Source organism: Musca vetustissima, unplaced genomic scaffold, assembly GCF_032173495.1.
Source record: "Musca vetustissima isolate MV318-11 ecotype Yass unplaced genomic scaffold, APGP_CSIRO_Mvet_v1 utg30175, whole genome shotgun sequence".
Lineage (NCBI taxonomy): Eukaryota > Metazoa > Arthropoda > Insecta > Diptera > Muscidae > Musca > Musca vetustissima.
The window spans coordinates 10763-154941 of NW_026874578.1; the positions used below are offsets into that span (position 1 = coordinate 10763).

The 144179-nt window shown below is 34.3% G+C and overlaps 2 protein-coding genes across 2 annotated transcripts; one reads left to right on the forward strand and one right to left on the reverse strand.

Moving 5' to 3' along the window:
* Positions 1–1086: 1086 nt before the first annotated feature.
* On the reverse strand, positions 1087–92530 carry LOC133334627 (serine-rich adhesin for platelets). Its single transcript, XM_061542944.1, has 4 exons — positions 91154–92530; positions 5982–6133; positions 1241–1319; positions 1087–1092 (listed from the first exon to the last, which is right to left on the reverse strand). The coding sequence occupies exons 1-4, from the start codon at positions 92522–92524 to the stop codon at positions 1087–1089; spliced, it is 1608 nt and encodes a 535-aa protein (XP_061398928.1). The 5' UTR covers positions 92525–92530.
* A 29208-nt stretch (positions 92531–121738) lies between these two features.
* Positions 121739–122561, forward strand: LOC133334616 (lectizyme-like). Its single transcript, XM_061542933.1, has one exon. The coding sequence runs from the start codon at positions 121739–121741 to the stop codon at positions 122558–122560; it is 822 nt and encodes a 273-aa protein (XP_061398917.1). The 3' UTR covers position 122561.
* The last annotated feature ends 21618 nt before the right edge of the window (positions 122562–144179 follow it).

Below are 144179 nucleotides of genomic sequence, written 5' to 3' on the forward strand. Positions count from 1 at the left end.
AGTATTGATTATCCTCTACTGTTCTGCCCACATATCATGGCGTCTGGGATAAACATTTATGACATAGTTTGAATGCGTATCTCGTGGACATAGCAGAGTTGTCATAAGTTAATCGACATTCGACTAATCGACTTTTTCTATTTAAAAGTCAAAAAGTCGAAGTCGTCCTTTGATCTTTGAGGAAATCGCATTGTCGACCTTTCAAGATCGACTTCTTAATACAAACTTAGTTTATTATTGCCCAAAAATTTCACATTCCAGAACTTTATCTGCTGACAATAAATCATATGAAAAAAATCAAATTTTTAATCGATTTTGCATCAGTCGGTAAATGTCGAAAATCGATTTTAAGCAGGTTTGATAAAAAACGAAAGTTTGAAATGTCAATTTTTTAGCCAAAGGCAAAAATCGAAAAGTCTAAAAATCGTCTTTTGTGCTGGACTCCGTATCCCTAGCCCAAACCAATTATAAAACCACATTTTCCACTCAGATTGATGCAGCTGCAGAACATGTCTTTAGTACGCTTAACAGCACAATCTGGCTGGCTTGTTCCGATACGTGAGATCTCGCACTGTAATGGTGTTAGTTTTTGGAATATTTCCAAAGACATCAGGCAACCAAATTGTAGTAAACCACTCGAAATTTATTACCCTACATTGCTCAACCGAAACTGAGGAAATAGGCAACATAACACAATTCATTGCATTGTGTCGTCTTCGAAGACAGACATTGTCATGCGAAGATTTAATTTCATGAAGTCACTGTAAACAACACAACACATGATATACGTCAAACCGTACTGAGTACTTTTATACTAAATATTTCCAACTTTTCAATGGAAGAAATGGTAGGAATGATAACTGTATACATAGTTTTATTTATTGTAGCTTCTTTATTATCATGTCGATATGTCAATCTCATCAGCAACCTCTCTGCTAGTGATATATGACAATAAAATCCGTGCCTTACAACCGCTCATTAAGAACGATCGTCTAGGAATTGGCTCAATAATTTATAGTACAGACGAGCTGCGGCTGTCTGGTACTTTTTTTTATCATATATGCTAAAGACATATTTTCCTATATTTTAAACCTTGTGTATATAGAGAGAAATATTACAATATTTACAGTATAACCGGATTCGTTAACATATCGCAATTTTTCCGCACGTCCTCAACATTCACTAAACTTGAACATACATACTCAGTTATTTTTAATTATAAATTGAAAATTACACATACCTTTTTCTTGCCATCTCCCACTAATTTTGTTGTATGCTGATCGTCTTCATTCAAACTGGCTGAACAGGGGTCGCGGTATCTGCAAATAGACCAAAAAAAAAAAAAAAAAAAAAAAATAGAATTAAGTACATTGAAAGAATAATATTCATTAAGTTAATGACATTTTACTTCAAATCAATGAAAGTCGTCATTGATTTTGAAACAAAGTAGAGCTTAATTGCTTAAACTAAAAGTGTATCACTTAAAAGAATTTAATAAATTTGTACATTTATATAGTGAACATATTTCATTAATGCAATGAAATTATTTATTGATTTTATGTAACTGTTTCATTAATTTTATGAACAATAAATATTACGTTAAACTAATGAATTTTGTCATCGATTTTGAAACAAAGCTGAGCTTCATTACTTCGAAGAAAAGTGTGTCATTTAAATATATTTTTATAATTTGTTCATTAATGCAATGAAAAAAGTTCATTAATGCAATGAAATAAGTTCATTAATACATCGAAATATGTTCATTAATGCAGTAAAATAATTCAATTGATGATGAAATAATTTTATTAATGTAGTGAAGCGCCTCAATTTAAAATACGAAGTTTTTTTATTAGCAGAAATTCATTGCTTTGGCGAAAATTGTGTAATTTTAATACATTTTGTTCATTAATTCAATGAAATAAGTTCATTAATACAACGAAATCCATTAATGCAGAGAAATAATTCAATTGATGATGAAATATTTTTTAATGTATTGCATCGTTAATTGATAGTGCGTCTTTTTTAGAGTTCTACATAGTCACAAAAGAAAATTCAGCAAATTTAATATTCATTTCATGCTGAAAGTATTTTGGACTGGGAAAGACAATAATACAGTTATGTTATTATAATTATTATTATATATAATGATCATGTTAACAATGATATATTTTCAGTAAATATTTCTATTGTATTTCTAGGAATTTTATTATTCACATATATATTTTATTTTATCTATTAAATCTATATCATTCAATAAATAATCTTTAATATAATGTATGTTTTCATAGTATATATGCAACATTTCATTATATTAATGAAACTATTTATCATGTCGATGAAACTCTTCATTATTTTAACGAAACTATTAATTGCAACAGGGGAAATGACATCGGTTGACAGAATGCATTATTTTTATTTCTTTCACACATTCTTCATAATTCAAATTACTAATTTAATTACATTTGTTCTACACCATTTAAATTTTGGCCAACAGATCTCTGTCTCAATTACAACCACAAAACTAAAGCCATTTGAAAATGTTTCGAAATAATTTTCAAGCTGTCTGTAAATTTAACAGACCTGTGATTATCTTTCTTTTTATTTGTTAATGAAATTATGAACTGTAATTAAATAGACATATTTCCATCATTAAATACATATGAGTATGACAAAATGTGAATGAGTAAGTGTTTATTTGGAAAGCCAACCAAGCAAACCGATATAACCGACAATGTAAACTCATAGGTATGTCATTCGGAATTGTATTTTATATAAGACAGAATATTTTTTATGGAGGTTTATTAAATGCTATTCCAAAATATACATTCTAATTAAAAGGATTTAATGAAATTTCAACAACGCATTCTGTAAATTCATAAATGCTTCATCTAACTTCGTATGTTGCTTTTGCTTTTCTTGTGGAATCGTTATATTCTGTTTGTATTATCAAACACTATACCATAATTTTAGATATTGACATTCCTAGTATGCCATACATCAATTTACTGGAAAATAGTCGTTGCGGTTTCCCATTCTTCTTCTTTTTTCCAAATCCTCTCAACACATTTTACAAAAGCGTTAAGGATTTTACATGATTGAGTGAACGACTAAATGAATGTGGATAGAAAATACTTTACAAAGATAAATTCACTGTAATATTCGAGCATGGGTAGTGGCTTAACGAAATAACTTTTTGCGGTTTTATCTTTTAAATTGCAGCAATATAGAGGGAGGAGTTTGGGGGTTATAGCAAATATAGAAGGATGATGAGATTTACGTTATATCCAATAATTTGAAAACAAAAAAGTGTGGAACATATATTGCTTATCACTCTGTGGTCTAGATTACATACCAGAATTTAACCCAAACCCACCACATATGGCAATGGAATATTCTATACAATTCTGCGATGGAAATACAGCGCGAAGACCTTATCTACATGAGAGACCCACAGTAAGACCTTTAATGGACACAATTCCATGTTGATCGGACAGAGGTGATTGAAATTGGACTAATTAGGAGGAACATTTTGCAAAGCTTCTGGTCAAGTTGGGGCGAACGATTAAATAGGCTCTTACTCACGAATGCTCATAGCGAGAATTCGATTGTTTTCACTTTATCGCCAATGATAAAATTAGAATGAATGAACAAGTATTTGCAATCTCTCATTGTACGAAAAATTCACGAACGATAAAACTTCGTGGCATGCGCCATCGACACGATCTTTCGCGAGCATTCGTTGGGGATGAGCGTTCATTCAAAAGCAACAAAAAGCACAAAGATTATAAAAAAGTAAACACACCGGCGATGAATGTTCGTTTTCATTCGCGAACGAATGCCGGAAATGATTTCATTCACCAATGCAATGAACGATCGCAGTTGTGTGCTAGCATTCGTTTGTAATGTGTGTGCGAACATTGATCTTGCGAATGCTTGGTAAAGAGTTTATCGCGATAAATGCAATCGCAAAATGAGCACATAAGAAAAGATCGCATTTTTAATCCTTCTCGAGTGAATTTTTGCACACCCTGCTTCAGATATCATATAGTACCGGTGAAGATGACGGTATAGACCACCTAGCCAAGATTATAAACCACAGTTGCCGATGGTCTACCAGCCGATCTATTCAAGACCCAACTGATTAGTACAATTTGGCTGAGGGAATACATGCCCAATGATTGGAACCTCAACATTCTGTGTCCCGTGCACAAAAAAACGGATCTGTGCCACCTATAGCGGAATTAGTCTCCTTCACATCGCATGCAGGATAACTTCAACTGACACAAGGTCAGCAATTAAAGTCGAAAAGGAGCTCTTCAATACCGAACGAGGGTCCCAACAAGGTGACACTTTATCGTATAATAATTTTAACATTGCGCTGGAAAAGGTCATACGAGATGCAAAGGTGAACAGAAATGACACTCTGTACACCAAACAACACATGTTACTCGGCGATGACATCGACATAATCGATTGAACATTGCGAAAGGTAACAGCTACCATGGAACAAATTGAAAAGGAGTCTGCCAAATTGGGACTGGCAGTAAATGTCAAGAAGACCAAGCTGGTGGTATCATCGCGTAAGACGTCCAGTAGACTCCGTCCAACTGCGGAACTTGAAATCTACAGCCGAGATGTATGTTCGCGAACGAACTAGTTAAGATGGACGATTCAGTTCAAAAAGCAAGTGAACTAGTTCAGTTAAAGAATCGTTCAGTGTATGATTCACCATCGTCGTTCACGAATGTGTCTGTGTCGACGAACTATTGAATTACTGAACTAAAAGAACAAATAGTTCATTCATGAGAATTGAACTAAGGAGAGCGATGTTCTTAATAAACTAGAAAGTACAACTCTACATAATGGGTTGCCAGGGGTTACAGAATCTGCCAAAGTGGGACTGACAGTAAATAGCGTGAAGACCAAGCTAACTGATGGTATCAACGCGCAAGACGTATAGTAGACTCGGACCTTTGAGCTTAGTCAGTGATCTTAGTGTTGGCCAACAGATGCTTCTATGGTCTGAGTACGCAATTTAGGAACAAGGCCCCCTCTCACCGGACCAAACTCACACTCTTCACGACGCAGATACTACTCATGTTTTTGTATGGATCTGAAGCATGGGTACTTGCGCAAGCTGATGAGGCGGCTCTCGGAGTGTTTGATAGAATTTTTTTCCGAACGACCTAGGAGGCCGATCTGAGTCGACGGTGAATATCGGCGTCGAATGAACCACGAGTTATACCATCTATACACGTACATCGACATAGACGGATCGTGCTGCAGCGATTACGGTGCCTAGGCCATGTTGTGTGAATGGATTAGGATGCATAAGGTACATAAAAGAGAACCAAATCATGGTTCACGCAGAAGGAGAAGGCCGCGAATTCGGTGGAAAGTTCAAATCGAAGACAATATTTCGAACATGGTTTTTCAAATAGAAAAAACTGTGCACAAAAGCGACGCCCCTGCCAATCTTTTTTAAGGTCGGCTTATGGAACAAATGTTCTGTCTCGAGCCATCTAAATTAATAATAATGTATATCGTTTTGATCCGAAACACCTGATGGAAATAGAACATATTAAAGTTATTATTTTGAATGTGGAGGGAATGTTTTCATTCGGCCCGGCCGATTTAATCGACCTTTTTACTTCCGGGTTTTAAAAAATGGACACAAGTCTTACATTTTTTGTTGGGGGTAAATTTCACAACATGCTTAATTTCGTGGAGGCAGCTAACCCAACAATTTGTAAGATGAGGTAATATGAGACTGCGGTATTAGAAATTTTTAGCCTGATTTTTCGACGTTAAAAATGTAAATTAGTTTCATAGTGCATTCAAGGATTCTCGTGTGTAGAAAACCTTCTGTAAGAAACTTATTTACAATCTAAGAAATTTGTGAAAATTTATTTTTTTTGTATTGAAAACTCTGCTGCAATAAAAAATCATTACCACCCCACCCCCTCAAAAAATAAACTTACCTTGATGGACAGGCACACAGCGGTTGAGTGTAATTCAATCGGACATAGACAGCATTGCACACCTGTTGTATGGCACATTCGGGCAACAGGTAGATATGTTGATTGTGTGGATAGTAATGATATTTGGTGGGTTTTGCACCGTTCAATGGTTTCTGTAATGAAAGTGAGAAAAAAAAACAAAAACGAAAAAATGCGAATTAAAAAATTGAAAGGAAAACAATATGTGTGTATGTAAATATATGTATGTGTAATGACAGTTAAAAAGTTATTCCGAACTGGTGTTGTGTTAATTGAATTGAATTTTTTTTATTGAAATGTGAAATCACTTTTCATTGGAAAATCTTTTTTTATTAATTTTATTTGATTTTTGGTTATTTTGGTGGGATTAATTGGAATCGAATTTGCAGATTTTATAAAAAGTATATGAGTTACAGATGGAACAAGACGGAGTGGTATTACTTGAACATAGTTAATATTTCTCTGGGATTAGTTGTTCATGAATGGGCTTTAGAGTTGTATACAGTCCACCATAAATCGCCCATAAATCAGAAAAGCACCTTGAATTTTTTTAGTCGAGGGTATAAAAGGAAGAGACAAGCCGGACTCTCGGTAAAACAGTGCGGATCGCCCAGCATATCTGGATATTCCCGAGGCTACGTAGTGAAATTATCGGCGGAAAAATAAGGCTAGAGTGGGGCAATCTAGTGCACTTAGCGGATCGATCTTTCTCGTTCCTTTTTTTAAAAAGGAACCGTAGTAGGCCCATATTTAAAAGTGATTTTAACCGAACCGAACCGAAATACATAGCCGTCGTGAGCCTTTATTTAAAAGTGATTTTAGCAGAGTCAAATTAAAGACCCGTCGTGGGCTTTTATAGAAAAGTGTTTTAACCGTGAAAAGCCGTCGAGGCCGTGTGAGTGATTGATTGTGAAGTTAAAAAGGCATAGGGTATCGAAGCCTAATCCGGATCACCTCAACCACCAAATTACTCCATCTTCTCTAAAGATCATCGTCCAGAATGCCACCACATTTCCAGTTATTTGTTGTACCATCAGCCGTGCCGGAGCAGAGCCAGATGTTGCAGACTTCAATCGCAGTAATTTTAGTATATGGTATTTGTATGTCAGGGGGGCTACTCTGTATTGCGATGCGTGAGAAAAATTGTAACGCATCGCGTAATTGGTACTCTCTAATTCGTTTTCGTATCTCCTTTCGCATCTACTTTACGCAAATGTAGCATCACCGCACTCTGTAATACGAAAACGCATGCCAAACTCGTTCGTTAAGCGCAAATATCTTGCGTTAACAAAATAGCAAACGCAAAGGAAGCGAAACATATAAGTAAGGTCCATTAAAGGTTTTATTAAATATAAATTGTAAATTATTTTAAGTAAAAGGCAAAAAAGTCACAGTTACAGGCTCAGCAACGTCAGTTCCTAACTTCAGTAGATTTTATGGGGCAACACAGTGATTTGGCAAAGGGACAGTTGCAGAGTTCAAATGCGAAACAACGCATTCTTTTTAAAATTCTTTTTTTTAATTCGTTCATCATTTTTGTTTAAAAAAACACTCGTACCACACAAAAATATGTTTTCATTTACAATTTTTTGACGTTTCCTTTTGTCATTCTTCGTTATTGTTTACTTTGTGGCGACAGTGTTGCCCTATTTTCAATTTAGTTTGCGAATGCGTTTGCTTGAACGTTACAGAGTACCAAATTGTACTCTTAACGCATTTAGCTTTCGCATCGCACTTGATTTCGCAACGCAATACAGAGTAACCAGTTTCTAATTTAAGTTTCTAATTTAAGCGAAGCACTCTCAATTGGAAAACATAAAACTACATTCAATATTTCAATATAAATTTTCTGTGAGCAACTCTATCCCAGCAACCAGATGAAACTTGTCATTACAATCGCATATGTCTATGTTTCTGTATAGTGTCCATATAAAGTTTCCGCCTTGTATACGTTTTATTTCTGATACAATCCAAATTTAACTTTTTATATATATTTAATTGTATGCCAAAATTGGGCATATCATCACCATCCGTACACTAAAAAATACCCAAATCTCTTAAGGCTTTCCAGTATTTTCGACCCTTTCAGCTCTAAGTGTCAATAAGTTTGATTTTCACCAAAATTGGTGACTAAACATCAAAGTTCATATTTTCACTTTTTTGTTTTTTTAGTATCTTTGATTGATTTAAACAACACCAAAAGGAAGGTGAAAATTGAATGCCTGACGACGGACTGTTTGACCCGCTTAATATGTCAACATAAATTGAATAAATTTTCCCTAAACACTTTTGGGCTATTGGAAAAAACTTTAACGTATACCAAAAATAAAAAAAACAAATAACTGCAAAAGGGGAATTCTTGTTTTGGGAAAGAAGAAAAAACAACAACAACAACACTTCAATGCAACTTTCTCAAATGAAATTTACACTCCTTGTAAAGAAAAACACGACGAAGGAGAAGAGGGAGAAGAAAAACACATCACCCAAAAGCGTTGCCATTGTCAGATCACATACTAAGCAATTTTAAGTTTTATAACAATTTTCGCATTAACAAAACAAAGTAATACTTCACTCCTTCCTCCCAGCATCTTCGTCAAATCATTGCGGGTGACAAAATACACTTTCAAACACTTTCTTTTTCTTATTCTTTGCAATTGCTGTTGTTGTTTCTGTTATCTGTAATTTCTGATATATTTTTGTGCGAGGGAACTGTGTATAGAATCATGAAATGATGTTTCATCGAAGTTGAATAGGAGATTACACTGGGGAGCAACAAAAGCAAATATTGGAATATATTGAAAAAAAAAAATATATATCAAATTAAAAATCCGACTGTAGTGTAAGTTCTTCCATTTTTCCCAATGTTGTTGGTGTGTGTGATTTTTTGTGGAAAATATTTTGCAAATCCCCACACCTAATTTCTAGCATTCTGAAGTTCCTAGCCCACTTTTCCAACCAGAGTGTCTGTACTTTTCTCAGAGATAACTGCAAATGTAAGAAGAACTAATCAACCTACACACTAATATCCATCATAATTAAAATTTGAGTACCATTTAGTTCCTTCGTTCTCGTTTAGCACGCATTTCTAAAACTACCTCCATATCTCAACACTACACACCAATTCTGGCCGTGTCATTTGTTACCTTTCGTACTCTTGTAGTAGTTATTTCCAGAAAGTTCGTAATTCGTGCTGTAATCTTAATTTTACCAAATTTAGAACATTCGTACGAATTTTAAAAACTTCCTACATAGCCTAATTCTACACCACAATAGTGATCCTAACTTTAAATGTCAACATTTTAGCTCTATCAGTTACACAAATCAAAAGTTTTTACAATTTAGTACATATTAGTACTAATTTTCCAATCCTACAGCCCAAGAATGATTGTTAATCCAATTTTCTGGATTCCAGCTCTATCGATTAACCCAAATCCAATTTGCACCAAGTTCAATAAGATTTAGTGCACATTTGCACGAATTTCCAGAACTACCAATAAACCCAATTTTACATTGATCCTAACTCCAAATTTTTGGATTCTAGCACTATCGGTTCAACTCAAATTCAAATTGTACCAAATTTAGTACCATTTTGTACGAATTTCCAAATCTTCCTACCCCAATCCTACATCCCAACAGTGATGCTAACTACAAATTTCCGGATTCCAGCTCTATCGGTTGACCCCAAATTCAAATTGTAACAAATGTAGTACCATTTAAAAAACATGTACGAATTTCCTAAACTACCTACATACCTCAATTCTATAAGGCGGTAGTAATTTTCATATTTCAGTGTTCCGGTTCACCCAAATCCAAATTGTATTGAATATGGTACCATTTTGTACTTTTCGTACACATAAGTACAAATATCCAAAACCACCTACATACCCGAATCCTACACTCCAACAGTAATCTTATTTCCAAATTTTAGTGTTCCAGCTCTATAGTTTCTCCCAATTCCAAATTGTACCAATTATAGTAGGATGTAGTACTTTTCGTACACAAAAGTAAAACATTTCAAAACTTCGTACATATCCCAACACTATTCTCCATCGACAGGAATATAGGTCCATCCGTACCATAAAATTAAAATTGTACCAAATATAATATCATATAGTAGTTTTCGTATACATGAGTACACACTTCCAAAACTACCTCTTTATATCGACCCTACTTTTCAACCTTTATTCGCATTCCACATTTTAAGTTTTGTAACCAATTTAGTATATTTTAGTACTATTCGGATCCTTATAGTTCGATTTTCGAAAAAAAAACCTTTTGGTACATCTATTGTACACTCCATCAATGACCCTCAATACAAATCTAGCTCTACCGGTTCGCCAAATACAAATGGTGCATAATGTAGTACTTTTCATGCCGTTCTAGAACGAATTTCAAAAACCCTGGCCTTATCTGACACCTTCGAACTAAGAATAACCTTCACCTCAAATTTTAAGATTGATGAATCGTTAAGTCTGCCAATCAATTACTCATTCATACTACTTTTTTTATTTTTTGTGTGGTTTACAAAAGCATAAGTTTGTATATATTAGGGACTACCCTAATATACTCAGACTTATGTTACACACGAATGCATTAACGACACACTGTGATCAGCGACATTGTCATTATCGTCATCATCATTAGTTGTTAGTTGAGCGCCGAGTGGATGGATATGAAATTGCAAAATGTATTAATAGCCTGACGTTGGATGTCAGGGAATGACTGTCGTCGTCGTCTTCTTCTTTTACGCCACATTTTCCAGGAGAAAATATCACGAATTGCATAAATAAGTGATGATGTCTTTTTGTTTAAAGCAAAGCTATTTCTTTTTTTTTTTCTTTCAAATATATACATGCATGGTGTACATGTGTGTATTCCACATCAGAAGGTTAAAGTTCATCACAAGCTGTAAGCGCTGAATCTTCAACGACTTGTTGTGTGTGCATCGATGATGGTCGTAATGATGCTGTATGCTGGAGACGATACTCGTTGCTGTCACACAACACTTTGCCAACTTTTTTTGCTAACGATGTTGCTAATGTGCAAATGAATTGTTAAGAGTAGCTACTCCTTTTCTGCCGACTTTTCATTTAGCTTATAAAAAATTTTTGTACGCACGAATATTTGCAACTCTCAAATTTGAGGAGATTTTTTTGTTTTGAAGCTGATAATTATGAATATGTTTGATGGGAACTCGGCAGTGCGTTTAATTTGTGCAGAATGGTTTTTGTGAAAATTGATAAAATTTAGAAAATATTTATTAAGCTTTAAAAATACTGCAACCGTTTCTGTTGCTAACAACCGTCGACTTTCCACACACTCGATTATGACTAGTTTAATCTTCCATATTTTCTTTATGTCATACACTCTTAAAGACCTTTGTATTGGTGTTACAAAATTCGCATATGTATTTTCCAAATTATTTCGATATAAATGATAAATACAATATATCAAAAAAGTGTTGATACGAACAACAATCCCAACCGAATAGTTAATATTGTATATGATTGTTCTAATGACGCATAACATGAGCATGTAAGTAAATAAGAAAAAACCAGAAGGGAAAGTAGTAAAGTTGAACTGGGCCGACTATGTGATACCCTTCACCATTTTGGGTATATTCTACATATGTATCCTAACAGACGTCACGTTTTTGTTATATATCTATATCTGAACCGATTTCAGGGAAACTTGCCAGAGACTAATTTATATTACTTCAATACGTTGTGTTAATCGGCCTAGCTATGGATCTTTTCACGAAGTTTAGCAACATCATTGTAGACTTAATTCAGTAACCTATACCAAAATTCGTGCAAATCCTATATATCTTTCGATTTGCACTTGGGGACTTTGGTCCACCAATTACATAAAATCGGACGAAAATATATATGGGAGCTATATCTAAATCTAAACCGGTTGTCACGAAACTTTGCACACATCATTCTATACTTAATTCACTACGCTATGCCAAATTTCGTGCAAATGGAAAGATATATAGGGTCTTTGGTGCACCAATTACCTTAAATCGGATAAAAATATATATGGGAGCTATATCTAAATCTGAACCGATTTTCACGAAACTTTGCACACATCATACTAGACTTAATTCAGTACGCTATGCCAAATTCGTGCAAATCGAAAGATATATATCATTTACCTTAAATCGGACGAAGAGCTATATCTAAATCTGAACCGATTTTCACGAAACTTAACACACATCATTATAGACCCTATTCATTACGCTGTGCCAAATTTCGTACAAATCGAAAGATATATAGGGACTTTGGTACACCATTTACCTTAAATCGGACGAAAATATATATGGGAGCTATATCTAAATCTGAACCGATTTTTACCAATTTCAATAGGGTTCGTCCTTGGGCCAAACAAATGAGTTGTGCCAAATTTCATGTACTTTGTTTACAATTTAATATGGACAGACAGACGGACATGCATAAATCGACTCAAAAATGATTCTATGCATATTCTCAAAAGGAACCATGGGTCTATATCGATTATTTTTGCCTGTACATATGTACAAAGACATAGTACTCTGTACCACAGCGTGGCGAAGGGTATAAAACGAGACAAGACAATAACAAATAAGAAGAAAACAAAAACAAAATATTAAAATTAAAACGGCAAAGGGTTTCTGTGGCACCAAATGTGTACATTGTAAAATGGTATTTGTGAAAATTAATAAAATTTAGAAATTATGATATTTATTAAGCTTTAGAAAACTAGAGGCTAAAGGATTATCCAAACTACTCAGGGGTAAGGGTTCTATCACTCTCTTTATACAACTATCCATTTTATGGCAACGCAAAATATAGGCCAATAGAAATAGAAATTTGTTAGCATTGGAATTAGCGAATTTGACTTCGATTGAAATTAGCGAAAGGGCGGACCTAGAAAAATTATTTTTTTTGGAATAACGCCTATTTTCGACCAAACACTAAGCTGAACAATAGATCTTCTCTATTGGATTTGTCTTGTTCATACGATAGCTATCTAAGTCCACAAAAATATATTAAATTTGAAACCGATTAGATTAATAGTTTTTGAGTTATCGTGCCCGCTCTAGTGTAAAAACACCGCTTCGAGAAAAATGCGTTTAAAGTTTGAGAAGCACTTTTGTCGTCACTTGATGCTGACTCAATAAGTCGGCTATATCTTGAAGAGTTGTTGAGATTTTCACTGGTCAAATGACACACACACACTCATATCTGATAAATTAGCCAGTAACACATGTTTGTGGTTTGCTTGTGTGTGTGTGTGTAAATAATCAATTTTAGATTTCAATATTTAAAATAATTGGCTAATTCGAGACAATGATCAAACGCTGTTGGTCTCGGTCGGTCATATATGTATATCAATTGCGGTCATTTAATTGAAACCGCAACAACAAATTAACCCATTAAAGAGAAAGTTGTATATATGGAATAAACAGAGAAAGAGAGGAAGTTAATTGTACAAAACAATAAATTTATAGTTGTTGTTTTTGTTTTGAATGCAAATGGGAAATAATTACATCGTTTCTCAAAGTAAGAAAAATATCTATTGAAATTAAAGTCCAAGATGTCGTTGACATTGGAATTATATTTGGAAATTAAATATAGGTGTAAATGATTTTATTGTTATCCAAATTGTTTTCCCGGTTTGTGCTGGTCTAATAATGAACACGCGAATATTTATCTGCAAAAATGTTTTTATTGTTCTTCAAAGTATTCTGCAGCCTGCTTTAGATACTTTTTCAGGTGCTCAAATCAATTGTCGAAGCACTTTTTACACTCCGATTAAGACACCTCCAAAATGTGGGATTTCTACAGCATCTTAGGGCTACAAAAATTGTTTACCACGCGTATTTTTCATTGGGTATAAAATCAGGACAGCTGATGACCCCTCAATTCAATGTATAGCCGGTCCAAAAGACGTTGTTTGGAGCTGAAGTAGGTCAGCTCTAATTGTCGTGGTTCACTCCCCTGTTCTTCATGCGAACTTATTCCAAGTGTTCTGGCAAGCAAATTGTGATTTATTATCTAAAATTCACCTTTGGAACAGTCGCCACATGATCGCTTCCTGCACGACCAACATATATTTGGGACTCATTCCACTATTCGTCACCTGTGAGCATCCAAATATAAGAAGCCTTTGTTCACGGTCAGATATTGAGAAAAAAATGTCTTAGCATGATTCCAACTCACGATTATGTGGCACCATGGCCGTTTTAGGATTACCTTTGTCTTAGATCATCCTTCGGCCGCTATTGAATTCCCGAAACCAGTTTTTTAATTTAATTTAATCGTCAAATCTCGACTAACAGAGTCGATCCAGACATCCGTCCGTCCGTCAGTCCATTTAAATTTGTAAACATACTACAGACCACAGTTATGGAACAATTGTCACGAATTTTTGTATGAAGGACCGAATCGGACGAAAGAAGACCACTTTTTTTTTTTTTTTTTGTAATGATCGGTTAATATTTAGGTTATTAAGTGGCCCAAAAACTTTATTTTTGTATGTATTTCTGGTCGCTCTAGAGGCAGCAATTTTGACCCGAAAATCACGAAATTTTACATGGGGAAGGGGATCTGGACAAAGAATAAGCATGACTGTTTTAGTTAAGTTTGGTCAATATTTAGCGGGGAAAATTGACCCAGTTTTTTGTGTGAAAAATGGCGAAATTTGCATACTATGGCGTATATAATTTAGGCCTAAAGGATATAGACCCGAGAAGTTGATAGTATATCCAAAAAGAGTGGTTGACCTATAAATTGATACCCATTATATTGAAGTACGTGCCCGTATGCGGGATCTATGCAATATAATATTGTTTAGAATTACCATTACCACACTAGAGGGCGGAAATGTATCGCGGATGGCTAGGAAATTTTGCATAAAGTTCAGGTTATGGTCAAGGATGATGCTTACAATTATCGATGATGCTCAGATGATATTTCGGATATGAAATAGACCGGGATTTGATCAACAAATTTGAATGACTGTCGTGAAAATGATGGGTAACTGATGCCGCAGAGCAGCTGTTGACATCGAACCGGCCAAGAGACTGCAAATATCGCGAAATATTACCCAGACTCGGAATATAGATTCGCAGTAACTGAGAGCTCAATGGTATTTGTTTCTTATGGTTGGCCCCGTCCGACGATACTGTCCCCCTCACTGTTTTTATTTTTTTTAATTGAGTTTTCAATACACTGTAAACAACACAACACATGGTCGTACCTCTATTTACCATACAAAATTGACTCCACTCAATATCTCGATTTGATCAAAATCATATGCAAAATTGAGATAATTTCAAATACAACCCTGCTTTTGCAACAACAAAATAATCATTTCTCCTTAAAGTATGCTTCAAAATAACTGTCTACAAAATATGTCAGCTGACGAAAAATTTATTATTTTGGAATTAATAATAAATATTACTATAATATAAAACAACAAATGTTTTTAGGCTTTTCTGACTTACTAGAGAATAATTTCTTATACAATTATTATAATTTCAAATGCAATCCCTGCTTTTGTACAACAAAATCTGTTCTCCATAAAATATGCTTTAGAACAAGTTAATATTAAATATATAACCGTCTAAGAAAGATGTCAGCTGCTGTATTTATAATAAATATCACTATAATTTAAAACAACAAATGTTTTTATCCATTTCTTCTCTAATAGAGAGCAATTCCTCGGAAAATGATAAAAATGTTGACTGAAAAATTACCACAGAAATTATTAAAGCAGTGAAATGTGTATGTATGCGTAAACAAATAACAGCTGACAAATTCAATTCATTTTATTTTAATACTAGTCTAAACAGCTACGTTTTGACATCTCGATTTAGAAGGGATAGTCTGAACGCGCCTTAACACTAGAAAGACGGGAATTTTGTATATACCTATATTGCCTAAAATCGGTCAAAAGTACCTCATACTGAAAGAATTTTTATTGTGTAAAGAAATTTTTTTAAGGGAACCCCACCCATTCTCGATATTAATTTTTCAAGATTTTCAATGGGCTGGTAAATCAATACCAATGCTTGTTAAGGTTTGTAACTTTGCACATATATAATTGAAGATTTAAAAAGGAAGAAAAATAATTTACAAAAAATTTTTGTTGTTGTTTTGTTGTTTTTTTGTAATTAAAGAAAAGCCCTTATTTTCGATGGCGGGCATGATAACTCCTCACTGGAACATCGGAATCCGAAAATTCCAACGGTGTTAGAAAGAGTACATGTCTGGCTCTCGTATGAACTAGGATTATTGACTTCGCTCTAAAATTAACAAAATGGTGGACCTTTAAAAAAATATTTTTGGAAAATCGCCGAATTTTTACCAAAACCCAGGTCAAAAAATAAGGAAGATCTTCACCGATTGGCTTTATCCTAGTTCATACGATAGCTACACACTCACAGAGAAACGTGTAAAAATTTGAAGTAGATTGGGTTATTAGTTTTTGAGTTATCGTGCCCGCCATTCGTTTAGAGAAAAACGCGTATAAAATTTGAGAAGCCCTTCAGCCGTCACTTGATGCTGGCACAATAAGTCGGCTAAATTTTCAAGAGTTCTTGAGATTTTTACTAGAAAATTTGTAGGGCAACACAAAATAATAACAAAATTTCTCCTTAATGAGTTAATATTCAAAATAACCGTCTAAGAAAGATGTCAGCTGCTGAATTTATGATAAATATACCATTTCTTCCATAATAGAGAGCAATTCCTCGGAAAATGTTAAAAATGTTGACTGAAAAATTACCACAGAAATTATGAAAGCAGTGAAATATGTATGTATACGTAAACAAATAACAGCTGACAAATTCAATTCATTTTATTTTAATACTAGTCTAAGCAGCTACGTTTTGACAACTCGATTTAGAAGGGATAGTCTGAACGCGCCTTAAGTCTTTACACAAAGTGTTATTTTTCCCTTCTTCCTCTTTATTATTACAATATTAATAATTATTTTAATTATAAATTTTAATAACAACAATCAAGCAACAAAAAAATCCACATCTATTATTTTTCCACATTCCACTAGCTGTCATTGACTGACAACATTGCGTGATATTGCCACACTTTTATATTAGCCGGCGCATAGCACACTTGTGATCAAAAGAAGAAAGCAAATCTTTTTTTGTAGAAAAGAAGAAGAAGAAGTCGACGAGGAGGAAAAAAGTCCGATGAAACACAGATGTGACATGCCATTGGATAAATTATGGAAATTAAGTGAATTGAGACACTTGCCTAGTGGGTTTTCTAAGACCGACACCAAAGACAATGTATGGCATATGGATGACTGTTATGGATGGCCACAACAAGAGCTGCAACAACAACAACAACAGCAGAATCAAAGGTGGATGTATAAGTTGATTATCTCCATCGCACCCCACCACACACTCTTATACGACGGCGAGTATTGTTTTCTTTTAATTTTACCTAATTTCTAACAGCAGTTGGCTAAACAACTTGCTGCTGAACTATAACTGGCTGCCTGGCAATGCAATGATTGTAGCATGCAACACATCATGTGGCCATTTGCTGCATGCAACAGATATTCCATCATCATCAGCAGCAGCATCTGTTATTATGCCATGTTGTTGTATTGTGGGTTACTCTTTCAGACGAGCAATATCAACAATTGTGGTCGCCAGTGTTTGCTGCCACAATCTGGCCTCTTAACTAATAGCAGCAAGGTCCAAGTCGAGCCAAGTCATCTAATGGAAATGGTGGTGGTGCTGCCATTACGTTGTTGCTGCATTCTTCTCCTAACTGTTTGGAGACAATAATGGCATTCGCAACAACTGGCCTGCTTGACTGACTAACTGATTGGCTGATGATGGCTACATGAAAGTAGTTCACCTAAAAACCAAAGTCCATGAATCCATAACACGAAAACAGAAAACCTGCATTCTCTCACCCAATCGCTTGGTTGGTTGTCCATCCATCAAGCCCCACGGATGACATTATGTGTGCAAATGGTTTTGAAATTGTCACAGACGCGCATTTGTATAATTCGATGTAAGCCATTAATTGAATTCGTAATTGACTCGTGGTTAAGTAGTAGTTCCACTTAGTTTTTATAAAAAGTCAAGATAAAAAAAATTCGTATAACATAGAGGGCGCTAGGAACATTTTCAAAAGGTACACGGGAAAATTTGATGCAAAAATTAATCGGAGATTAATTTATGAATTCTACAATTTTGAGTGGAAACGTTCAACGCCCAACAGACATTAAAACATTAAAGTAAGTAAAAACGTATTCAATGTTGACCGGGTCGAATTTTTTATGCCCTCCACCAGGAGGGTATAACATTATCTAAAAGCGATCCCTACCGCTTTTAAATATTATTAGTTTATTTGGAAAATCGGCTAGGACCGACTAAGTAACTGAAATGTAAACTTACAACTATTTCAATATCGCCTAGGACTTTGTCAAAACATGTACCAGTATTGAAATGTTTCTGTATATATGTTTTACCCGGAATTCCAAATTACCACCATTTGGTTGGGGAAATGCGACTTAAATCTGCAAAGTAACACGGGGCTATGTCGAAGCATCAAACCATATATATAAAGACATAAATTACTGTCACTTCGTTATACCCGGAATGCAAAATAATCGTCAGTTATGTGAGGAAATGCGGTGTAAAACCTTAAAAGAACTAACAAATTTGCGGGATCTTTATATGTATACAATGTCACAACATGGGCCTATATCGAAAAAATTGGGCAATTATTTTTTTACCCTTCAAGATTCGAAAATGTAAAATAACTATCCTTCGGTCAGAAAATGCCTCCAGCTTTGAAATATCGAATATGGGATCCGAAATTTTCTACAAAACTTTTATTTACCATACTACAACCTCCAAACCATCGAAAGTGGGTCGGGACCATTTTGTTTGAAGCAACATCAAAGGATGTATCTAAATTGAACAGAAATGCGGAAAGAAAAATCGAGCCACTTCGATGAGGAAATATGGTTTAAACATTTAAAATGTCAACAATGAGGAGGGATTTTTATTTATGAAATATTCAGCAAAAATGTTTTTTACCATGTGACAACTATCGGGTCGGGGCCATTTTTGGGAGTATTGTCAAAACATAGACCTATATGGAACATTTTCGGCGAGGATATTTTTATTTACAAAAAACGGTTTAAACTTTCAGAATACCAATAATGAGGGGGGACTTTTAAACGGGGGTTCTGTAGAAGACCTGCCGAAATAAGTCCATATTTAGAAGCCGTATGGAAGATTTTTTTATATTTTTTAAGCCTATATATTGCATTCTAACTAGAAAATGCAATCTATTCACATATTAACTGTTCTGCAAAGATTTTTTATTTATCAGAAACCCGAAATTAAAAATTACAGCCACTTCGATGGGAAAATGCGGTTTAAACCTTCAAAATACCAAAAAATGAGAGGTACTTTTACTTTAGGACTAAGTAGAAGAACTGCAGGAATTTTTATTTATAAGACGTATGGAAGATCTACTTTATGAAACCTATATCAATGTATTCATTGAGGCCCTCTTTTTTATTTACCACAAACCCGGAATTGAAAATTACAGCCTCTCCGGTTGGGAAATGCGGTTTTAAACTCCAAAATACCAAAAATGGGAGAGACCATTACTTGAGGGGTCGTGACGTTTAGTTAAGGACTATTTGGAAGACCTGCAGGAATTTTTCCATACTTTTCCTTTATGTCCTCATAAAACTGCTGTTGATGGTCCGTGGAACATTTGCACCTTGGGATTTTGTGAAGCGAACTGAGGTCTATTGATAACAAAACGAAATATACAAATATATAAAAGAGGAAACCTGGAAGAAGATTTTTAATATTTGTGAGACCCATGTACACCTTCCTATGTAGACTATCACACCAAGACTGAATCGATTAAAGACATCTCGGAAAAATAGCAGTCGAACCTGCGGGAAATTTGTTGGAATCGGAATGAAAAAGAAAAGAAAAATTGCTTCGATATAGCTGAAAAATTCATAGGAGATCCCATTATTGATCAGAATAAAATTCTATGTCGATTTAACGTTCTCCGCCTTCCCGTCTGTTGAAATCTGGTTATAGGTCTCAATATTTCCTCATTCATTGCAACTTCTCCTAGAATGTTTAGTCTTGAATATATCCCAATTTCAATCGGTTTACGGTTTGACAATAGTCCCCATACAATGTTTTCCACCAATATACGGTATTTTGGGCACGTTTTTAACCGAATTGACTGGTCAAACGGATCAACTCTATTTTTATTCAAATTTTAATTACTCTTATGATTTCCATATTAAAATGCAACTCTGTTTTAAACATTTGAAATTAACGGTTAACTATGTAAATATTTTGTAAATATTACCAAAAACTACATCACTGATATTACTGCCTTGTTACACCACTAATACTAGATTAGAATCTCGCTTCTCATAAGTAGTATCTAAGCTCAATCTAATTTCAATAAAATCAGCTACACTTCGAGTCCTGGACCACCCGGCTCTAATTTGTTTAGCGAACACTGAAGGCTTAAAATCATTACCCACGCTTGCCCAAGTTGATGAACTAGATCATAAGCTGGAAGTAGTTCCTAAACAAGGAGTAGCCAACATTATTGCCTTGCTTTACCGGAAGTTATTTGGTGGAACAAATATTCCTTCCAAAAACTATAGAATTGGTTCGCACCTATTTTATGGCATCTTCCAAAATATTTTTTGGGGTTTTAAACAAGTTGGCTGTAATTTATCAATTTGAATGTCCCCATAATGATGAAGGTTATAAAAAAATTCGGACCCTGTTGAACTTAACGACCGAAAATAAATTTCGCCATTGATTGATTAAATTTTTATGCTGGATAATTATTTCTGTCTGAACAGCTTCTGTTAATAGCCAAGCAAATCAATTAAAATTTCACTTTCATAGCTCTGGACCACTCAATGCCAAATAGTAGTGTTGTTTTCTTTCTAATTGAATGAAATAATAATTTCTCTATGTAAATCTTTGAAAAAAAAAAACAACAGCCCCAGCTGTGAAACAAATTACCTTGGGATTCTTTTTTTTTCATTTCACTGTACGTCGTGGTGGCAAATTTACTCACTTGCTGTTTTTTTTTTCTGTCTTATTCATATCCACCACTTTCACATTATTATGGTAATTTTGTGTAGTATTTTTTGTCTGTCTTTTGTTTTTTTTTTCTTGAAGAGGGGGGATATATGTTTTGCCTCTACTACTTCATTGTCTATATTTTTTCTTTTTTTGTCTATGTACCACCTTAAGATTCAGTGGAATTTAATTGTCGTCGAAATGGTTGTTTGTTTTTTCTATCTCTCCTACTTCTCCTTCTTAATTAGATATATATTTTTTTCATTTGGGTTTTTTGTTTGTTGGCTTGTCTTGATTATGATTTGCTTTGATTTCGCCTCCGAGCTGAAGAAAATACCCTCAAGGAGTTTAGTGCGAAGTAGTGAAAAAAAGTGAGTGGGCCAATTACCAAATTGCTTGACGTTAATGATGATTAAAGTACTTGTATTGGATTCAAATATTTTTGATTTTTTTGTTTTGTTTTGGTCAAACATTGTAAGTAATTAAAATATGAAGTACTTAAAATATATCATTACGTTTGATCAGAACTAAAATCTATACTGATTATGTCTGTTGAAATAACTATAGAATTTACAATATTAAAGATAAGAGCTTCGAACATAGCTTACTTATCCGCAGGACATTTTAAATGTAGGTCAATGTTTTGACACAGACCCCATTAAAAGGCCCCGCCTTATTTTATGTATTTCTAAAATCATAGACGCTTTTTTGTCCAACCGAAGTGGCTGTAACTTGTCATTCCGGGCTATTTCTGGGTACAGAAATTCTTAGTAAACATTGTTCAATATATCGGACCCTTTCCGTTTCACGTTATTCTTAAGGCCACCTAAATTGTTGTAATGGGGGTTTCTATTTCCTAAGACGATAAAAAAACTTCCTGACCGATTTATTTTGAATGCGTTCTTTATGGTGATTGATATATGAAGATCAGTCCAGACGATTTTAGTGATATTTTTATTCTAGTTTTGGCTAGTTTCTCCACCATGAGGTAGACATTAAAAATACCAAATATCCATCAGAAATTTTATAAGGGTGCAATGCCAAAGGAAATTGCTGCCAGGATTTGACGAAATATGAAGCTACTGTCTCTCATCCTCAAAATAACAAAAGCAAGGTTCCGTTATATGGAGCTATACCAAACGAAGAACAGATATTGATAATTTTTTATAAGAAACCCAATGAGAAACCAAATCATCAAATTAGAGTTAATTCCTTTTAAGAACGTGTGTGGTATCCATCCTTAAAATAGGGCCAACGTAGTTAGTTTTGTTGGTAGGAAGATTTGCTATACAATAATAACCAAAAATATCAAATAAGAGCCAATTATTCAGTTCGGAGTATGTTGCATAGGGTTGGCGCATCAATTAAATAAATGACCCGAGGACGTCATTCGCTGTGTGCTATTCAGTACCGATATGCATATTGATCTAAAGGCTCCCTTTAATACCGTTGGACCTCTCTCTAAATCATGCAGATTCATCTCTCTCTGAAGCACCCTAGCAGGTAATGGTACGAAAGCATTTGATATACTTAAGTGAAGAAAGTATCTTCGTCTACTCATGTAGATGGTCCACAGGTGTCATGAGATGGCACCCTGTTTCTGTTCGCAGTGCGGCGTTCTGACAAGCCTGAATACTTTTACATTGCGTAGAACTAGTATTGCGGACCACAATGCACATCGCATAGCTGGCCAAGGACCGACCTATCCCTTTATAAGAGAGCAACAAGATTTCGTTATCTGCTGCAAGTGCTGCTGACAAGCGTCTTGATGACATTATTCCTACTTTTTAACATATCGCAGATAGCTGCGGTTTGCGCGGAACTTTGTGGCCATGATCGTACAATTATCTGCATATGTAATAATCTTATCTCAGAGCGCGGAATGTCGTAAAGGTAGAGGTTAAACAACTCCGGAGATATCACCCCACCTTGGGTACTCCTTGCTTCAGTCTACGGAATGTGGACTTCTTATTCCAGAACTTCGCGTGTAACTGGCGCCCAACGTAACTGGCCACCGGTCTCAGAGTGTTGCAGTCACACATGTGACTGCACATCCCCAAACCTAACCTAACCTACACTTTTATTTTGGTCAAGAATTTATATTTTTTGGGATCTCTGGTGAATATTTCGAGGTGTTGCACATGGAATGAATATACACTCCACCTTATGTTGTAGGTATGATGACTGAAGTTCGCTCAATAATGGTGTTTAGGGGTGTGTTAAGCTTAGATTAGGTTAACATGAAGGGTGGATAGTACCACCACATGTCCAGCAAAAAAAAAGGGCCATACACTTAAGCCAGTTGGGGCCTGTTGTGTGCTTTAGAATTGAAAAGAAAGATAGCATTAGGGAACATTAGATTAAGCATCTTGAGTTTGATCCCCCTATGATTCTAGGAATTCTGTGTTTTTTGAGAATGCCTTCAGTATTCTCCTTTCACTTCCCCTGAGATCGGTTAGTCCGTGAATAATGTGTGTTATGTGTTAAGCTTAATTGTTGGAAATTCGTACCATAAGAGTACGAAAAGTACTAAAAAATGGCAGAATCGGTATTGGACGTTTGGGAAGGCGTAGTATCTCCCAAATTTGGATAAAAAAACATTGCGAAATTTGTCTGAAATCGTCGTGGCCTTATTTTATTGACTCGGACTCCGAAGCTAACAAAAGTGACTGACTCCTGGTCATAATCGACTACTCTGGCACAGCAGTTCTGTAATAAAAATTGAACAAGTTGGTTCATTTCTATACACAATTTATTTTTTCCAAAATTTTATCGTTAATGGAGGGATTTGGCTTTGGTGTTACATTAAATTCAAGATGATTAAATAAAATATAACTCTTATCTTTAAGAGTTTCCGCATCACAAAATATTACATATCTAATTCATTAAAGGATTAAAGTATTTCGAACAAGGAACATGAATTGTATTCCCCTGTATTTGTTGTTTTAGAAAATAAACGGTGCTTTGCATGTGCGTTCGAGTAAGCCTTTCTCCTCCTTCCATTGTGACAGCAGGTAGGCATGTTTTTTTAATGCCTTCTGTTGCCGCTCTACGAAAACAAACAAAACACAGCAATGTTAACACTTTCTTCTGGCACTCTTTACTGCAAAACCCCCCGTCAGCAATTCCTAGGAATATACCAGCAAAACGGCCTGTGTTCTATGCCATATTTCTAAGAAATTTAAATTTTGTTCGAAATAAACTTCCTGTTACTGCTTACATTGTAAATCAACTTGCTTTGTGGCATTGTATTTCTTTTTTTCCAGCTTTTTGTGGGATAAATTTGAATTCATAAGAGATTTCTATTTCCCAAACGGCATGCTGGTTTCCTTCGAAAACAAAAAAATGTGGTATGTGTAATGGGTTGGTGGTAGTTGAGAACAATTGTTTAAATAAACAACAAATTGCGTACAATTTTAAAAACAGCATTGGGAACCTATTTTACAAACATTCCTTTTTGCCGAAATACTAAAGCCAGTTTATTTTGTGTGTAGTATCTAACCCTCAGAGATTTTGATCCAATATTCCGCCTAGGTGTGTTTTAAAAGAAGTACTAATAAACACTGGTATTTGTTGAAGAATAAGGTCGTACGATATTCTGGAAATGCATATTAAATGGTACAAAATTTAGTACAATATTGAAATTGTGAAACGTAGAGGTACATTTTTAAAACTGGTATTTTGTGTTTAGATAATCATACGGTTTTTGGGAATTCGTGATATATGAGCGCTATACCGAATCGTGGCCCGATATATCCCATTTGTAAAACTAATATTTATATAATTGTTTTTCTAAAAAAAATTATAAGGATTGTTCTAAGTTTTAGATAGCAGGAACATTATGTCACTTTAGAAACTCGAAGATGCTTAGAATATCATTCGTCCAGGCTTTAACAAGATATTGCCATATTCAAAAAAAAAAAAAAAAAAAAAAAAACAATCATTATGGCCGCCCCTTTTTTTTATCAATTATCGGTTTAGCAATGTCCACCTCTCTGTCTGCTGAAATTGCGATTAAGCTTGGACCATTTAAGATTGAGTATACACAAAAACTAATTTAGTCAAAATTTTATTCATAGTTAATTTTGTTCATATATTAAATGTACTTCGTTTAGAATACAAGTAAAAATTCTTATAATCGTGAGAAAGCCACTATGTTTCAAAAAAACTTTAAACATTTCATAATATCACAACTATTTTCCTACTTTAACACTATTTCCGATCATTTGTCCTCTCTCTCTCGCTCTTTAAAAAAATACAAAAACACCACAACCACCATTCATTGTTCGTCTGTTTTGTTTTGGTATCGTCCTCCGCCTCTCCACCACCAAGTGGGAGGGTGGTTGCTAGTTTTGCAACTGTTTCTTTTGTTTACAAACGCGGTCACTCCGCTCACGCGATTGTGACTATTACCGACCTCTGCGTTGGTAGAAAATTCGCATATTTATTTTCCAAATTATTTCGATATGGTGGTTTTATTTTGTCTGTTATTGCTCATACTGGTTAATACACTTCATAACAAAAAATTATTTCTTATGATTTGAAATTAGACGCTTTAAGATTTTCTAAGTATGAATCGGACAAAAGTTCAAAAGGACGATGTGTCTTTCAGAAATTTATATACGATCTTATGACAGTTTTGTAGAATACCTGAAGTTCAACAAATCTGGTCTTGGAGGATGGATTTTACAAAAATATTCCGCATTCAATTTGACTGTAGACACGTCATCTGAAATAACCGATAATCGCCGCAAACAAAGATAATGAGCGTTTTCTTCTGATGTCGTTCCTTTATTACCATATTTTAATAAAATTTTTATATGTAAATAAATTAAATAATAAAAAAAGATGTTTTGTTGTCCTTTAGTTGAAATTTGTAACCTATCGACAATCGTCGGTAATTCTGTCGTTGAGCAGTAAATAAAAATAATTTAAAAACAATCAGAACTAGCATTGTATCCTTTTTGGCTCAACAAATCAACACCCAACCATACAAATTTTCCAAATAGGAGTCATCAATTGGTTATTAATTAAAGCACTCTTCTATAGCGATTTATTCCTGGTTTAGACATCTTTTCATAATTATTTTTTTTTGTTTTACTCACTGATTCCAATTAGAAATATGTGTGTGTGTATGTTTTTTTTAGAAAAAAGATTTCATCCTTTTCCCCAAACTTGTTATTTGGCAGAAAATAACATCCTCCCCTGCAGAGCTTCCAATGAAAAATGCTTACCTAGAAAATAAACAAAAAAGAAAAAAATAATCACAATTAATTATAAGTTTCTTTTCATATATACGTATATAAGTTTGTTTTAATATTTTCTTATTTTTTTTTTAATATTTCCTCTAAGGAAAGCATAGCTAAATTTGAAGCAAAGTAAACAATGGGAAAATCACAGCGTCTATGATGAACAAAAAAAAATCAACTTTCACTGTTCCCTATTTTGTTCCAAAACAAAAAACAACAATGATGATCATGATTTTTTTTATTTCGGTCTTGGTCTTGCCCATTTCGATATGGTTCCTTAGTTGCTTGCTGTTCATGTCGTCTTTGGCAGAGTTGCTTTTCTAAGTTTTGTTTTTTTTTCTTTCCTTCTTAATTGTGGGGTTATAATTAAACCAAACGAAAAATGCTGGTTGCATCTGGAGTAGAACAGTTTTTCATATATAGATATGACTATGGGGCGGAGTCTTGGAACGCCTTTTCCATTCTGGAATAATGTGTTACAACTACTGCCGTGGCTGCTACCATAAGTATTTTCAACGGCATCTGATAGCTTTGTCTTTAACTCTTTATATTTAATTCTATATAATTACGTTTTTGGTATTTTAATCTATAACAAAGATTAGATGTTTTTAGTATTTTTTTCTCAAAAGGATTTATTGTCATAAGAGTGCAGTGAGTTAGAGGAGGAATATATGTTGGCTGATATTTTTTATTGTTCCACTACAAATTATTTCTAGTTCTCTAGTTTTGTGTAACATAAGTCGGTTGGATCACATTGAAAAGGAGGAATTTTATTTTACGAAGACTTCTTTCAGAAGTTGTTCAAAGGCAGAAAAAACGTAGAGAAGAACATTGAAAGTTATTTATCATTTAATATTTTAAGGTTTCAAATGAAAATCTCAACAACTCTTGAAGATATATCTGATTTCTTGTGCCAGCATTAAGCGAACGGCGGGCACGATAACGCAAAAACTAATAACCCAATCGGTTCCAAATATTAACACGATAAGGATAGATGCAATCGATCAAGATCTTCCTAATTTTCTAACTCGGTTTGTGGTCGAAAATCGAAGGAAGAGTTCTCAAATGGTTATACAAAAGTGTATATAGATATTCGAAACTGTCATATGAATACACCAGTCTTTTGTAGGTTATGGTGAACTTAATATCATATAAATTTAATTTTAGTAGCGCCATCTATTTGTTAGGGTAAACTTTTTAATTGACAATCCGTCAATATCTTCCATATTTTCTAACTTTGTGGTCGAAAATAGCTGGATGTTTTCAAATGGTTATAAAAAATCTTTTCAAATGATTATAAAAGTGTCTATATATATTCGAAGCTGTTATATTAATACACGAACCATTTGAAGATTATTGTGAACTTGATATCATATAAAGTGAATATTATTAACGCCATCTATGTGTCAGATCTTCTTTATTTCCTAACTCTGTTTGTGGTAGAAAATAGATAGAAATGTACTCAAATGGTTATAAAAAAGTGTCTACAGATATTCCAAGTCGAGTCTTTTGAAGATTATGGCGAACTAAATATCGTATAAATTGAATTTTATTAGCACCATCTATGTGCCAGTGTAAACTTTTTAATTGACAATCGGTCAAGATCTTTCTTATTTTCTTACTCGGTTTGTGGTCGAAAATAGAATGAAGAGTTCTAAATTGGTTTTAAAAAGGTGTCTACAGATATTCGAAGCTGTCATGTGAATACACGAGACTTTTGAAAGTAACGCCACCTGTGTCTCAGAGCGTTTTTTTAATTAAGCTATGTACTTTATAGGCAGGAGGACTTTTAGACAAAAGAGTTTTCAGAGTTATATCAATATTGGAGCTTCTTTACTTAGACGAATTTTCAGAGGTCTGAGCACAATGGCAAACATAATATAACTATAATACGCCATTAATTGAGAGAAGTCCTGTAAAAAGTTTTCTAAGAGGGTTACTATGCCTTTCTGCCAACAAATAGAATCAAGTTGTGAAAATGTTCGGACTGAATGGATTTTAACATTCAAAAATTGGGTAAGTTAAATTACAGTTTCTTCGACAGGAAAGTGCCGGAACGGTGTATGAAGCTATACAAAAAACTACAGTTGGTCAATCTGGTTCATTAATGAACTAGTTCCTTTTTTAAATGAAACTAGTTCATTAATGTAGTTCACCCATCAACGAATCAACACGAAACTATGTAAGATAAAAGAACTATGAAAGAGAAAAATTCAAAAGAACTTCCTAGGAGTCCATATATTTTATATGGAGCTAAGGAACTACATTAATGAACTAGTTCCATTTTAAAAATGGAAAGAGAAATTTAGATTTATTCCTTTTTAGAAATGATGAAGTTCCTTAGTGTAGTTTCTTTACTCCACACATTTCCGAACCCTAGATAGTTCCTTTGAATTTATCCCTTTCATTGTTCTTATCTTTTTTTTCGTGACAAAGTTACGAATTGATTCGTTGGTGAATCCATTGCAGGACAAAATATTTTGTTGTTATTTATCCATTTTATTTTCATAAATAATATGGTTATTTACACAATAATAAATTGATGAACATATCTTTATATATTTTAAATAATGTGACAACATCTGAAAAACGAACGATAACGAATGAAGAATATGGGAATAAAGGAACGGGATCAGTGAAAGGAATGTGATCACGAGATCACAAGAAGGAACTATATGAACTAAAGAACTGGACCTTGTCCTCCTTCCTTTATGAGAATAGTTTCAATGAACTAGTTTGTTCCGTAAATATCTAATTCTAAAAAAAAATAAATAAAAATAAGGAAACGTAGATCGTCAAATCCCAAGACTTCAATGCACATGATATTAATGAGATTTCCTTGCAAAGAGTCTGAAAATAGAGTATACCGCCTTCCATTATTACCATCTGCAAAATTTCCCGCAAAGCATAGTCTAGCCATGTGTGGAGTCTTCTCATCATTAAATTGTCAGAATGACTGTAACTTTGTACGCACAAATATCACATATTTCAAACGATTTGCTCTTTTTTCGTACGCTTAGCAAATTGACCATTCTTTAGTAAATTGTCCATTTCATCTTGAACACTCATTCCCCTCTTTAGTAATTTGTCTTGGCGAATGATTACTGCATTTCATGTTAGCGAGTAATGTCATGCTTAATGCCAAGACGACTGGCATTCGCTAATGGGTTATTTATTTAATAATTTTCTTCTCCCTTTTTGTGTCGATGTGTTGAGTTAGGTTGTGAGTAATGAAACCCCTTTAGTGATGATGTCTTGAAGGGCGCTATGGAAAAATGTGTAATTAACTTTTTTTATTTCGTTCGCTTCGAGAGTTCATTAAATGCACCTGTAGTACTATGTTCGTTCTTTTTTTTGCCATGACTTGTGAAATGCCGAAAGAGGGATGTGGGAATGACGAGTTATTGAGCCAAACTATTTAATGTTTTAAATTGAAGGATTTAAAAAAGAAATTGCAAGAGGTACGGGTATACTGGTTTAAAATATTGTTGAAATTTTGGAACACAAATAATTAGGAAGAGCAAATTAAGTGAAAACGTCTCTGCGATTGATATATTGAAATATCCTTCAACTTTCCACTGCCTTTGAAAAGACAGAACACTAATTAGTACCTCATCGATTTTGGTCATCCCTTTCTAAGACTTGTGACAAGCAGATGTCAAATATTTTTCATTGGATTTTTTGCATTGCATCTGCCACCAAAAACGCTGAAATCACTCTAAAACCATAAAAGTACTTTACATGTAGCTGGAGTTTGATATAGAAATTTGCCCCTATAACCAGAAATGATAAAATTACAGCAACATCAGTTGAAAAAATGCGGCGATACACTTATATGAGCGCTACAAAAACGTATTGAAAATTTCCTTCGAATAGATTTTTAACCGCCCGAGAGAATGCCAAGAACTCCCCGGAATGTCAAATTGCAGTTACTTCGATTCTAAAATGCGGACTGGACTATTCAAATATAGAGCTCTAAACAAAAAGTCTCGAAGCTGCCCAAGTCTCCCTTATTTAGTTTAAACGTAACAGCCAGATGATTCCCTAGTGATAATGCAAACTAGCTTGCTATTACAGTGTTGAGAAGGTCATCTAGTGATGATACAAGAAACTAATATGCAGTTACAGTGTTCATACCCTCTAGCGTCAATGGTCTAATTAAAAAATTATTATTCCGACTTAACTTGAATAAGCCGATATCGAGTTCGCAGTCAACCACCAGCCGCTATAAAAGGATCTGCTTTGGAGATGAGAACTGAGGATTCACGTGGGATGAAAAACGAGCCTTTGGCTGTGGAAGTAGTTAATTGTAGTTTGCTGTCTAGTCGAGCGGGATTGAAAAACGAGCTCTCGACTATCAGTTGAAGTCGTCGCTGTCTACTCGAGTGGGGTTGCAAAACAGTGAGTGTCGGCCCAAAAACGGAAGATCGGGGTGAAATACCATTATAAAGAGGCATATTTATATTGTCGCTAATCATAGGGGTTGAAGAAATACCATTTCATTGAAATTTGGAAGTGGTTGTAGTCTTTGCCTCTCCTCTACGTGGCGCTATATCCAGGCATTTCTATTATTTGTCAATCTACCGAAAACCTTCGCTCCAACCTACATGCAATAAACGTCGATCGAGTAGCCATATTAGCAAAAACTCTGCCAATCGTCCTTACATATTTTTGATTTTCAGACGATGCTTATATTCATCTCATACTCTAGCGCAAAAACTCCATCTAACACCAAATATCAAAACCTAGTCTCGTGGTCTATTCCTCCTCAGATCCAAATGGTGTGATTGAGAACAATCAAGTGCTTAGTGTAGTGTTATATAGAAAATAACATATTGTTTATAGGTGCGTTTCTCTCTCTCTCTCTCTATTTAAAACCCCATAACGAAAATAAATTCTTGTGACGAATCTGGCCCCGCTGAAATATTGTAAGCCTTATTTATCCATCTATCATGACTTCAAGAGACAGATGAACATGGTTAAATCGACATAGATCGCACTGTGACATATATTGAGATAGAATCAGCTTTTTTTCTGTAACATGTCGTAAGTGATAGGGCTGCCATCTGTCGAAGCCTAGAAACATCACTATCATAAATTTTCTGTAGTGGTTGGGGTCTTTTCTTACTTTGTGTTGCCAGTTTCCTCTACGTGGCGCTATCTTCTGGCATTCTTATAATGTGATGATCTTGATACCGAGATTGACTATTAGAATTGTCAGAATACTTAGGATCCATTTGTATCTACAGGGGAATTAAATTATCTTTTTAAAGATGTTCGAACCCCATTTTAAATTAATTTTTCCTGTAATTCGAACTAAGTTTCAAAATAAAACTATCCAGGCGCGTAATAATACTCCCAACTAAAAAGAATCTCTAATTTGTCCTGATACATATCAGGAGATCTAATATGTGTACCATTTATTAATTATATGTATAACTGTAAATACCGTCGATAAATATATTGACATATTGTCGGAGAAGAATGTGAATCATTATTTGTACAATCAATTAATAGCGGTCAACTGTTGGAATAAATTATGGCATTCTGAACAATTTATGATACTGCCCCTAAGGTGTGAATGCAATAAAACATTCTACCACAAAATCAACAACAACAACGGCCATTTATGGTCATGACCATATGACCATAAATGGCCAATTGAATGAAGTAAGAATCGAACGGTTTACAGCACAACTATCTGTTGGATGTTAGACAGATAGATACAAAATTGGAAATGCAGATGATGCTGCTGTGAAGACCGCTGACCACACTGTGAAGTTAACATAAATGAGGAAATGTTAACCATTATAAAGAATGGGAAATGATAAAAATCAGATCATCGTTGTTCCATCACACACACATATGATTTACGAACTGATGTTGCTGATGATGATAGTAATTATCATTTAAATTGTGGTTTCCCCCATCTGCCTCTCTCTGTGTGTGTGTATGTGTGCCTGCCATACAAATCAATCAATTTAAAATATTCTAATAGTGCTATTGCTGTTGTATTGTTATTATTAGAACTATTATTGTAATTGTTATAACTGTTACTTTCCATAACTGATGGTTTAACAGTAAATCTCAAATCAAATGAAATCATTCTAGTAATAATAATAGCAATAATTAATTCCCAAGGAGAACCGCATCATACATATACACAGACACACACACACACATACCATACATAATTAATACATGGATCTTCCGATGCAATGAAGTTTTAGATTGACTTTTGAAAATATAATTTTAGGCTTTGGATTATACACCTTCATACATATGTCATGGATCAGTAATCAATCATAATTAAAATTGCTTAAAAGGGAGGAGATGGAGGTGGAGTGGTATCCATATACATATATGCATGGATGGATGCATGTCGTAATATGGGGTATGGCACTTGAGTTGTTAGGAAAAGTACTTCATATTAAGACATTTTGTAATTAAATGGTGACGAATTGCTCGAAAGAAGGGAGGGGAAAAGAAATGCATTTTTCTTCTATGTCAGAAATGAGAATTCTAAAGAAATCGTTTAAGACTTAAACTTTTAATTTTCTCTCCAGTTGTGGGTTGTTCAAAGTAGAAATTGTATAGCTCAACGTGTAATTATAACGTCAATGTGAGACTTCTGACATAAAAGAGTTCCCGAAAGGGGTTTGTTATATCATGCAATTACCTGACTTGTTCCACTAATTTGTGAAATATTTTTAAGTATAGAAATATGGAAGCCAATTCAAGATATCAATTCATAGGCATTTCGTTACCCTTTAATACCCAGAAGATCCATGACTGAAAAAAGCACATAACGTTTGGTCAAATGTGAAGGTTTTCTTCACTGTTTTCTTCGACTGCAATGGCACCGTCCCAAAAGGTCGATCGGCCAAGGTAGTACACATTACCTTGAAGTCATGCCCCGTTTGTGGAAAGCAATTCGTCTGAAAGGCACAGAATTGTGGACAACTCAATTATATGCCTCAACTGCCATATTATACTTACTTTGCATTCAGAAAGCATTTTGCTGCGATTGTGGAGTGAAAAGAGAAAAATGGCACAGGAGCTGTTGCTTATACAATGTTTCAGAATTGTTTCGCTTAGAAAGTAAATAAAAATTCTTATAATTATGAGAAAGCCACTATTTTTTTTTTCAACAAATGTACACATTTCATTAATATCAAAATTATTTTTCTACTTTGATCTACTTTATTATTATTCCTTTATCATTCTCTATCTCTTTGAACAAAAACAAATTTATTTCTCATAAGAAAAAAACAAAACATCACCACCACCCATTTTTTCTGTTCGGCAGTGTTTTGTTTTGGCATCGTCCTTCACCTCTCACCATACTCAGTGTTTTTTAGTTTTGCAACCATTTGACTACTGTTTATCTTCTTTACACCCGCGGTCTCTGCATTCACACGATAGTGGTTAGTTTTGCATTCCATTGTTTATTTTAGACACTGTTACTGACTTCTGCATTGTGTTATAAAATTCGCATATGTGTTTTCCAAATTATTTCGATACAAATGCCAAATGCAATATATCAAACAAATGGTGATGTGAGCAACATATGATCGTCTAATTAATGTATGACGCAAGACTAGAATACAAGATTATAAGGTAAATAATAAGAAACGAGACGAGACTCGACGAAGAAGGAAAACATAAAACCAAAACCAAAAATTTTAACGACAAAAACTTGCTGGGCCATAGCCAACTCGTCCCCACCACCAACCGCTCCATCATACACACTCCAACGTTTCTTTTTCACTCTTCTCTCTCTCTCTCTACCCGACAAGAAACCAGTATTAATAGTTTTATGAATTGCGTTCATAAAAAGCTGAAATCAGGGCATTGGCAACACTTTCTGAATACTATTCATATAGTATGCGAATTATTTTTTCTGTTTCTTATTTAAAAAGCCTCCCAACTTTTCAATACCATCAGGGCTTCAAAAGTAATCTCAACCTTTTTGATAATATTACCCATGTAAAGTCAATGGTTTAGGATATCAAAAATAAAACAAAATTATTCTAACACTTCACACGTCCCCTATAATTTAGTATGCTGGAAAACATTTCAACTCTTTGCAACAAAAAAACCAACATTAATTTAGAATTAATTGTTATTTTATCACTTTTGTTTTTGTTCAACACTCAATATCTCCTATATCCTTGCAAAAAATAAAATCATTGTCATGAAATAAATCCTCAAATCACCAGCAAAAAATAACAAACTTTGATTAATTACTGGTAATGGGAAATTTCCGATACTATTTCACATTCGACATCGCATAAAAAAGTAAAAACTTAGAAAAAGAGCAATTGACTAATAAATTTTGTAATATAAAACATTTGTCGAACTCAACGTTGCGAAAGGAGAGGTGACCCACAACCGAACCATGCATTCATTGAATGAAAATATATTTTGTGGCAGATCGTTAAATGGTTTCAAATAACTTTTATTATTTTTCTACCATTGAGTGGTGGACATTCGTGATTGTTTTTTTTTTCTGCTATAAAAGAGGACACGTTTCACATTTTTTTGTTCGTTTCTGTATAAAATAAAATTTAACTAGAATTGCAATTTTCATCTATAAATTAAATGAAAACTTTTATCATAAAATTGCCAACATTCCAAATGGCCGAACAGACATATTAATATATTGTCTCCGAATTTTTGTGTTGACAACTAGATGTGAAAAGGAATGACAAATTTAAAAGCATTTCCATGAAGGACCATGGTGGATGATGGATTCTGAGAAACATAAAAAGTGCAACTGTCAAATGAATATGCCCTGAATGAAAAAGCTTTAAAACATCAATGCAATCTTACATTAAAAAACCAACGTAGAGTTTATTGAATTATTGAACAAATTTTCATTGAGTTTCAATAATGTAAAATTAACGAAATGTTTAATTAATGTTACGAAACTCTTTCATATATTCAGTGAAACACACTCATGAATGCAATGAAACCTTTTCATTAATATAATGAAAAGCATTCTTTAATGCGATGAAACTTCTACATTAATAAAATGACAAACGTTCGTGAATATACAAATGAATACACAGTAAAAGAAAAACATTCATAACATTGATGAAATCTTACGCTAAATCAATCAAATTTGTAATGGATTTTGAACTAACATAGAGTTTCATCGAATAAATGAAAATAGTTTCATTGCGTTTCATTAAAGTAAAATGAACGAAAAAGCGACATTGAATTAATGAAACATTAATACAATGTCACTTTTTCGGTGATGCGCTGAAACACACTGAAAGTTCTTCACTGATGTTATGAAAAACATTATTTAATACGATGAAACTTCTACATTAATAACATGACAAACTTTCAATTATGAAATTCATCTTCTTCTGTAATGCAATGAAATTTTTTAATAATTGCAATGAAAAACATTCATTATTGCAATGAATCTATTTCATCATTGCAATGAAAAACATTCATTAATGCAGTGAGAACATTCAATAATGCTGTGGAACTTCTACATTAATAAAATGAAAAACTTTCATTATTGAAATTTCTACATTAATAAAATTACACTTTTTCATTAATGGAATGAAATCATTTCATTAAATCTTAATTTTCTGATTAAAAACGTTTTTTTTTTAATTTTCACAAATATTTTATTCTATTCATATTCAATATTAATATTTAATTAAGAATTAAAGCCATATTAATTGAAAAAAACAATCATGGTATATAATATTATTGTATTTGAAATACAAAAAATAATATTTCTATTAAAGCTCTTCGTTTGAAATTAATAATTTTATAATAATATTCTTTAAAGAATAAAAGCCAGTAAATATGAACATCAAATTAGAAAAACAATAAAATTCAAATGTTCAGAAAAACATCATTCGGAAATGGCTAGTATACGTTTTTGATACAATGGCTATATTCATTTTATTTTTTCTTTTGGGTATGAAAGTTCTTGACGAGATTATGAAGAACTCAGAAGGACAAATTCAAGTTTTTTAGATATGAAGTGAGGATTTTGTGTTTACTGGTGGTCAATTATTGCAGATTATTTTTGAAATGGCATGTCTTAAGTAAAATCGAATAAGGAGTATTTTTGTAGATAATTTTGCTCGATTTCTTGATCATACGACTTTATATAGGATTCTCAAAGATAAAAAATCGATAGTTTTACGGATTCATCGTTCTTGCTCAGAAGAGTCATTTTTCAAAATCTTCTACATTCTCAATGTGTGACTGTTTACTACAGTTTATGGTCCCGTGGCGTCATTCAACCTTACTTTTTCCAAAAAGTGTATGAGAATCAACAGTTAATGTGAATGTATTGCACCTTCGAGGGGGTAATTAACGATATTTCACGGTTGAAATTGGGTGGTATTGATCTGAAGAACCTTTGCTTTCAACAAGACCACAATACGTGCCACACAATCAACGAAACCATTGTTTTTTTACGGGAAAAGTTTTTGTACACCCAATGATTACGAAATCATCGAAAACCCGAAATTGTGTTAATTAAATTAGAGTTGTGTCATTCCGTAACGAAAATGTTCAAAAGAACAATTCCGCAAAAGGAACGATTGGTACTAGGCTCAACTGTTACGGTTAACCTGTTTGCCGTTGTCTGTTCAGAAAGAGTGAAAATTATTTTCACAGCGGTTCAAGAGTAAGTTCAGGTAATGAGGTATACCAAATGTTCTTTTATGCGGTAACATACAGAATATTCATTGAAAAGAGATAGATTTTCGTTTGAGAAATACTTCAAGGTTTTAGCTTAAAAAAACAACAACGTTTTGAAGATTTTGATTGATTGACTTTGAAAATTTTGGTTGATTTGACGATTCATCAACACCCAGACGAAACGGCTGAAGCTAGAATCTGAAAATTTTGAGTGAGTGTCATTCTTAGTCCAAAGGTGTCAGAGAAGGCTGAATTTTTTTTGAAATTTGTACCAGAACGGAACGAAAAGTACTAAATGTGGTACCATTTGTATTTGGCGAACCGGTAGTGCTAGAACTCTTAAATTTCAAATGAGAATCACTGATGGAGTGTAGAATAGATTCAGGAAAGGGTTTTTGGAAATTCGAAAATTTCGTAGCATGTGAATGAGGAAGTTGGGAAAATTAATACTAATGTGTACGAAAATCATTTAGTGTTCTATATAGCTAGAATACTAAAATTTGAAAATAATATAACTACTGCATGGAAGACTGGGGTGTGCAGGAAGTTTTAGAAATTCGTACTTATGTGTACTAAATCGTACTAAATGTACAATTTGGATTTAGGCTAAACCGTTAGATCTGGTATCCTAAAGTTGGGAAATAAAATTTCTATTGGATTGTATGATGTAGGTAGTAATGGAAATTTATACTTATGGGTACTAAGTGGTACTAAATTTGATACAATTTAGATTTAGGTGACCCGATGAGATGGAGTCCTGAAATTAGGAATAACAATTACTGTTGAAGTGTAGGATTGGGGTAGGGTTGTAGTTTTGGAAATAGTTTTTACTTATGGGTACTAAGTGGCACTAAATTTGATACAATTTGGATTTAGGTTAACCGACAGAGCCGGAATCCTTAATAATTGACATGGAGTGATCCAGTGATTTGTTACCTTAATACTTTATATTTCATATTTTTACTAACTAAACTACTAAAGAATTGCATTCTACATTTTAGCATTATGAAAATATTCATCCAATTCTAAATCCGTCGTTCCATTCCATTGCACTGGAATTTATTTACATTAGCTCTTTTTCGCTGACTTCTTAAAGTGAAATATGTTTTCAAACAAACCCCTATGATTAAAGTCATCTCTTTACACCTTTCATCTTTCGGGGTAAAAGTATTATTATCGCGATGAACTAATCCCCATGGATTTTGTTTTGCTTTTCATAGTTAATTGCAATGTGTGTCTGTGTGTGTGTTTTCGAAGTAATTAATGTAATACAACTTAAAATTTCTAGTTGCTGTGATTATAGTGTACGAGTACATAGAATACATACATAGAAATAATTGCAGGGAAAGTGATAAAAGAAGGATCTTGAAAATGTTTAATAAATATATAATGAATATAATTTATTTAGTAATAATTTATGTATAAAAATGCATATAATTTATTTTTTATTTATAGCTTATATGATCAGATATAAATTAACATTAATTAAAATAGAAATTGTTTATATTTTAGTTTATGTTTTAATAACTTTTCTCTTTTTTTCGTTTTAGGTATGAAGTATCCAATTTAAATTTGTAATGTAAGTCTGGTGGTATATAAACAATAGAAAATATATTAAAGGATTGTTTATGTGTAGACGGATTATACAAGATCATTTGAGACCTGTTCAAAAATGAACCGATTATTTATTCAACCATCACTATATCATTCCAATTTAAAACAGTGAGCGGAGCAGTATAGTCGGACGGGGCCGACCATATGATACCCTACACAACTTCGACGAAAATCTAATTTTCTATGGTTCTATGGTTATGCGGTAACATACAGAATATTCATTGAAAAGAGATAGATTTTCGTTTGAGAAATACTTCAAGGTTTTAGCTTAAAAAAACAACAAAGTTTTGAAGATTTTGATTGACTGACTTTGAAAATTTTGGTTGACTTGACGATTCATCAACACCCAGACGAAACGCCTGAAGGTAGGATCTGAAAATTTTGAGTGAGTGTCATTCTTAGTCCAAAGGTGAGAAGGCAGAGTTTTTGGAAATTCGTACTAGAACGGAACGAAAAGTTCTAAATGTGGTACCATTTGTATTTGGCGAACCGGTAGTGCTAGAACTCTTAAATTTCAAATGAGAATCACTGATGGAGTGTAGAATAGATTCAGGAAAGGGTTTTTGGAAATTCGAAAATTTCGTAGCATGTGAATGAGGAAGTTGGGAAAATTAATACTAATGTGTACGAAAATAATTTAGTGTTCTATATTTGGTACAATTTGAACCGACATAGCTGGAATACTAAAATTTGAAAATAATATAACTACTGCATAGAAGACTGGGGTGTGCAGGAAGTATTAGAAATTCGTACTTATGTGTACTAAATCGTACTAAATTTGGTACAATTTGGATTTAGGGTAAACCGATAGATCTGGTATCCTAAAATTGGGAAATAAAATTTCTATTGGATTGTATGATGTAGGTAGTAATGGAAATTTATACTTATGGGTACTAAGTGGTACTAAATTTGATACAATTTAGATTTAGGTGATCCGATGAGATGGAACCCTTAAATTTGGAATTAAAATTACTGTTGAAGTGTAGGATTGGTGTATGGTTGTAGTTTTGGAAATAGTTTTTACTTATGGGTACTAAGTGGTACTAAATTTCATACAATTTGGATTTAGGTTAACCGACAGAGCCGGAATCATTACTATTTGACATGGAGTGATCCAGTGTTTTGTTACCTTAATACTTGATATTTCATATTTTTACAACTACTAAATTGAATTCCGTATTTTAGCATCATGAAAATATTCATCCAATTCTAAATCCGTCGTTCCATTCCATTGCACTGAAATTTATTTACATTAGCTCATTTCCGCTGACTTCTTAAAGTGAAATATGTTTTCAAACAAACCCCTATGATTAAAGTCATCTCTTTACACCTTTCATCTTTCGGGGTAAAAGTATTATTATCGCGATGAACTAATCCCCATGGATTTTGTTTTGCTTTTCATAGTTAATTGCAATGTGTGTCTGTGTGTGTGTTTTCGAAGTAATTAATGTAATACAACTTAAAATTTCTAGTTGCTGTGATTATAGTGTACGAGTACATAGAATACATACATAGAAATAATTGCAGGGAAAGTGATAAAAGAAGGATCTTGAAAATGTTTAATAAATATATAATGAATATAATTTATTTAGTAATAATTTATGTATAAAAATGTATATAATTTATTTTTTATTTATAGCTTATATGATCAGATTTAAATTAACATTAATTAAAATAGAAATTGTTTATATTTTAGTTTATGTTTTAATAACTTTTCTCTTTTTTTCGTTTTAGGTATGAAGTATCCAATTTAAATTTGTAATGTAAGTCTGGTGGTATATAAACAATAGAAAATATATTAAAGGATTGTTTATGTGTAGACGGATTATACAAGATCATTTGAGACCTGTTCAAAAATGAACCGATTATTTATTCAACCATCACTATATCATTCCAATTTAAAACAGTGAGCGGAGCAGTATAGTCGGACGGGGCCGACCATATGATACCCTACACAACTTCGACGAAAATCTAATTTTCTATGGTTCTATATTCAGAGCTTGGTCAATATTTCGCGATATTTGCACCCTCGAGACCGACTAGATGTCAACAAATATATATAATATTCAGTAGGCGAGGGCTGTAGCTGTCCAGATTCTCTTTACCGTGGGTTATGTTGTGATGTTGAGCTTTCCATTGTGGCCTGTAGATCGACTTAAAAAAAAAAACACAAAAAAAATAAGTTTTCGGTGCACTTAATTCTACAATTATTATCTGATCATCGCCGAAAATTATAGGCGTTATCCTTGACCATACCTCAACCCTCATGGAAATTTTCAAAGCGATCAGCGCTATATTTCCACCCTCCAGTGTGGTAATAGTTTACTAAATAATATTAGAATACGTAAGGACCTGTAAATATTTAAGTGTAACTCCCACATCCGAGTATATACGACAATATAATTGGTATCAAGTTAAAGGCCACCCACTCCTCTTGGAAATACTATAAACTTCTCGGGTCTATTTTCTTCTGAAATAAATATATACACCATAGAATACAAATTTTGTAATTATTCACACAAAAGTCAGGGTCCATTTGACCCGTTAAATATTGACCGATCTTTATCAAATTAGGCATGCTTATTCTCTTGGCCCAATCCCCTTCTCCATGTAAAAATTCGAGGTGCTTGGGCCATAATTGCGGCCTCTGGAGCGAACAGAAAAACGGACAAAAATTTAGTATTTGGTCCATTTCATCCCCTAAATATTAACCGATCTTTACCAAAAAATAGTGGTCTTCATTGGGCCGAACCCATCCTACATGCAAAATTTCGTGAAGATTGGTTCATAACTGTGGCCTGTATCGTGTTTACAAATTATAATGGACAGACGGACGGACACACATGTCTAGATCGACTCAGCTAGTCGAGATATGACGATCGGTATACCTAAAGGTGGGTCTAGGACCAATATTTGGCGGCATTACAAACTCTTGTGGCTGCACAAAGCTATAATACCCTGACAACATAGTTGTGTAGGGTATAATAATCCACCTTATATATTTAGCACGTTTTGAACTCGTTTAGAGCCAAAAAATTGTCTAAAAGCTTGGCCTTTTTCAGATTTTGTATCATCCAAAAAAGACAATTAAAACATCCATATATTTGTTTGGGGGAAAGGAAATCCATTATTTTGTACTGATAGATTTCTCGTAAAGTATCGATCAAACACTTTCAGATTTAGGGAAAGGTGACATTTCAACATAGAACATAGCACTTCGAAACAAATGGTTGCCTGTTTCCATTGAACAAAATATGACGAACTGTCCATTCTAAATGGAAGTCTTTGGAGAAATTTGAAAAACGAACAAAGAGTAGACGAACCATTGTCCACAATGACGATGTAAGCTTACGCATATCAGATCAAAGCATCGCTTTTTTACATGCCAAAAAGTGGAAGAATGGGTCATGCTCCGTAGAGCATTGTATTGGCCCATAACCTTCTTATTATTCGCGCATATCCAGAAAAAATTGTGGTAAACGATATTCCTTACCGCTAGCTGCCGTTGAGGCTTTTAAACCCCATATTTTAGAAGTGTGTCAATCGGAGTGGAAAAGTGATTCGAATATTGGTTTGAGCATGGGGAAAAGTGTCTGAATTGTGTCGTAGGGTACTTACATTACAACCATTGTTATAGCCTCAGCCGTATGGGCAATGGGTGCAAAAATGTGCCTCATCGAAATATTGGTTTTAGACCCCATGACAATTTGTGCGCACGAAAACTCTGGTGCGCTGGTACGCACGAAAACTCTCGAAAGGAGTAATCAATTTTATCCAAACTTTGCACATCGTCAGATTTCTTGTAAACTTAGTTCCAGTTATAAAATGCAGATTATCGGTCTACTCCTTCTGGTACCTCCCCTACAAAGGGTCAACATTTTCAATATTTATAAATGCAATATCCGATGAATGGAATGTCTGATTTGAACCAATCTTTGTACAATCTATTATATATACTAAGCCTAGATCTCGACCGAAGGTGGAACTCTCCTTCTGCTACCTCCCTCATAAATAGTCCATATTGTCAATATATATATATATGAATCCAATATGTGGCGAATTGAATGTCCATTTTGAACCAAACATTGCACAACCTATTATTTGTACAAAGCCTATATCAAGTCCGAAGATGGTATCCATTGGTCCACTCCTTCTGGTACCTCCCTCAAAGTGTCAAAATTTTCAATATTTATAAATCCAATATTAGGGAAGTGTCCGATTTGAAACAATCTTTGCACAACCCTTTATATTTACCAAGCCTAGATCAGGACCGAAGGTGGTACACATTCGCACTCTCCTTCAGTTACATTCCCCACAAAAGGATCAATATTCTATTAACTTGTAAATTAAATTTGAAACGAATTGAATAGCCGATTTCATTAATATTAAATCCGAAACATTTTTGATTTAATATATAATTTCTATAAAGCGAATAATTGAACCTGTGTGTAATTCCGAAGAACTCCGCAAACCATGGGCTGAGGGTATAATTTGTATACTGTCTAGCTTATACTAAAGGTGATTAGAATTAATTATTTTTGTTTTTATTTTTTAATTTTTATAGAATACATAAAGAAGCCTTTATAGTTTAGAAATCACTTGGAATTTTCCTTTTAAATTTTGTTTACCTTCAACTAAACTTCCACGCTTCAAGCATGTGGGATTTTCTTTAAAAAAAGTTTTCCATTATGTTCTGCCACTTTTCATAGTTTTTGTGAAAGTATTTAAATGATGGCTATGCAACTTCTATTTTGGCATAGAAACTTTTTCACTTCTTCTTCACTAAAGGCTTTACAACAAAAACCAACAACTACAACAACAGTTCGATGCAAAAAAAAGTATCATCATTCTAGGAAAAACACTTTAAGGCAACACAAAGCAAAAAAAGAAGAAAAACTTTTTACTAATCTTAACCTAAATCGCTTAGACTAGACAGACAATTCAATTTTTAGTTCACAGAACAACTTGTGTAGTGTAGGAATGCACTGCACTCCTCTCATCGCGTCGCATTGCATCGGATCCTTACGGCCATTAAGTTTCGCCAAAGTACTGATGGAATGGTAACTGTTGAACATGAACGCTTTGGTAGTTGAATCGTTTTGCTTTGGCATGAAGAATGATCATCGAAAATTGTAAATTGATGAGTTGTTGTTGTTGCTTGCTTGCTGAGGGGTGCATTGTAATATTTTGTTGTTGTTGTTGTTCTACTATCAAGATGATGGCAATTGGCTCAATGGTGTTTCTTCGTCGCTTGTACTGCAGATACTGTGATGGAGGATGATATCGGCGATATTATAGTGGACATGATGGTGTTTACTGGCATTGTATTATTTTAATGTCCATTTGGTGTGTTATTGGTCGTCGACAAGGATGTTTGATGTTCGGAGCAATAAACAAAATATAAAGCAAGTCCAGCATCATCATCATCGTCTGGCTAGCTAGCAACCCAGTTTTTTTCTTTTATTTTGCTTTTGTTGTTGATCATATTAAATCCCTTTTTTAAATCTGATAATACACATGACCATGGCGAGTACACAGTGCTTAGCTGGTACTCCGTTTAACCCATCATAATGACTTAAAGGATTTAAATCACCACATGTTTTACAAGGACCAGAGATTAGCAAGACATTACATACTTCATTGCTTCATGGGCTTTCCTACAATGGCATCAAAGGCATACATACGTGTATACATAGGTCATCAAAACAAAAGGAAATGTTAAGCAATTTTTGTGGTTCTAATCGCAGTAACCCAGTAGAAAGGATTTTGTTTCATTCGCAGAATTCGAAGAAGCCTGGTTGCCGTAGAAGATCTATAGCATAAGTAGATGATGTCAATTATTTCAAGAATTATATTTGAGGATATTCTAGGTAATAGGTATTATTTTAGTGTCAATGAGTTCTCATTAGTTAACAAATTTCCCTAACAAAAATTGGTTAATATTCGTTATTTTGGGATTTTTTTTTTCAACCAAATTGACTGGAATTCGGTATTTTGGATTCTAATCGGGTAGTAAATCTTCATATTAAAAATCCATTAATCCGCCATATCTGCAAAATTCCGCCGCCGGATGTTGCCGTTGATGCTTTTAAAACCCGTGTTTTGGAGGTGTATCAATCGGAATGGAAAAGGTGCTTAGATAATTGGTTTGAATATAAGGTAAAGTGTATGAATTATGTCGTAGGGTACTTTGAAAAACATTACAATCATTTTTATACTCTCAGCCTTATGGCTAATGGTTTTTGAATACATGTTTCGTTGGACCAAATCCGTTTCAGACAATTTTGATTCGATTTATAAATGTCCGTTTGGCCGGCTGGTGTGCGCGAACACGGTCGAAGGGAGTAACTGATTTCATCCAAGCTATGCACATCGTCATATTTCTTCTAAATTTAGTTCAAGTTCGAAGATGCAGAATATCGGTACGTTCCGCAATGGTCAAAATTGTGCTAAAAATTAAATTTTTAAAATATCATGGGAACGGACTATTCGCTTTGAATTAAACTTTTCACAACCTATAATTTTTACGAAGTCAAGATCAAGTCCGAAGATGAGACCATTGGTCCACTCCTTCTGGTACCTCCTCTACAAAGGGTCACAAATTTCAATATTTTCAATATAACGGTATGCCCAAATAATCGGCATTTTTGGACTTTTTCCACCAAATTGACTGGAATTCAGTATTTTGGGTTCTTATCGGGTAGTAAATCTTCCGATTAAAAATCCATCCATATTACTCAACTTTTTAAGGTATCATCCACATAACCGCCGTACCTCAAAAATTTCGATATTTTTGAGAAGGATATATTTATGGTGTTGTCGCAAATGGGATTTCCAATTTGAACCAAACTTTGTACAACCTATTTTGGCCCACTTCTTCAAGTCCGAAGGTGGGATTTTCTTCCGCAGAATATCTGTAGAAGGCCTTCTACTATAGAAAATCATAGAAGGTCTCCTGCAGTAGACAACTTGTAAGATGTTTTCTTCCAACGACGATCGAAATACCTTCTTCCATAGAAGACCTCCTTCAATAGAAAATCAAAGGAGACCCACGGCAATATAAGTTGTGCGTGAGGTCTTGAGGGGGACGAATATTGAGAGACCCTTTATAACAGAAGGCCTATAGGAGGTCTTTTTCCTATACCAAGAACAATGGTCCCCTGTAAAAGAAGACACATAGGAGTCATTCGAAACACAGAAACTCACTTCATTATTTCCATAGAAATCTATACAATATAGTTCCCCTATCCAATGGAGGCAGATAATTCTTCAATAGAAAGTTTTTTCGGAAGACGACAATATGTACATTTCAGTTTTTCCTAAACATACCGTGAGATATTAGCATCGTTAGCTTTTTCGATATTGCCAAAAAAAAGTTTTGTCTGAATGGTACACCACAATTTGTCTGCCTGAAGTCATCGGAGAAATTCGAAAAACGAACTAACCTAAACGGATTGTCGTGATGCGCTATAACACCATGACAATGCAAGCTCTCATACATCGGCTCACACCAGTGTCTTTTTATCGGCCTTAACGTGGAATTGATGAGCTTTCAGTGGGTACTTCTGATTTCCACACATAAATGCGTCTTCCATAATTGTTGTCACCAGACTATGCTGGTAGCCCCCCCTAGGAGACATTCTTCTATATTAACTTTGTGCTGCTATGTTTGCTGGGTATACTATACTCTTATATATATTATAAATATTCGCACACACACATATATACGTTTCTAAAGATATATACATGGGTGTGTTTTGCCCATTTATTTATTTGTAAATGATAGTTACAGAACAAAAATTCCAAAACTTCTTTACAACATCTTCATCACTTTTAAGGCCAATTTATCTTCAATGTCCAAATGTGAAGAGCGTAAAATCGATTGTTGTCAGATTACCAAACAAAGACACAGAACAACAACAATCGTTGCAAAGATTAAGTTGTTCCTTAATGGTATTAAAATGTATATATGTGTGTGATGACAAGTGGACATTTACTACAAAACATGTTATTCGGTTGTGAGCTCTTCATACTGTCCTGAAATTTGGAATTGTAAATGTTTGTAGGATGGTCGGTCGGTTGTTGTTGTGCTTAGATAAGAAGTTGGATCAATGCTAGCCAATACTTGTTGCAAATAACATAATTGATGAATGTTTTTTTTTTCAAGGTTTCGATCTGAATGACAAGACCACTTACATGCTGCATGATGGTCGTTTGTTCAAAATAGTAGTAATCTTGGATATGAAAATTCAACAGAGAGAAACAAATTTCACTAGGAAAGAAGAAGTGTAACACTATGGAATTGTGGTGGAGAAGATTGAATGGCTTTATTATGAAAATAAAATTCCTAGAAGTTTGGGGGGCTAATTTTAATGTCTTTAATTATTTTCTATTCTAGAGCACAAAGAAGGCCTTGATCGGCTTAAGTAACACAGTAAAAAAATAATAGTGTTCAGAAAGTGTTGCCAATGCCCAGATTTCTGCATTTTATGAATACCATTCATAAATCTTTAAATACTAGTTTCTTGCCAGGGAGAGAGGGAGCGCGAGAGAAACAACTTTGGAGTTGTGTTAGGTAGTGGTGGTGTTTTTTCTATGGCACAGAAACAATATGTCGTTTAAATTTTCCTATTTTGATTGAATGTTTTCTTCTTTGCTTTGTTTTGCCTTTATTTTTCTTACTTACATGTTCTTGTTTTTCGTCGTTATAACAATCCAATACAATGTTAATGTTTCGGCTGAGTTTCAACATTTATTTATTATATTGTATTTGGCATTTAAATCAAAATAAATTGGAAAATATATACGTTTTCAAAACTAAAAATCAAAAAGTTAAGGGAGAGATAGAGACGATCTCTTTTTTTTTTTTGAAGGAATTAGTTTTGCATTTGTTTTCGCAAAGAGAGGGAGAGGAAAAATGAGCGCAAATAGTGGTAAAGTAGAGCCAGGTATGAAAGTAGTGTTGACATTAATGACTTGTTTACATTTTTAGGGGAATATGTGGCTTTCTCATGATTATAAGAATTTTTATTTGTATTCTAAGCGAGGTACATGTACAATATGGAAAAAAATAAAAAATAAATGAAACTATGAAAATATTCATTAAATGTTTTTCCTGTATTTGTACACATTCTGGAGATGTGCAGTAACCATCCACACCTCCTTTCAATTTAACTTATCTGAAAATAACGTAACTTAAATCAAAAAATTCTGAATTCACAGAATCCGTTTTTAATCCATTTCCCCAAACTTGTTAGTTAACTTCAACCAACATTGCTTCTACATATGAATGGTCGTTCGATCGTCCCGTCCCCCCATTCATTCGCATTTTATTATCATTTTGTTTACAGCAGCATCAGTTATCTATAATTTCAGTTGGCATAAAATTATACAAATCGCATTTTGATTGATGGCGTTTCATGCGATGTACTGTCCGCCACTTTTATTTTGAAAAATTGCATCGAACAATTCAGCTGTGGTTTGGGGTAGAGCAGTCACCATTATTGCATCGAGAACAATACATTCCATTAGTATGAATGTAGAATAAAATATGATTCGTGTATGAATTGTTGCGCGCTTCTGTATACAGTAAAGCAAACAAAAGAGGAGATTTATATGCAAAGAATAATTTGAATGCGACAGTAACTTGTAATAGTCGATCTGATGTGGGGATATATGAGCACCATCACTGCCACAACAGTTGTGCTCTATAAATTGAGCAGCATTTAAAAACTTACCGATGGAAAAGTACAATTTATTGGATAGTTTTTGGTTGTTGTAAATTTCACATACCTGAAAAGAAAAAAAAGACAGGACATTTAATATAAAATATGACAAGACATAAAATAATCATAAGAATTTAATTAATAAAGGATATATTATTTTCTAAATAACTTCAATATTGTTAATGATTTTGGGATCTACCGCGGAGAAAAAAGGTTGTAGTGTCAATCTCATATCAACCAAGCAGTTGAAACCTTCTTTTTCGAAGCCTGAGACATATATAGAGAGGACGTTCGATCGTTTCTGTATTTTCTTCATCCTCACACAGAGGGCAGTTTTTCACTTTATAAATAGATTTTTAGGTTCTACAAACCTTGTATCCAATGAAATCAATGCTCTAGATCTCCGCATAAAGATTACTAAATAGATTTTTAGGTTCTACAAACAGGTTCTTCATTCCATCAAGACCTTGCTTTCTAGTCATAATTCTTGTGTATCCTTTTAAAATAGTTGCTAAGAAGGATTAAAGTAATTTTGATTTAGCTGCCTTGTACATAGCCGCACTTTGGAGTTAGCTGCCCTTAATATATCTCTTTGGTACTTTTTCTCAGATTCCCTCTCAAATATTTCGTTTAAGTGCACAATTAAGACCTGCTCATTTAAGATAAGATACATAGGACTGATCGTACATTCGAGAATATTTAACATTGCCCAATTCTTCAGTAATTTCATTTACGTGCTTGCATAGGCAGGTAAGTGATAAGATATCTGTATTTTTGATTTTCTTGAACTGAAATAATTCTATAGTAATACTACAAATAGGCTTGGCGTCCTTTGATAATATTTTTCGAAATCTCTTTTGCACTTCTTGGTGAAAAAGGCTCCAGTTTGAGACGATGTGTGATTGCTGGCATTGTCTTGGTGCAAAATTATTCATCTTCTCTGGCTTGCTTTTCGAATTCTCCGAAGATTTTAGGTCAGTAAATTGTGGTGCATCATTGAGTCTAGAGTTGTGTAGTTCCGGAACGAACTAGTTCATTAAAACTATTCCGATAAAGCAACAATAGAAACTAGATCCAGATCTCGAGTTCCTTTATTTGATCCTAGGAGAAAGATCAATCCGTTTCATGAACTAGATTGCTCAACTCAAATTGCGTCCTACTTTGATCAAGCGGAACTGTCTCCACATTACCATTTATGCGAAACAAATCGGTTTGTCGATTCACGAAAGTGAACTTATTATATCAACTTAGATTTAGAATTTAGTCGGTTAAAATTGAATTTAACCATATATGGGTTAGTCGAAAGCCTAGTAAAATCTATGTAAGTAGAGTGGTGTAATTGCGGAACGAATTAGTTCAAAGGAACTGTTTCATAAAAGTAACGTTTGATACTAGTTCTGGTTCCTTCGTTCATCTTGCTCCTTGTGCTAAAGTTGTTTATTTTTTGCTTTCGTTCGCCTAGTTCATTTTGATCCAATCGTTCATCTAGATCTTCGGTTCATTGACCGTATTTAATGACATGCACCAACAAAACTAAAAAGCACTATGAAACTAAATTAATGAGCTAGTTCTTTTTACGGGGTGAACCAAAAAAATTAACCGCTGCGGAAATGAGGAAGAGGAACTATTCAAATGCCAAGCTAGGCTAAGAATTCGAACAAAACTAAGTTAAGAATTCGAACAAAAATCGTTTAATAACTGAACGAATGAAATAGTGACCAATGACCTTCAGATTTGAACTAAAATATGGAACTTTTTTATGACTGAAAACAAAATAAAGTAACCGATAAATTACCGAATTTATATTAAGGAAGTCTCTGATGTTCACGTTATATTGCCAAATGAACAATTTCAAATTCACTGAACTGGAGGAACAGAACTAGTTTAGCCAAAGTTGTTTCTTTTGGTTCAGTGAAGGTAGGAGGAATTTAAATTAATAGACCTCACCCTTCAAAAGTACTCAATCTCCCAAATTGTCCTTTCCAGTTTTTTTTCCAAATATTCTATAATTTTATGTGTGCTACATTATTTGCTCATTACTGTCATTTGGAAGAGGAACTTTGTTTACTCGGTTGGTTTTTTGGAATTCTATCCAACAATTCAGCATAAACAAACAGGCAAATAAGTTTTTTCCATAAAAAGCCAAGTATTGTATTTTTATCGGCCAGGTCCAAGGTTTTTTCAACCATTTTCACATTTCATTTCATTTTATTGTATTTCTCTATTTGGATAGTGTATTGTTGGTTTGCTTGTATATGTGTTCATTTATCTGTTGCATACAATGTGTGCATAAAATTTAACATTTATGAGATTGCATCTCTTGACCCCTAAAGACCAGGGAGGTTGTATTCTTTTTCTACATGGTCCGATCATATTTGTGGCGGTGGCGGCGGCGACTGCTGCTGGTGGTGATGGTAGTTGCAAGATTGCCAGTTGTTATTATCTCTCTAGGTTTATTTTTCCAACCATATAGCCAAAAAAAAAAATGATGAAAATATTATTTATGAAGAAAAATGAAACGATGTAACACAACAGCAACAACGATGACTCTCAACAAAAAGAGAAATTGAAAATGCATTTTGGCAAAGAGGAATATAAAAGAGGAATATAAACCAAGAAATTCTTTAGTGTAAACTGGGATTTGAATGTTTAAACCCCGCATATTGCGGTGGTTTTTTTTCCATAAGTCTTTGTTTTTCTCTTCCTGTCGTATGATGACTATCATCAAATACTTGTTATGACTGTTGTTTGTTTTAGCTGCCTCAGTTTCATCCAATGCAACTACAATCCATTGTATATGCATGCGGAATGCAAAATCTCTGATTAGCAATTTTAATCCCTGGGGGCAACTCCAGTGCAAAGTCGTCTATGATAATGAATAATATGTAAAAATATTTATTATTCTTAGGATGAATTAAAGACTTGTAAATGGTTTCAGAATTTATTTAAATGTAGAGAAAAGATCCCCTTTTTCCAAAACAAACAGCGGAATGCCACTATAATTATAGATATATGTTTATAAGGTCTACAAGAAATATTCAAATATACTATAAAGTCAGCAGTTTCGTTCATAATTAAATTTTAAAGTGTCTTCAGATTTCTCAATATTTTGGTGAAGACCGAACTCCATAAAACTTTCGCTTTGACCTCGATGCAAATTCATTTTTATATTCGAAAGATAATAACAATTTTTGAAGAAATTTAGGAACGCCTAGGTTATTACGATCTTTATGGTCGTAATGACAATGTATGTCTATTTTTAAATATTTTCGCCAAACCCCACCGTCAACATTTCAAATGTCCTTGCGCATTTAATTTCCTGGGGTAAATTAATTACTTCATGTTCACTGTTGAGAGCAACTGAATTAGTTTAGTCAAAGTAGCTAATTAGTTCCGTGAACGTTGGAACAACCGATTATCGAAGGAGGTTTTCACCTTGGATTTCACAATAATTTGGAACTAGTTCCCCGTCGTGAAACATTTAACAAAAACAACGAACGAACAAGTGACGAACTACCTTGTGGTATGATCGAACCTATGTAGTTTACCGAAAAGGCCACTGTCTTACGTGCAAACGATAGATTATCGAATTAGTTTTATGGTAACGATAAATGACTAAACGAACTAGTGACAAATGACTTAGAAGATTGAACTTAAACATGAAATATTTTTTAATGACTTCTAACGAATTTTCTTTTAATGAATCTGAGACCGATAATTGATCGGATTGACATTGAGGAAAGATAGAAAACATTGAACAAGGAGGCCGAAGGACCTAGTACCAAGTGAATGATTGAACATAGCTGGTTTGAAGTACACGTTATATCGCCAAATAACTGTACGAATGAGCGAACTAGTGGCTATTGAACTTACGGATTGAACTGAAATGTGAAACATTTTCAAAAGACTGAAGACGAATTTTCTTATAATGAATATGTGGCCCCTTTTTGATCGAATTAATATTTAAGAAATGATGAAACATTGATCATAGAGTGGGAATGAACGAAGAGAAAATGGTTTTAACTGTTTGATTAACGGAACATAGGTTAAAAGTGTCCGAATTTCAAATGAGTTTTACGATAACTACAAATGTCGTTATAAGGATTGAACTTTTGGAACGATTTCAATGAACATATAACCGATGAATGATCAAATTGACCACAAGCAAATGATAATGCCGGATTTTTACTGAAAAGAGCAACGGAACTAGTGTAGCTAAAGTTCTTTTTCGATAATGAAAAATTACGAAACGAAATCAGGAACTAGTGACACGGTTATGAACTGAAATTTTGAATCGATTGAACTATATCGAGTTCACTGAAATGAACTTCTCAACTAGCTTTGCCAATGCCGTTCGTTTTATTTGAATGAATGTGGGAAGAACTGATTATGGATTGGATGAGATATTGAACTAAGGAACTAGTGATAGAGAATATGAAACAGGTTCACTTAAAAGATCCTTTGTATTGTTTTTAGGAGAAACAATTTTTAATCCGAGACAACAATGAGTAAACTGCTACTAGTACCTTGCACATACAAACTAGTGGCTAATCCATTAACTGAAGAATTTAACAAATAGAAGGATATTCAATATAAATGAAATTTGCCAGGTCTAGTAGAAATGGTTAAGAAAATAACAAGATCTGAATTTTGCCGATCCATGGAACATGTATTAAAAATCACGAATTTTCTATAAATGTATTAAATAAAAAATATTTAATTTGAATGAAATATAAACGTGGATTCATCAATCTATCGCTATCTATCGTACATTATCCACAAAATGCTGAAAAATCTAAGTGATGGTCGACTATTTAAATATTTTTTCTTCATTTCGATTTTTAGACCATTCCACTTGAATATGCTATGCATTTTTTCACTTTCTTTTCTAAGAGTTTCTTGTGAAAAAATCACTTGAAAATGGGATGCTCTCAAGTATCACTGAACAACACCTACTTGAAGAAGTGTGATTATAGTTCCCAGTTCTGTTCTCTCTCCCATTTTTCATTCGATAATGTGCCGGAAAAGCTGCAGCAACACCTTCAATGTTAGTTTTTTTCTCCTTTTCACATCTTCTATGGTGTTAAAGTTTCAATAAAGTTTCATGTTAACTTTCAATTACAAACATTGGTTCGGTGTGTAACAACCAACTACCACTCACTGTTTGGTTTCATCTTTTTCCTTTTCATTTTTCTCACTAGTTTTTTTTGTGTAACTCTGTGTGGACGTGAATGTCATGTTGTTTGCTTTTCTTTCTTTTTTTCGGATAAACAACTAACTCTAGTTTGTCATTATGTAGAAGAAGAAGAAAAAAAAACAGAATAGTCTGAGAAAAAAATACTCTGACATTTGACGTGAAGAGTACGAAAAAAACAATTTTGAAATGTGAAAAAGTGTCAACACCAAAAACTGAAATGCAGATTTAACAAGTGTCAAGTTCAGGTTTTATGTAAGGTATGTAAATTCCTTTCATGTCAAAATGTGAACAAATCTACCGATCCAAGAGGCTGTCAACAGCTTCTGAGGGTTTCATATCAATCTGAAAATGGTTTAAGGTTTTCCAATATTCGAAGAACTGAATTTTCAGATATTTTGAAGAATCCGTAATGAAAATTTCTTTTAATTTTATTATTGTAATTGGGTTGTATCTTGTTTTTATTCCAGTGTAAAGCAACGCGAACAATTATGACATTTGTTTACAATTGTGTTGTAAGTGACTGGTAATACATACCAGTAGAATTCTCATGGACTTGAGTTTTCTGCTAACATAAATACAACTTGCGAGTGGGACAAGATAGAAAATGTTTTCTGTTAATGAATTTATTACAATTAGGTCTGGTATACTAAGGGAATTAATGAGGATATATGACGAGATCTGGAACTAGCGTTTGCCGCCTTCCCCCCTTAAGAACATGTCCCCATTAATAAATTATTATAATCATATTTTTTTTAATAATTTTTATTCACACTATATTTCGAGTACAATTTTTAATATTTTACTTATCTGCCGCATTAGTTTACATATAAAATTAATTTTTCATGCGATTTTCATAAAAAGAGGAAAAAATCCAATTCAAAATATTTGACTAGTCTTTTCTGTGTCTGTCCCACAAAGTCACGTTTAATTTTAGTGCAGATATTGTTTTACTACTTTTCTCTTACATCTACCTACAATATTTAAAGCTTGCCATTGTTTTACTTATACAACGAAAAAAATTAAAACTCAAACCGTATGCAATTTTCTCCCTTAAGGTTTCTTCCGATTTTTGTTCGCCGAAAAAAAAAACAGAAAACAAGTTCCACAAACCGGAAAATTACAAAAGAAACCAAACAAAAAACCAAAAATACTTAGAAATAATTCATGGAAATGTAGGTAAAAAAACTTTTTTATTTGATTAGAAATTGAAAATACAAACTACAACAAAAACAAAGTGAAGCCTGCCCTGCCGATTCATGTCTCTTGTATGAAGGGACCTTATTGTTTGATGATACAGGAAAATGTAAGTGAAAGAAAGATTGCAAACTTAGAGAAAAATGAAAGTATTTTGTTTATAAAAAAAAATAGTAATACAAAATAAATAAAATAAACAAAAACTGTACACAGGGCAACAGTAAATTTTTGTGGTGGTTTAAAAATAAAATTAAAAACTGAGTGCGATAAATTGGATGTATTAAATATAAATTCTCTACGAAGGCTGCCATGTGTATTTCTGACATACGGCTTATGGCCTATTGATTACGGATGGTAATCATAGTTTCGAGATGTACAGGAATCACCAAACCGAAGGCGTTGGTGCATGCACATCCTCCTGTAGAGATGAAGATGGAAACCTAGAAATAATTATTGATTGGTTGGATATATATATATATATAGGCAATATTGCCAATTTTTTAATATTCCATTTTCAAAAAATCGTTTTTTTTTGTTTTATGGTACATCAATGATTTTTGGTTTACATATAGAGAAAAATGTTCTGACTCCGAATCCGTTCGCGATCAAATTTTCGGTTGATGCGCGCAAAAATTATGTTAATTTTATACAAGAAATTTTAGAAAAAAATTTGAGGTTATTCTTCTATTTTACCCGAATTTCACCGACAAATTGACATATATACAGATAATCACTTCTAGAGTATAAGTAAACATATTGCGGATAATAGTAAGACCCTTCCGATAAATCTTGGGGGTCTATAAATAGGAATAAATCTTAAAATAAAACTAGAATATGAAATATACATTTTAAGTTGCATCTAAATCGCTTCATCCTCAAAATCATTTGATGCGCATGCTGTTTCCAGGAAGCACTGAAGTTTATCTTCCAATCCATGTATATTTTGCGAAATTTCATTTGACGTCTAAGATGTACTACACGTTGCATTGAAGTATCCAAAAACTCGTAAATCGCGAATAATTTCCGAAAGGTCTATATGCCTCTAACGCGCATCCGATTTCGGTGTGCACCCTAAAAATCTAAAAATCATCGATCTATACATATTTCAATGCGGCCCATTAAGAACAATGGATGACCCAGATTACTCTATTTGTGAGATAAATTGAGTTCATCCCTTATTCGGCTGAAGTTTTTAAAGTTCTGTTTTTGCAAAAGTTCAAAATCCATATATTGTCATTTATTGAAATGGAAATAATCCACAGACAATTCAATTCTCGGTTTCAAAAAATTTATTTTTTTTTAATTTTGATTTAATTCGAGCCTACACTAATTTAAGAATGTCCCTATAAATTCTCAGGTGAAAATCTCCACAATTTTTAAAGATATAGCAGATTTATTGTGTTAGCATTAAGTGACAGCAAGAGGGCTTCTCAAACTTTAAACACGTTTTTCTCCAAACAGAGGTTTTTCGAATGGCGGGCACGATAACTCAAAAACTAATAACCCAATCGATTTCAAATTTTGGGACGTTTCTCTGTGAGTGTATAGCTATCGTGTGAACTAAAGCCAATCGGTGAAGATCTTCCTTTTTTTCAACTTGGTTTGTGGTCAAAATAGGCGATTTTACAAAAAAAAAAAAAAAAAAAAATCAAAGTTCCGCCATTTTGTTAATTGTTGTACGATGTCCATAATCCTAGTTCATACGAGAGCCAGACGTGTACTCTATCAAACACCGTTGAAATTTTCGGATACCGAAAACAACAACAACATTTTTTGGAAAATATTCAATTGACAGATCTAAAAATTTGGCCCAAAAAATATGTTTTTTAGAAATTAAATCGCACAAAATTTTCGTTTTACGAGTATTACTCTGAAGCTGTGCGTACTACATACACAAAATATATATCAAATAACTCAGATTCGCGACTGCAATAATAATCGATTTTTAGAAATTCGTGATAGATGCAGATAAAATTTTGAAAAATTATGCATAAGAGACGTAGTCCTCATATTGTATGCTCCTAGTTTTACATTGACACGAAGACCGTGAAATGAGTGGCTTAGTCACAAATCGATAGAGATCATAAAAAAAGGTTCGCCTCAACCTGTTTTTACACAGTACACACAGCTTCCACGAAAAGTTTGCAACGACAGATCAATTAACCCAAAACTATTCACTTTTTTCATATACTAAAGTAATTTCCGAGTTTAAAGGAGTGAATTTCCGCTTCAGCTATGTTAAAAAATTGGCAATATTGCCCATATCTATGTATAGAAGAACTATGAAATTATCCCGAAAGATTCGATGTTATTGCATGAGATTTTAAATTATTCAGATCTAACCTGCAAGTTGATTTAGTGATATTTTTCGATCTACGAACTCTGAAGGAATTCGGAATGACCGCTTTATAAACATTTTGTTGATTGAGGCACTTCAAAAACACTCGCCAGTTTTTGAACAATTCAGAAGCATTTTCTGGCCCATTAATATTTTTCTTGTTTGTACAGTTCCACGTTTTGTTGTATCAAAAAGACGCTGGTTTAAGCGGATAGGTGAGAATTCTCTTTGTCATGCGTATTCTCTTGTTCGTTTTCCGAAACTCTTTTCGCAGACTTCAGGCGAAGAAATTGTGGTGTTTCACTCGACTTTCGTTATATTTAACTCACCTTTAAAGACCCTCAGAATCGATAGATGTTTTATTTTGCGTTCATAGGCATAGAAACATTACGATAGTATTTTCAGAATTTCTTTGCACCAATCCATCCAAGTTTGTATTTTCAGCGATCGTAAAATTGTGCAGGTTCCAACGAGGAAATTCTTTTTACGAATGTGCTATGTGTGTTGGTGGAAGTAATGCCCACGGATGCCTCTATCTCCCGTCGCATATCGACCTTGCATTATCAATTCACACACGTAACCAATGTTCTTTTTGCCATTCTGGGGACCTTCATTTTTGATCTAGAGTTCCCAGTTATTCGCAGAGCCATATCAGGATACTTTATCGCCATGTGGAAGTTCATCGATGTACTCTTGTCGGTGATAATTCACGTTGAAGGATGGTAAAACTTTTTTCGATCTCATTATACCCTTCACCACTCTGTGGTACAGGGTATTAGGTCTTTGTGCATATGTTTGCAACAGAGCAAAATAATCGAAATAGACCCATGGTTCCTTTTGAGAATATGCATAGAATCACTTTCTGAGTCGATTTATGCATGTCCGTCTGTCCGTCCGTCCATGTATTTTTGTTAACAAAGTACAGGTCGCATTTATGATCCTATTTGGATGTAATTTGGCACAGGTCACTTAATTGGCCCAAGGACGAACCCTATTGAAATTGGGAAAAATCGGTTCAGATTTAGATATAGCTCCCATATATATTTTCGTCCGATTTAAGGTAAATGGTGCCCCAAAGTCCCTATATATCTTTCGATTTGCATAAAATTTGGCATGGTTTAATGAATTAGGTCCAGAATGATGTGTGTTAAGTTTCCTGAAAATCGATTCAGATTTAAATATAGCTCCCTTATATATCTTCGTCCGATTTAAGGTAAATGGTGTACCAAACTCCCCATATATCTTTGATTTGCCTGAAAATTGGCATAGCGAAATGGATTAGGTCTAGAATGATGTGTGTTAAGTCTCCTGAAAATCGGTTCAGATTTAGATATAGCTCCCATATATATTTTCGCCCGATTTAATGTAAATTGTGCACCAAAGTCCCTACATATCTTTCGATTTGCACGAAATTTAGCACAGCGTAATGAATTAGGCCTAGAATGATGTGTGTTAAGATTCCTGAAAATCGGTTCAGATTTAGATATAGCTCCCATATATATTTTCGTCCGGTTTAAGGTAAATGTTGTACCAAAGTCCCCTAATATCTTTCGATTTGCACGAAATTCGGCACAGCGTAATGAATTACAGAATGACATTTCATTTCATTTCACTGGTCCTTTAAAAATGCGACGTCTGTTAGGATTCATCTGTTGAATAAACCAAAAAGTGGTGAAGGGTATCATATATTCGGCTCCGTCCGACTTTACTACTTTCCTTACTGGTAATTGTTATGTTTCGATTTGAAAAATGTTTAAACACAAATCAGAATTTTGAAAATATTATAAATATTTTCTGAAATCATCAATCCGATGGATTAAATTACAGTTTCAATAATTTCTAATACCTTTTTATTGTCTATAATCGAAACAGTGATTGTTGTGACCAAATATTTGAATTCCCTTATCCGTAATCTGCAAAGAAATTGCAACATCTAACAAATTGATGTACCAAAAGTGATGTTACAAACCTTACGACTTTCTCTTCGAACACCTTCGAACTGAAAATAATTTGAGCACAAATGCACTACAGTGTGTACCTTTTAAAGTGTGGGAACATTTTGGCTCCCTTCTTTAAAATTCAAATGGGGTTAAGTATCGAAATTGGACAAACTCCCTTACCAATTGGCAAATAAATACAAATACCATATCTTTCTTCCTCTCTATCTCTCTTCCAATTCTCTCTATTTCTTTGTTTTCTTTTGTCTGGTCAAAAGTAAAATTTTTGTGTGCCAAATTTTTTTGTTTGTAGGTAACATTGGAAAAATGGTTAAACTTGTACTTGTTTTCCATAACAACATCAACAACAACAAAGCCGCCAAACTGCACTAGGAATAATAATTATGGCAGCAATAATAACAACAACAACACATGTTTTACTTTCAATTCATGGTTTATTGATTTTCTGGGTTATGGTTGGTGTGGTGATCACTTCAACTTGATTCAAATCTGACAGACTTTCTGTCGTTTTTAAGGTAGTTTTTTTTTAAGTTTTTCCCATTTTCTTTTTTGTTTTGTATCTGCTATTACCCTCCACCAGCTGTCTAAATGTTATCCACCAACTGTTGTAGATAGTTTTTCTTATGTATATAGTACATGATGTTAGCAAAGTACCATGTCAGTTATTGTATAAAAATACTCAGAGTATACGTTGCCTTGCATCTATCATAGTGACTTGTTGCACTGTGGTTCATTGTTTTTCATGGATTTTTTGATGTTTTGCAGTCGTTTCGCTTATTTCTCCTCCAGTTATTTGGGATTAATTTCTTGTTGTACGATGTCCATAATCCTAGTTCATACGAGAGCCAGACGTGTACTCTATCAAACACCGTTGAAATTTTCGGATACCGAAAACAACAACAACATTTTTTGGAAAATATTCAATTGACAGATCTAAAAATTTGGCCCAAAAAATATGTTTTTTAGAAATTAAATCGCACAAAATTTTCGTTTTGGACGAGTATTACTCTGAAGCTGTGCGTACTACATACACAAAATATATATCAAATAACTCAGATTCGCGACTGCAATAATAATCGATTTTTAGAAATTCGTGATAGATGCAGATAAAATTTTGAAAAATTATGCATAAGAGACGTAGTCCTCATATTGTATGCTCCTAGTTTTACATTGACACGAAGACCGTGAAATGAGTGGCTTAGTCACAAATCGATAGAGATCATAAAAAAAGGTTCGCCTCAACCTGTTTTTACACAGTACACACAGCTTCCACGAAAAGTTTGCAACGACAGATCAATTAACCCAAAACTATTCACTTTTTTCATATACTTAAGTAATTCCCGAGTTTAAAGGGTTGAATCTCCGCTTCAGCTATGTTAAAAAATTGGCAATATTGCCCATATATATGTATAGAAGAACTATGAAATTATCCCGAAAGGTTCGATGTTATTGCATGAGATTTTAAATTATTCAGATCTAACCTGCATGTTGATTTAGTGATATTTTTCGATCTACGAACTCTGAAGGAATTCGGAATGACCGCTTTATAAACATTTTGTTGATTGAGGCACTTCAAAAACACTCGCCAGTTTTTGAACAATTCAGAAGCATTTTCTGGTCCATTAATATTTTTCTTGTTTGTGCAGTTCCACGTTTTGTTGTATCAAAAAGACGCTGGTTTAAGCGGATAGGTGAGAATTCTTTTTGTCATGCGTATTCTCTTGTTCATTTTCCGAAACTCTTTTCGCAGACTTCAGGCGAAGAAATTGTGGTGTTTCACTCGACTTTCGTTATATTTAACTCACCTTTAAAGACCCTCAGAATCGATAGATGTTTTATTTTGCGTTCATAGGCATAGAAACATTACGATAGTATTTTCAGAATTTCTTTGCACCAATCCATCCAAGTTTGTATTTTCAGCGATCGTAAAATTGTGCAGGTTCCAACGAGGAAATTCTTTTTACGAATGTGCTATGTGTGTTGGTGGAAGTAATGCCCACGGATGCCTCTATCTCCCGTCGCATATCGACCTTGCATTATCAATTCACACACGTAACCAATGTTCTTTTTGCCATTCTGGGGACCTTCATTTTTGATCTAGAGTTCCCAGTTATTCGCAGAGCCATATCAGGATACTTTATCGCCATGTGGAAGTTCATCGATGTACTCTTGTCGGTGATAATTCACGTTGAAGGATGGTAAAACTTTTTTCGATCTCATTATACCCTTCACCACTCTGTGGTACAGGGTATTAGGTCTTTGTGCATATGTTTGCAACAGAGCAAAATAATCGAAATAGACCCATGGTTCCTTTTGAGAATATGCATAGAATCACTTTCTGAGTCGATTTATGCATGTCCGTCTGTCCGTCCGTCCATGTATTTTTGTTAACAAAGTACAGGTCGCATTTATGATCCTATTTGGATGTAATTTGGCACAGGTCACTTAATTGGCCCAAGGACGAACCCTATTGAAATTGGGAAAAATCGGTTCAGATTTAGATATAGCTCCCATATATATTTTCGTCCGATTTAAGGTAAATGGTGCCCCAAAGTCCCTATATATCTTTCGATTTGCATAAAATTTGGCATGGTTTAATGAATTAGGTCCAGAATGATGTGTGTTAAGTTTCCTGAAAATCGATTCAGATTTAAATATAGCTCCCTTATATATCTTCGTCCGATTTAAGGTAAATGGTGTACCAAACTCCCCATATATCTTTGATTTGCCTGAAAATTGGCATAGCGAAATGGATTAGGTCTAGAATGATGTGTGTTAAGTCTCCTGAAAATCGGTTCAGATTTAGATATAGCTCCCATATATATTTTCGCCCGATTTAATGTAAATTGTGCACCAAAGTCCCTACATATCTTTCGATTTGCACGAAATTTAGCACAGCGTAATGAATTAGGCCTAGAATGATGTGTGTTAAGATTCCTGAAAATCGGTTCAGATTTAGATATAGCTCCCATATATATTTTCGTCCGGTTTAAGGTAAATGTTGTACCAAAGTCCCCTAATATCTTTCGATTTGCACGAAATTCGGCACAGCGTAATGAATTACAGAATGACATTTCATTTCATTTCACTGGTCCTTTAAAAATGCGACGTCTGTTAGGATTCATCTGTTGAATAAACCAAAAAGTGGTGAAGGGTATCATATATTCGGCTCCGTCCGACTTTACTACTTTCCTTACTGGTAATTGTTATGTTTCGATTTGAAAAATGTTTAAACACAAATCAGAATTTTGAAAATATTATAAATATTTTCTGAAATCATCAATCCGATGGATTAAATTACAGTTTCAATAATTTCTAATACCTTTTTATTGTCTATAATCGAAACAGTGATTGTTGTGACCAAATATTTGAATTCCCTTATCCGTAATCTGCAAAGAAATTGCAACATCTAACAAATTGATGTACCAAAAGTGATGTTACAAACCTTACGACTTTCTCTTCGAACACCTTCGAACTGAAAATAATTTGAGCACAAATGCACTACAGTGTGTACCTTTTAAAGTGTGGGAACATTTTGGCTCCCTTCTTTAAAATTCAAATGGGGTTAAGTATCGAAATTGGACAAACTCCCTTACCAATTGGCAAATAAATACAAATACCATCTCTTTCTTCCTCTCTATCTCTCTTCCAATTCTCTCTATTTCTTTGTTTTCTTTTGTCTGGTCAAAAGTAAAATTTTTGTGTGCCAAATTTTTTTGTTTGTAGGTAACATTGGAAAAATGGTTAAACTTGTACTTGTTTTCCATAACAACATCAACAACAACAAAGCCGCCAAACTGCACTAGGAATAATAATTATGGCAGCAATAATAACAACAACAACACATGTTTTACTTTCAATTCATGGTTTATTGATTTTCTGGGTTATGGTTGGTGTGGTGATCACTTCAACTTGATTCAAATCTGACAGACTTTCTGTCGTTTTTAAGGTAGTTTTTTTTTAAGTTTTTCCCATTTTCTTTTTTGTTTTGTATCTGCTATTACCCTCCACCAGCTGTCTAAATGTTATCCACCAACTGTTGTAGATAGTTTTTCTTATGTATATAGTACATGATGTTAGCAAAGTACCATGTCAGTTATTGTATAAAAATACACAGAGTATACGTTGCCTTGCATCTATCATAGTGACTTGTTGCACTGTGGTTCATTGTTTTTCATGGATTTTTTGATGTTTTGCAGTCGTTTCGCTTATTTCTCCTCCAGTTATTTGGAATTCATTTCTTGACCGCCTTTTTATTATAGCCCATGTACTTTCAATTGATTTTATAAAGAAACTTCCTCTGATCACGGCCCTGCATACAGACCAATTAGTGTGTATAGAGGCCTATTGAAAGTGTATAGAAACCACAGGACGGACTGCAAAGAGACCACAGGTGTGTATAAAGACCAATTAGTCTGTATATAGGTCACATAAATTTATATAGTCGACTTGTTCTGTATAGAGACCCCGTGGAAGTCTGCGGATACCACGGCTGAGTGAGTATAGAAATGATCAGTAAATATCCTTTTATGTAGAACCGCAATGCACAATTTTATTAAAAAAAAACATCGAATTTCTGGGACAAGTTTGTAAATCAAAAAATTAGACCCGCGAACTTTGCTCGAGAACAACTTAAGGCTTTTAAAATCAACTTAATACTAGAAATTAAGTTCGCTTCTCCATTCTCAGCATCGTTGTGACAATGCCGATTGCGACTTTTAAATATATGAAAGTGATTGTCGCTTCTGCGGCAAGGAAAACCTAAAACTTATTGTTGAGAATCCTCATCATGTGATATCGTGTTGTGGTTTATTTACGGCGGGTTCATTGGACATTACTTTTTCGAAAAAGAGGATTAATCGTCGTTTACTGTGAATAGATTGAAAAATTATTAATAATTTTTATGGTCGAAGTCGGATGGTATTGAAATGAAACCTGTTGACATTCTACCTGAGTATCCCCTAAAATAAAGACAATATTGATCGTTTTTGGTATGGAGATTTTCTACCCAAATTAATTAAAGTTAATGTGGATTTTATATTTATACCCTCAGCCTTATGGTGAATGAGGGTAAATACACTTTGATACGTCAAAATTTTCCCTCATCATCGAAATATTGGTTTTAGACCTCATGTTTCTTTGAACCAAATCCGTTTCAGACAATTTTAAGCCGACTTACAAATGTAACGATAACATTCGAAGGGAGTAGCCGATTTAATCCGAATATTGTCCATCGCAATATTTCTTCCAATTCTAAGAATGGGAATATCGGTCCACTCCTTCTAGTACCTTCCCCACAATATGCACAAAATTGTGCTAAAAATGCGAACGAAATATCGGTTTTGAACTAACCTTTGTATATCCTATTATCTTTACCAAATATAGTTAACTTCGAAGATGTCACCCATTGGTCCACTCCTTCTGGTTCATCCTTCACAAATGATAAACATGTTCAATATTTGTAAAATCAAAATTAGGCAATTGGAATGCCCGCTTAGAACCAAACTTACCTTCAATAAGCCTAGACAAAGTCGAAATATGGGGCTAATTGGCCCACTCCTTCTGGTACCTCCCCCACAAATGGTCAAAATTTTCTATGCATATAAATTCAATATCAGGCGAAAGGAATGAAAGGAAAAGAATGAATCAATCTTTGCGGAACCTATTATTTTTACCAAGCCTAGATTAAGTCCGAAGGTGGGACCCGTCGGCCCTCTCCTTTTGGGACCTCCCTCACAAAGGGTCAATAATTTATAAACTTGTAAATTTAATTTGAAGCTAATTAAATTGCCGAATTGATCAACTTTAAATCCAAAAACTCTTTGATAAAAACATATACCTCACCTAAAGCGAATAATAAAACTTGTGTGTAACTCCGAAGACCTCCGCAAACCACAGGCTGAGGGTACATATCTGTCGGCAACACGGACTGACACTTTTTTACTGGTTTGAATTCTCTTTGGGTAGTAAATTCCCCTACTAAATTTGTTAATATTGGCGTATGGTTCGGCGTGGCCCTCATATAACGTTAGCTCACACATATCGCAATTTTGAAAGAGTTTGGACCCCCCAACCAAATTGGCTGCAATTGTACATTTTGGATTACTATTTGGTAGCAAATAATATTATCGAAAGGTTCGAGATTACGCCCATATAACAATATTGGGCATTTTGGGAATATTGGACACATTTATTTTTAGTATATATATCCCCGATATAACGGTGCCATTTTGGACACGGGCTTTAAACGAATTATTGGTGGCAAATCTTTATTACGAAAAATTGCAAATATCTGTTTGAGATCGGGTGTTGACTTTAAATAAAGGTAAAGGTACCGAAAGGTCTAGCCCATTTTATAGGTGGTCCAAGGGGCATTTTTGCATTACGAAGTTGCAGTAATTTGGTATTCCGGGACCTTGATGGATAAACAACATCGTCATACAAATATCACTTGTCATTTTCGGCATGTTTAAGGGCCGCTATCCCATTTTTTTAACCTGAGTGTCTGAAGTTCTGTATTTCATTTTCTCCTGGCAACATTTTACGCTGAAGTTTAGATTGATTTTATGTACTTTGAATGTCCACCTCATGGTGGATGGTATAACAAATTCATCTTGGCCGCACTTAAAGACGTTTTTATTTGCCAATAGAAGATCAGTGGGTTCTTTGTATTTAAATTTTCTGTATTTTTAAGGACCCAAATGGAAATATTTCAACCTCAGTGTCTAAAGTTTGGTATTTCGTTTTCTCCTGGCAGTAATTTACCGTGGAGTAGCTTCCATATGTAAGGTTTAATCTATTTGTGGTATTTTGAGTGTCCATCTCATGTGGAGTGTATAAAAAGATCAGCCCAGCCTCATTAAAGGGACCTCACCCATTCTCAATTTTAAATTGTCAATGGGCGATTCTCTATGGCTATGCAATATCTTCATATAACTTTTTCAATATAAGTTCAATTTTCCACATATCCACCGTACAAGGGTCACAGGTCATGTTTGGTTTGTGCAATTTTTCCAACTGAGTGTCTGAAGTTCGGCTTTTTTTTCTCTCCTGGTGAATAACCCTCATGTATAAGTTTCAATCGATTTCAGATATTTTGAATGTCAACCTCATGGTGGAGTGTATAACAAATTTGTGCCGACATAAAGACGTTTTTGTTGTCTACAGAGGACCAGTAGGTTCTATGGAAGACTAGAGTTCCTCTTTTGGAACACATGATGCATTTCGGTAGTATACCAGTTGGACTTCTTATAGACGAACAATACGACTTCTTATATTAGACCAATAACACTTCTTATAGAATGTTAATTGGACTTCTTATAGGAATATCATATGATGATGTTCTCGAAGATCAGTATGTGTTCTTGGAAATTAAATTTTTATATAGAGGACCGACAGGTCTTTTTTAGAACATCATTAGATGTTCCTATAAAAGTCTAACCTATATTTCCATAGAAGAGTAAACACTGTACTTTTCACAGATTTTCTTACCTTCCTCATGTCTTATATGAAGTAAAGCGGTAATTGTATCCGTCTTTTTTTCTGCAAGTACCTTGACTTACAAACCAACATAGAATTTGCTCTTCTCTTTGCATATACAATAATAATATCTATGTATGTATGTATATGTTGGCTACTTACGGAAACCTGAAGTAGTACTTGTACTTTTGTTCATATAACAACAATTGAACATAATAAGCCTGCAAACCAGCCAGCCTGTCAGTCAGTAATAACAATCAAGTACATCCATTTGGGGAAATATTGTTCAATTGTTACAAACAGCAACAACAACATATGACCAAAGATTTTCCCCCAAACCAACAACAACAACAATTGAATTACCTTAATACCTAGCCATGCATGAATTGCCGGCTTTAAAAGGGAGATCGAACTTAATATTTGTTGTCGAAGGTTGTTCGGAATGGAAAACAATATCTCTCGTATCTGCAATGTTTGTCGATGTTCGCCCTCCTTCTCTCTTGGTTACTACACACCCACACATATTCGTATATGAACATGGATTTGTGAATTTCTCTATCATTTTTTTAATGAAATTTGAACAAAAGCTGAACAACAACAAAAACAAGCAAATAATAAAGTTGTACATTTTGTAAAAATGTTCTTGCTGTTGTTGTTATTGTGGCTTTATGAATGCAATACACGTTCTAAAATTAGTTTACAAATCCAATTCATGTTTTAGTCCATAAATGGGGGGTGGGGTGGTAGTGCTGGTGCTGCTGCTAGTGGATATGGCATGACATGGATGAATTCTGTCAGAATTAGCCAACAACAAAAAATGTATGTGTGTGTTTGTTTCCCTGTTTTGTAGGTTTTAATAGGCGGCATTTTTGTTGTAATTTTTTTCAAATTCATGTTGCAATGCCAGCAAATATTGCCGTTGTTTGCTTTTCTATTCGGCTTTTGTTGTTGTTTTTTTGCCGTTTTTGTTTTGCAAAATGTTAACATTTTATGGTCTAAAAAATTCTGAATACATTGTTTTGTTTTCTGATTGTTGTTGCTGTTGTAGGGAAATTTGCCGGTGAATTGAAGGTCTAATTGCTATTTTGTCTGTATATGAACCTGGGCGAAGATCAAATGTTGTTTTTTTTTTGCTTTTGGTGTTGTGCCTTGCCATGAAGGTCTTTCGTGCAGATTTAAATATTTCCATAACATAATGAAAATCATTTTAAAAAATATGTATGCATTTTGCAGATTTCATCAAATCAGGAAGTTGATTTAGTATTCACAAAGCATTGTTTTTATTGTTGGACTGTTATTTTGTTCTTGTTTTAATTGCTGAATTGCAGTTAGGTTCAATGATTTCAATGTTACATGGAGTGTGACATAACAGTGTGTAATATAGGGGCGTAGGCTTAACTGACCACTTTATAATTATATAGTTTTAATAAACGGTAATATTACAATATAATGATATTGTGATGGGGAGCCAAACTATTTGAGGTTGCCGAACTTTAGTCAGTATTCGAATTGAGGCAGTTTTTCTTTGATTGTAGAAAATCTTCTTCTGAATAGAATTACACAAATAATTGAAATATGGCACTTCGTGGCATGATAACCTACTAATCTATGCTTGAAATTGAAGATGGTGATCTTGGCGGCAATTGGGCAATATGGCATTAATATAGGGATACTTATATGGAGAGGAAATATCAGTGAGCTGTTAACTTTACTCTTTGGCAGGGTGATTGGCCACTACTATCGTTGATATCGCACTGTTATGTTTTTTGTTGTTTCTGCTTCGATTCAGGTCTTGGAGAAAAATATCACGTGTACCATTCGTCAGCTACCAGTCGAAATTCTCAAAGGAGTGAACGAAATCTGGGCTGAGCGGATGGGACGTAGCCTCGGTCAATATTTTATTAGGTTGGGGAAAAAGAAATCCATTATGAAAATGTCGATAAAATCGGAGAAATGATCGAAGTTGACCGGCGCATGTTAGCAGTCTTAACATCGCCCAGGAGCTAAAAATCTACCATAAAATTGTTTTAAACAATTTACACAAGATGGCAATTGATCAGAATTTAGCCCAAATCGGACATTACGTAGGATGTTGAATACAGTCCTATTGTTCTTATAAAAATAATGGATTTATTTTTCCCCAAACTAATATTTACAACTATTCCAAATTTTGGCGTAGGTATTAGAAGGTGCGGATGGCATAAATCTCACCTATACTCATTATAAAGGATCTTTGTAGTATGTAGTTTGTACAATTTTTGGTTCAAATCGGATACTCTGTTCCCATTTTATTATAAGTTTAATTTTTTACAAAATTCCGGCAATATCTGAAGGAGTGAACCGATCATCGAACTTGGTTCAATTTAGATCATTTTGTGTGAAAAGTAACAGAAGGAATGGATCAAAAACATTAACCGATATTGATCATTTTTGGTAGGAAGATTTGTTAATACATGATCAAATCAAATTAGAGCAAATTCGGTTGGAAAACGTCCCGAAATACCGTCCCCCTAAATACCTTAGACTAATGCTGATAGTTTTTGGTAGGGAGTGAGTAACAAGTAGAAACTCAACTCCGGCCCAAATTCCCCAAAAAATACCGAAATTTCGCATTTATGAGGGATACCCTAAAATGTGGACCAATAATGATAATTTTTGTTAGGCAATACAATGAGAATTCGAAATTTAATATTACAGCCCATTCGGTTGAAAAAAATTATCCCAAAATCCTGAAAATAGCACGCGGCCTTTATATGGGGCCTATACCTAAACGTGGTCCGATATATCTCATTTACAAGTAAGTGCAAATGACCACTGTAAGTGCAAATGACCACTCAATTCTGTTTTAACCGATAAAAAGACGAGCAATGATTCCAATTCTCTTGTTCGAATTTCTCCGAAGACTGCCGACCTCAGAGGAACAATCAATCAATCAAAAAAAAAAAAAAAAAAAAAAACAGGCGGCGAATTACTTCGAAGTGCTTGCTTTTCACAAACAAATTTTGTTGCATTTGTCTTATCTTCAAAGGTCCTAAAGGCATTTTTTCGAACTCGGACGTATTCGTCAATTAAATGGGTCTTTACGCTTTACCATCGAAATGCCTGTTCGAGTTTCTTGGAGAGTGAAAAATATCATTGCAGATAATGTCCGTATTAATATTCCGTACCATTTTTGGTATGCCCAAAGTTTTATCGTCATTTTCCCACCGAAATGCTTGTAACTTGGCATTATGGATTCGATATGGTTCCATGTTTCAACATAATCCTCATATCGAGGTTCCCATCCCCACATAGACGACGCATAATCATTATTTTGAATATTTTAGCAGCATTTTCCGAACGAAGTGTTTGTATTTTGGTATTACTGGTTCTTGGAGGATGAAAACCATAGTGAGGTAAATTTTTGCAATATAGGCTCATGCTTTAATATAGGCCCCATACGTAGGTACCGATACATTTGCGGTATTTTGAAGGTCTTAGCTGAATTGAAAGGGGTGTAATTTGCAATGCCGAATTCTGGAATGGTGAAAAATATCTCTGCAGAATGTTGTTGATTAGGTTCATGTTCAAACGAAGTAGCTGTGATTTGGCCCTCCATATAAACATTTTGAAGGTTTTTGCTGCATATTCTCAAACGTATTCGTATTACTGTGAACTATCGATAATGTGAACACTCAAACTGACATTAAAGTATTGAACAGATAGGGGAATTAGAGGTAAATAAATAATAATTAATAAAATATTTCTCCAAAATAAATATTCAATATAGGACGATGCTAGAACATAGCCTCCGTATACAGGTTCCGTATTTTAAAGGTATTAGCAGTTTTTTCCGACCTTAGTTATTCTTAATTAAAATTCCGAGTTCTTGGTGGTTCAAAAAGTGAAAAATACAATGTAAGTCCATGGTCTCATATTTCTCATGGTCCATTTATCCTCATATTTTGAAGATCTTAGCCACATTTTTTAACTGAAGTCGCCGTAATTTGGCATTCCGGGATGTTGGAGTGTGGAAATGAAATATTACGAAAATTTTCGTGCGCATCAACCAGCGAGACAGACGGCGTACGGATGAGCGGTCATTTGTAAATCGACCCCAAATTGCCTAAAAAAAGACATTTGGTTGGGGTCTAAAACAATTATTTCAATGTGGTCCACTTCTATTTGATTGTAGGCAGTTTGTTCTGCTGTGAGTGAAAAATTTATACTACAGACAAACATCTACATATCTGGCTCGAACATTATAGCTAATGTTTTTAGCAAGCTTCTTAAGTCCAGGACTGATTGATTTACGGTGGATTTTTTATAACAGTGATATATAACATCAAAACATTGATCTGACACAATTGAAAACTATAACTAAATATCAAAACATTGATCTACAAGAAAATCGTTTATCTTACAATATTTCGGACTGACACATTACAGTCACTTTGGAAAATGTCGCTAAAACTAAAAATTAACAAAAGTCGGCAAGACCTTAACATGAGAGATATATAAAAAAGATAGAAATCAATATTGTACCACTTTTTATTGTAGCCCCCATATGACAAAGCTATCAATATCAAACCTTCCGTCCGACTGCTCCGCTCACTGGTTTTCTTTACAAATTCCAGAATCTAATATCATTTTTCTAATTTTTTTATCTCTTGTGTTAAATTTCAAAACTTGGTCTGGAAATTCTACAAACAACTCAAAGTTCTTTACGGATCTTTTTGTTGCAACAATTTACTGTTACTTTCCGATATGCCATTTTCTCTTTAGGTCATCATTGTGACTAAAGACCGCATTTTGAAAGTGTTAAAAACAAAATCTATTGACCAACAGTAACCAAACAAGATGTCAATTATATACCGTTTTCTAAAACCAATATTGTTTTCAAATAAAAGAAAATTAAAAACCGTTAATGTATTAACATAACTTTAGAACTAAAAACTAGAATATAGGCACTGATTAAGACAACTTAACACCACACACAGACGCATTTATGTGTATGTCAAAACATACATAAATTAAATTAATAACAGATAAAGAAATGATCATAAAATGGGTTCTGGCCTTCCCCTACTCTACTCTACTTCAAAATTGAAAGCTATGGATTAGGTTGATATGATTAGGGTCATGACAAAGAAACCACAAGAAAAATAACAACAACAACAACTAGAACCCCATGAATCAGATAATCATAGTTGTATTCTAACTTAAGTTAATAATGGTTTCTATTGTTTTTCTAGCTTGCCTTCTTCTTCTTTCCCCTATTGTTCTCCCTCAGCTATTCTAAAACAGCTGGCATAAATTAGTAGATTACTATTTAACTAAGAAATGTTTTTATTTTCTTTTCGAAATCACACCTTCTTTTTCTTTAGCCGCCACTTTAAGACAGCTAACGTTAGTCTAATGAAAACTTATATGAATATATCACAAAAGTAAAACAACAACAAGAACGTTCGGCCCCCAGAATAAAAACAAAGAATGGAGAAAAAAAAACATCTTTCAAAGTGATGGAATACAAAATAAAAACTGTGCCAGTAGTTCAAATCCATTCCGGAAAAAATTGAATTACAAATTCAAAATACTACAATGAGTACGAATCCAAAATCAACAGGTGGTGGTAGGCTGCATGTTAGCTAAGCTTCGGGGTTTTCTATTCGAAAATTGACATGCACAGAAAACCGTTAAAATTCGCACATCATAAATTATGAAATTATTATGCCAGTGGTGAGAGGAGGCATAAAAATCAATAGTTTTTAATGCAACAAAAAAATAACATAATAGAATTCTGAAATAATAGTCTGTGGAAAGAAAGTAGAAGAAGATTGGATCGCAAAAACATACAATTCAAGTGTGAATGAAAACCAAAATATTAAAAAATGTGAGAAAGATGAATTTTGTTTTAAATGATACTTCGAGATGTTAAATTAAAAAAAAAAAATGTTTTGATTATAAGGTTATAAGGTAAGGTTATAAAGCGATTTATTCGAGACAAAAATTATTAAAGAATTTCTTTAAGATTGATGGGGCCAACTTTTTTTATAGCCTCCCACATAATGTGTACATTCAAAATATCTAACATCGATCGGGATTTTTATATGAGTGTCATACCTTTATATATATATATATATATATATTGCTGCCAAGAGAAAAATAAATATCAAACTGCAGGCTCTCAGGTTGGAAAATTGGGCTATTTCCTTGAATACACCGAAATTCCTAAAATATCCAAAATCGGGGGTATATTGAAGAAGCCAAACGCATCCAAAAGCTTCAAATATTTTAAATATTTTTGAAAGCATCAAGATATGGCGTTACCATTTCATTCTAAATGCTGAAATTTGGTTGTTAGAACATAAAATACCTATCATAGAGAACAAAATCAATTCACTTCCCACATAAATGCCCTTATTATCAAAAATCAAAACCACTTTGCAACACAAACGAAATATTTATCGGGAAATTACAAAAAAATATGATAGAGGGGCTAAAAATAGAAGACACGTGTATCAGCATTTTGAAAGTTTACGTTGCGAGGTAGCCTAAAAAGATTAAAATTTCTCGAAATCTTTGCATTTAAGGTATATGGCAATATTGCTCATATAAATGTGTTCATTAACCCTCAGATGACTCTCTGAATGGGTCTTTTCGGTCCCCTTTTCCAGAAGTGATTGAAAACTCATTTAAAACGGGGTTATAAAGTTTTACTCTCTCAGTCTCAGAATAGAGCAAAACTCGAAAATCGGCCTAAACGTCAAAAATCTTTAATATATTAAAACCCATTTTAGGGTTAAAGCCGATCTTATTCCTAGTATTCCTACTGGAGGTCGTTTTAGAAGAATGTTATAGAGGACAAAAATATTACCCATTAAATTTTAGTATTAATAATTATATATATTAGGTTGGGGAAAAAGAAACCCATTGTTTTTATATGAACTATTGGACTTTATTTAACATGCTTGGAAATGTCCGATTTGGGCTAAATATGCACTATTTTGTTGTATGATTTGTGCCATTTTAAACGTAAATTCATAATGCCTCTCTCATACAAGTCCTGCTCTATATTTGCAAAAAAACTCTCGTAGTCGATTTTCACAAACCTCAATAGATACAAATTTTTTATCATTAGAGAAATTTTGCAATGCAAGAAAAATATGACAATCGCTTAATGCCAAGTCCGGACTATATGTTGGATGAATTAAAAATTCCCAACCAAGCTCCCGAAGTCTCTGGTGAGTCACTGTAGATGTGTGTGGCCTAGCGTTGTCCTGGTGGAACACGGCATCTCACCTGAAAATTAATTCTTTCGAAATCGTCTATTTCTTCCAACAAATCGTCCCAGACAGAGATTTCGTATACCTCCGCTAACCATAGTAGCATACAAAAGCCAACATTTGTCGTAATCGGAGGACAAATATCTATCGGCAACAACAACTGACACTTATCTACTTGTTGTGTTTGCTAATAAAAAATTAATATGTCAAAATAACTTACTTCTTTGCGCACAATTTAGATTGCTTTTACATAAACATACCTGAAAAATAAAAAATATATAAAATATTAAATTCATTTAAAAGAAATTAAAAATTTTTAATTTAATAGAAAAAATTTTCATTCCATTTTGGAAATAAAATTTTGCTCTCTTAAAAAGCTAAGCTATATTTTTTATGATAAAATCTGTGGCGTAAAACAAATGGACGTATGGACATATAACCTATGTTCAAATGTTTGAAAATTTAAATTTTAAAAAGATTTATGGAAAATGAATTTTCCAATCATTAAGAACTAAAAAAAAAAAATAAAACTACAGCATATTTGTTTGGAAATGTGTCCAAAATCTACAAAATAACTAACATTGGGTGCTAGAATACATAATATTAAATTACAGTTAATTCGGTTGGCTGCAAAATTGAAATACCGTTTTATGGCGGCCATTCCTAAAAATTGATTTGTACCTATACCTAAAGGTCGTAAAACAATTTTTCCTATATTTTAAAGTTTTCATTTATTTATGCAGATGATATCCACCCGTAAGATAAACTTAAACTTATATATGTATCATACAATGTATATAAGCATAAATACCACACAGTTAAGATTAAGTCAAAGATAAACAAACAATGAATTTTCAATGTTATTGTTTTCCAACCATCCATTACTGTTATTATTATTATTATTATCATGGGTGGTTTAGGTTACATTTTCCACACAACAACAACCACAACAAAATTCTTCTTTTGTTATTCAACTTAACTTTAAAATTGAGGAATTCTTTTGAGCTTCTTTGTTTCATCTTGTATCATTTATTAGCTGTTATTTATTGTTATTATTGTTCTACGGTAAGATGATACAGGGCAATGAAGATTTTTTCTGTGGTTTATTTTCACCTGCTATTGTTTTCATTGGAAGCATACACAACTAAAACTCAAAATCTTTTATTTATTAAAAATCTTCATTTTTTATTATTGATTTTCTTTTTATACACCTTATTTGTATTCTTTTTTTTTAATTTTGTTCTAACAATCACAAAGATGCAATAAATATTGTAATAATGTATTTAAATGTAAAATTTAATTAATCACATTTTACAATTAATATTTATTTATTTAAAAATATTTTATATTTGTATTATTAAATTTCATTACACGTGTTCTTCTTAGATGCGCTAAATTTCAAACGAGACTTTAATATATAAAAAATCGATAATATTATATTTCAATTGGTGCCAAATTATTTTTGTAATTCGCGCAAAAATCTTGCATAATTTGTTAACAATACCCAATGGCCTTTATTGAACTAAATAAGCTTGTGGTTCACGGTTCAATGATTTGGAACCGTTTCAATATTATATTTATATAGAAAATTATGTCAGATACAATCATGGTGTATGTGGATTGGTTACCGATTCGCATTAAAATTTGGAGAAAGACTTATGTCTTTATTTATATATTTTTTTCTGTTTTAAGGGAACCCCCCCCATTCTCGATTTTATTTTTTCAAGATTTTCAATGGGCTGGTAAATCAATACAAATGCTTGTTAAGGTTTGTAACTTTGCACATATATAATTGAAGATTTAAAAGAGAAGAAAAATAATTTACAAAAAAATTTTGTTATTGTTTTGTTGTTGTTTTTTGTAATTAAAGAAAAGTCCTTATTTTTGATGGCGGGCATGATAACTTCTCACTGGAACATCGGAATCCGAAAATTCCAACGGTGTTAGAAAGAGTACATGTCTGACTCTCGTATGAACTAGGATTATTGACTTCGCTCTAAAATTAAGAAAATGGTGGCCCTTTGAAAAAAAAATTTTGAAAAATCGCGGATTTTTTACCAAAGACCAAGTTAAAAAATAAGGAAGATCTTCACCGATTGGCTTTATCCTAGTTTATACTAGAGTTATACACTCCCAGAGAAACGTTGCAAAATTTGGAACCGATTGGATTATTAGTTTTTGAGTTATAGTGCCCGCCATTCGCAAAAACATGTTTAGAGAAAAACGCGTTTAAAGTTTGAGAAGCCCTTCAGCCGTCACTTGATGCTGACACAATAAATCGGATATATCTTCAACAGTTCTTGAGATTTTCACTTGAAATTTTGTAGAGACATTCTTTAATCAGTGTAGATTCTAATTATATCAACAAAAATTTTGACCCCGAGAATGGGGGGGTCCCCTTAATAGAATAAATCTATACTAGTGTTTCGGTACACTCCTGTTTCCAAAAATTTATGAAAGCTATATTTAAGGGGCCTATTCTCGGGGTCAATTTTAATTTAATTTCAAGTGAAAATCTCAAGAACTCTTGAAGATATAGCCGATTTATTGTGTCAGCATCAAGTGACGGCTAAAGGGCTTTTCAAACTTGAAACGCGTTCTTCTCTTTTGCGAATGGCGGGCACGATAACTCAAAAACTAATAACCCAATCGATTCCAAGTGTGAGTGTATAGCTATCGTATGAACTAGGATAAAGCAATCGATTTTATGCAAGCAAATAAGCAAATTTCCTTTCCAAACAGACGAAACTATTTGTGGGTGCATCAGTCATGATTGCTTCAATTTAGCACTATGATTTTCGTGGTAATCGAAAAAAAAACGTTGTGTCTTTGAGGCAACATTTACATGCAATCATGCGAAAATATAGAGTGGCGGCAAAAATTTCATCGGAAGAAGTGGTCATGTGGAGATTTTTCTGCTTGAGCAACGTAGAACTAACAATTCTGAGTGAAAAACCACAATTACTTACTTATTTCACTTAGCTGGCTTGCGACAGAACATTTGTTCCATAAGCCGAGGTCTTCCAATTTGAAAGACCATGTTCCGAAATGTTCTCTTCCACATGATTTTTCGCGGCCTTCCCCTTCTACGTAAACCATCAGTTGGTTTGCTTTTATATGCCTTTTGTTCTGGGGCATCCTCATCCATCGCTGCAGCTCGATACTACTGGTAATGTCGAAGTACAAGAATAGATGGTACAACTCATGGTTGATTCGAAGGTGATATTCACCGTCGACGCAAATCGGTCCGTAGATCTTTCGGAGAAATTTCTCTCAAACACTCCAAGAACTGCCTGATCTGTTTGCCCAAGTACCCATGCTTCAGATCCATACAGCAGCACGGGTAGTATCAGCGTCTGCTTTTGGTCTCTTACTTAGACCTTAGTAGCATCTGTTGACCAACAGTATCCTTCTCCCAATTTCAAAACTGATGTCATTAGTTTTATTTATGGCGATACCGTGGTAGCGTCTGCTTTTGGTCTGCTTACTTAGACCTTAGTAGCATATGTTGGCCAACAGTATCCTTCTCCGAATTTCAAAGCTGATGTCATTAGCTTTATTTATGGCGGTACCGAGGTATATAAAATCTTTGACTTCCTCAATGCTGTAGTTTTCAAATTCTACAGTTGGTCCGAGCCTACTGTACGTCTTGCTCGTGTATACCATCAGCTTGGTCTTCTCGCCATTTACTGCCAGAACCACTTTGGCAGACTCCTTCTAAATTTGTTCAAAAGTGGATTTTGTACTGGTCTCGGCGTTGGCGAGTAAAATGTGTTGTTTGGTGTACAGAGTGTCATTTCAGTTCACATTTGCATCTCGTATGACCTTTTCCAGCTGGATGTTAATCAGGTCACACGACACCTTGTCTGAATCCTTTTTAGGTATTAAGGGGCTTCGAGAGGCCATTTCCGACTTTAACTGCTGACATTGTACCAGTTAATGTTATCCAGCATAGCCGTATTAATTTTGCAGGAATGCCAAACACAGACATGGCTTTAAACACCTCTGAACGGATAGAGCTGTCGAATGCGACTTTGTAGTCGACGAATAGGTGGAATGTGTCAATGTGTTTTTTTCCAGAATTTGGTGGATAGCACTTTATATGCGATGGGAAGGAGACTTATTCCTCTATAGTTGGCACATATTTTATTGTCTGTTTTTTATGCACGGAACACAGGATGCTGATGTTCCAATCATTGGGCATGCATTCCACTAGTCAAATTGTATGAATTAGCTGGTGCATGCTCCTGATTAGCATTTGACCACCGGTCCTGAAGAGTTAGGCTGATAATCCATCGGCACATGCTGCTTTAATATTCTTCAGTCGAATTATTACTATTCTGACCGTCACCTCTTATTGGTTCTGGGCTGTCTACTTCACCGCCACTATTCGATAGCAGAAGCTTTGCAAAATACACCTTCCAGATCCTCAACACACTATCTGTATCTTTCACCAGGTTCCCGTCTTAACCACAACAACAATTATTTTATCCAAAGTCTTCGGGGAGATTAAATACATGAAAAAGAGACACTGCGATGAACGAAAATAATAATTCGAAGTCTCAGACTTCTGCTCAAACCAGCGATTTGTTGGCCAGCCATACCGCTTTGATTTGGCAGCCAATGACTTACGCATTTAATATTTTACAAGTCTTTGAAGGTTCAGGTTTTCCTCATTTTTGAGTGTTAATTTGACCCGGATGAACTTAGATCCATTTTTACTTCTTAAAGTAAAATCGTTATACGTTTATAAACGTCATTGTCAATTAGGATATTATGCCCCTACGATAATAATACTCGATTACAGAATTAATGTGGCAATTTCCGAATTTTGATCATCTATGTTATAGGAATTTAGGAAATCAGAACACAATCGAAAATCTCGACAATATTTGTAAAAACTCTATAATTCTTAATGATTTTTTTTATTTTTTTCCCCATTTTGATAACATTTATTTCACACACACTGTATGTTACTGATTAACCTCCCCGATATATATTTTTTATCTCAAAATATTTAGCTAATTAACAATTTTCAATATCATAATTTTAATGATCTGTATTTTTTGTTGTCTTATTTTGTCTATTTATTTTCAGGTAAGTGTCAAGTATTTGTGTCAACTTTGCAGAAAAAAATCAACCGCAAACAAACAACAGTACTTAAGAATCATGAGGTGTCTTCTAATGAACGTGAGCAAAATCAAAGTCGCGCAGAAAGAACCAAAAATAGAAAAGCAGCAGCAACAACAGCAATACGAGGCAGAGCAACGACGCTAAACCTGTTAAAACTAACCAGGCTAAAATACTTAAACTCAAGTGATTGAGGAGGCTTTACCATTGACGAAGATGACGAAGCCACGACTGAGGAGACTATATGGCCTATTCTTGTTGTCGTCATTATGATCATCATCATCATTATTATTGCCAAAAGAAAAAAACAACATATTGCTGATAGATGGATGGTAATGACAATTGTTCTGGTAGCTTGAAAGGTTTTTTTCGTTTGGTCATTTGACCATTCAAACAAATATCGACGGACTGACTGTGGTTCGTTCGGTTTTATTGGATTCTTTAAATTTCTGCACAATCAAAGTTCTTTCATTTCTCTCAGCGATTGGTGTCTTTCGTTGCTGGACGTGTTTGCGCAAGCGTGCTTAACTGCAGCAATTATTATTGGCCTAGAGACATAGGCCAACATTATGGCAAATAATAAAAACTGGTTAAACAAAAACAAACCAAAAAACAATGCCATTACTGAAGCAAGACACCACAACCACTCATCATCATTTAAGTCTTCGTCATTTCTTTGCTGCACGTTTCAAACTTGACTCTGTGACCATGGGTAGTGGTGATGGTGGCTAGTGTCTAACACATTTCCAAAGAAATTGTCGTGTGACTTGTCCAACTTTTGAATTTGATTTAATGATGAGAAAGGGTGTACACGACAAAATTCCGGAAATTATGGGAAAACGATAATGCCAAATGATAACTATATCTTGCAGTATTTAAAAATGTGTTAATTATGACAAATAATCAAGGTTTGGATTTCTAAAAGGAGGCATGTTTACCATATATCATCGCCGTTTTAAAAAGTCTTGATTGTAAAAAAGTATAAACTAATATATAATATGTTTAGCGAAAATTGTCAAGTGATATTTTGTCATGAGGTTGATATTCAAAATACTTCAAATCGATCACAATCCTTATATAGGGGCTATACGTTGGTTGCGAAATACCAAATTACAGACGCACAGCTTTCCAATTTGAAAAATTGCATTTAATGACACTTTTTTTTAAAATTTTGTGTAGAATTAGTTTATTATAAAAAAATCACCAAATTTAAAATAAAAGTGTCATTCAACACATCAACAGTCATAAAACGGGGTTCGATCTAGTCAAAACATTGATATAAATCGAAAAGTTACTGCCAAGAAGTATTTTATTTTTCGAACCATTACAATGTCTAAAATCTGCGGGACCTTTTTATGAAGGCTATGTCATACTATGTTCCTATGGGAAAATGTCATGCAAATAAAATGAGGCGGTACAATTATAAAGGGGATACACAAAACGTGAACCGATATATCCCAATATCAAACATCCAAGAAGTGGTTACAAACATTTGCTAAATGCCATCTTAAATATTGCGATCACTTCAATTGATTGGACAGCACGCAAAGTTAGAGTGAATAATCCAGACAGTCGTCTGAGAAGGTTGTGGCCAATTTTTTTAAATGCGTATTGCAATAATAATAAATAGCTTCGTATACTTGATGCCTATAAGACCAATCTGAAAAGCATTTATACAAATGTAGTCGCCCCGGCAGTAGAGCTTACCGTTGAGTTGGGTCATTCAAAGGAACTATTTTGCCAAATGAACGATCGGTACTAGGTTCGGTTACTTTAATCATCTAGTTCCTTGTGTTCTAGTCGTTCCATTTTGCTCTCACTCACTTAGTTCTTATTGATCAAATCGTTCATTTAGATCTTGTTATTCCGTGACCGAATTAACTGTACCAATGAACAATTGAACTAAAATCCGCTATGGAACTAAATAATTGACATAGTTCCGTTTGCGCAATGAACCGTAAACATTTGATTCAGGAAGGGCGATGTGGATGGTAAAGTCTTTTGACCTGCCAAATCTCTGTGGGAGCAACCCATACGATTTACAACCTTACTGAATTTGGATATATGTGCAGCCAGAACCAGATAATAAATAACAATAGCCTTATCTTGTATTTCAGTTGCTACAAAACCAGTGAACAATTTACGGGGCGATTAAATGTCGCAGTTGTCCAAAAAGGGAAATGTTGCTATTTACCGGATACTCCGGATGTTATCCTGTTCTCAAAGTGGATCATCACAATTGAGGCTATTTTGAAGCAAAGTCCTTAGCTCATGCCCTCTTCGAAGTTATTTGTTTCTTTTTCTTTTTGCAACAGAGAAAATATTACAGTAGCAATCCCCGAAATTAAATCCAGTACTTCTGCCAGTCTTAGTTTTTGAGTTTTTACGTCTGTACCTTTTTTACGTTTGATAAAGACTTTATAAACTAATTTTGGATTTCAATGATAATACTGTGACTGTTTGTGTGGCAGATGCCAGAAGAAATCGACCTACATAGTCCTTCTTTGTCCGAAATCAATGTTTAGTATAACAATAACGTGTACAAACTTAATATGAGCATTAGAAGTTTTCAAAGTTGTGAGCGAGGTACCAGCAGGAGTGGACATTTGAAAAAAAGAAAAACTGTTACTCCTGTAGGTTAACCCCGCAAAAAGTTCTAAAGTAAATGCCGTTTTAGTTTCGTTAACCATTGTTTTTTTATTTCAGCAATGTGAATGATTGAACTGCTGTCGCCTGCAGATCAATCACTCCTTGAATTATGTGCAGTGATTGGGGGATTTGATTATCTAATGTTACCGTATTCCTCTGGGTGGCGCTATCTTCTATCATTCATATTTTACGTTATCCTCTTTTTTCAAATATTCGAAAACCATATTTAAATCAGTTTTCCTCAAAATCCCAGAGGGACGGACTACTCCACCCCTTAAATCGATTTTAGATTGTTTAAAAAATATTCCACCCAGATTTTCTATAATTGCATATAGATAACGTTTCCTTGAAATTTCTGCAGCGATTGGGGAACTTGCTTATTCAGTATTGTCATATTCCTCTGTGTGGCGCTATACCCTGCTATTTTGTGTTAACGTCACTCGTTGATGCCTAGGTTTGATGTGCCCAAGGTTTGTTATCCCAAAATCGATTTCAAATTCTTTGAGTTAATTTTTGGCCACAGACACCGGGAATCTCCTACCGTTGTCCAGAAGCAACGCCTGCTTGAATTATTAGCAGTGGTTGGGGTCATTGCTTATTTTGGTTTGCCTTGTTTTCCTCAGGGTGGCGCTGGTCATTTCTATTTTGAGTTACCCTCACATGTCGAGGTTCATTATTACAAGGTCAGGGGGCTGCGGAAGCATTTAATCCGAAGAAGGATTAAAGAATTTTTCCATCTACAATTTGAAAGAATTTTTCCATCTACGTGGGATTTGAAGCCCATAACCCATCGGTTTGTATTTTGGCAATTTTATTCCCTAAATCGATTTTAAAATTCTTTGACACAATTTTGGCCCAAAGACTCTAGGAATCTCCTACTGTTGCCTAGAAACAACGCCCCCTAGAATTTTGTGCAGTGGTTTTGTATTTTTTTTGTATAAAACTTTAAAGTTGATGTCGAGGTTGGTTATTAGAATTGCAGGAGCTACGAACCCATTTAATTTGCAGAAGGATGCTAGCATTGTTTTGCAAATATTATGAAACCATTTTGTAAGAATTTTTGAACCCTGAATACATAGAGTTATATTTCATCTACTCCAAATTCGAAATTGTTTGAGAAGAAATTGGTACACAGGTTTGAAATAGATATTTCAAGAGTTTAAAGGTTTTTCTTCACTTCTCCATATAATATTTTTGTATCTTCAAATTATTATTTAAAATCTCATCATTCCCAAAATGCACATCTTTCAACATTATATGAGAATCTTCAAATTTTCAGACGTACATAGCCATTTCTTTGCAATTCTAAATTGTTGGTTTTGAAAGAAGCAGCAAAAGAAAAAAAAATGAAATACTGTAAATACTGACATACAACATAAAAACCACAAGAATATCGGATAGAAAACTCCTTTGAAAAGCACCACCACCACCACAACAACAACAGCAACAAATTGCTGAACCCAAAACCAACTAGACACCCAACAACAAACACACAATTCCATAGAACGGTCAATAGTCGAACAAGCTAAAACGTCAATCGAATGCCAAATGGCAGAGCCATTAGTTTTCTTCTAGTTGTTGTTGTTGTTGCTGTCGTGTTGTTCTGTGTGTGTTGCATACAATTTATAGGTCAGTAGTAACAAATTTGCCATAAAAATGTAGGCGATGAATGCAATGGCCAAGTGAACACGTTTAAACCAAATACTGTTGCCGATTGTAAACAATCGCCATGGAAGCAGCCCAGTAAGACAACAGCAAAAGCCAAAGAAATTAAAGAAAGAAAAACACGAAACATGACCAGCTTTTTTTATGTAGGAAAATAAGAAAATTGAGTTATTAAATACCAAAAAAAGAAAGAAATAAACAAACAGAACAACATCTTTGTATTTGGTACTGTTGTTGTGGTAACCACATCCCTCCCAAAGAAATAAACAAAACCGAACATCTCAAATCGCAAAATGATGAAGCCAATAATCTCAGTCCATGTCTGTGTGCCACAACATAGCATGGCTGCTGCTTTAGGCTCACCAGCCTAGTTGGCCACATAACCACAACATATTTGGCAGTTTTCTGTTGATTTTCCAAAACCTCCCAAAAGAGTTTTCATTCTTTTGCTGCTGAAGTCTTTCTCTTTATGAATTAAAGATGACTATCACAGGGGTCTCCGAAAATTTCTATTCATGTTATTGGCTTGGTAAATGACTTTTATGGGGTTTGTTGTTGACCAAACGAAAACAAAGAACAACAGCAACAACACCACAAATCAAATAAACAAAAATTATTTTTCATTAAAAAAAAAATTCTTTTGTACTGTGATTAGGTAGGTGATGCTGAATTTTCTATTTTTGTTTGCCATTTTTGGTAAATTGTCAAAAGAAAACTTAAATGTTGTTTTAGGTCAGCACAGAAGAACAAAAACAAAAATTCAATACAAATGTTAACAGAAAGTAATTGGGTGCAGCTAACTTATTATTGATGACACCCATGGCTTCAGGGAAATATTTCATTTAAGGAAATTGTCTAAAATATCACAGAGAAAACCAAAATCTGGAAGTCAGCTAACAAGATAATCAACTGGGACCCATATTATATTAGAATCAAGGTACATTTAATACATATTTTCGTGGGAAAATGCTTTCATTGCATCCCATACATAATCATCCGAAAATCATTGACTTCGTGTTTCTACTGCATGTGCGGAAATAAAATGAAGTCATTGGGTGGTAGACACATCGATTTCACGTTTTGTGCGGTCAAACAGTCACAAATTTGACCGATATATGTGACAACTGACATTGCCAAGTTGCACCTGACAATGCAAGCAAATTTCTCCAAAGAGACAAAAACCTTTGAACCACTCAGGAACTGTCGCGACATGAACCGTTTTTGACTTGCCTTTAAAAGCGTACATGGTCGATTGCGTTTTTGTTTCGAGCTCATACGAAAAGATCGATTATTCTTCATACGTTTACGTTTTTTGAAGCAACGCGATCCTATATTTTTAATATATCCTTGTACCAATCTATACGAGCTTCAAAATTGGGTGGCATTCAAGGAGTGAAAAACTTTTTACGCAAGTGTTCATTAGGGTTATGACTTTTTGTCATTGGATTTCTCAAATAATGGAATAAAAAGGTTCGCCCTAAAAACAATTTTAAATTATTTGTTTGGGAACATTTTAGATTATATAAAACGAACAAGGAACAAAATGGAACATCGATGAATATCTGTCGCAATTAAGTCCAGGTTGTCTCATTTTTAATTGATTGCATCTCTTTTTAAGGAACGCTGACACTATTTACGATTTTCAAAATTAACAAAATTTTTAACGATTAATGTTAAAAACTGTTATAGAATTAAAATATTGTTTATTTTGTCGTTATAAAATTTTATCAATTTGAGAATTGTTTAATTTTGATAGTGAATCTGACAGGAGTAATTCATTTCAATATCCCAATTTTAACGGTGTGTTTTCTAATTGCCATCATATACTTTTTAAGACATAGATCTATATTCCGAGCATGTGAAATCAACAGCACCTCTTCGGCATTGTTTCCGAATTATGTTTTCCCGGAGAAAAAAATTACTCAATAAGATTTACTCAATATTGACCCCCTAAATATTGACAATATCATGACAACCATACGAACAGTTGGTCAGCGACTAGAAAAAACAGACAAAAATAAAGCTTTCGGTCAATTTCATCCCCGAAATAAATTGTGGTAATGGTAGTACAAAACAATATCAGAATACGTAGACTACCTTAAATACTTACGTATAACTCCCTTATGCGAGTACATAAAACCATATAATTGGTATCATATATGGCATCCACAAGGGTGAATTAGGGATACATAGATCGACTTTTACCATACGAAATGCTACGTTCGATTAACGTTTATCCTGAAAATACTTTATTTTTCTGGATACTTTAGAGAATTCGCATTCAATGTGATTCTCCCGTTTTACTTAGTTTTGGCCTTGTGCATATAACAAAATTGGGAAAGGAAAGCTTTTTAGTGTTGTGATAAATGACATATTAGGAAAATATCCCAAACAATCAAGAGGACTGATGAAGATTTGTGATGAAATGAAGAGTTGGACAATCTAGTTCACGGAACGGATCGATTTCGCTCTCTTTTTTAAATGAACTAGTTCCTTAACCCTTTGTGGCCCAATGTTGCCCACAGGCAACAAAATGTTTTAGAGCTAATATTTAATATACTGTTAGTAGATATATATTCTTTGGATATAATATGGTCAAGACCTGATTGTGGACAACACATATCACAAGAAAAATCTAAAAAATTAAAATTTTTGGTAAAGTTTTGAGCTTTTTAATATAGAGAAGAGGGCAAAAATGTGTACAGTACTAATTTGTGTATACAGTCCAAATTATTTAAATCGCTTCGTATTCGAAATATACGAATTCTGCCTTCAGAATTATTTTTGATTCTTGTAAAGAAGAATATAGAGAATAATTTAAAATGATTTTTTCGTCGATTTTGCATTTGGTTTTCTTGACATTGGGCTTTTATTTTTCAGAAAGAATGTACTGTATCTCCCGAATGCAAGGATGTAGCGATGTCAAATTTTGTCCATATCCTATCTAGAATAGTTGCATTAAATCTGTGAACAGAAAATTGTTCTATGATTACGAAAAAAATCGGGGCTCAAAGGGTTAATGTAGTTTGCTCCACATAGTTCTGATTCCTAGATAGTTCCTTTGAATCTTTTTTTTAATCGTTACTTTTGTTTTTTGAAAAAAGTGTAAAAATGAAAATAGTGTTGATTTTAATAATTTTTTATTTAGCAGAATATATATATTTTTTATCATTTATCTTTATAATTTTATATATATATATATTATCTTTATATTTACACAATAATAAATTGACGAGAATAAATAGAAAGAATATGGGAATAGATGAACAGGATCACTAAAAGGAATTGTAGGAACTAAAGAACTGAACCTAGTTCCTATCGTTCCTTTATCATTCCTATTTCGAACTAATCGAATGAACTAGTTCGTTCCGAAACTACCCATCTCTAGTGAAATCTGAAACTTCTGATTCCCTGCCTTTTTCGAAAGTCATCAACTTTTAAAACCTAATTAATTTCAAAACAATCAGTTATTCAGCTGTTTTGCTTTAACATGGGAATATATAGTCGAGAGCCAAATTTGACTTTTCGATTTTTGATTTTGTAAAATCTAATTTTTATTGACTAAAGCAAATTGGGCTACAATGTTGATATTTCACACTGTATAAAAGTTTTTTTTTATACAATTTATACAAAATTTCTGTCATTATAAATAGTCGGCATTGAATTTCTAATACAAAAAATCGATTAGTCACAAATCGATTTACATACTTCTTATTAAATATATAAAAAAAACAATTTTATTATTTGAAAATAAAATATAATTAATTTAAACTTCATAAAGCGTTACAATTCGCAATTAAAACTTATCCCCTGATGACTGTGATATACTCCAATTTTCCAAATACTAAACATTAATCTCCACTAAACCCTACCACAAAAGCCAGAAATCAATTAACAGTTCCTACGGAAAAAACAAGAAATTGCACAATCATTTTCAAAAACATCAATAGTCCATAAACATCAATTAAATCCTCTTTTGTTCGTGCAGTTCAGCACTACAACACCTACGTGACTTTCAACTGGCAACAAAAAGAAGAAGAACTTCCCTATATATGTGTATATCCTTGCTTGACATCCTTAAACCAAAACATATATCAAAGTGTAAAACCTCAAATGCCAAACAGCCAACCATGGCCATAAACACAAGATGTGGCAAGTACATGTTGCAGTCATTGGATGTTAGCAGCAGTTGTTGTTGGTGTTGTGGACATGCCACAGGAAACTAGTAGGAAGAACTACTACAGCATTTCATTTTTGGTGTTTTGTGCTGCGCTTTTCTATTTCCAAGTTATTAGAACACCACACCACACTCTACGTTGAACGACTAGAAACGGCCACAACCATTCGAAGCAGAATACTAAAGTGTGCCTTCAGTTTGATGTCTGGTACAAAATATTCCACTACTCCACATTAGGTGAAGACAAAAAAAAAGGAACAACATCACAACCGCCAGCTAGCTTTGCAAGCTACCTGCAAAAAAATCTAGTCTGCAAGCGGGCGACTAAACTATATTTTTGTACCAGAGGCGGGCTGGGGCCATTGCATGTTTGACTGGTAGTGCAACTTATGACAACAACGCCACTTGTTAGTGCCTTTTAACTGTTCTTCAATTTAGTTGAGCTCTTATTTGTTTCGTTTTAGTTTGTTTTCCTTCTTCTGGTTGTCATATTCTCCAGATGTGCCTGCTCTCTACGACGAGTCGACTATATGTGAGTGTTGGGGAAGTGTACATTCAAAATCTCGTCTACCGTTAAGGTAACGAGTTGGGAAGGTTATACAAGCATGCATGCATACATACATATATTAGTTGCCGAGCAATAGCTGCAGCGCATTGAAGCATTCAACCATTACAAGTGGGTACTGGTGCTGGTACTTGCTGTCAACATTCGTTGCACAATTGCAGGTAAAAGTGGCGGCGGTCTCGCTGTCGCCTTCTAAATGTCTGTGGCAAATGATGATTTTACAGTTTCGATTCATTTGGCATGTCGTTTTCTATTTCGTCGTGGTTTTTTTTTGTTGTTGTTTCTGTTTGTATTCAATATATTGTAAAACGATTGCCATCGAAATACTGAAAAATGTCATCATTCAATAATAAAATGACATGCCACTTGTATCGATTCAATATTGTATGGATTTAATAGTGGGAACACAAACACACACACAGACACATGTGTTCATATTTAGGCCAAGGATAAGAAAATTATTGGTGGAAGTTAAATGCGTTGGAATAATTTTGAAAGATTTCATAGATTGTTGGATTGGAAAGTTTGAATCGTGAAAAGTGAGGCTACTCATTTCACATTAGATTGAGTTCCTATCGATTCCACTTGTACTTTGAGAATTGATTACCGAATTTTTATGAATTGTAATTTATGAAAATAATTTGAAATTCCAAATATAAATATTCTACGAAAAAAGTCCAGTAATGTATATTGTAGCCCTCGTACGTAATAAATTCGAACCTACACTAATTCAAGAATTCCAAATGAAGATATGCATCTGTCTGCTAAATGCATAAAATTTTCAATATACTAGGTCCAATTATAAAGGTCCAGTCCATGACTCAAACATATACGTCAGGATCATATTCAGAATGTTCTGGCTCAACACCACACCAAGTCACGTAAAGTTGTGTCAATATGGTATTCCGACTTATTTGTAGATTTTTTCAATCTTGAATCATTTTATTGTTTTGCATACAAAAATGGCCGTATTTTGAATATCCCAGACGACTTTTCCAACTTCACTAACTTTATGCAAGTGGTAAAAATCCTCTCGGAAGAAATTTGGAAGTGTAGGCCCAAGCTTAGGCATAGCCCCACCATACAAGTCCCGACAGTTCCCTTTTGAATTCACAAAAATTTCGTTTCGGACATGCAAGAAGAATATTTGAAATTTGGGATTTATAAAAAAATTTAGTCTGTGGGTAATTGAGTTTGACATTGAATTTGGTCTAATCGACTTTGTTATTGAAAAGTATGTTTAATCTGAGATGTAGGGCGCCAGTTTCTCAAATATTTTTATATAGAGGCCTTTCTTGTATAGCTCACTTTTTCAGACAGATTTGAACTCATTAAATAATTGTACTAACTGTTGGGCGCCACAAACAATTATTGACAGTAAATCGGTGATAAATTGAAGGGGAAAAATAAAAGTTTTTGCGCTATTTAAAGTTTGTTGTGTCAGTTTTTTTATGTCAGAAATTTTTCTGGTAATTATAAATTATTAGGATTCTAGAGTTTTATTCGGCTATTTATAATGAAGTGTTTTCATTATAAAATTGTGCCACTGGAAATAATTTGAACAAAAACAGAAAAATATCTGAACTATGTTGTGGGCCATTGTCAAAATTTTCTGGTAAATTATTTGGATGCTGTCAAGATTTTGTTGGAGAATTATTGGAATACTATATCTCTTTATTTGGGTCAACTGTTGGGCGCCACTTGAAATAATTTGAACGGAAAATCGTTGTACAATTTGGGCGCTATTTTATAAATGTGAAGATTTACTGGCGAACTATTGGTATTCCAGGAATTTATTCAGCAAATTTTCTCATCTAACTCATCAGTAAAGATTATCTGTCAGAGTTTCACAGGACACCCTATTGTAAAATTCATATTTGGTATTCCAGGATTTTATTCAGCAAATTTTCTCATCTAACTCATCAGTAAAGATTATCTGTCAGAGTTTCACAGGACACCCTATTGTAAAATTCATATTTTAATGTAAAGATTTTATGGAGCATTATTGGAATACGAGATCACATTGTTTTGAAAATTGAGGCAACTGTTTGGCGCAACTAGAAATAATTTGACCGAAAATATGAATATCGTTGTACAATTTGGGCGTCATTTTTATAAATGTCAAGATTTTCCGGTGAAGTATTAGAATACTAATTGTTTATTCCGCCTGTTTTCTCATCTAACTCGTCAGGAATCACAAATTGGGCGCCAGTTTTTTTGTCTACATTTTGGTCTAACTTGCAAGGGACACCCTATTATAAAATAATTTAAACAAAAACATGGAAATTTTTGTACCATGTTGGACACCATTTTTTTTAATATGAACATTTTTGAAGCATTATTGGATGCTAGATCACTTTATATTGAACATTAAGTCAACTGTTGGGCGCCACTAGAAATAATTTGAACGAAAAAGGGATTTTTATTCAGCGTATTTTCTCCTCTAACTCATCAGTAAAGATTATCAGTCAGATTTTATTTTTCTATAAAATTTTGTTGCCAATTGGGCGCCACTATAAATTTTTAAACGACTACTAAAATTATTTACTAGTGTTTTGGTTTTTCGGGTATTTAGAATAGACTTCCTTACAATAAATTGGTATAATTAAGGATCCCGCCAAAAAAGATCCCGAAATGGGTATGCGCATTTTTAAATCAAAGTGGATCTAATTTGGTATATATATATATTCTTTAGAATATAGTTTAATGTTTTTGTCATAGCCTCCATATAACAGCGGCGCCCAATTTTAGGCAATTCCAAAGTTCTATCCGATTTGTTTTAACAGAATTGAAGTTAATTTGTCTTTAAGATGAGTTAATAAAAGTCGGAAATGAATTTCACAAAATTGGATGAATGATTTTTCATATCGCTCCGATGTTCGTTTTTTCGAACATGTTTTGGACATTTGGAGTTTCACATATTATAGGTTATCTAAAATTTTAAGCATTGATTAAATTCCTTCCACTTCTCTTGGTATTCACTTCAACTCCCATCCATTTACATTTTGTTGTATTATTTGCTTCTGGGATTTCCCTATTTTTTTTTTTTAAAGGAATATCCTTGTAATCACTTTCATCTCACCAACTGAAATTGTCCTCGCACTATCCTTTTAACTTCCTTTAGAGAATCATTTCATTTCATTACACTTACCTTATCTTTATTGGTGATAGCAGTTGGTAGTCCTTGTTTTTGTTGAGCTTGTTGTTGTTGCTGCTGTTGATAGAATTCCTCGCGACCATTGTTATTTAAACTATCGATTATGGCCGATGTGTTGACATGAGCATCATAAACAATATCCTGATTGTTCGAACCATAACTATTCGATGGCAAAGTTGAGGCTGTTGATACACTAGTTGCTGCTGCGGAGGAGGCGGATGACGATGAAGCGGACAAACTTGCCATGTTATTAACAGGATTAATACCACCATAAGATGAAGTGGTTAGCGTTGAACTGGACGAAGAAGTGTATTTATCTAAGCCCGATGGTGAGACGGACACGGGTTTGGGAGGTGCCTGTTGATAGGATTGCAACGAAGGTTGACTCAGTGGTTTGTGGCTAATTTTCTGTTGATACGATGATTGTGTTACAGTTGAGGGTGCGTGTGTAATCCTTTGCTTGGTCGATGAGGTTTTAGTATAGGACGATGTAGAAGGACGACGTTTACCACCTGTACCTTTGGTTGATGTATGGCCGTTGGGTCTCTTGGTGGCACGAGTTTTTGTGGTTTTACCACTTGTGGTCAGAGTTCTTTGGCTACCAATGGTGGTGCTAAGGGTGGCCATTGTCTCACTTTCATCAGCCGCTGCTGTAATACCCACATTGTTGGAACGTGCAGCCACAAAATCTTCTTGAGGATCAGTTATTTCAGTGGCCGATTCCATGGTCGAGATATCGTAATCCTCACTGGCGGTGGGTATATCTGTTGAGCTTTCAGCGCTTTCATCCTGGCCCACTGTTTCTGCATTCATTTCTGTGGTCGTGGGAAATTCGGGAATTTGTCCAGTCTGTGATGTGGTTACAGCCGCCTGGGCAGCAGCCAATTTATCCATGGAATTTTGTAATTGCAACAATGTGGTTTCATCCAAGACCAAAGTGGGTTCAGTTTTACCCTCTTCCTCTTCTTCGGCAGCAAAGGCATCTGTAACATCCGTGGGTGTTAAAGTGGAGTTTTCTTCTTCATCATCTTCATTGTGTTTGTCGGCAGATTTACTTTGTGTTGAATTTGCTAATAATTTTTCATTGATATCCAATGTCTCCTTGAGACGTGCCACTCTCTCCACAATCCTTTCCAACATATCCTTTTGGGATTCTGGTAGATTTTTCGTATCCAGTGTTAGCAATTTATTGTATTTTTCAATGTTTTGCTTAACCGTTTCAATATCGGCTTGCATTTTGGAGTCGGCGGATGGGGCCACAGGACGTTCCTCGCTGGGTTGGTAATAGGTACGTGCTCGCCGATTGCTATAGCCCACCAGTTCAATTACGCCCGGATAATTATCGGCCAGAGTAAATGTGGCCATTAACGACAGCAGGGTAAGCAGTAAGAAAAATGATCGTAATAAACCCATTTTCCACAGTTATATTTTTAACAAATTATATATTTTTGTTATAACTTTTAAACACCAAATTTTCTTAATTTTTTTATTATAGTTTAACTTTTTTCTGTCAAAAAAATATTTTTTTTATTTCGAACACTTGTTCCTTTTCTTCTTTTCAATTCAAATAACTTTGGATTCCAATAAACTTATTTTTCGAATTATTTTTTTTCTTCTTGTTTTTTCGTTTGTTCTGTTCTATGTTATAAATGTCAGATAACTGTTTATTTCGTTACGTTTTGGCCAACTAAAGTGCTAGTTAATAAACCAATTTTCTTGTTTTGGCCTCCACACTCAACAACACTCCACTGGAAAAGAAGCAGCACTATTTTTTTCTCCACTTTTGGTGCGATCGTTTTTCACAAGACACAACTTCACGTTTTAAACAAGATTCTTTTACTGTCGCTCGCTCGCTCACTGGTGCCCGAAGAAAGTTCAAGTTTGCCAAAGCTAAAGGCAATTTCACGAACCGTTACCGCGCTTAAGAGTTTTCCAAAGATACAGCAACACAAAACTAATTTGAGCTGAATTTAAACTGCAAGAATCGCTAACAACAAACAACTTGCTTCTATATTTTCTGCTTGTTGTTGGTGTTGCTGTTTGCCTAGCTCGGGGATCACAAGACAAGAATTATTTTTGAGATTTCAGATTAACTGGGCGTACAAGAACGCTGGACTTGTAAATAGTAGCACCGCCGTGGTACAAATGTTTTGAGTTTTGATTTTGCAGCGTCTTTTAAAATTTTTTCCTCCAAACCGTAATTTACACACAAGCAAACACCCAACTAACAACAACATAACTAGCCAACGAACAAGTCAGGCAACCGAAACAACCACCTCATCGCAGCATAGATCCCCATTCCAAGCAATGTTTTCTCGCAACATTTTTCCCAAGTTCATGGCTTTTTCTCAAAGCCAACAAAACACACACAACGGCATAGAGACTGGTTTGCAACATAGATAGGTTTAAGCCGAGTTTGATACCAACATCCAACATGTTGTATTGCAACTTTCTTTCTATCTTGTAACAACAAATTCAATGGATGAGAGTAACTTTCTTTTGTCTCTTCTTCTCAACACTTGGTTGCCTCTTTCTTTAGTGTTTATAAGCGGAGTTCTATGAAATTTCTCTTTGATACGATTCTCTTATGGTTTGATATTAATTTTTTTTTTTTTACTCTTTCCAGTTGACATTTTTTATATGAACAGTGGTTGTGAGAAAAAAGTAATGTTGGTTTGTTCGTATGTGATTTGTGTAACAAAACCATGATTTGAAAAGGTTTCATTGGATCTTTTACTGAGACTTAATAGATTTTAAATTATATTACAATATGAAAATAAATTAATATTTCGATTTAGGATCATTTGTATGCGCTTTCTTACGTCATTCCATTATAGGTATTAAACAAAGTACACAAACATTTGGCCCTTGAGCCCATTTATTTTTTATAAAAATTAAATTTTACGCGGGTTAGGGAATGTGAGCAATGAGCAACCATCAGTCAACATTTAGCGGCTCATGATCAAGTCTTTTGTATGGAAAACTGCGAAAGTTTGATTCTATTGCGTATAGGTTTACTGTGGGAAACATATTCTCGAAAAGTTTGCATTGTACTCAAGGGGAGCTGTTGATCTTTACATTTATTTACGTTATATCGATGTATGAATTCAGATAAAGAATTTATAAAATATTAGGTTGGGCAAAAAGAAATCCATTATTTTTATATGAGTTATAGGACTTTATTTAGCATTCTGCGAAATGTCTGATTTGGGCCAAATATGCACCGATATGTTGTATGATTTATTGCCATTTTAAAGATAACTTCATAATGTCTCTCTCATAGAAGTCCTGTTCTCTATAGTTCTTCGAAATCTTCAGAGCGGTACAAGTTCTGTACATTCATTATTGAGGTCTACGATCTGATATTCAAAGCTCTCTAGGTATAAATAAAGCATGCCTAACAAGTAGTTCTTCAACCGACAGCATCCATGTAGATAGCCGTAGTGATACCCGACAGGCATTGGGTTAGGATTTCAAAGTCCGCTGCGGAATGCTAAGGAACATCTCAGTGAGTTATAGTTCTTCTTTCTGGTTGATGCTACATTTTCAACCTTCCAAGAACTATTTTTTCTACTGTTGGATCCACTTTCTACTTTCTTATCAATTAGGTATCTCTGGCCTAGTAAGAATGAATTCAGCATCCATTGTCCTCCTTCATTTGGACGGGTGAAGTAACCAACGTGTCCTCCTTGCACATCCATTGGCCTTATACCTTGGTCATGTCAAAGTTTCATTTTTTCTACAACGCTCGTAGTCTTTCTGAAGTATGTAAGTTATGCCGTAACGGATTGGTCCGACATATTCGGGAAGTTCAATATTTTACTCCACAGAGCTTTAACCTCTACAGCATTTAGTGCGATAATTTCTATCCTTCCTGGCAGTGACCACCTTTGGAGCGGTTCCAGATGAGGTAACCCTATAGACCTAATCTTAGAATTTAATGTGGGCTTGAAAAAAATGAAAAATCTGATATTCATAATCCTGATATTGGTTAATAAATATTAAAAATGTTTATACTTTTTGAGGAAGGTGCCAGAAGGAGTGGACCAATGGGCCTATCTTCAATCTTGATCTATGAAAGGTAAATATATTACCATGACCAATTTTCGGAATGAATTGTTCCATTTCCCTCCATATGAGATTAAAATATTTTCAAAATTGTGACCCATTAGGGGGTGGGGGGGGGGGGGGGGGGGGTGATGTGTGGTACTAGACTAGTGGACCGATGGTTCCATATTTCATTCAACCAAGTCTAGATAAAAATATTACGACGTGTAAAGTTTGGATGAAATTTAATATTATTTTCGTTTCACAAGTTTTAAAAATGTTGAGCTTTTGTGTGGTACTAGAAGGAGTAAGATAAGAGCCATCTCCAAACAATGATTCAAATAAAAGATTTTGCAAATTTTGGTCTGGATGGGCGGAAATTTGCAAATCGATTTCAAATTTTCTGAAGCGGATTTGGTCGAAAGAAACATGGGGTCCAAAAACAATATTTCGATTAGGCATATTTTTGTCATAGCAAAGTGTCTCAGTAGCCATAAGGCTGATGGTATAAAAATAATCAATATTGGTCCACTTATAGAGAATCCCCATATATTCGCAATTTTCGAGAGTATGACAATGTTTTTCAACTAAATTGGTTGTATTTGGTGAATAGTTGGATAATTTTTGTTTTCATTGGGTGGGCAATCCTTCTACCAAAAATTACCAATATTGTCAGTATTTTGAGGATTTAAAATATTGGCCCTGTATAAGTTTGATGCGGATGCCATCAACTCACTGGAATAAATTTCTATGTCGATTTTGGTATAGCCCTCTGTGTGTCCGCTTGCTAAAATCTCGATTGAGTTCGCAATGTTTAAGATATAGCTTGGATATTGTGTAATTACATTGTTACTACTTCTAGGATGTTAACTATTGGGATATGGTCTATATTTCGGACAGGTTAAAGTGGGCTCTAATTTAATATTTTGGGTTCTTGTTGGGTAGCAAATCTTGCTACCAAAAATATAATATTAATGTTCCCCTTATACTGGTCCTCCCCAATATTTGATAATTTTAGAATTTTTTATACCGAAGTGTTTGTAATATGATATTTTGAGTTCTCACTGGGAGCAAATCTTCCTACCGATTATCAATATTGATCCAGTTTTTAGATAGGTCCCATAACATGGCACTTGAGCTTTCAGGACTAGGTATCATATATCGGTACGCCATTGTCAGTATTTTGAGGATTTAAAATATTGGTCCTGTATAAGTTTGATGCGGAGGCCATCAACTCACTGAGTTTTCTACCGACTTTCTAATAATAAATATTCTACAATATTTAGAACAACAACTTATTCACACTTGCATCGCAGATTATCCAAATGTAAGTATCGAAATATGTTGTATATCGATTATAAATTAATTTATTTCCTATTGTTTTTAATACTACCTTTCAAAATGTTCCACTCCGATTTCATGAATAATTTTTTGTATATAACCTGATTCTACTTCCGTGCAAGAATTTTCCAACGTTATCAAATTGAGTTAAATTACTCATGATCGTGTTGTTGTTGTTGCTGCTGCTGTTTAGTTTCATCGACCATCAATTCCGTGCACACAGATAGAATCTCTTCAATCCGTCCTTGCTGGGTTGCCTTTCCTCTATCCATGGTTAATAAGTTTTTCTTATTCAGACAGAAGAAAAAGTTATTTCTAATTTGTGCTCTGTGTTAATTTTTTTTCTATTCATTCTTGGCAATTGAAAAGTTTTATCGATGCGCATAAAGGTACTCAAGGCGCATACTATTAACATTGGCTGCCACCTGTAACTGTTCGTCGCTGTCTGTCGGTCTTCTTCTTCTATGTCTTCGTCTCGATTGTATTCATTGTCTTTGTGCCGCTTATGTATTGTTGCTGTTAATTTTTTCCATTTATTTCATTTATTATTAGAAGAAGACTCAGTCGAATAAAATTCCGCCACATGCACAAACATAGCTACATACCTACGGTTGTAAGCTCACTAACCGCTGGGATGTTCTGCTGGCTTTACAAGTGGCATTAATCCATTAGCATAGGACAACGTGGTTGGTTGGTGATGATGATAATATTTACTAGCTGTAGTTGTTGTTGTTATTCTGTTCTGTTCTGTTATAAATACAATGTTTCGACTCAAAATCAGAATAGAGAAAATGAACATGCTATGGGTTGTTGTGTTGTTGTTGTTGTTTGCCACCATACGGGGTAATCTTCAAGTTTCCATTATTTAATGATGCTGTTACTCTATGTTAACCTATTGCATTGGTTTTTTAATGTGTCTTTTTTTTCTTCCGTAAACTGGTTCATATATAGATATAGTGACAGATAGATGTATGAGAACATATAAATATTTTTATTTGAAAAGTAGAAATGTATACACTCCACTTTATGGTGGAGGTCATATTAAAAAGTGACATTCCGCTTGCAACACCTTGAAATATTCACTGGAATAAATTTCTATGTCGATTTTGGTATAGCCCTCTGTCTGCCCGCTTGCTGAAATCTCGATTAAGCTCGCAATGTTTAAGATAAAGCTTGGATATTTTGTAATTACATTGTTACTATTTCTAGGGTGTTAGCTATTGGGATGCACCTAGCTATTGGGATGCTCCTAATGGTCAATATTTCGGACAGGTTAAAGTGGGCTTTAATTTAATATTTTGGATTTTTGTTGGGTAGCAAATCTTGCTACCAAAAATATAATATAATCCTTTTAGAATCTTTTTATACCGAAGTGTTTGTAATATGAGTTCTCTCTGGTAGCAAATCCTCCTACCGATTATCAATATTGATCAATTTTTTAGGTAGGTCCCACAACATGGCACTTCTCAAAGTTCAGGGTATTTGGGTTCGGTTTTAAGCCAAAATGCCTGTAAGTTTCGTGCCCAAGTTTTGAAGTGGCCAACATGAAAGAAATCCATTATTTTTATATGAATGGATTTCTTTATTTAACATGCTTCCGTTTGAGGTCCCTCATCGCTCTTTGATCACGTTCCTTAATGTATGTGATCAATTTCTCATCTCCAGTCACCATCCGTTTAAGAAATAGGTCTATCTCATTCCGTTTGGTCAAGGCTTTGCAGATGGAAATGCGATCGAATCTATTTTTTCCTGTTAATTGATGTTGCACCCAAACATAAACCTTCTTTTTGAAATCAGCTTTGTGTAAATGGTTGACAACAGTTTTATGGTTGATTTTTAGCTCTTCGGCGATGTTACGGCTCCTAACATGCCGGTCAACTTCCATCATTTCTCGAATTTATCGACATTTTGGACAACCGGCCTAATGGATTTATTTTTCTCCAACCTAATATAATAATGGTAAGAGCCTAATTTGGAGTTCATGGTCCTTGGAGGGTACCGCCGCACTTTTTTTAGTTTGTTGCTTTGAATTTCTGCCCTTACAATTTCTAGGATGTTTGTTAATGAAAATTGGCAGTCAACTTTTTGATATGTCCCCTTATACTGGCACTCTCCAATATTCGATATTTTGAGAATTTTTTATTATACCGAAGTGTTTGTAGTTTGATATTTTGAGTTTTCACTGGGAGCAAATCTTCTTAACGATTATCAATATTGGTCCAATTTTAGGTAGGTCCCGTAACATGACACTTTTCCGGCCTAATATCACGATGTTTTTAATGATTTTAATGTTTTAATTTTGTGGCCCCGAGCATTTGTAAAGGCGTGAAATATTGTTCCCGACTAACTAAGTCGATGTAGACGTGTATGTCGTACCGTCCGTCTGTCCATAATAATTAATGGACCGATCTTCACGAGAATTTGCATGTTAGTCCGGTTCGGCAATAAAGACACCTAGTAGGTTGGTATGTAATGATCGGTTAATATTTTTGTGATCAAATGAATCACGTTTTTTTTTCAGGTCACTCGAGAGGCCCCAATTAGGACATTACGAAATTTTACATGGTGAAGGGAATTTCGAATAAGCATGAGTGTTTTGATGAATATCGGTCAATATTTAGCGGGTCAAATAGACCAAGACTTTTGTTTGAAAAGTGACAAAATGTGCAATATTAATTCTTGAAGGATATTGTCCGGAGACCGGTTGACAGTATATCCAAGATGAATATTTGACCTTTATGGGTTGGAAATGGAAATAAACGATTACACTTTTTTATATAAACAAGATTTTTACATTTTTATTTATATAAACTATATATTGATCGATATAATAGAATATGGAAGTTATATTAAAGTGTTCACAAGGGTTTGCATATTATCACACCACGTGGAGGAATTTTTCACCGCCTATGGTTTGCGGAGGACTACGGAATTACACACAGGTTTTATTATTCGCTTTATATAAGGTATATGGTTTTTATTAAAGAGATTCCGGATGTAATATTGATAAAATCGGTTACTCAATTCGCTTCAAATTAAATTTACAATTTTATAAAATTTTGACCCTTGGTGGGAAATGTACCAGAATGGGAGGGTCGACGGGTCCCTTCTTCGGTCTCTAACTAGGATTATTTGAGATAATAGGCTGTGCAAAGTTTTTTTTTTCAAATCGGACATTCCTTTCGCCTAATATTGAAAATGTTGACCCTTTGTGGGGGAGATACCAAAAGGAGTGGTCCAATTATTCCCACATTTGGTCTCGATCTAGGCTTGGTAAAGGTAAAAGGTTTTGCAAAGTTTGGTTCAATTAGTTCCTTTCGCCTAATGTTATAAAATTAATTTTTCGCACAATTGTGTCCATTTTGTGGGCAAAGTACTAGAAGGAGTGACCAGATATTCCTCATCTTCGAACTTGAACTAAGTTTGGAAGAAATATCACGAAATGGAAAGTTTGGATGCAAATCGGGTGTTATCGTTCGCACCAGCCGGCCAGACAGGCGGGCAGACGCACGGACATTTGTAAATCGACTTCAAATTATCTGAAACGAATTTGATCCAAAGAAACATGGGATCTAAGCCCAATATTTCGATGAGACCCTCATTTGCCAAAAGGCTGAGCGTATAAAAATGCTACATTGGCAACACTTATTCGATATTTTGAATACGTTTTTTAACCATATTATAATCTTCCTGCCAAAATGATCGATATCTGTTATGACCCCCAATTTTTGACGTTTCTTTGAGGATTTCGGTATTTCGTGGTACTTGTCCAATATTCCAACCTGAGAGTCTGTAGTTTGATTAGAATATGAGAATTATATTAATTATATACAATCCTTTTATAACAGATCCCGTCTCGTATTATTGATTCCGTATCCTTTGAGATCCATCTATACATAATGTGACATCGTGCATGCATGTCTTTAGAGATTCGTTCGTTTTTGGAATGTTCCTATTCCGTTTTATCTAGATATTGTGGGAGAATTAGCTTCTAATTTAGTTTGTTTTAAGATTTTCTTTTTATTACTGCATGCTCACACAAATATTCAACTCGAATGCCATTGAGTGTACTTAATACCATAAGTTATTCTATTAAGAAAGCCAGGAAAAGAGGCAGAAACAAAAATCGGCAATATTGCATGTAAAAAAAAGGTTGCAATGAATTATACGATTAGTAGAGAATTAATTTGAACGTGGCGCACTCTTATCATTGATGAAAAAATAGGCAAAAAAATGCAACAAAGTAGAGTCGCTCAATAAACTAAACATAGAACAAAAAAATGTCTTTACAAAAATAGAACACCTCACCACCATAGATGGTGTGTTAATACTAATGCGACTATGATTAATGACCTCGATCCATTCAATTTCATAATGGTGGTATTAGCGATAATCCTTTGATTTGTAGGGAAATTTCTCTGCCATGAAAAAAAAACTTTTCGAATGCCAAATTTGTTTTTAACTTTTGTTGGTAGGTTTCATTATTTGTTGTATTAAAAACGATTATAGGTTGTTGGGTTTTGTTTCTACTTCATTACCTTGCCTCCAATTTCCAGTCTATGTACAAAGTGTTTTTGAAAAAAATGAAACAAAGTGGAATTCGATTTAAATGATGCTACCGCTGTTGCTGTAATACAAGTGACCAGCGGTGCCAAGACCATTACCACAAATAAAAGGCGGTCTATTAATACGATTAGCAATTACAATAAATATTTACCACATGCCAACATATGTATGTACCACCGCAACTAGTCGATTGTGCCACTAAAGGGTGTTTCAGATTTTGGTCAAATAGAAATTGAAGATGAAATTTAATAATGACCACATTTTTTAAATTGCTTTGAGTTTCGTCTTAAAGAACTTCAAATTTTATTCTCATGATGAAATTTACACAATGTGGGTTCTCGATTTATCCCGTTGATACATCTTGCAAGAATATAAATTTTGTTTTGCAATTACTTCTTATCGCTCCTCTTTCTCTCATATCAAAAGTAATTAAAAACGTATTTATGTTCAGATCGGGACTTGAATATGGGGACACATTTTTTTATTGGAAGATCTGCACCCAGTGAAAACATGAAATATCTAGTTAGAACCAATTTGGTATGAAAGCATGGAATAATTAGGATACTGTGGTATACGACCTATCCTGGCAGGAAGATCCCATGAAAATAAAAAAAAAAAATAAAAAAAACACAATCCATGTTACACACAAACGTACATGAACTCCCAAAATATTTTAATAGTTTGGAATATCCGTTTACTTCGAAGATGGGCTATATCAGTCCACGTTTTGGCATAGCTCCCATATAAGAATACCTCCCAATTTTCAGTATTTTGGTTTTGATCGATTTTTTTCTACCGAATTGGCTATAATTTATTTCTTTGAATTCTCATTGGGAAGCAAAACTCTCCACTAAAAATTATAATTATATAGGTCAATTTTTTCGGATAGCCCCCATATTGTCGGTGTTTTAGGGTTCTTGGGCGTGTTTTTCAACCGAATTCGCTATAATTTGGTATAGACTTTTTAGACGATTTTAGCTATTGGCCCCCCTTTAGACATAGATTACTTCGTAATCTAAATTTCTGTAGTTTGAGGATTTGTGGTTTTGTGTTTTCAGATTTAAGGAAGAATCCCCATTGAAAATTGCTGAAATTTGTATTTGGTGTACATAAAGTATGACATAAATCGGTTTGTAAAATTATTAGCTATTAAACCACATTCAAAATAAACGGCTCATATGAAGGCTACCCTATAACGCAGACAACTGTATCCTTGACCAGTTTATCCACCATCTTATCAGTCTATTCGCCTCTCCGGTATTCAAGGAGCGTTATATTAGTTTTACCCTCGTGTTTAGACTTGGAATTTGTGCCCCCACCCCTTTCTTGGGGTCGAGATTGCTTTTCCCCGGTGCTCCTGATCTCTAATCCATTATTCCCCGTTAATTGCATGACTGGTGGGTAAATTAAGACCCCCATCTGTACTGAGTTATTTAGGCTCGGCACTGTAACCTTTTTATAACCTCAGCCTTATGGCTAATGAGGCTATATAGGGCAAAAATGTGTCTCAGTGAAATATTGGTTTTAGACTACTTTGGCTCTTTAGACCAAATTCGTTTCAGACAATTTTGAGTCAATATTCTCATGTGTTTCATCCAAACTTAAAGTTCAAAGATCGGTCCAGACCTTCTCTTACTCCCCTCATATAATTGTTAATTTTTTGTTAAAAAAAATAATTTTATAATATAATGCGAACGGACTATCGGATTGGAACCAAACTTTGCAAAACCTGATATTTTAAGTAACTCCGTATACCACAGGCTGATGAGGGGCATCAGCCTGTGGTATACGGAGGTACAAAAAACTAAGGGCAACAACGACTTTCATATTTTTACATGTTTCATAACTGTTATGTGTACTCTCTGTATATATGTAATATCGGTCCACTATAATAATCAGTAAGGTGGAAATATTCATCGGATACCCCACAAAATTATTTTTTTATTGAAATAAAATTCTAAGCCGCTATAGTCATGTCCCTCTGTTCGTCTGGTCAAGGTTTTGGTATTGAAGGAATTTTCAATGGAATTGGTTTAAGTTAAGGTCTGTATCCAATTTTCCAACCTGATGGCCTGTGGGTTGGTATTCTGACAAATCCATGTTATAAATATCCCGATCAATATTATATATTTTGAATGTCTACTTTATGGACATCGACATTTAATCATGTTATATTGTGGATTATAACATGAATAACTATACTCTTAATTCATGTTTTTTCTTCATCTGTCCTTTGTCAATAATCTGTAAATTATTTTTAAATCTACGAATATCGAAATTCTATCATTTCAATGCTACGACCGGCAATTGTCTCATTTGTCCATGCATAAGTTGTGGTGGCATGGCGGAGGATGTGCAACCAACATTAGTAACAATTTAGCATTTGTTGTAAATAGTGATTGTTGCAACAAAAACAACAACGACAACAGCAATAACGATAACATGGAAAAATTACCACTACAAGCGCCACCATACCCCCACCCTATTCTTTCGCCTCCAACATAGATCCAGATATAAAAGAGGGTGGCTACCACTACCAAAGAGCTAAATTTCATTTGCAATTGAAACAACACACCAACTAACAAGTCCAACTGGATATGACAAAAATAAAAATACCTCAGACGCTGTGAAACAACGTCCAAAAATACCAACTAATGTTGTAGCTGGAAGCTGGAGCACAACAAAACAGGCAAATCACGAAAAACAAATACACCAACACAAAACATTGCCAATGAATTTGGCGAAGACGAAAAACAGCAGCAGCAACAACCAAATACCTTAACAACTGGCTGGCAGCTGGCATTGGGATAGGCTGTTAGCTGGTGAGATGTGAGAAGGGGGCGTTCACAACTCCAACTACTAACAACTTGTGTCCGTACCTATTTTTAAGATGAAAGTAAAATAGTTGTTGCAGGCAAAGTCGGATTATTGTCAGTTGTAGAAATATAGAAACATCGATGGCTATGACTGAAATAATGTTGCATATTTACAATTGTTAATTACATTTCCTGAAAATATAAAAATGACAATGCAGTTGAGGCAATTATTCGAAGGGACTTATTAAACAAACAATAGCAAAGAATAAAAGCCCTTAAATAGTTTATAGCAGTGCAATGGCAGAATTTGGGTGGTTTTGAAGCCAGCATTTATTCTCTGCAAATAAATGATTTAACTCCAACTAATTGTAACCTGTAAAAGAAAGCCCAATAAAACCACTCCTCAGTCTTATGGCAAATGATGGTATATACACTTTGAAATATTGGTTTTAGACTCCATGTTTTTGGACCAACTTCGTTTTAAACAACATGGAGTCGATTTACAAATGCCTGTCCGTCTGTCTGGCTGGTGCGCACATTAACTCTTGAAGAGAGTATTTCACCCAAACTTTGCATATCGTAATATTTCTTCCAAACTTAGTTATCCAGATTTGAAACAAACTTTGTACTATTTCTAGTACCTCTCCCAAAAATGGTGAAAATTTTCGGGCGTTTTTATCCAAAAACCAAACCGTTATAATCCCTCAACCACCGTATTCACCCAAAAATCCCAAGATTGAAGAAAATTCTCAGACCTTAATGGGTTTTTGTTTCAGACAGGTGCTTTTTACGCGTTTTTTTTTAAATCGGATAAAAGGAGTAGATAGATGAAACTAATGGGTCGATTATGGATAGCATCCAAACTCCAGTTATTATTTCAACTGGCCACGCAACTGAAATAAAACTTAACATTATGAATATCAACTTTTCTCAGTTGCCGATAAGACTGTTTTGACACTTCTTCAACTAAAAATATTGTAGAAAAAACAAAAAATTTGAATAGCATGTTTCAGAAAAAACTAATTATATGTTATGATAAGATCAGTGGAATATTTTTTTGATGATGAAAATTATGTTCAAGGCGTGGCATCTATTAGAAGGTATTTAAGAGATAAATCCATTAGAATTACTATCAGTTCTGTGGTGCTTATGTTTTGAGAAATGTTCAATCAACTGCTCATTTTAGCTTAAATGCGTATTTTCGTCTACCAAAAGATGCCGTTGTGTACTTAGTTGAAGCCCGGCGGTCAACCGGAATTCCTCCTCTCTTAAAAGTGTGTCTAGCTTTGAGGTTTTTTGCGGAGAGAAGTTTTCAAAAGTCCCATGGTAATGACTTCAACCTTGTCATGGCTTAACCCACAATGTCGGTGGTTTTGGCCGAAGTTGGATTGGATTGATTTGGATTGTTTCCAAATTAACAGGGGAGGAAAAAGGGAAGAATAATTTTTTTTTAATTCAAAATAGATGACACACACGTATATATCAGAAAGAAGATGTTCGTCAGTCTCTGCCATTCATTTGGAATGCTTGTTGGTGGGCCATAGCATGTCCCCTGAAATGGCCTTCCATAAGTCCGCACGCCACGTGCTACATTTGAGTGAGCTTCCATCCGGTCAATTAAGACCTCAAATTGCAAAAATTCCAGATATTATTGTTAAACACGACTAAACAGCAACATAAATCATCCTTGATCATAAGTTTTCGTACATCAAACAAAAACACAAGTTTTTGGATAGTTTATCGATTTTTGGATAGTTTACTCTATTTTCGATATGTTTTCATTTTACAACGCAAAGGTGTGTTAAGTAACACTATATAATATAATAGAACAAGAAGAATTTGGTTTGCATTAAATTGATTTGACAAAGGTAATTTATTTTCTTCGATTTAAAAATCGAAGTGAGTCCCAAAACAAAAGGAATTAGTGCTGATGAACGTAGAATTATCTTAAAATTAGTTTCTGCGGATCTATAATCCCAGTCTTTCTAACCTGTCATATTATTCAAATCTTGTTTTCCCGAAGCGAATATTTACGCCATAAAATAAAAAATTGGTCACTTTAGGTTTTGGTTGATTTGACCTCAGAATATTGGCCGATTATCATCTAAACAGTTATGCTTATTCTTCGGCCAGATTCCCTTCCTGGCGTAAAAGTTCGTGGTGTTCGGATCATAATTGTGCGATCAGTAAAACCGACAAAAATAAAGTTTTTGGTTAATTTCATCTTCTACATATTAACGGATAATTACCAAAAACAATAGGGATCTTCTTTGGCCAGAACCCATCCTACATGCAAAATTTCGTGACGATGTCTAGATCGGCACAGCTAGTCGAGATATGACTCATTACATTTGTTAAAGGTGGATTGCATCAATTTAGGCATATCCTCCATATAACAGCATACCAAAATTTGAGGTATTTTGACTAAAATTTTATATTTTGGTTTCGAATTATGTAGAAGTTTTTTTTTACCCAAAGTAAGATTACCTATGCTATTACTAAAAGGTATGTCTTTTTATCAAAGTGGTTTCGGGTTCAATGTTTGCCAAATAGGTTAACTAATTAGCTTCAAATTAAATTTACAAGTTTATAAAATATTGAACTTTTGTGGAAGAGGTACCAGAAGGAGTGGACCAATATTTCTCATATTCGAAATTGAACTAGGTATAGAAGAAATATTTCGATGTGCAAAGTTTTAATGTTACTCCCTTCAAGAGTTATCGTGAGCACCAGCCGGCCAGACCGAAAGGTGGACGGACATTTGCAACTCGATTGCAAATAAATATGGGGTCTAAAACCAATATTTTTGGCTCCATTTATATATATATATATATATATTAAGGGAACCCCCCCATTCTCGATTTTATTTTTCAAGATTTTCAATGGGCTGGTAAATCAATACCAATGCTTGTTAAGGTTTGTAACTTTGCACATATACATTTGAAGATTTAAAAGAGAAGAAAAATAATTTATAAAAAATTTTTGTAATTGTTTTGTTGTTGTTTTTTGTAATTAAAGAAAAGTCCTTATTTTTGATGGCGGGCATGATAACTCCTCACTGGAACATCGGAATCCGAAAATTCCAACGGTGTTAGAAAGAGTACATGTCTGGCTCTCGTATGAACTAGGATTATTGACTTCGCTCTAAAATTAACAAAATGGCGGACTTTTGAAAAAATAGTTTTCGAAAATCACCGATTTTTTTGGAATTTTCGGATTCCGATGTTCCAGTGAGGAGTTATCATGCCCGCCATCAAAAATAAGGACTTTTCTTTAATTACAAAAAAAAAAAAAAAAAAAAAAAAAAAAAAAACAAAACAATAAAATTTTTTTGTAAATTATTACAAAAAAATATAGTTCTAAATTTCAAAATAATAGCTTTATTAAATCTGATATTATTAAAAAACCCTTCAAGAAGGGACAAATAAGATAATGTAAAAACGTTGGAACAATAACAAAATAGGATCTTCTATTAAATTTTAAACTGTTATGTGCTTGGGCCTGTATTGGGGTACCAGACTTTTTATTGACATAAACTTAGTGGCAAATGTTTTTTACCAACCTTATATTGATGCAATATTGATAAGGCAAAACAACGTTTGCCGGGTCAGCTAGTATTGTATATATATTTTTATTAGCCATAAGGTCGAGGGTATAAATATCAATATCAATTGATATTTTGGACATATGATTCAACCGAATTGTCTGTAATTGAATACAGTCGTGTACGGTTATAGTTAACGTGTGGGGACCAAGCAAATTAGTTCGTTATATCCAAGGTAAAGCAAAATATATCCTTAGCACAAAAAATTATATTTTCAGTTAGAAATTGGTAGGTTTTGAGTCCTTTTTGATAATATTTAAAGTGCTTTTCATTTTCTTTAGTGAATTTCACATTACAGCTGACATTTTTTGTAAAGCTTGCCAGCGTTACAGTAAAAAAATACCATTTGAGAGAATTGTCATAGTCAGTATTACGTATATTTTTGACAAGTTCGTTATAACCAAAATTTGGGTTCTTATTGATTAGTTTCTCCTACCAAAAGTGTCTAAATTTTGGGGAAGCTCTTGCTGTGGAAGTGTTATGAGGGTATGTCATACGTAGCGGAATTGAACTAGGCATGTATGACCAATTAATGTTATAATTTTCAGACGAATAAATATAGCTGTATTATTGAAGTTAAGCCAATATACAGTGGCTCCATCGAATAATCGGACATCGGTTAAAAGTCCCGTTATTATGCAAATATGAACTTCAAATCTGTATTTTGTTTGTCATATTCATTCGTAAATTGCATTTAGATCAAGAAAGTGGTAATACTAAATAAAAATAAAATTAGATGGCTCCAAAAGGGAAACAATCCACAATTAATAGATAAATTGAATTATGATGGTAAAACAGTAAGAGAAATTGCCGAATTGGTAGGAATGAGTAAATCTACTGTCCGCGACATTATAAAGAGGTTCCGTGATGAGTTCAGATTGACCAATAAAAGCAGAGAAGGTCAAAGGGAAGATATTAAATGAGCGAGAAAAGCGTTCAATATTAAAAGAAATAAAACAATATCCATATAAAACCGCAAAAGAACTTAAAATAAATTTAAAAACTCGCACTGGAAAAGATGTGTGCCTAAATACTATTCGCAATACGTTACATAAATATGATTATTATGGGAGAGCTGCAAGAAAAAAACCATTTATAAGTCTTAAAAATAAAAACAGTAGAATAAAATATGCCAGAAGAGTTTTGTAAGCAGGTAATTTGATGATAGATCATCTTAAAATACGTTTCTATTGATAGTTTTCATTATATTAACGTTCTGTTTACTGACGAAAGCAAATTTAATTTGCACGGATCAGATGGATGTGTGGCGTAAGCCAAATGCTGAATTTAATCCTAAGAATACAAAAGCCACTGTTAAGCACGGAGGAGGTTCTGTTATGGTTTGGGGCTGCATGTCGAGTGCGGGAGTAGGCAATTTGCATTTTATTGATGGTAAAGTGGACAAATTTGTCTACCTCAATCTTTTAAAACAAAATGTAAAGCAAAGTGCAGACAAATTGGGTATCGCGAACAACTTCGCCTTTTATCAAGACAACGATCCCAAGCTCACATCAGGTGTTGCAAAGCTTTGGTTGATCCATAACTGCCCCAAACGTATACAAACGCCTGCACAGAGCACAGGCCTTAACGTAATTGAGCATCTTTGGGAAGAATTAGCTAGGAGAGTGTATGAAAAAAAATTAACTCCTTAGTACAGCTTAAGGAGACTTTACTGGAATCGTGGAACTCCATAGAGCCGGAGGTATGCCAGAATTTGGTCAAATCAATACCGAAGCGTTTACAGGCCGTTCTGGACAACTAGAAATATGCAACTAAATATTATTTTCTCAATTTTTTTCATTTTTTAATATTGGTACTTTGCTTTGTCCGATTTTGCGTTGAACACAATAAATTGAGTTAATTTTGTTTTTCTGGCGAAATTTACTGTTTTCACTAGGAAAGTTGTTGTTTTTTGTATTGTCCGATTATTCGATGGAGCCACTGTATGTCTCGTCATAAGCGAAAAATTACAAAAATATTCGTATTTGGAGTTTATGGGTCCACCGAAAAGACAAAATTTGCCTGTGTATAAAAGATGTATATGCTTGACTTTTAATCTAATATTAATTTTCTTCATGTACAAGATATACTAAAAAAATTAGGGAAGATATACTAAAATTAGTAAAAGTTTCGACAATGTCGGCATAGATCCAACTTTTTGTAATATTCCCCATATGAAGATGGCAGAATTATTCGCTTCAGCGTATAACTCCATGTGTGGTTGATACCTTTATGTTGAAGGGTATACAATATTCGGCCCGGTCATTATTGTGTATCATTGTGTAATATACGTAATAGACACACGGCTGTTGACCACAGTCCATTTATAATTTTTGTAAGCAAACGGATCAATCAAAAGAAACGTTATTTAGGTCCAATACTCCATATTACGTATAAATTTTACAACTTCAGTAAATACAGTAGCCCCAGAGTTTCTGTCTTCATCATCATTATAATATCGCTTGTAACGACGACATATCCGCTATAGCAACCTGTTTTATCACAAAATACCGAACACACAGCATGATCGATGATAGTGTTATGTTTCATTACTTTGTTCTTATGTGGACCAAGTGTTTATATTCTATAAAATATATATTTTCCATTCTTTCTAAGTATATCAAACAAAAAAGTACAAAAATTTAATACATTTTATTATTTATATATCAAAACATCAACATATATGTCTAACAAATTTTAGATATAATAAATATCACCCATATCTTACCAATATCGCTTATAATGACCAAATTCGCCGGTCCCTCGACCATTCGTTATATGCGTTTCAACTGTAGTACTATAGACCCTAATAATGTCTCATTTCTTAAGTTCTTACATCTTTTGTTTGTCAAATTATCCCCCAATGTGCAATAAACATTAAATTGCACTTTCCTTGGCTGTTGCACTGTGATTTGAAGTCATTAACGATGGCAAAGCCCACCATAATGCGCCAGAATTATCTGTGAAAAGCCAAGAGCAGGAAACCAGCGAATAATATGCCATCTGTTTGTTGTAGCCGTTGTTGTCGTCGTTATTGTTGTTGTTGCTGTTGAACAAAAGATGCAAATGTTGCAACTTGAAATATAGCTTGATAATATTTTCTCTAGTTTGCGTTTGTTTTCGGTTTTCTTTGCTACAAATTCCTGCTTAGGAGGCTGTGGTGGTTGTCCCTGGTATTCTATGGCGTGAAAAAAAACTTAAAAACAACAGCTACGGTAACAAAAGCCCAACTAAGTAAATTACAACAAGTATTTGTAACAACAACACCACCATCACCACAACAGCAACAACACGGATGGACAAAAAACTAAAACTAATTTTACGCTGGTTGGAATACAAAGCCGCACACACATACAACCGCAGAGAGAAATACGAAAAAATGTGTTCCGTACCCAAAAGCTTATGATGGGTAAACTAAACCAAGTTGATACAAAAACTCAATAACAACAAAAAAATTGTTACTGAGGAAGAAAACAACAACAGCTACAACAACAACGAAATAAAGTTCAAGTTCGCTTTGTAATGTTGCACGAGGTGCACTGCATTGCATTCATTGTCTTGCCGATGTAGCAGCTATTGCTTTAGTTTTTGTTGCTGTTGTTGGGTGCTGGCGACCAAAACCATTACCCGGCAAACAACAACAGCAACAGTCAGTAGTCGAAGCCTCCTTGAATTTGTATTGTTCTGATTGTTGTTGTTGTTGCTGTTGCTTTTGTCCAATAATGACTTTTTGATGCTGCTAATGAAGATCATGATCTTTATAAGGTGATGATGAAAAAAAAAACCACTGCTAACAGCAAATGCAAAAAAACTCTAACGAACAAAAGCAACAACAACATCAACATTGCACCATTACTTTTATTAAGATAATGACACGAAACAAAGGCGAAAGATGAACAAAAACTCTTGCGCGAATTGTGTAGAAAGTTAATCAAAGTTTTTTCTTTTCTACTTCGGTTTTTTTCTTCCAATGCAACTACTACTCCGCACCATTAGCTTCCGACGAAAGGTACACCACATAGATATTTTCATTTTCTGTTGAGTTAGCAAGAAAGGAAAAAACATGTTTAGTTATGTATACAGCTAATGGTTCAGTCATGAATTAGAGAAAAAAACCCTTAAAAATTAACAGAAATTTCCTTTTAAATTCACATTAAGGACTTTCTGTTTCGGAAAACTGATATAACAACATTTAATAGTAGCTTCTAGTTTAAAAATAAAATGTGACATTGACCTTTGAAAAGGTTTTCAATGAAAAAACAGACGTTTAAAAAATGTCTTCAATGTCTTACATAGAAGGAAAATTTTCAAAATTAAACCGGGTTATCCATTTCGTGGTTTCAAACTATCCCTATAAAAAATATAAAAATGAATTATTTAGACTAGCAAAAAGCATTTTTAAGTGAATTACGGCTCTATGTTTGAATGGGTAAGTTTAAAAATTTATAAAAATTATACATATGGACAATATTTACATTTTTTTCTTCAATTATGGCCCAAAATACCTCAAGAATGATTCCTCAAAATTTGGTCCAATAATCTCCATTGTTGAAAATTGTACAGCTTTTTTACTCAAAAAAGTGCATCTACAAAAGCACAGTCTTTCGTAGCCTCATATAAACGTCTAAGGGTGTTAAATGGGGTGACCAGTTGATATCGTCTTGACGATAAATTACGCGGCCAGGAAATATTCGCTCGAGTTGTGTGGCATGTGGTGTTGTCTTAAAACCACATATTGTCGAAGTCGTATCAATAGTCGTATCATATGACCATAAGGCTCCAAATCGACGGTGGCATTCTTTCCTTCGTTTTTCGTTTTTTTCGTTTTAATCTCTTGATGTTGGCATCTACAATACTCTAAAGATTTTTCTATAGGGTAAAGATCTGATTATTGCGTTGGCCATTATGAAATCATGATAGTTTGTTCTGAGACTTGAGGTGGATTTTGACGTAGAATATTTTATTCTTTGACATTATATACCTAAAATAAAGTTTCATGTTACTTTAATGCACTTAGTCGAAAAACATACTGGAAATGTCTTCGTAAAAAAATACAAGAACATTTTGAATTTTTGGTTCAAAATGTATGACTATATATTTGGCATATACATTATATATACGAATTTCTCTTGTTCAGTGACATATGCTAAAAATTGATGGAGAATATTTTTGTCCCTTATGCGATTCTTCTAAAACGACATCTTGTGCCAAAAATTGGTAAAAACTAGTAATAAGTACGATATTAACCCTAAAATGAGTTTTTGTTTTTTTAAGATTTTTGACGTTTAGGCTGATTTTTGAGTTTTAGTCTATTCTGAGACTTATAGTGAAACTTTATTGCGAAAATTTCTGTAGAATATTCTGAGCAACTTTAACCCCGTTTTGAATGAGTTTTCAATCACTCCTGGAAAAGGGGACCGAAAAGACCCCTTTAATGAGTCGATTGAGGGTTAAAGTTGTATAGCAAAATATTCCCCGCTATTTTATCAGTAATATTGCCGAAGACACTATTTACCTAAAATGCAAGGATTTCATGAAATCATAATTCGAACATTTTAAAAATTCTAGAAAAGGGGGAATATTGTCCCCCCTTTTTAGGTTACCTCCAGACGTAAACTTTCAAAACGCCGATACACGTGTCTTCTTTTTTTAGACCCTCTTTCATAATCTGTTGGAATTTCCCGGTAATTATTTTTTGTGTTGCACAGTGTTATTTAAGAAAAGAAAACGATCACGGAATTCTTTCTGCGCACTTACAAAAAAAAAATGTTGGAAAAATGTTGAACCAAGAATACGGGTTTGCCTTAATCTTCTAAAATATGCGACGTTTCTTCTTCAAATTCGTTTAGATGATTGTTAAATATTCGTAGATTCATCTGATAAGGGTTTAGACTTTAAAAATGACTAAATATATTTCACTTACAATACATTAAAATGATCAATGTTAAAAAGACTGGAATTCGCCGATTCGTTGAAATCAGTTGTTGCGCATGCGGTATTCGTATAAACCAAATCAATCTCTTCCAATAACACAGTGACACATTTTTCAACTTTAAAATCTTGAACCAATCGAGACCCCCAAAATCTTGAAGCTTGTGATGGTGGAAGAAAATCCCTAGCTGGGTTTTGCATTATTAGCTAAGGATTTTTTTTAAATTCATTTTTAAAATATTCGACTGGGGCGGATTTTAGCACAATTTTTGAATAATACGTACTTATTATTGAGTCTATATCTCGTGAACTATTCGAAATATTGCTTTTCTCTCTTAAGCAATATTTTTCCTCTTAATTAGATCTAAAAATTTTCTCTTGAGATAAAACCAATAAAACAACACCATCATACTGAAAATAGCACAACTGCAAAAAATTAAAATTTAGACATACTTTTTCCATGTTTTTCACACTTTTTTCAGAAACTGCTACTGACTCGGCCAAACAGTATATGACAAGAAGATAGCCAATAACAAATCAAACAACTCTTCTTAAAACCTCGATTTCATTGGTTGACTCCTTCACATAGTTATAGCCTCATAAATTCATCAAAATGAACCAAAGAAATTCACTCCCAATTGTATGTTTATAGAAATAAAAATTGCTATGTTTTTTTTTTCAATAAATAGGTACAATATTGAAGTCAAAAATTAACATGGAAAAAGTATGTCGAAATTTTAATTTTTTTGCAGTTGTGCTATTTTCAGTATGATGGTGTTGTTTCATTGATTTTATCTCAAGAGAAAATTTTTAGATCTAATTAAGAGGAAAAATATTGCTTAAGAGAGAAAAGCAATATTTCAAATAGTTCACGAGATATAGACTCAATAATACGTACGTATTATTTGAAAATTGTGCTAATTTTAAAAATTAATTCTAAAAAAACCTTAGCTAATAATGCTAAACTTAGCTAGGGATTTTCTTCCACCATCACAAGCTTCAAGATTTTGGAGGTCTCGATTGGTTCAAGATTTTAGTGCTGCACAGTGTAATTATGAATTTGTCGATTTTTCATTAAGCGTTTTTCCTACATTTAAGGTACCCATATCCGCTGTTTTATTGGGTGGAATTGAACATGGTTGGGCTCATTAGATTGGGCAAGCTAAAATCACGCGGCATTTGAATATATGGCATTTGAATATATTTTCTTAAATTTAGACTCAAAAATAGGGTTTTTATAAACATTTTCGCACCCATTTGTTGTCTTTGGAATCCAATTGCAAAGAAGCTACGAAGCAAAAACACGAGCTCTACAATCCTATAATCAGTTTAAAAAAAAATTCAATAATGCCGAAAATCCGGCTTAAAAATGTCAACACCCGTTTTGGGTGGATGCAGCGACTATATCGAATTTAAAACATTTTTGTAATTTCCCATATATCTGTGGCAAATACCGACTAAATTTTGGGTATTTCAGATTCATAATGAGTCACTAGTGTCCATTTTATAAACGCATCTTGAAGCATCGCGATCTAATTTCTTATGTTCCAAAGACCCCATTTTCGTTATTTTAATTTTTCAGTCGAAGTGACATTTCGGGTTTTCAAACAACGTTTTTATAAATTCATATTCTTTAAGATTGTTAGAGCGTGAAAAGCAATTTTACATATCACTTTCATGCAGGTCCATGTTTTCACACTGACCCCTTGGTCCTGTCCTATTTTAGGTATTTTGATGGACCAACATTCAGCAGAAATGGCTGTAATTTGGCATAACAAGTTTCTTCGAAGAAAATAATCAACATATGTCCATTTTTTTGGCATTGCTCCCTTATGAAATAGTTCAATCATATTTTTTTTTTGTTATTCTAAAGGTCCTAACCGAATTTTCCTTCTAACATAATTTTGTTTATATAGGTCCTTATTTTGTTTGTTACTAATTTCCATGCTTGTACTTTAAAGCAACTTGTACAACAAATCGAAATAATTGAATCCATTTCTACCAAAAAACCGAATCAAATTAAGTATTTGTTTTTTTATATCCCCTTCTCAGTTTACCGGAAATGTTACAAGTGTTTGTGAACGCTTGTATTTTTTTCTGTACGAAGAAAAAATAACAATGCCAGATCATTCCATCGACATTTTGTTCTCATCTCGACACCCTGTGTCTAAAATTTAATGAACGAAATTTTGGTTGTGGTTGTTTTTGGTCTCTCTCAACCTATCTTCTATTTTGGGTATTTTTTTTCTTCTTCATCGATGGTTGAGAAAGGTGTTTATGACTTTTTAAATATTATATATACAGTATTTTTCGGTTAATTGCACATCAAAATTTGCACAAATTTTTGTTCAATTAACCGAGGAACCAATTATCCGAACCCGCTAACTATGAAATGAAATATTTTTGACCCATCATGTGGTTCAATTAAGCGTGGAAACCAATTAACCGTAGGTTCAATTAACCGAAAAATACTGTATATTGTCTATGTTGTTTCTAAGCATCGTTAATACACTTTTAATGATGTGTCACTGTGTTCGTGTTCTTATCACACAGGTCGTTGTTGTCGTGCCTTTTAATTTGAGAAATTTTTAATTACACTCCTTTATTAGGGTGGTTGAGGTTCCCATAGAACCACATTGTGTCGGTGCACGTATTTGAAATCACGGCGTTTATTAAATACGGTTTTATCCGTTAGCATGACTGATTTGTTTTTATTAAGGTTATAGCAAATGTAACGAATGAATGAATAAATCATTCAAAAAGTTAATTAAAAACATTTATTTTTCGATTTAAGTCACTACATGATAAATTAAATGGAAACACAGAGTAGACATATTGGTTATGGCTGGAGAATGAAGAGAAACGTTGTGGAAATATATATATATATATATATATTAAAGACATAATGCCTCTCTCATAGAAGTCCTGATCTCTATTTGCAAAGAAAACTCTAGTAGTCGATTTTCATAATCCTCCCTAGATACCAATTTTTTATTATTAAAGAAATTTTGCAATGCAAGAAAAAGATGGCAATAGCTTGGTGCCAAGTCCGGCGGATGCATTAAAACTTCCCAACCAGGCTCCCGAAATTTCTGGCGAGTCATGTAGATGTATGTGGCCTGTTGGTCAATTCGGGTCGTCTCTGGTCAATTGTAAATTGTTTAAAACAGTTTTATGGTCGATTTTTAGCTCTTGGACGATGTTACGACTGCTAACATGTGGGTCAACTTCGATCATTCTCCAGCCTTCGTACATTGTAAGAAAAGTTAAGACTCTCGCTTATAGTTTATCTTGTTTTTAATATTTCACGAGCAGATTAATTTCAACATCCATGATACTCAATAGAACAGCTGTATTGAGATTCATTGATGGTTATGCCCAGTTATCCATTTTTCAATATTTCCTCAAAGTATGTCCATGAGTACATTAATGTATATTATAGAACACAAACTGTCAAATTACATTTAACAAATGAGTGTGTGATTATATTTCTACTTCATAACATTCAGTATAACCGGAGTTCCCCAATATAATAAGAACCATTTCTCATTTGTTCATAATCCATATTATTGTCATCTTGTTGACCAATGGCATTTTGTTAACTTGAAGAAATATTGTCCAACATATTTTGTTGGTTGGATGTTCATAAATGTCTGCGGGAGAGGAACGAGGGAGAGCGGCTAACACAAACAACAATATGCCATCATTAATTTTTATTAATGTTTTACGATTATTTACAAATAATATTATGTTGCCACTTGCCTCAGGCAGTGACATTAATGTTGCATGTTGGCTGCCACCTATTCTTCTTTTCTTCTATATTGGACCTGTTCATCCAGCGGCAATGTATTTCTCCAAGCAAAGACATTGTTACAGCATTGTTACTATTTAAGTTCGTTACCAATAACTGTAACCAGAACCCGAACATGTTAAATAATAATTATAACAAGTTGCCCCGTAAAAAATAGAGTACCTACCCAACAATTACACGAAGGCTATTTTAAATTCCACGAAATTAACTTAAAATCAAAATTAAGGTATTCTTTCAGTTGTTTTTTTAGGGAAAATGCCGCTATTCTTTCAACGTCAACGAGCACCCCATACCGCACATGACATGTCATTGAACTTGTCCTCGCTTTGACTGTCTGCTTTTGAAGAGCAAATGTTTAGAGAATTGTTCTGCTTAGCTTTTCATACTTGGATTTTAGAAAGACCGAAAAAACATCAACAACCGAAAAACAATTAACATATGCTTCGGGCGAAAAACGGTGCACTAACCTATATTTTTATGACCCACAGACTGACTGCCAGAAAGAACAGAACAATCTTAAAATGATGTATGTTGAGGACACATGAACCGAACCAACCTAACTAAAGCTGAAGTTGAAGTGAGAAATAAATCATAAAAAGTAATAAAACCTAAAACGAGCCAAACAAAAAAATACAACACATAAACCCAAGTGACAGACAGATTTTTGGGAGAAGATAGGTTTTGTATGAATGAATGAAGGAGAATAAAAGAAAAAATAGTCAACAACTTGAAATGGAATGACATTGCACAAAAACACACTAAAAAATTAAAAGACAGGGAGACAGTTTAATTAATCAGATAACAATAAAGTGTTTATAAATGTTAATTTTTTTTTAATAAATTTTTATTTCAAATTTTTGTTGGACAATGGAAAGAAAAACGATTATTATATAGGAACCATATCAGGAGAGATAGTTTTAAAATCCAATACATCAAATTAGAACTAAATCGATTGAAAAAAACTTACCCAAAATACGGAATATTGTGGGTACCGTTAAATGGGGGTGATCCCCTGAAATTGTTGGTAGATAGATTTTCTAATTTCCAAATTTAAGGATAACGCTATTTCACATTTTCAATACAAAGCATCCTAGGATTGGGTGCAGGGATGGTCCGTATGACGAATTTTTAGGTTTTCGACTGTCAAAAAGGTGTAAACGTCGAAAACGTCATATGCCTGTATAAAATGTAATAAATGTATAAAACGTCATTTATTCGAATATTATTAACATATACCGTTATTTTCAAAAATCCATATTATTTTTACATATATCTGTCTGTTCCTTACTAGAACTAATACAAAATTCTAAACCTTTCGGAGAAATTTTTTTTGAAATTTTTATGGATTTCAATAAAGCATGCGTAATTTCCAAATTCATTAATGGAAATAGGTATTTTGTAAAACCCTAATTGTTTTGGGTGGGTTTCCGACGTTTCTGACGTATGTAATATACGTCGGAAATGTATGTCATTTACGTCACTGTTTCTGACGGACCATCTCTGATTGGGTGTAATGTTGGTCAAAATTCCGTTATATCACATTTTCAAATCAAAAGTTCTGTCTTAAATATTTCGAATATTTCGGTGTACAAAAACTTGATTTGAAACCTTTTACTCTACAGTATAGTAAATTTGTTGATCGGAAATGTAAAATAAGTATCCGTTCCACAACTTCCTTGTCTTACTTCCTTTGTCAGATTCAAAAAAAAAAAAAGTAAGGAAGTAGTAAAGTCGGACTGGGCCTACTATATGATACCGTTCACCACGTTGGGTATATTCTACATATCGACGCCTCCGAACCATAGTATGCTAAGTCTGAAAAGTGAGTTTTTCAGTAGAAGCTTTCAAAGTATGGAAGTTTCTTTAATCGTACCTGCCATGCTAAGTACATTTTTGCTTATAACTTTGGTTTGGATTGGCCGATGATTACCAACATTTTAGTGAATTTAAATTAAGGACCGTAGTATCTAAAACGTGAAGAACTTTAAAACATGCTAAGTCGACTTAGCATACTATGGTTCGGAGGCGTCGATATGTATCCTAACAGACGTCGCCTTTTCGAAGGAACATTGTTATGAAATTTAACGAACTCAATTATCTGATCTTTATCTATAAATGCACCGACTAACGTTAATCCATACACATCCCCTTCTACAATCAATTTTATTCGGGCAGATTTATAGTCGTTTGCGTGCAATGGGACACATTTAACAGAACGATTTCAACAAAACGCCATAACGTCATTCTAGTCTCAATTTGATACGTTGTTATGTGTCAATCGGACAAACATTAGGAGTTTCGTGCACCATTTACCTAAAATCGGTTATATATATATATATATATATATATATGGGAGCTATATCTAAATCTAAACCGATTTCAACGAAACTTGCCAGCGATTAATGTATATTTACTTCAGTGCATTGTACAAAATTGTGTGCAATCGTACTAAATTTGAGTCTTTAAGGGGATCCCCCTCGGTTTCAAAAAATTATTTTTGTATTTTGATCTAATTCGAATCTACGCTAATTCAACAATGCCCTATGAAATTTCAAGTGAAAATCTCAACAACTCTTGAAGATATAGCCGATTTATTGTGCAAGCATCAAGTGCCCGCAAGAGGGTTTCTCAAACTTAAAATGCGTTTTTTTCCAAACGGCGTTTTTGCGAATGGCGGGCACGATAACTCAAAAACGAATAACCCAATCGATTTCAAATTGTTGGGCATTTCTCTGTGAGGATATGATCTTCCTTATTTTTCAACTTAGTTTCAAATTTCCGCCATTTTGTTAATTGTTGTGCGAAGTCATACGAGAGCCAGATATGTACTCTTTCTAACACCGTTGGAATTTTCTGAATCTTAATGCAGAATTTACATAAAATCGGAAGAAAATATAAGGTTGATGAAAAAGAAAGCCATTATTTTATATGAACTATGGGACTTTATTTAACATGCTTCGGAATGTCCGCGCCAAATATGGGCTACATATGCACCGTTTTGTAACTTACTTAAAGGTAACTTCATAATGCCTCTCTCATAGAAGTCCTGCTCTCTATTTGCAAAAAAATGTTAGTAGTCTAGATACCAATTTTTTATCCTTAAATAAATTGTGCAATGCAAGAAAAAAATTATAATCGTTTGGTGCCAAGTCCGGACTGTATGGCGGATGCATTAAAACTTCCCAACCAAGCTCCCGAAATTTCTGGCGAGTCAACGTAGATGTGTGTGGCCTAGTCTAATGGTTACATTTATAACCAGAGAAGTTAGTTTTTTCGGTACATCATACTTAAAAAAATAAATTTCGAGAAAACAATGAACCGGTTTTCTAAATTTTTGAATCGGATATTCAGATAATAAATCCGATAACAGTCCGGTTCAATAAATTTACACATTTGTTTGAAACTGGTTTTATTATCCGAATATCCGGTTCAAGAATTCAGAAAACCGGTTCTTTTTTCGTCGAAATTATTTTTTGGAGTATTTGACATAACTATATATGTTTTTAGAAAATAATTCGAACTAATCCGACAGTTATACATAATAATGAATGTATACTGAATTTATAAAGAAAAAATGAGACCGTTTTCTAAATAGTTGAACCCAATATTAAGATAATAAACCCGATAATAGTCCGGTTCAATAAATTTAGCACATTTGTTTACTAGCTTTCTAATTATATGAATATAACGTAGATGTGTGTGGCCTAGCGTTATCCTGGTGGAACACGACATATCTCCTGTTGGCCAATTCTGGCCGTTTCTGGCCAATTGTTATATTCAAACGATCCAGTTGTAGACAGTAAAGATAAAAATTTAACGTTTGGCCATATGGAAGCAACTTATAATAAATAATCCCCTTCAAGTCTTTCCTGGACGTTAGTCCTGGTTTGGCCAGCGTTTGAGGTGCTTCGCCGTTCTTTGACCATCGTATGTGATCCATTTCTCATTTCCAGTCACCATCCATTTAAGAAATGGGATTTATTTTCCCCCAACATAATATATATGACAGCTATAAACCAATGTCAATGTCTATACATATAGGTTCCAAAACAGAGCAATGCACTTCAAAAATCCGATTACGACAGTTTTATTAAGAACTACTGATCCGACGTCAGCTACTTATACTTTGATTTATTAGTGGTTCGTTTTAGGTAACTCCTATCGCGATGGGTCAATAAAACTTAATTTAATTCATCCAACAATGTTTCATTGTGCATTATCGCTACACTATATACCGTCTGGGGGCTTTTGTGCCCAGCCAATAAGGCGACGCAGTTTGCAATGTTCGAAATCAAAACATTTTAAATCACAAGCATATCGGGGCAATATCAAAGATAACGATAGTAAATGTTTTTGGTTTTAAATGAACTAATCCACTAACAATGATAAAGGAATGCTCTATATAAGTTTGCAAGTGCTATGGATCAAGTATCAGTTTCCAGTTGTTAGTTCCCAGTGAAACAATGAAAGTTCTCTTAGTTTGTGCCTTGTTTGTGGCCTGTGCCAATGCCGGCCTTGTCTCTTCGATTAGAGATCGGATTATGCCCAGCTTTGCCACTGGTCGCATCATCAAGGGTCAAGATGCCGTACCCCACTCTGCTCCTTACATTGTCTCCTTGAGCAAGACCTCCAAACACTCCCACATCTGTGGCGGTAGTTTGATCAACAAAAACTGGATTTTGACTGCTGCTCACTGCATTAGCAATCCCGTCGGTATGGGTGTTGTTGCCGGCCTTCACGAACAAAAATCTTTGGACTCAAAGACCCAATCCCGTGTGGTCGACTATGGTAAGGTACATGAATTGTATGGTGGCAGTGTTGGACCCTATGATATAGCCATCTTGCACGTTTCCGAACCCTTCGAATTCAACGAATGGGTGAAACCAATTGCCTTGCCTGCTCCCGAAGAAATTCCCGCCGGTGAAACCCATTTGTATGGCTGGGGCCAACCTAAAGCCTTCTCGTTCGCTGCTGCCAACACTTTGCAGACCGTCACTACCCAAATTGTTGAATTCAACCAATGCAAGAGTGTATTGCCCGCTGATGCTCCTTTGGCTGAGAGCAACGTTTGTTCCGACTCCTTGCAACAAAGCATTTCTGCTTGCAATGGTGATTCTGGCGGTCCATTGGTTAAGGAATTCGCTGAAGGTAGTGCTGAATTGATTGGCATCGTTTCCTGGGGTTACATTCCATGCGGTATGGCCAATTTGCCTTCGATCTACACTCGTGTCTCATCTTACATCGAATGGATTAACCAGGCTCAAACTAACTTCTATTTGGCTTAAATTGTTTAGGATTTAGGTTAGTGTGATTTATAAAGATACTGGAAATAAAAAAACGAATTAGACGAATTTATATAGTAAAATGTTCGCCTCTAAATTTATTTTGTCCAATTTGATGGGAAGAAGTTCGTTGGGGTTTAAGGGGACCCCACCCATTCTCGATTTTAATTTTTCAAGATTTTCAATGGGCTGGTAAATCAATACCAATGCTTGTTAAGGTTTGCAACTTTGCACATATATATTTGAAGATTTAAAAAGGAAGAAAAATAATTTACAAAAAAATTTTGTTGTTGTTTTTTGTAATTAAAGAAAAGTCCTTATTTTTGATGGCGGGCATGATAACTCCTCACTGGAACATCGGAATCCGAAAATTCCAACGGTGTTAGAAAGAGTACATGTCTGGCTCTCGTATGAACTAGGATTATTGACTTCGCTCTAAAATTAACAAAATGGTGGACCTTTGAAAAAATATTTTTGGAAAATCGCCGATTTTTGACCAAAAACCAAGTTAAAAAACAAGGAAGATCTTCACCGATTGGCTTTATCCTAGTTCATACGAGAGCTATACACTCCCAGAGAAACGTTGCAAAATTTGGAACCGATTGGATTATTAGTTTTTGAGTTATCGTGCCCGCCATTCGCAAAAAAATGTTTAGAGAAAAACGCGTTTAAAGTTTGAGAAGCCCTTCAGACGTCACTTGATGCTGACACAATAAATCGGCTATATCTTGAAGAGTTCTTGAGATTTTCACTTGAAATTTTGTAGAGACATTCTTTAATCAGTGTAGATTCGAATTTTATCAACAAAAATTTTGACCCCGAGAATGGGGGGGGTCCCCTTAAAGAAATTCGTCCTGTAAAGATACGAAAAGTTTATAAATGTAATAAACATGCTGGGAAATGGGTCTAATGGTTACATTTATAACCAGAAAAGTTAGTTTTTTCGGTACATCATACTTAAAAAAATAAATTTCGAGAAAAAAATGAACCGGTTTTCTAAATTTTTGAATCGGATATTCAGATAATAAATCCGATAATAGTCCGGTTCAATAAATTTAGCACACTTGTTTACTAGCTTTCTAATGATATGCATATAAGGTATTAAAACTGGTTTTATTATCCGAATATCCGGTTCTTTTTTCGTCGAAATTATGTTTTTGGATGATATTTAAGGACGAAAAGGACACACAGGGAATCGTGTTAGAAGTGTGAAATGTTCTACACAAAAATTCCTAATTCCTCATCCCGTAGATATACCAGAAAAACTTTCTTTGACCACATCCGTATCAAAAATGCGAAATTTCTTGACTTATTTTGAATGTTTTGTACATTATTATGTAGTGACGGATTTGGATTCGCTACTTCTTTAGCGAATTATTTAAAAACCAATACCGACCATAATTAAAATTTAAGTACCATTTAGTACTCTTGTAGTATTTATTTCCAAAAAAATTCAAATTAACAATTACCTTAACAATCATAATTTCAGGATTCAAACTCTATCGGTTCACCTAAATCCAAATGGTATCAAATTTAGTACCATTTAGTACACATAAGTACAAATTTCCTTTACTACCTACATCATGCAATCCAATGGAAGTCTTTTTCCCAATTTCAGGATTTCAGCTCAATCGGTTCACTCTAAATCCTAATTATACCAAAGTTAGTGTCATTTAGTACACATTAGTAGACAATTCCAAAACTTCCTACATACCCCAATCCAACACCACAACTGTGATACTAACTCCAAATTTTAGGATTCTAAGTACGAGTTTCCAAAACTACACACATAACACAATTCTACACTCCAAAAGTAATTTTAATTCCAAATTTCAAGATTCCAGCTCTGTCGATTCACCAAATTGTATTAATTTTAGCACAATTTAGAACCCATACATACCTTAATTCTACACTCCAACAGTAATTTTTATACCAACTATTTAGAATTCAAGCTCTATCGGTTCAACTAAATCAAAATTGTACCAAATTTAGTACGCATTAGTGGCAATTTCCAAAATTTCCTACGTATCCCAATTCTACACGCCAACAGTGATCCTAACGTCAAATTTCAAGATTCCAACTTAATCGGTTCACCCAAATTCAAATTGCACCAATTATAGTATGATTTAGTACTTTTCGTACACCTAAATAAAAAATCCAAAACCATGTGCAATCCCACATTCATATTGTTATTTTAAATTTCAGGATTCCAGTTAGTTCCCAAGTTAGTACTTTTCGAATAAATGAGTACACGCTTTCAAGACCACCTCCTTGTACCGACCCAAATTCTCAGCCTTAATTCGTATTCAATAGTTCAAGTTTTTAGCTCTATCCGCTCACATAGTACGAAATTGTACCAATTTAGTACATTTTAGTATTTTTCGGATACTTATAGTTCGAATGTCCAATAAAACCATGCCTACATCTATTCAGGTACCCTCATTTCAAATTTAAGATTTCTAGCTCTACCGGTTTTCCAAATGGTGCCCCATTTAGTACTTTACGTGCCGCCTTATCTGATACCTTTGAACCAAGTGTGACCCTAAACCCAAATTTCAAGCGTTGATGAATCTAAATATATCATTTTGTGGTGCAGTAGATATCGGATATAAGCAAATCTCATATAAGAAAAAATCGCATATAAGAAAGATTATCAAAAACACCGAGCCTTTTTACATCTTCTCAGTGTAAAATTTGTTTCATTTAAGAAAAACGCGAATAAGAAAAAACACTGATATAAGAAATGTTTGTCAAACACCTAAGCTGGCAAAGGTATTTGAAAATGTTTCATATAAGAACATATTTAAGATTGTTGTCAGTGAGGCCAACATATGTTTAAATATTGTTAGTCAAACTATGAACTTTTTTTGTTATTTTTGTTTATTTATATTTTTAGTTTTTACGATACTGAATTTTTTCTTACCAAACTGTGATTTAATATCGTAACTTTGAATTTTTATATACTGAACTGTTTTATTTAATAAAATATTATTTAAGAAAATATATTTGTATAAGAAATAGATTTTTATATGCGTAGGTACTCTTATAAGAAGCAACTTTCTTATATCTGGTAATTCCATATAAGAAAAAAATCTCTGACTTTTTTTGAGTTTCTTATATCCGATATATACTATATTTATTTTACGGTGCAAGAAAATAAGGTTGAAGGAGATAAAAGGATATAAAAGGAGGATACCTTTTACAAAAATCTACCTTATTCGATTTGACTTAAGACATGTCAGTTCAAAAATACCCTGTATTAACCGCAAAAAAATATTACGGGTCTTCTTCATAAACGTTAACTCAAGACTTTGACGTATGGCGAATGTGTTTTTCTGGATTCTTAATATACTCGCCGAAGGTTTTCTTCATTTTGTACCTCAGGCCATGAGCGCGATTTTGTTGCGTTCATAATATGGTTAACAAAACCAAGGGTTTTTGGACAGCCCTTGACTACTAAAGAGGTGAAAAACTGTATTTCTTTATTGAGCTTCAAAAATTCGTTATAGCATCTGTAATTAATATTTAATTGCTGCGCGTTCTCCAAAAATATGTTCTTATTGTCCCCAAGATTTATAGGTAATTAAGTTTACCATTATATTCTCATCAGTAATAAAAACTCAAAATTTATCTCAACAATTATTTCAGACTAATTTGCTAAGTGAAATGAAATATTAGTGCTCTGACTTATATATAAAATAAAAAATGTATAGTTTTCCCAAAAATAAAATCTCACGCTTTTTTTCGTTTAAATATCTCCATGAAACTGAAACAATAATTATTTTACAACCTCGCTAAGTGTTGGCTATTTTGTTCTCCCTTTGCTCACAAAAATAGCCCTGACAAATTATATCATTTTTCTCATGCGTTATTAGACTACATTTTGTAGGGAAATGGTTCTTCGTGGTGCCCAGGTGATAAACCGACAATCGTCCATTCCAGTGAATCGACCAACCAACCAACGTACCAAGTAAGAGTGCATTGTTGTCACAGAGGGAAATGTGAAACTAAATCGAAATGCCACCGGAATATGAGTGCGTTCCATAAAACTTTTAATGACTTTCAAACACCGTCATTAGCGGCAATGCAAATGCAACGATGACGGTAATGATTCTGTAAACGAGGTAGCACCGTCTGTCTGTCAGTAGTTAGTCGCTGTGGCAGCCACAACGGAAAATGGTGGTGTTATTTCATTTGTTGTTGCTGTTGTCGTTGACTGCGTACACAATCTTGGATGGCCATTACGACAGGAAACTGTCCAGTGATCATGCCACTGACAAATTACCCGTAACAGTAACAAACATTGGACAAGTGTTTGTTTGCCACCACTTCAGTACTCCCGTGTGGAGTGGAGTCAAGTCCAGTTCACTTTGCTGCAAGTGAATGGTATTTGTGTAGCTATCAGTTAATGTGATATGCAAAACAATGCCAGTAGTTGGCAATTGATCTGTTCAGGCTGTTCTATTCTAGCCGGAGTGTTTTTGTTTCGCCTTTCGCCTATTAGCAGAGCCAAAAAACATTGCAAATTGACTTTGCACTGTCTCCCAGGTGAAGCGTGTGATAATCTACAAGAAGAGTTGTTTTTCAAAGACGGGGGAATAAAGAGTAACAGGCGAATAAGTAATCATGTGTCAGTGGACATATGGTGACCGTAGCCCATCCATTTAACACAACGTGACTGATGTTGTTTGTCTGATAAAGATGCAGGAGTTAAATGTGGCGTGTAAGTATTGCGAAGAAATTTGTTTGCTCTTTAGAAATGAGGCAGAAAATTCTAATGGTGGGTTAGTAAAAAAGAACGTTTCGCTGATAAACCTAATAATTGAATTGCCCAACTTAATTTAAATGTTATACAATTTTCTGCAATTGGGACCAATGTTAGGATCATTTAGATAGCGAAAATCGGGAAAAATGTTAAATAGCCAGGTTGTTTGAAATGTCTTAAATGGGTCAATATCAAAATACAGTCGACTCCGCTTTACTGAAACGGAAAAAATCTGGATGTTTGTTTCAGTTATCCGATGTTATCTGTTCACTTAAGCGGAGTTCGGTTTACTGAAAATTATTTCCGTTACCCGGACTCATCATAAGTGAACATTTTTTTTAGTTTTAGGAATTTCAAAAATTCATATTGTAAAGGCGTCGAAATTGCGTTTCGAAAAAAAAAGAAAATAAAACACGAACGTTTTAGTTCCTAGTTAAGAATTTTATTGATATATAAATAATAATAGAAGAATTAAATAGAATTAGAAAGAACAGATTACGAATAGCGATCGTGACGAGAAGAAGAAGAACAATAAGAATGCTGAAAAGTGTCATTGCACTATGGGTAAAATGTATGATTTTTTGGCATAAAGTCAATTTTTGTTTGTTTTCATATTTTGAAATGTAACTGATTTCCTAAATGTAGATACCCATATTAGAAAAAAACATTTAATATCAATGCGGGTGGCAAACCTTTTTTTGCTGACGAGCTTTAAAAGTCAGCAGTTTTAAAGTCACATTGTTTTGGTACAACTGGCGGTAAAAATCAGCTAAGTTCGAGTGCTTGTAATTTGACAAAATTGAAAAAAAAAATTAAAATGTGTAATTATGGAAAACGTTAGTGCAGGTATGTAAAATTAAGACGAGATCCCCTTTTTGTCATATTTGTCTGTTGTTGTAATACTGTGAAATGCTTTGTTTATGTATAACTTTATATAAAATCTATAAATTGTAGTTTTGTTCCGTGGAGTGTAACTTGTGAAGGGCAAAGCATTGCAAAAAGGTGTAAATGCCAATTTATTAACAAAAGTGTGTTAATTAATGAGTAACTAGCCTTTTTTGTTCTATTTTGTGCCAACACGTGGTTTTTTACTGATAAACATGTGTTTGCCCATGCAGCGCTTATTGAAATTTGGAGCAGCAACAATCGCTCAGAAGATGCACTTGTGAAATTGTGTTACTCGTGTTACAGAATATCAATAATATCAGTTTAAATGAAGACTAAATGCGTTTGATATCAAAACAAGTTAATTATATAAAAAATCATTTGCCAAAGTTCAACCGTAAATTAGAGCGATTTAAAACTAAACATTAAAAATGGCTTAGCAAAAGAATCATTATAGTAATGGATGAGCAGTATGTTTCCCCAAACAAAATAGGTCGCCCAAAATTAAATTATGAAGATGCTGGACCTAGGCTAAAAAGGAAATTAGCCTCCGAAGTTGCTTCACAAAATAAACATGCAACGCCGTTGGTAGTTCATGCTGCTACGGTTTCAGCCAAAATATCCAACGGCAGAGACATGGCCTTTGTTTTGAATAAAGCAGTCAGTAATGGAAATATAGCCGATGTAAGGAACAAACATTTTGCTATATGCAGTTATATGAAATAGTGCCCCAAATCATATGAAAATTGGTAGGACATCTTGGGAGCATAAAAAAATTATCAAACCAAATTTCACTTCAATAGCTTCATAAACAAAAAAGTTGGGGCAAATCGGCCAGAACGGCTATATGGCAGCTATATGAGATATTGTTCCAAATCATAAGAAAATTGGTAGGTCATCTTGGGAGCATAAAAAATGTATACAAACTAAATTTCAATTCAATAGCTTTAAAATTAGAGTTTATGCCAAAAAAAACGTAAAAAAAACATAGTGCATTGGCGCAAAAACAATACTCATTAGAAAACTGACAGTTCAATGTTGTAACAAAGGATGCATTTTCAAACAGAAGAGATTCTTACTTAAACACATATTTTATATCGAATTCGTAGGTTTTTATGCGTATTATTAGAATGCGCGGCTTGTAACGAATCTTACATATTATGTGGTCTATAATATAATATTTATGATAGATTGATTGATTTTAAAAACGGAAAGTATTGGTCCATGTCTTTGAAAAGGTTTCATACTAACCTACATAATTATATTTAATAACTGACTTGCCTCTAATATGGCGTTGTAAATGAGTAACATCCTTCCTTGCAAAATTTGTTCATTACAGATTCACATTTTTACATTGTTCCTATTTAAATTTTGGTTGCCATCTTGAAGGATTTAAATAATAAATTAGAGAAGTTAAAAGTGGACGACCTCCTCAAATTAATTATATGGGACATCGTTTTGACATTTCCCCTATAGACGGAACATTCAGTAACATATTTTGGTACATCTTTGTTACTTGTATATAATATAAAGAAATGCGGAACTGAGTTTTTTTTAATTTTTCCAAAAGGTTTATAAAGTTTGACCGAACAAACTTAACGTTCTTCGACGTCATTACGAAAAAATCATTAATTGCAGAAAAATAACTGTTAGGGTGGGCTTTGAATATGTGTATTCCTCAATGCGAAATATTCTGTCATTATTTTCACTCTCATGATATTCAGTAATACGGAGTGATTTAAGAGAAAATTGCATTATTTGACTTCAAAGGCCATTTCAGTTATCCGATATTTTCAGTTATGCGAAGTTTCACTTATGCGGTGTAAATTGTAGGTATGCGGTGTAAATTGTTGGCGAGGTACCAGAAGGGGTAGACCAATGAGTTCCATCTTTCAATTTGATCTATTTTTGGTAAAGATGATAGGTTGTGCAAGTTTGATTTATATCGGACATTCCATTCGCCTGATATTTTGAACCTGTGTGGGGGAAGTACCAGAAGTAGTGGACCAATGGGTCCCATCTTCCTACTTGATGTTGGATTGGTTAAGATAACTTATTGTACAAAGCTTGTTTCTAATAGGAAAGTCCGTTCGCTTTATATTATAATTTGAACTAAGTTTGGAAGAAATAATAATATGTGCAAAGTTTGGATGAAATCGATTATTCCCTTCGAAAGTTATCGTGCGCACCTGGCAGCCAGATAGACAGATGGATAACGGAGGGACGGAAGGACATTCGTAAACCGGCTACAAATTTTCTGAAACGGATTTGGTCCAAAAAAAGATGGTTAGACCAATATTTCGATTAGGTACATTTTCACCATATAAATATACCCACATTAGCCATAAGGCTGAAGGTATAAAGAAGCCAAAAGTGGACTTTTGGCTTCCTTTTGTGTATGTAAGATTAAGGAAAATATAAATTTAATTTTTACAAACACATGATCATAAATTGAAATTTACGCGACTTTATAATTAATTAAATGAAACAGTCGGTATTAGTTAAGATAATTTATTCCTACTATTTGAAAACGCTTTTGTAAAAAACAAACAGTCCTATTAAATTTTAAATAAATTGTAATTTTTGTAATTTTTTGCATATTTTTTTAATTTAAATTTCTTTCCTTCCAGGTAAGTTCACTGGTGACATATTTTAAGGACTTTTAAACAGGTATTTAATTATTTAATTAACAAAATGCTATTATTTGATACACAATCAATTCAGAAACAAAAATGGTGCGTCCATATAAATTCTTCCACTGTAAAAAATAAATATCCCTCTAACCGTCAACACCAATGTATAATTGATAAGGCCAGTCATGATAATTTGTCAATGGAATTTCGGTTGATTTTCATGTATTTGAGGGACCCCATCAGCAATGTCACGACGTTGTTGATGATCGATCGGCTTGAGGTCTTGTCGTTCTTGTTAGATGTGTACGGGTTTTGTTCTTCACATTTATTATTTGCCCCGATAGCTCAAATTTTCCACCCCAATTTAATCCTACGGCCAATAACCGGTACATTTGTACCTTTTTTTGAATAAAAATGCTGTAAAATTTTTAATAATGGAGATATTTGGATCAAATTTTGAGGAATCATTCTTGAGGTATTTTCACACATAATCGAAGAAGAAAATTATAAATATTTTCCATATATATAATTTTTACAATTTTTAAAAGTTATTACCTACGTAGATCAATAACCGTGGTACATTTGTACCCATCCATCAAATGGGTTAAGCTTTTTTAGTTATTTTTTTATTAGTATCTTATTTAGGTGTTCCTCAACCCCTCTGCATTTTTGTGGCCCTAGACAACATGAGGCCATCAGGGCGACTCGTGGAAGTCAGAAACTACCCTGGTTTTCCCTTGGTATACAGGGACAAAAACAATGATTATTGTCCGTAATTTTTCAATTATTCTTAATATTGGGCCTGCAACTTTTTCTATAATCGAATTAGACTGATTTATTACAATCCTAAATTGACGTACATATATAAACTATCATTAAATAACGTTTTAAAGTATTAAATAATGTTAAAAATGCGCCAATCACAATCTCTAAACTCATAAAATGTGAATAATTGGCAATAATAATTGTTTTAGTCCATGTATACCAAAGGAAAACCAAGGAAGTTCCTGATTTCCACTAGTCGCCCTGATGGCCCCATGGTGTCTAGGGCCACCAAAATTTGCAGAGGGGTTGAGAAACACCTGAACAAGATCCCAATAAATGTATTTAATTTTGTGTTCCTACATCTAGATCAGATCCGTATAGACTAATTTCAAATAAAAAACCTGACGATAGTCCAATTTTTAATGAGTTACAGAGCTATCTTTGGATGGGTAAAAATGTAACACGGTTATTGATCTACGTATACTTTTTTGGTTATTGACCGTAGGGTTAAACCATTTCGCTCCGAAATAAAATTTTTATTTTTGTTATAAAAAAATACTTTTTATTGTAACTTGGACAAAAATTTAATGAAAAACTAAAAGCAAAGAAAAAAATTTCCCGCTATGCCCGGCTAGGATTCGAACGTAGGTTCCCAGAGCAACACAAGAAATGTGTCCATCGCTAAAAAAAAAATTGCTTTGAAAAGGGGGGTTGGATTTAAGAATTTTGTTTTATTAATTGAAGGTTAATACTTTATACCTATACCGAAATTTGTTTAAAATTTTACCTTTTTCATTTATAAATATTTTTTTTTTGAAAATACTGTTCGAAAAATCAAAAATGGATAAAGTAACACGCTGATTCATCGTAAAAATGTATCTCCAGCAATCTCTGTTAAATATGAATATATATTTTTTGGCTTAAATAAAGGCATGCTGATTACAGCACAGACACTATTGTGTTATGTCTGTTAAATTGATGAGATTATGCAAATTTTAAGCTATTTATTCGCTATTATTCTCGGTTATCACACATTTAAACCATTCACTTGTTTGACATCATAGTCAAGATTTGTAGAATATTTGAATGGTTTAAGATAAATAGAAATTCTTGGCGTTTTCTTTGTTGTGTTATTTTCGTTTCTGTGTTGATTTTTTTCTTCATTCCAATGAACGGTAAAATGTTTAAACGATTCAATGATTGATTTTGTTTTCTATTGCATTAACATATTTTCCATTGTTAAACAAACACACACACAGATACATATTCGAATACAATGAGCTTATATTTGTGTGATCTATATTAAGTGGCCATACACTGTATGAGAAGTATTTATCGTGCATTACAAGTTTTTGCTGTTATTTCAATTAGTTTAAAAATGTATCTATTTGAATTTTGTTATAACCTGTGTGTGCGGTCATGAAAACACAGTGCAATATTTACATCCGACGACGATAGTGAAGTATATTGTAGTTTTAAATAAACTTGACACCAGTTTATTTATTATCCTGAGGATGCAATTGAAATCAGGTGGTGGCCTTGTTTGAAACTGCTTACTTAGACCATAGGAGCATCTGTTGGCCATCACAATCCTTCTCCGAATTTCAAAACTGATGTCATTCGTTTTATTTATGGCGGTACCAAGGTATATAAAGTCTTTAACTACCTCGAAGCTGTAGTTCTCAAGTTCCACAGTTGGTCCGAGTCTACTGGACGTCTTGCGCGTTGATGCCATCAGCTTGGTCTTCTCGCCGTTTACTGTCAGACCCACATTGGCAGACTCCTTTTCAATTTGTTCAAAGGTGGCTGTTACAGCTCGCAATGTTCGACCCATTATATCGATGTCATCGATATAATGGGTAACATATGTTGTTTGGTGTACAGAGTGCCATTTCTGTTCACCTTTGGGTCTCTTTTCCAGCAGGAAGTTTAAAAATATCACACGACAAACTGTCACCTTGTCTGAATCCTCGTTCGGTATTGAAGGGCTCCGATAGGTCCTTTCTTACTTTAACTGCTGACCTTGTGCCACTTAAAATTATCTTGCATAGCCGTATTAATTTTTGCAGGAATGCCGAACGTAGACATGGCTTTAAACACCTCTGAACTGATAGGGTTGTCGAATGCGGCTTTATAGTCGATAAATAGGTGGTATGGTGTAGTGTGTTTCGTGGGTCTTTTCCAGGATTTGGGGCAGAGTGAAAATCTGGTCAATGGTGGATTTGCCAGGTCTGAAGCCGCATTGGTATGGTCCGATGATGTCATTGACCATTGGCTTCAATAGTTCACACAGCATACTGGATAGCACTTTATATGCGATAGGAAGGAGACTTATTCCCCTATATGTGCCAACATATCGTCTTGTCTCCTTTTTTGTGCACGGGACACAGGATGATGAGGTTCCAATCATTGGGCATGCATTCATCTAGCCAAATTGTGCTAATCAGCTGGTGTATGCTCCTGACCAGCATCTGGCCACCAGTCTTGAATAGTTCGGCTGCTAACTCATCGGCTACTGCTGCTTTCTTGTTCTTGAGCCGATTAATTGCTTTTATGACCTCATCTTGGCTAGGTGGTATACACTCTATACCATCATCTCTTATTAGTTCTGGGGTATCTTCTTCATAGCCACTATTTGATACTAGAAGCTTTTCAAAGTGCTCCTTCCAGATCCTCAACACGCTGTCTGTATCTGTCACCAGGTTTCCTTCTTCATCGGTTTGGTGTTTTACTCGTTGGTAAAATTTCCGGACTTCATTCTGACTCCTGTACATCTCGATTTGCTCACGCTCACGTTTTTCTTGTTCTTTCTTCTTTTTTCTGAAAACATGATTATCCTCTCTCCTTTTTTCCCGATAATTCTCCATCACGTTACGTGTTACTACTGTCTGCAGGGTTCCCTTATACGCTGCGTTTTTCACATCAGTAGCATTACGACACTCCTGATCGTACCATGGTGGTGGTTTTTGGTACCCAAGTGTTGCTTTTGCTGCAGTTTGTAGGGAGTGGGCAATTCTTTGCCATTGTGCTTCTATACTATTATCGGGACAAGAAGTGCTTTCTTCAAGCAGATTTGTAAAATGAACGGAGTAGGCCTCGGCTACCTGTTGTGTTTGCAGCTTTTCGACGTCGAGTTTCCGTGTTGTGTTAGATCGCACCTTTGCTGCAACATTAAGACGGGTGCGTACCTTGGCTGCCACAAGGTAATGGTCCGCATCGATCGGACATCTAAAACACTGGATGAATGCCCTCCGTCAATCACAACATGATCAATTTGATTTCACGTTCCTTGATCAGGAGAGATCCAGGGGGCCTTGTGTATATCGAGATGCTTGAATCTGGTGCTGCTAACTACCATGTTTTCTGCTGCCGCGAAGTCAATCAACCTAATGCCGTTGTCGGATGTTTCTTCATGAAGGCTGAATTTTCCGACGGTGGGGCCAAAGATATTTTCCCTTCCGATTTTCCCTTTTGTCCGAGTCTACTGGACGTCTTGCGCGTTGATGCCATCAGCTTGGTCTTCTCGCCGTTTACTGTCAGACCCACATTGGCAGACTCCTTTTCAATTTGTTCAAAGGTGGCTGTTACAGCTCGCAATGTTCGACCCATTATATCGATGTCATCGATATAATGGGTAACATATGTTGTTTGGTGTACAGAGTGCCATTTCTGTTCACCTTTGGGTCTCTTTTCCAGCAGGAAGTTTAAAAATATCACACGACAAACTGTCACCTTGTCTGAATCCTCGTTCGGTATTGAAGGGCTCCGATAGGTCCTTTCTTACTTTAACTGCTGACCTTGTGCCACTTAAAATTATCTTGCATAGCCGTATTAATTTTTGCAGGAATGCCGAACGTAGACATGGCTTTAAACACCTCTGAACTGATAGGGTTGTCGAATGCGGCTTTATAGTCGATAAATAGGTGGTATGGTGTAGTGTGTTTCGTGGGTCTTTTCCAGGATTTGGGGCAGAGTGAAAATCTGGTCAATGGTGGATTTGCCAGGTCTGAAGCCGCATTGGTATGGTCCGATGATGTCATTGACCATTGGCTTCAATAGTTCACACAGCATACTGGATAGCACTTTATATGCGATAGGAAGGAGACTTATTCCCCTATATGTGCCAACATATCGTCTTGTCTCCTTTTTTGTGCACGGGACACAGGATGATGAGGTTCCAATCATTGGGCATGCATTCATCTAGCCAAATTGTGCTAATCAGCTGGTGTATGCTCCTGACCAGCATCTGGCCACCAGTCTTGAATAGTTCGGCTGCTAACTCATCGGCTACTGCTGCTTTCTTGTTCTTGAGCCGATTAATTGCTTTTATGACCTCATCTTGGCTAGGTGGTATACACTCTATACCATCATCTCTTATTAGTTCTGGGGTATCTTCTTCATAGCCACTATTTGATACTAGAAGCTTTTCAAAGTGCTCCTTCCAGATCCTCAACACGCTGTCTGTATCTGTCACCAGGTTTCCTTCTTCATCGGTTTGGTGTTTTACTCGTTGGTAAAATTTCCGGACTTCATTCTGACTCCTGTACATCTCGATTTGCTCACGCTCACGTTTTTCTTGTTCTTTCTTCTTTTTTCTGAAAACATGATTATCCTCTCTCCTTTTTTCCCGATAATTCTCCATCACGTTACGTGTTACTACTGTCTGCAGGGTTCCCTTATACGCTGCGTTTTTCACATCAGTAGCATTACGACACTCCTGATCGTACCATGGTGGTGGTTTTTGGTACCCAAGTGTTGCTTTTGCTGCAGTTTGTAGGGAGTGGGCAATTCTTTGCCATTGTGCTTCTATACTATTATCGGGACAAGAAGTGCTTTCTTCAAGCAGATTTGTAAAATGAACGGAGTAGGCCTCGGCTACCTGTTGTGTTTGCAGCTTTTCGACGTCGAGTTTCCGTGTTGTGTTAGATCGCACCTTTGCTGCAACATTAAGACGGGTGCGTACCTTGGCTGCCACAAGGTAATGGTCCGCATCGATCGGACATCTAAAACACTGGATGAATGCCCTCCGTCAATCACAACATGATCAATTTGATTTCACGTTCCTTGATCAGGAGAGATCCAGGGGGCCTTGTGTATATCGAGATGCTTGAATCTGGTGCTGCTAACTACCATGTTTTCTGCTGCCGCGAAGTCAATCAACCTAATGCCGTTGTCGGATGTTTCTTCATGAAGGCTGAATTTTCCGACGGTGGGGCCAAAGATATTTTCCCTTCCAATCTCATAGTAGCATTTTAATGTCATGACCAGGCCAACGATCATGTGCTTTTTCTAGCCGCTTGTAAAATATGTCTTTGGTCTGTTCATCTTTATCTTCGGTCGGAGCATTAGGCGCAAATGAGACTGATGTAGAAGAACTTCGCTTTTATACGGATTATAGCAATTCGCTCATCTACTGGAGTGAATCTGGAGACAAGGTATTTTATTCTCTTGTTAACCATAAATCCGCAGCCAAATTCATGTCTCGTTTCATGGCAACTATAATACAGGGCGTAATCGTTTGATTTACTTACGCCTGTCCCTTTCCATCGTATATCCTCTAAGGCAATAATATCGGCTTTGTACTTCTTGAGTACATCCGCCAAAGCGAACACTGTTCTGTACAACGTGCGCACATTGCAAGTGCAGATTCGCAGATCGTGGTCCTTTATACGTTTGCGGGGGTCGTCAACATTAGGGGGGTTTGGTTTTCTTTTTCTTAGCTTTTTCATAGTATGTTGGGTTTTCCTACAGTGGGCAACTAACCCGACGCCTCAACCCATTTTTTAGTTCTTATGGGTTAACTCTTCAAATATTAGGTTGGGGAAAAAGAAATCTATTATTGTCATTTTTTTTCCTTATTGGTTTATAACAGTTTTATGGTCGATTTTTAGCTCCTAGGCGATGTTACGAATGCTAACAGCCGGTCAACTTAGATCATTTTTTCGATTTTATCGTAATTTTAGACGAAAAATTCCTCAACGGAAACTACGAAACCAAAATTGCACATAATTGGCTGCTACAGTATCGAAACCATAAACGCCATTCACAATTTTAGCCGCTTGGCTTGCATTTTTGACTTTGTCAAAGAAAAACTGTCAAATGTACCGAATTGTCTCTTTGTTCTCTTCCATTTTTAACACCCTGTAACTCACAACAGAATGCAACAAACAAAAAAAAAAAAAAAAAAAAAAAAATCCAAAAAAAGCCAAATATGTTTTATACCCTACACAACTATGTTCTCAGGGTATTATAGCTTTGTGCAGCACCAAGAGTTTGTAACGCCGCGAAATATTGATCCTAGACCCACCTCTAAGTATATCGATCGTCATATCTCGACTAGCTGAGTCGATCTAGACATGTGTGTCCGTCCGTCCGTCCGTCTGTCCATTATAATTTGTAAACACAATACAGGCCACAGTTATGGACCAACCTTCACGAAATTTTGCATGTAGGATGGGTTCGGCCCAATGAAGACCCCTATTGTTTTTGGTAAAGATCGGTTAATATTTAGGGGATGAAATGGACCAAATACTTTAATTTTTTCGGTTTTTCTGGAGAAGGAGATTGTGCCAAAGAATAAGCATGCCTGTTTTGATAAAAATCGGGTCAAATGGACCGTGACTTTTGTGTGAAAAATGACAAAATTTGTATTCTATGGCTTATATGTTTACTCCGAAAGGATATATACCCGAAAAGTTGGTAGTATATCCAAGAGGAGTCGTTGGCCTTTAAATTGATACCAATATTTTGTCGTATGTACTCGGATGTGGGTGTTATACTTAAATATTTACAGATGCTTACGTATTCAGATATTATTGAAGATATGTACTGAAGATGTGCTGTTGACCTCTAATCGGGCAAGAGGGTGCAACTATCATGAAATATTACCCAGGCTGGGAATACAAATCTGCAGAAAGATAGAGTTCTATGGTAGTTGTGTAGGGTATCGTGTGGTCGGCCCCGTCCGACTTTACTGCTCCGCTCACTGGTTTTTACTGCGAATCTGAAATTGTGTGATCAATACTTTACGAGACATCTATCAGTACAGCCATCTGCCGAAAAAAGTAATGGATTTCTTTTCCCCACCCTAATAATATCAGAATCATTAGACATACATATGTGGTGTGCAGTTGTCTAATTTATGATTGGTATCAATGCATGGCAAATCACTACTCCTGTATATACTCTCAACTTCTCCAGTTTATGTCTGTGCAAATTTTGTAACGTTTTGCATAATAATCGTGGAAATCCATTGGAAACATTGACCGATCTTTGTTGAAATATTCATTCTTCTTCTTGTAATTGCGACATTTAGCTCGACCAGAAAAATAAGGTAAAAACTAAGTTTTTTTTTATTCTCTAAATATTAACTGTTTATTACCAAAAACAATATGTGTCTTATTTGGTCAGAACATGTGACGATATACTAAAGATGGGCCTAGGACCAATATTGCGTGGCGTTACAAGCTCACATAATAGTCGTAGACGTAACTGATGAAATTTAAAATCAATAGACACATTTACTACATGATATTTTCGACAAAGATTTGGAAGATGTAATTTTCTGAGAGAGTATATTATATGCTTCTTGTGCCAATAAATTGACTTTAGAATCTTTTTTCGCGGTTTGAAGTACATTCCATTCTCTCCAGAATCCAACATTTGTCAGTGTCTCACATGTGTTCGTTCCTATTTGTATAATCAATTACAATAAATATATACGATAAAAAGTAACAACAGACTAAACATATCTGTGTCCTATTAAAAATATGAGTAAATCCACACAACATTCACATTGCACACTGCTGTCATATATGTAATCGCTGAACATTTTTCAAGCGGCACGAATTATGGTATATTAAATAACAAGTGAGATTAGCTGTTCTTAAGCATGAGAGATATATGATTTTGAATAAGGGTTTATTACCACATTCATCATCAAATTTTGGCCAAATATTACCATCAATTGCTCTAACAGTTTAGTTTACAGTCACGTAGACCTGCTCGTATAACACTTTCTGTATAGTGAATTATCTAACACTGGAATGGACGCTGACAACGGCAACACTTGTTGCAAATTCTTCAACACACAACAAGAACAACAACAACAACATGAACACAACATGTTTATGGGGCCAAAACAAAACTGTAACACTGATTATTTCAGTTTCAGTGTCAGTATGTGGCATGTGGACGGACATTAAACCGGTGGCGTTATTCCACTTGAATGTACTTCGAACGGGTTTCGCAGAAAAGAATTCAAATTGATTTTTATTAAACCCCATTCAGGATGACATTGATTATCGCTTGTAATAGCTGTTATCAACAATAGAAATATCTATAAAAACGGGTTTTTCGATATTAATCGAATTTACTTCACTCAGTTAGATAAATGTTGCCATTTAAATTTAAATTGACTTATATCTTGTATAACATTCAATTTGGAGAAATCGTATCGCGAACTTTGGATTTGTGTGTGTTTGAAAGTAATTGGAACTGTGTGGGTATGAGTAAGTTGTATAAATTTATTACAAATAATTTTGTGAAAATGAAAATTCTTGTCAGAATATCTTCTTCTTGTTAGTGTGTGCACATAAATGTTCAACAATTTTGGGCAACAATCTATCTAAACAAAAGAGTTGCAAGGTGATGATTGACTGAATACAACTTAGGCAGTCTCCTAGACGAAACGTCTGAAGTTAGAATATTAATATTTAGTATTTGGTTCAATGGCATAAGTGTATGAAAAGGCGGGAGTAACCGATTTCATCCAAACTTTGCACAATGTAATATTAGGTTGGGGAAAAACAAATCCATGAACTGTAGGACTTTATTTAACATGCTCCGGAATGTATGATGTGTTGCCATTTTAAAGGTAACTTCATAATGCCTTACTCATAGAAGTCCTGCTCTCTATTTGCAAATAACTCTAGTAGTCGATTTCACAATCCTCCCTAGATACCAATTTGTTATTATTAACCCTTTGTGGCCCAATGTTGCCCACAGGCAACAAAATGTTTTAGAGCTTATATTTATTATACAGCTAGTAGATATGCATTCTTTGGATTTCCTATGTCAAGACCTGATTATGGACGACACATATCACAAGAAAAATCTAAAAAATTCAAATTTTTGGTAAAGTTATGAGCTTTTTAATACAGAGAAGAGGGCAAAAATGTGTACAGTACTAATTTGTGTATACAGTCAAAATTATTTAAATCGCTTCGTATTCAAATTGTATGAATTCTGCCATCAGAATTATTTTTGATTCTTGTAAAAATTAATATAGAGAATAATTTAAAAAGATTTTTCAGCCGATTTCGCATTTGGTTTTCTTGATATTGGACTTTAATTTGTCCGAAAGAATGTACTGTATCTCCCGAACGCAAGGATGTAGCGATGTCAAATTTTGTGTACATCCTATTTAGGATATTTCCATTAAATCTGTGAACAGAAATTAGTTCTAAGATTGCGGAAAAAAAACGGGGCTCAAAGGGTTAAAGAAATTTCGCAAATGCAAGAAAAAGATGATAATCGCTTGGTGCCAAGTCCGGACTGTACGGCGGAGACATTAAAACATCCCAACCAAGCTCCCAAAGTTTCTGGCGAGTCACTGTAGATGTGTGTGGCCTAGCGTTATCCTGGTGGAACACGACACCTCTTCTATTGGCCAATTCAGGCCGTTTCTGGTCAATTGTAAATGGTTTAGAACAGTTTTATGGTCTATTTTTAGCACCTGGGCGATATTACGACTGCTAACATGCCGGTCAACATCGATAATTTTTCGATTTTATCGACATTTTCAACGTCTGGCCTTTAACATAAAAAATTGGTGAACGGGATCTACGAAACCAAAATTGCACATAATTGGCTGTTACAGTATCGGAACCATAAACACCGTTCACAATTTTAGCCGCCCGGCTTGCATTTTCGCCTTTGTCAAAGAAAAACTGTAAAATGTACCGGATTGTCTCTTTGTTCACTGTGTCTTTGTGCATATGTTTGTAACATGCAAAAGGAAACGAGATAGACACATGGTTCCTTTTGAGAATATGCATAGAATCACATTTTAAGTCGATTTAAATTGGGAAATATATATGTATATATTCGTCCGATTTATTTTGCACGGCGTACTGTATTAAGCGTAGAATGATGTGTGCTAAGATTCGTGAAAATCGGTTCAGATTTAGATATAGCTCACATATATATTTTCGTCCGATTTTAGGTAAATAATGCACCAAAATCCCTATATATCCTTCAATTTGCACGAAATTTGGCATAGCGTGCTGAATTGAGCCTAGAATGACGAGTGGTGAGTTTCGTGAAAATCGGTTCAGATTTCGATATAGCTCCCATATATATTTTCGTCCGATTTTATCTAAATGTCCCTATATATCTTTCGATTTGCACCAAATTTGGCACCGCGTACTGAATTAAACCTAGAATGATGTGTGCTATGTTTCGTGAAAATCGGTTCAGATTTAGATATAGCTCCCATATATATTTTCGTCCGATTTACTGTAAATGGTGCGCCAATGACCCTATACATCTTTCGATTTGCACGAAATTTGGCATAGCGTACTGAATTGAGCCTAGAATGCGTTTCAATTTCAGTTCAATTATTGCGTTTTGTTGAAATTTGCGTCCATATGTATTTCGAACAGGTCTGATTGAAATTAAATTTTTAACATATCGTTTTCCATAAATTTGTCCCATGGACTACATCTGCCCGAATGAAATTAAATTTATCATAGGTTGCAGAACATTGACATGCAATACATATGTATAATATATCAAAAGTGGTCGGCCCAGTCCGATTTTACTACTTTCCTTACAGGTTAACACCATGTAACTCAAAACTGAATGCACCAAAAAAAAAAAAAAAAATATTCCAACGAGCATAAATCTGAAATTGTTTGATCGATAATTTACGAGAAATCTTTCAGTACAGCCTTCTGCCGAAAAATTAAAGAAACAAATTCTTCCACTTTGGTTTGTTTACCTTTTGCCGGAAATTCCCATATGTCAGATTTTCTAATCAACCTACACACCAATATTGACCATAATTAAATATTTTTTTGACCAGTTAGTTCCTTTGTTATTTTATAGTAGGTTCTGCTCTTATAGTACCTTCATAAACTAATATTACACACCAATTCTGACCACAACAATGATCTTGCTCTATACTAATTTTGGTACCATTTATTGTAGTGGAGGTAATAAATGGTACCAAATTTAGTTCTATTTAGTACACATTAATATAAATCCAATAGAAATCATATTTCCCAGAATTCAGAATTATTTCACTCAAATATAATTGTACCAAATTTAGTACCATTTAGAACAATTAATTTGGAATTTCCAAAACTTCTTACATACCCCAATCCTACACTCCAACAGTAATCGTAATTCCAAATTTCAAGATACCAGTTTGTACACATTAGTACGACTTACCAAACCTTCCTATATACCCAAATCGTACACCCCAATAATAATCCTAACTCCAAATTTCACATTAGTACGAAAATCAAATTTGTACCCAATCCTACAATCCAACAATATTTTTTTTTCCAAATTTCAGTGTCCCAGCTCTATCGGTTAACCCAAATCCAAAGGGTACTAATTATAGTAAAGCCAAATGGTACTAATTATAGTACGATTTAGTACTTTACGTACATATAAGTAAATAATTTTCAAAACTAAGTACATATCCCATTCCGACGGTAATGTTAATTTCAAATTCCAGAGTTTCAGCTCATCCGTAACTCCAAATTAAAATTGTACCAAATATAGTACCATATAGTATTTTTCGTATACATGAGTACAACCTTGATTTAAAGTTTTTAGCTCTAAACGTACACCTGCTACGAAATTGTACTAAATGTATTACATTTTAGTACTTTTGGATACTTCTAGTTCGCATTTCCAAAAACGTGATTCTCATTCCAAATTTATGTAATTTAAGTAATACAAATGGTAGGGCAAACTGGGATCCACTGTTCACGTTTAAGCATAGCTCTAGCTATTTTGGGGTTCTTGAGCGCGTTTTCCAACCGAATTCACTGAAACTTGGTACATTGGGTTCTTATTGGGTACTAGATGTCTACACAAAAAATTATAAATATAGGTCCACTCTTTCTGGTAGCCCCCATATAACGGTACCTCCTAATTTTCAGTATTTTGGGGGTTTTGATCGTATTTTTTCACCGAATTTTCTGTAATTTTGTTTTTTGAGTTCTTAATAGGTTCCAAATATCTCCACAAAAAATTATGAACATAGGTCCATTTTTTCTGCTAGCCTCCATATAAAAGTACCCCCACATTTTGGGTTTGGTTCTAACACTCTGTTGAAATCATTTCACCTGCAAAGGATATCGAGATAAAAAAACTAGAACGGACGGTTCGATAATGAACTATATGTGAACTATAGCCCGCATTTAGGCATAGCCGTAGCCCCTGTGTAGGAGGAACCAGAAGGCATGGACCGATATTCCCAAATTCGGACTTGAACTAAGTTTGAAAGAAATAATAAGATGGGATAAAATCAATTTTTTTCTGAAACGGTCCAAAGAAA

What these genes read in the sequence shown, in the direction of transcription:
- LOC133334627 (XM_061542944.1), bottom strand. Translation starts at nt 92,524, where the DNA reads ATGGCCACATTTACTCTGGCCGATAATTATCCGGGCGTAATTGAACTG. An exon ending in CTATCACCAATAAAGATAAG is followed by an intron (nt 6,134 to 91,153) that starts GTAAGTGTAATG and finishes CTTTCATTACAG; the next exon opens with AAACCATTGAACGGTGCAAA. An exon ending in CTGTGTGCCTGTCCATCAAG is followed by an intron (nt 1,320 to 5,981) that starts GTAAGTTTATTT and finishes GTCTATTTGCAG; the next exon opens with ATACCGCGACCCCTGTTCAG.
- LOC133334616 (XM_061542933.1), top strand. Translation starts at nt 121,739, where the DNA reads ATGAAAGTTCTCTTAGTTTGTGCCTTGTTTGTGGCCTGTGCCAATGCC.